The 144179-nt window shown below is 29.6% G+C and overlaps 3 protein-coding genes across 7 annotated transcripts; 1 reads left to right on the forward strand and 2 right to left on the reverse strand.

Moving 5' to 3' along the window:
• Positions 1-4973: 4973 nt before the first annotated feature.
• Positions 4974-73984, reverse strand: LOC143237339 (protein TEX261-like). 2 transcript variants are annotated; one of them, XM_076476480.1, is made up of 6 exons: positions 73765-73984; positions 69779-69858; positions 61004-61157; positions 60461-60528; positions 57779-57893; positions 4974-8491 (listed from the first exon to the last, which is right to left on the reverse strand). In XM_076476480.1, exons 1-6 carry the CDS (start codon positions 73832-73834, stop codon positions 8373-8375), a joined length of 606 nt encoding a protein of 201 aa, XP_076332595.1. In that variant the 5' UTR covers positions 73835-73984; the 3' UTR covers positions 4974-8372. The 2 variants fall into 2 exon arrangements, with proteins under 2 accessions (XP_076332595.1, XP_076332596.1); XM_076476481.1 differs by having other exon boundaries at positions 73412-73915.
• A 17053-nt stretch (positions 73985-91037) lies between these two features.
• Positions 91038-96567, forward strand: LOC143238295 (adenosine receptor A2b-like). Of its 2 annotated transcripts, none has more exons than XM_076478386.1 (3): positions 91038-91134; positions 94122-94254; positions 94781-96567. In XM_076478386.1, exon 3 carries the CDS (start codon positions 95038-95040, stop codon positions 96067-96069), a length of 1032 nt encoding a protein of 343 aa, XP_076334501.1. In that variant the 5' UTR covers positions 91038-91134; positions 94122-94254; positions 94781-95037; the 3' UTR covers positions 96070-96567. The 2 variants fall into 2 exon arrangements, with proteins under 2 accessions (XP_076334501.1, XP_076334502.1); XM_076478387.1 differs by lacking the exon at positions 91038-91134 and adding an exon at positions 92790-92898.
• A 7909-nt stretch (positions 96568-104476) lies between these two features.
• On the reverse strand, positions 104477-131467 carry LOC143238127 (leucine-rich repeat and fibronectin type III domain-containing protein 1-like protein). 3 transcript variants are annotated; one of them, XM_076478085.1, is made up of 8 exons: positions 131355-131467; positions 112760-112907; positions 111311-111344; positions 110781-110938; positions 109320-109552; positions 108662-108822; positions 107330-107452; positions 104477-104941 (listed from the first exon to the last, which is right to left on the reverse strand). In XM_076478085.1, exons 2-5 carry the CDS (start codon positions 112856-112858, stop codon positions 109376-109378), a joined length of 468 nt encoding a protein of 155 aa, XP_076334200.1. In that variant the 5' UTR covers positions 112859-112907; positions 131355-131467; the 3' UTR covers positions 104477-104941; positions 107330-107452; positions 108662-108822; positions 109320-109375. The 3 variants fall into 3 exon arrangements, with proteins under 3 accessions (XP_076334200.1, XP_076334202.1, XP_076334201.1); XM_076478087.1 differs by having other exon boundaries at positions 110781-110935; positions 131355-131466; XM_076478086.1 differs by lacking the exon at positions 131355-131467 and adding an exon at positions 115270-115405.
• Between the last annotated feature and the right edge of the window lie 12712 nt (positions 131468-144179).

The raw sequence follows: 144179 nt of genomic DNA on the forward strand, positions 1-144179 counted from the left end.
ACCTCAATCAATTTCTTCGAAATCATCTTTTCTAAAAATAAAACAATTTTAAATATCTTAATCTACCACCATAAAAAAACCCTTCCATCCTATGCATCATTGTAGTAGCTCTCTTCTGAACCCTTTCCAATAATTCAATGTCCTTAGATAAGGAGCCCAAGACTAAATAAAATACTTCAACTGTGACCAAACGAATGATCTATGCAATAAAATTATAACCTGTATAGACTTGTATTCAATTTCTGTAGATAAAACTTAATAAGGAATATTTGTTTGTTTTTGAATTTCCCACAAAGGGCTATCTGTGCTAGCCGTCCATAATTTAGTAGTGTAAGACTAGAGGGAAGGCAGCTAGTCACACCACCCACCACCAACTCTTGGACTACTCTTTTATCAACGAATAGTGGGATTAACCATAACTTATAACGTCCCCACGGCTGAAAGGGCGAGCATGTTTGGCGCGACGGGGATGCGAACCCGCGACCCTCAGATTACGAGTCGCACGCCTTAACATGCTTGGCCATGCCGGGCCCTTAATAAGAAAATAGAAAAAACTAATATATTTTTTAATTTTTGTACATTATTTAAAAAATTTCCTTCCGTTAAATTAATTTCGCTAAATGATTTTCCTTTGATATATAGTTAATACGAGCTGTTGGTTAAGGCGTTCGACTCGGAATCTGAGGGTCGCGGGTTCAAATCCCCGTCGCACCAAACATGCTCGCCCTTTCAGCCGTGGGGACGTTATAAGTTATGGTTAATCCCACTATTCGTTGATAAAAGAGTAGCCAAAGAGTTGGTGGTGGGTGATGTGACTAGCTGCCTTCTTTATAGTCTTACACTGCAAAATTATGGACGGATAGCGCAGATAGCCCTCGTGTAACTTTGCGCGAAATTCAAAAAAGTTTTATTATTTTCTGTTCTTTACCGCTTATTAGTTACCTAGACGCAATTACAGTGTTTTTGGAAGACGTGCACAACACAACCCTCGGCAAAATTTCAGTTCACCATGCAATATATTTCGAGAATGGATGCAAAGTATGATGTGTATGAAAAACAAAAGGTTTAAACATTTTAATTATGTATTTTAAAATATCACTAACACATAATTAACCAAAATATAATGATAAAATCTAAATAAAATTTAAACTGTATTTCTAACTATATTTAGGTAAGAAACAGCTAAGTTTCAAATTATTTAGATTTAAATAAACGTTCTTTTTACTGTCAAAAGTGATTTACATATAACAAGTAAGGAAGTTTAATAAAGTATAGAACTAATGAATTAGTGTTTTATATCGACTGTATTAAACTCAGCAATTGATTACATGTTCAGACACGTTGATCCATTTTGTGGATGTTATTGTCTCTCACGTCACGTCCATTGCGGCCCTCTGGTTTCATTTTGTAGAACTATGACATAACTATCTCTGTTGACATCTTTATCTCTAATCCGTAATGACGAGAAAACCCACTTGTAGAGATAAGGTTTCTTTGTGAACCTGGCGATGACCGAAGAAGGTCGAAACATTGTTTGCTCCTCTACGTAGTGCTTTCTCTGTTCATACCAGCCGTTTTTACATATATATTCCTTATCTCTGCCCCTTTCCCCTACATATTGCTTTGCGACTCCCTATTGAGGCGGTGTCCTTTCGACACAGAGGTGGCCCGATAACTAACTAATGGCAACACGGTATAGAAAATTTGCTAGTCTTAACTAATTAATTGACTAGTCTTGAACTTACAAAGTTGAAAAAATAATAGCTTATCGTTTTGGAATGTATAAGTAAAACAAAAATCTGTTGGAAACTACGTTGTTTTTTTGCATTCCGCCACACCAAAAATTATGTCATAAAAAATCACAAAAAATGCCAGCCTTTCACTCTCATGTTTACAGGTATTAAATGCTATGTTATTATATAGATTAATTTTAAAATGCCCGTTGTTTATCAAATATTTAGCATTAGATAGAGGTATTTTGCCTCAAATATTTGACACAATTGTGAGAAAATTGACAAAAAACTCAACTCAAATCAACATTTGATAAAACACATAAACGAAATGTTGTTTTTACCTTATTTCCCAGGTTTTTCGTGCCAAATGTTTCGTAAATTTAAAAAAATAAAACAAAAATCTCATTCCCATGTATGGAACATTAAATAAAAATAGACAAATTCTAAACAAAACTAAATATAAAGTCAATCTAATGGAGAAAACGAGTTTTTACATATTTGAATGCGAATATGGTTGTGTTTATACTGTTCAAACTAGAAGACATTTAAAACTTGGAGTAAATGAAAATAGAAATGTTAAAAACAAAAGTGAAACCTACACTAACTGAACATGCAAATTATACTGATCATATTATTCAGTGTGGGGGAGGGACTGTTATTTTGGGTGAACTGAATAAATAATTTCATTTAAATAAAGATGATGGATTAGAAATTCAGCTAGCAAGTAGATGGCATTATCCTTTTTTTAAATATGTAAACTAATAATCATATGGCCATGTTTTTGTAATTATAATACACAACATTTGTTTTTCACACGTCAGAGGAGACGACGTCGAAACGTATAGAGTGAATCTTTTTCTTTTATGACCGTTTCTAAAGTTAAATTTTAGTTGTATATTATACAACATTGATCGTTGCAGATTTTAATACATCGAGTCTCTTATCTGGAAAACAATATAGGTTTCGTAAATGACAGATGAATTGATATTATATACAAAATATCTTGTCTGAGAAAAAAGTACATTCTTGATCCCAAAGGTAGTACAGTTGAACTATAAAACTTATTAAAATCTCCAATGCTTTTAAGGAAATAAGCGTCAAGTGTACTTTCACGTGTGTTTTTTTTTCAGAGTATTCATTGCCAACGACCTACAGTTTAACTATTTCATTTGAAAAAAAAACATACAAAATCAGAAATTAGCATTCTAAAACCAGAAGATAAACGTGACAAGTCGATAATTCGGAGTACTAGAGCGGAGATAATTTTGACTGAATCACTTCAATTGAAGACAGTCGAATAAAAATAAGCTCCGAAACAAAACCCTATAAAATATATACGTTATTTAACTGTATTTCAGTTTTGTCAGAAATAGAAAAGGTTTTTGTTATTCCGACAAGTTAAATGCAAAAGGCAGAATGATACGTCATATGACGTAACTCTGTGTATGCATATAATGAAACCTCGATGGTGAATAGAAATTCAATATAGTTAATGGGCAGGTGCTCATTAGGTCTGAGTAGTCGCAGAGAGAGAGAACAACCTTTTTCATTGCACATCTAAGAATGAATATAATTTTGAATAACAGAAAGGTTCAATTTTCCCATTTGGGGAAGTGGAGTATGGAGATTAGCAATGGTTATTTGATAAGGCTTGAAGACCCGATCGATAAAATTCAAGTTGATAATGTTTTTGTAAAAACTGTACAAGATAAATGTCATAAAAACGTCAATGTGAAGATTCAAACGTTCTTATTTACGATCAAAAGGAGGTTCATTTTCTACAAGTAAAATCCTTAATGCATTTTACAGCACATAGATAAACTTACAGTCTGGAATATCGAAGGATCTCATTATAGTGTAAAAGAGAAGATAAAATTGTTCCATAATCCAGTTTACAAAGAACGTAGTACAGATATAGAATTGCGGCTCAAAATATCCTCAACACCAAAATAAACTCGAAATCTCAAGTAAACATCTTAGTCACTGACAATAACAAGAATAGTTGTAAAAATTGTGAAATGCTTGCTTTACCAATACACCTAAAACTGAACTCTTGCTTAATCATGAATAAGGTTAATAAGTTTTATTTTTATTATACATTGTCAACGTTACTGTAAGGCATTTGTTCAGTCACGTTAAAAATATTTGAAGTACCACATTTTTGCTACTCCTTGTACAGGAAGAACCTTTACAGATTTTAAATAAAATAGAAGATAATCCAAAGAAAAAGATGAGTATGTGAAAAATGGAGCCATTTGTTTGAAATAACAACAAATGGACTTGGACAGAAGAAATAACACTACATTTTAAATGCCCCATCTAGAAAGGCTACCACCACTGATTCCAGGATGGAAGAAGCTAGAAAAACGAAAAAGACTCCAACAGTTGCATGGGAAGGAAGGTCAACATTTAAATTCTTTCAAGCTTATTTAACAACAGTCTATAGATTATTTACCACACTCCAGACGAATCTTCGTTTCAGTTGAACTGGCTCAATAAATTGAGTATTGCCTTTCTATGACCAGAGACAGGGTGAAAAGGGGAAGTAAGCGCACTTAAGCCAACTGTGCATATTTGTGAAAATCACATTTTCTAAAATGTAAAAAATTATAATGGGAATTTTTATGTTACATTCTCTCTTAGTAGAGTAATACGAAGGTAATTTTAACAGAGCAATACTAGTTTCAAAAATATGCAACTCTTGAAAGTAACTGACCAAAGACTTTTAGTACCATTAAATTCAAAACCTGTGTTTATCTAAGAAATGTAAAAAACACTGTTTAATTAACTAGGAGCAGGTATTTTGAGATGTTAATATCATAATGTAAAATTATATTAAACGATCGTTTTTTTCTTATAAAATTTAGTTTAAGAAGACAAAACAACTTATGCCACTCCAATCATTTACCTAATACCACTATAATACTAAATTTAAAATATAACAATTAATTGCACAAGGTATTTTCCTTCTTCAATTATTGATATCAGTACAGTTAACCTTAGTCATTGCTATATCTTAGAACACATTAAAAATTGTTAGATTTCCTTTGTTACATCAATGATCTTGTAATTACTCTTGTGAATCAGAAAAGGTTAAAAATCAGTAATTATCAGTTTTTTCTAATGTTGCAAACACTTCTTTAGATGTATGGTATTTTGGTCATGTTTATTTGAATTTTTAATTGGTAATTTCAGATATTTAACACTTTCCTAGTCAAAACAATAACAAAAAATAACAAATATGCAATGCAATAATTCATGATTTTATTACAATTTTGCCCATATTGTATGACTGAAAGCTGCACAATATATTAATAAATATATACACTGTAGTTGCTGAGTGTGAAATAATTGCAGAAATTGCAGGCATAAACAAAAAAGTATAATAAAACGGGGAAATGTTTATTCTAATCTACTTTAGTGCCACCTCAACTTACATATGTATAACCAGGATGACAAATCCTCCTGTATTATGACCACATAAACATAGAATAATCCAGGAAAAACATTCAATTTACTGTATACTACCCAAAACCTACACTAGATTTAGAGCTTTTAAACTGGTTAATGGTTCATCCAGTGGTAAAAGAAATTCTTTTAAAGGGTGCACGAATCTTAGGGGAGAACAATAGGTAAATGAAATAAGGGAGAACACCTTAAACTAGAATAAAATATTTATATTTGTGCTTGGTGTGTATGGGTTGTAAATAACTGTTTTAGTAGATTAAGATTAAATATTATGTTGTTTTCAGAAAATTAAAAATAACTGTTGCCCTTAAAAATTTTGCTTTAATACTCCTATCATTTTTGTTTATTATATTTTAGTAAATTAATATTACAATTTTACTTTTCATAAAATTTGCATCAAAGCCAAATATTAGTATATAGAATTATAGATATCATACAATGCGGTTAAACATAACACTTTTATATTCTCTTTATCTGTGGTAACTTAGAAGTTTGGTATGTTTATTTGTGTTTTTTCTCTCTCTCTGTTTTTTCATATTTGAAATTAACGAGTCCACAATTATATAATTTACTGTAATTTAGATTTTAAGATTTTAAGAATCTAAATTAACCTTTAAACCTAAATTTTAGATTTATAGGTTAATTAAATTCTTTTTAACCATGGTAGTAAGTAAGTAGTAAATACTAGTCTATTGTTGTAACTAAAGGCTAAGGTAACACACTGAGCCTAGTGTGCAGATTAAAGGTAAGTCTTCATTGAATTATTTCAGGAATTCCTTTGGAGACTTGGATGATGCTCAAGAAGAATTTTATTCAGAAAGAGATAAGTCACTTGTGGAGGAAAACGAAAAAGCTGAGGACACAGAGCTTGAAGCTGAAGCTGGGAATGATACCACTGGAGACTCAGATGATGATTCTGGCAAGGAAAAGCCTGCTTGGAAGATAAAAATGAAAGATTGAAGTAGCCTCTCCTTGAAACCCAAGTAAAGAAAATGGAATGAAGAGTATGTCAAGTATAGCTTCTTTGTTGCTAAAGACGAGCTGATGAAACCTGCTGCTTCACCACAGTGCATGTCTTGCTGCATCAAATATAGCAACTAGTGCCTTGTCCCTTCAAAATTAGAGATTATTTAAAAACAAAGCATTGTATTTATCTAAACAAGTCTATAAAGTTCCTCAAAAGCACACACAAGCACTTATGGAAGCAACAAAATCCCTTCAAATCGATGGTAAGGGAAGACCACTGGAAAACAACTTCTTCTACCATCTCTATAAATATCTGATGTCCTCATGAAAACAAAGAAAACCTCACATCGATGCTTAAAATGTGATGAAGTCATATTTGAAGACTGTCTCTCTACTCAAATTCCTCTCTCTCTCTCCAGCAACACAATGAAAAACCAATCTATTATGATCACCAGTGATCAGCAGCCAATAAAAAAACTGTTGGAAGCACCACTTTTCACTCTACAATTTGAGAAATCAATGGATGTAAAGAACAATGTACATCTCATTGCATACTGACATTTCCCAGACCAAAATCTGAAATAAGTTGTAAAGTATCAGAGTTGAAGCAACTGGTGAAGCCATTTTCTCTAAGCTATATTAATACATAAGAGGTGCAAATATACCTTGGAACAACTGTGCCACAATTGAAAGTAAAATAGGAATCACCACTCACATCAAGAAACCTCTCTGGCAAAAAAGAAGCTGAACACTTGTCACAATAATCAGAAAAATTGTTGCAAGAGGTGGGGTGGAAAAAGATGTCAAAGGTATTTGTATACATGCAAAACAATGTTAACTGTTCTCAATTATGTGCAAGAATATGTCTGCTAAACTATAAAATACTCCTTCCAAATTATGAGGTATGATGGCTCTCCCATGGAAGTCCTTGAAAGAGTCTGGGAAACAAGCTGTGTTTATTCTTTATTTAAGAAACTTATGTCAAAACAATGCATTTCAATGACAATTTTTAGCTAGCCAAACTGTCATAAGTGGCCATTATTTTCAACCATTTGAATCAGGTCAACTTGTCACTTCAGGAGAAAAGTGGTGATGTTTTTTACATTTGTGGGAAAAACAGAAGCCATGAAAACGAAAATTTTCCTGTGGCATGCTAATGTCCAGAAACGCTGTTTTTCCCATTGGAAAAGCTTCCTTAAAGGTAGTGGATGGCAATAAAAACAACCTGATGTGGAGGAATCACTGAAGAGCATCATTTCAACCATCTGCAGTTGTGTTTTGCTCAATTTTGAGGAATATTTTCCTTGGAAGGATGCTGCTCAGGCCATAGATAATCAGATGTAGATAGTTGATCCTTTCACCACCAACAACATTTAAGTGAGCAGCTGTCGAGGAGATCATAGAGTTGTTGATGGAACTTCATAATGAGTTCATCAAAAAAACGTCTTCTGAAATTTACTCCTACTATGGAGATTATTGGGTTTGATTACTTGAATTTCCTGAGTGCAAATCAATTGTCATGAAGGCCCTTGAAGTAATAATGATAGTGTTAACTACTTACTTGTCTGAAAAAGGACTTTTGACCTTGGTAGAATTGAAAACCAAGAAATGAAATTCTCATCTAAATGTTCATTCAATAATACCGAGTGTTCTAGAGAAGGAAATTGATTCTCAATTTCAGAAGCTTGTGTCAGGAAATACACGAACATCCCAATCATTGGTGTTACAAACCTGTTTTAAATGTGTGACACTTGTCAGTAATTACTTTGCAATGTGGTATATGATGATAGCCATTCTTTTGTTCTCTTATACCATAAGCAATTACTTTACTAACCTGTGTATGTTAATAGTCATTAATGCTTTTCTTTTGTTTACATAAAATTTGTAAATATAAAAAAAAAAAAAAACTTGAAGAATTTACTTCATTAATAAGGAAGCTAGTCACTCATTGTTTTTTTCAATTTTGTCAAGATGGTAAAATCAAAAATTGCTAAAAAAATTAGCTCATTATGCCTTTTCCAATTTCAATTTCAAAAGCCAAATTAGGAAATTTGATGAGAGGGGACAGGATAACACTTAATCATTATGCGTATGGATGGAGAAACAGAAATAGAAAGAAACAAACCATAAAGAAGTCAGGTGAATGAAATTTTGTGGTAATGACTCAAGTGTGAATGGCACTGAAAAAAGTTAAAGAGCACTGCACTAAAATGTCTTCTTCACCCGCTGAGGCAGAATACTTTCTTTGGCATAGTTAAAGATGGAAAGAAGTCCATAACGCTTGCTACGATGTGAAAAATAGTTGGTGACTACATCACTGTCATCTGAAAATATAAAACAAAGTAAATCATGCTGATATAGAAAAAAACTATGACAGTATCATAAACATGTACATATTTATATTAATGCAACAAAAAAATTTCAGTAGGAGATGGATGGAAAGTTCCTACCTTTTATATTTACTAAAATTATGGTCCCTCGTTTTAAATACAAACAGGGATCATTGGGAAAAAAAAGGTTGTTTCTTATAGACTATGTATTTTAACATGACACCCATGCATTAAAATAATAAATAACCAGTTTGCTTTTTTATCATTTTACTTTACTTTTCATTTTCTGATCAAACTGCTAACATTTTCTATCACATAATACTTTTCAAGTCTCTCTTCAATTTTTAAATGGTGTAACTTCCATTAAATTAAACAGCAAGATATGTCATTTATTTACTTATTTTGCTATTAGTGTCAAATATTTGCTATGTGGTTCCTTTTAACATCAGCAAAATGTAAACTTCATTATTAATATGTGGTAATTATCATTTTCAACAATAATTAAAAAAACAATTTGCAAAAATTAAGTATGATGTGGGGATGGTGACACCAAAAAGTACATAAAAAAGTAGAGATAAATATAAAAAAAATAAGAAAGCCACTATATAAGTAGTCAAATCTTTCCAAGATAAATATAAAAAACATAAGAAAGCCACTATATAAGTAGTCAAATCTTTCCAAGATAAATATAAAAAACATAAGAAAGCCACTATATAAGTAGTCAAATCTTTCCAAGATAAATATAAAAAACATAAGAAAGCCACTATATAAGTAGTCAAATCTTTCCAAGATAAATATAAAAACATAAGAAAATCACTATACAAGTAGTCAAATCTTTCCAAGATAAATATAAAAAACATAAGAAAGCCACTATATAAGTAGTCAAATCTTTCCAAGATAAATATAAAAAACATAAGAAAGCCACTATATAAGTAGTCAAATCTTTCCAAGATAAATATAAAAAACATAAGAAAATCACTATACAAGTAGTCAAATCTTTCCAAGATAAATATAAAAAACATAAGAAAATCACTATATAAGTAGTCAAATCTTTCCAAGATAAATATAAAAAAACATAAGAAAGCCACTATATAAGTAGTCAAATCTTTCCAAGATAAATATAAAAAACATAAGAAAGCCACTATATAAGTAGTCAAATCTTTCCAAGATAAATATAAAAAACATAAGAAAATCACTATATAAGTAGTCAAATCTTTCCAAGATAAATATAAAAAACATAAGAAAGCCACTATATAAGTAGTCAAATCTTTCCAAGATAAATATAAAAAACATAAGAAAGCCACTATATAAGTAGTCAAATCTTTCCAAGATAAATATAAAAAACATAAGAAAATCACTATACAAGTAGTCAAATCTTTCCAAGATAAATATAAAAAACATAAGAAAGCCACTATACAAGTAGTCAAATCTTTCCAAGATAAATATAAAAAACATAAGAAAGCCACTATATAAGTAGTCAAATCTTTCCAAGATAAATATAAAAAACATAAGAAAATCACTATATAAGTAGTCAAATCTTTCCAAGATAAATATAAAAAACATAAGAAAATCACTATATAAGTAGTCAAATCTTTCCAAGATAAATATAAAAAACATAAGAAAGCCACTATATAAGTAGTCAAATCTTTCCAAGATAAATATAAAAAACATAAGAAAGCCACTATATAAGTAGTCAAATCTTTCCAAGATAAATATAAAAAACATAAGAAAGAAAGTAGTCAAATCTTTCCACTATATAAGTAGTCAAATCTTTCCAAGATAAATATAAAAAACATAAGAAAATCACTATATAAGTAGTCAAATCTTTCCAAGATAAATATAAAAAACATAAGAAAGCCACTATATAAGTAGTCAAATCTTTCCAAGATAAATATAAAAACATAAGAAAGCCACTATATAAGTAGTCAAATCTTTCCAAGATAAATATAAAAAACATAAGAAAATCACTATATAAGTAGTCAAATCTTTCCAAGATAAATATAAAAAACATAAGAAAGCCACTATATAAGTAGTCAAATCTTTCCAAGATAAATATAAAAAACATAAGAAAGCCACTATATAAGTAGTCAAATCTTTCCAAGATAAATATAAAAAACATAAGAAAGCCACTATATAAGTAGTCAAATCTTTCCAAGATAAATATAAAAAACATAAGAAAGCCACTATATAAGTAGTCAAATCTTTCCAAGATAAATATAAAAAAAACATAAGAAAGCCACTATATAAGTAGTCAAATCTTTCCAAGATAAATATAAAAAACATAAGAAAGCCACTATATAAGTAGTCAAATCTTTCCAAGATAAATATAAAAAACATAAGAAAGCCACTATATAAGTAGTCAAATCTTTCCAAGATAAATATAAAAAACATAAGAAAGCCACTATATAAGTAGTCAAATCTTTCCAAGATAAATATAAAAAACATAAGAAAGCCACTCCAAGATAAATATAAAAAACATAAGAAAGCCACTATATAAGTAGTCAAATCTTTCCAAGATAAATATAAAAAACATAAGAAAGCCACTATATAAGTAGTCAAATCTTTCCAAGATAAATATAAAAAACATAAGAAAGCCACTATATAAGTAGTCAAATCTTTCCAAGATAAATATAAAAAACATAAGAAAGCCACTATATAAGTAGTCAAATCTTTCCAAGATAAATATAAAAAACATAAGAAAGCCACTATATAAGTAGTCAAATCTTTCCAAGATAAATATAAAAAACATAAGAAAGCCACTATATAAGTAGTCAAATCTTTCCAAGATAAATATAAAAAACATAAGAAAGCCACTATATAAGTAGTCAAATCTTTCCAAGATAAATATAAAAAACATAAGAAAGCCACTATATAAGTAGTCAAATCTTTCCAAGATAAATATAAAAACAAAAGAAAGCCACTATACAAGTAGTCAAATCTTTCCAAGATAAATATAAAAAAAACATAAGAAAGCCACTATATAAGTAGTCAAATCTTTCCAAGATAAATATAAAAAACATAAGAAAGCCACTATATAAGTAGTCAAATCTTTCCAAGATAAATATAAAAAACATAAGAAAGCCACTATATAAGTAGTCAAATCTTTCCAAGATAAATATAAAAAACATAAGAAAGCCACTATATAAGTAGTCAAATCTTTCCAAGATAAATATAAAAAATAAGAAAGCCATAAGAAAATCCACTATATAAGTAGTCAAATCTTTCCAAGATAAATATAAAAAACATAAGAAAGCCACTATATAAGTAGTCAAATCTTTCCAAGATAAATATAAAAAACATAAGAAAGCCACTATATAAGTAGTCAAATCTTTCCAAGATAAATATAAAAAACATAAGAAAATCACTATATAAGTAGTCAAATCTTTCCAAGATAAATATAAAAAACATAAGAAAGCCACTATATAAGTAGTCAAATATTTCCAAGATAAATATAAAAAAACATAAGAAAGCCACTATATAAGTAGTCAAATCTTTCCAAGATAAATATAAAAAACATAAGAAAGCCACTATATAAGTAGTCAAATCTTTCCAAGATAAATATAAAAAACATAAGAAAGCCACTATATAAGTAGTCAAATCTTTCCAAGATAAATATAAAAAACATAAGAAAGCCACTATATAAGTAGTCAAATCTTTCCAAGATAAATATAAAAAACATAAGAAAGCCACTATATAAGTAGTCAAATCTTTCCAAGATAAATATAAAAAATAAGAAAGCCACTATATAAGTAGTCATAAGAAAGCCACTATATAAGTAGTCAAATCTTTCCAAGATAAATATAAAAAACATAAGAAAGCCACTATATAAGTAGTCAAATCTTTCCAAGATAAATATAAAAAACATAAGAAAGCCACTATACAAGTAGTCAAATCTTTCCAAGATAAATATAAAAACATAAGAAAGCCACTATATAAGTAGTCAAATCTTTCCAAGATAAATATAAAAAACATAAGAAAGCCACTATATAAGTAGTCAAATCTTTCCAAGATAAATATAAAAAACATAAGAAAGCCACTATATAAGTAGTCAAATCTTTCCAAGATAAATATAAAAAACATAAGAAAGCCACTATATAAGTAGTCAAATCTTTCCAAGATAAATATAAAAAACATAAGAAAGCCACTATATAAGTAGTCAAATCTTTCCAAGATAAATATAAAAATCTTTCCAAGATAAATAAAAAAAAAACATAAAGAAAGCCACTATATAAGTAGTCAAATCTTTCCAAGATAAATATAAAAAACATAAAGTAGTCAAATCTTTCCAAGATAAATATAAAAAACATAAGCCACTATATAAGTAGTCAAATCTTTCCAAGATAAATATAAAAAACATAAGAAAGCCACTATATAAGTAGTCAAATCTTTCCAAGATAAATATAAAAAACATAAGAAAGCCACTATATAAGTAGTCAAATCTTTCCAAGATAAATATAAAAACATAAGAAAGCCACTATATAAGTAGTCAAATCTTTCCAAGATAAATATAAAAAACATAAGAAAGCCACTATATAAGTAGTCAAATCTTTCCAAGATAAATATAAAAAACATAAGAAAGCCACTATATAAGTAGTCAAATCTTTCCAAGATAAATATAAAAAACATAAGAAAGCCACTATATAAGTAGTCAAATCTTTCCAAGATAAATATAAAAAACATAAGAAAGCCACTATATAAGTAGTCAAATCTTTCCAAGATAAATATAAAAAACATAAGAAAGCCACTATATAAGTAGTCAAATCTTTAAAAAACATAAGAAAGCAAGATAAATATAAAAAACATAAGAAAGCCACTATATAAGTAGTCAAATCTTTCCAAGATAAATATAAAAAACATAAGAAAGCCACTATATAAGTAGTCAAATCTTTCCAAGATAAATATAAAAAACATAAGAAAGCCACTATATAAGTAGTCAAATCTTTCCAAGATAAATATAAAAAACATAAGAAAGCCACTATATAAGTAGTCAAATCTTTCCAAGATAAATATAAAAAACATAAGAAAGCCACTATATAAGTAGTCAAATCTTTCCAAGATAAATATAAAAAACATAAGAAAGCCACTATATAAGTAGTCAAATCTTTCCAAGATAAATATAAAAAACATAAGAAAGCCACTATATAAGTAGTCAAATCTTTCCAAGATAAATATAAAAAACATAAGAAAGCCACTATATAAGTAGTCAAATCTTTCCAAGATAAATATAAAAAACATAAGAAAGCCACTATATAAGTAGTCAAATCTTTCCAAGATAAATATAAAAAACATAAGAAAAATCCACTATATAAGTAGTCAAATCTTTCCAAGATAAATATAAAAAACATAAGAAAGCCACTATATAAGTAGTCAAATCTTTCCAAGATAAATATAAAAAACATAAGAAAGCCACTATATAAGTAGTCAAATCTTTCCAAGATAAATATAAAAAACATAAGAAAGCCACTATATAAGTAGTCAAATCTTTCCAAGATAAATATAAAAAACATAAGAAAGCCACTATATAAGTAGTCAAATCTTTCCAAGATAAATATAAAAAACATAAGAAAGCCACTATATAAGTAGTCAAATCTTTCCAAGATAAATATAAAAAACATAAGAAAGCCACTATATAAGTAGTCAAATCTTTCCAAGATAAATATAAAAAAACATAAGAAAGCCACTATATAAGTAGTCAAATCTTTCCAAGATAAATATAAAAAACATAAGAAAGCCACTATATAAGTAGTCAAATCTTTCCAAGATAAATATAAAAAACATAAGAAAGCCACTATATAAGTAGTCAAATCTTTCCAAGATAAATATAAAAAACATAAGAAAGCCACTATATAAGTAGTCAAATCTTTCCAAGATAAATATAAAAAACATAAGAAAGCCACTATATAAGTAGTCAAATCTTTCCAAGATAAATATAAAAAACATAAGAAAGCCACTATATAAGTAGTCAAATCTTTCCAAGATAAATATAAAAAACATAAGAAAGCCACTATATAAGTAGTCAAATCTTTCCAAGATAAATATAAAAAACATAAGAAAGCCACTATATAAGTAGTCAAATCTTTCCAAGATAAATATAAAAAACATAAGAAAGCATAAGAAAATCTTTCCAAGCCACTATATAAGTAGTCAAATCTTTCCAAGATAAATATAAAAAACATAAGAAAGCCACTATATAAGTAGTCAAATCTTTCCAAGATAAATATAAAAAAACATAAGAAAGCCACTATATAAGTAGTCAAATCTTTCCAAGATAAATATAAAAAACATAAGAAAGCCACTATATAAGTAGTCAAATCTTTCCAAGATAAATATAAAAAACATAAGAAAGCCACTATATAAGTAGTCAAATCTTTCCAAGATAAATATAAAAAACATAAGAAAGCCACTATATAAGTAGTCAAATCTTTCCAAGATAAATATAAAAAACATAAGAAAGCCACTATATAAGTAGTCAAATCTTTCCAAGATAAATATAAAAAACATAAGAAAGCCACTATATAAGTAGTCAAATCTTTCCAAGATAAATATAAAAAACATAAGAAAGCCACTATATAAGTAGTCAAATCTTTCCAAGATAAATATAAAAAACATAAGAAAGCCACTATATAAGTAGTCAAATCTTTCCAAGATAAATATAAAAAACATAAGAAAGCCACTATATAAGTAGTCAAATCTTTCCAAGATAAATATAAAAACATAAGATAAATATAAAAAACATAAGAAAGCCACTATATAAGTAGTCAAATCTTTCCAAGATAAATATAAAAAACATAAGAAAGCCACTATATAAGTAGTCAAATCTTTCCAAGATAAATATAAAAAACATAAGAAAGCCACTATATAAGTAGTCAAATCTTTCCAAGATAAATATAAAAAACATAAGAAAGCCACTATATAAGTAGTCAAATCTTTCCAAGATAAATATAAAAAACATAAGAAAGCCACTATATAAGTAGTCAAATCTTTCCAAGATAAATATAAAAAACATAAGAAAGATAAATATAAAAAACCACTATATAAGTAGTCAAATCTTTCCAAGATAAATATAAAAAACATAAGAAAGCCACTATATAAGTAGTCAAATCTTTCCAAGATAAATATAAAAAACATAAGAAAGCCACTATATAAGTAGTCAAATCTTTCCAAGATAAATATAAAAAACATAAGAAAGCCACTATATAAGTAGTCAAATCTTTCCAAGATAAATATAAAAAACATAAGAAAGCCACTATATAAGTAGTCAAATCTTTCCAAGATAAATATAAAAAACATAAGAAAGCCACTATATAAGTAGTCAAATCTTTCCAAGATAAATATAAAAAACATAAGAAAGCCACTATATAAGTAGTCAAATCTTTCCAAGATAAATATAAAAAACATAAGAAAGCCACTATATAAGTAGTCAAATCTTTCCAAGATAAATATAAAAAACATAAGAAAGCCACTATATAAGTAGTCAAATCTTTCCAAGATAAATATAAAAAACATAAGAAAGCCACTATATAAGTAGTCAAATCTTTCCAAGATAAATATAAAAAACATAAGAAAGCCACTATATAAGTAGTCAAATCTTTCCAAGATAAATATAAAAAACATAAGAAAGCCACTATATAAGTAGTCAAATCTTTCCAAGATAAATATAAAAAACATAAGAAAGCCACTATATAAGTAGTCAAATCTTTCCAAGATAAATATAAAAAACATAAGAAAGCCACTATATAAGTAGTCAAATCTTTCCAAGATAAATATAAAAAACATAAGAAAGCCACTATATAAGTAGTCAAATCTTTCCAAGATAAATATAAAAAACATAAGAAAAGCCACTATATAAGTAGTCAAATCTTTCCAAGATAAATATAAAAAACATAAGAAAGCCACTATATAAGTAGTCAAATCTTTCCAAGATAAATATAAAAACATAAGAAAAGCCACTATATAAGTAGTCAAATCTTTCCAAGATAAATATAAAAAACATATATAAGTAGTCAAATCACTATATAAAAAACATAAGTATATAAGTCAAATCTTTCCAAGATAAATATAAAAAACATAAGAAAGCCACTATATAAGTAGTCAAATCTTTCCAAGATAAATATAAAAAACATAAGAAAGCCACTATATAAGTAGTCAAATCTTTCCAAGATAAATATAAAAAATAAGAAAGCATAATAAGTAGTCAAATCTTTCCAAGAAAAGCCACTATATAAGTAGTCAAATCTTTCCAAGATAAATATAAAAAACATAAGAAAATCCACTATATAAGTAGTCAAATCTTTCCAAGATAAATATAAAAAACATAAGAAAGCCACTATATAAGTAGTCAAATCTTTCCAAGATAAATATAAAAAACATAAGAAAGCCACTATATAAGTAGTCAAATCTTTCCAAGATAAATATAAAAAACATAAGAAAGCCACTATATAAGTAGTCAAATTTTTCCAAGATAAATATAAAAACATAAGAAAGCCACTATACAAGTAGTCAAATCTTTCCAAGATAAATATAAAAAACATAAGAAAGCCACTATATAAGTAGTCAAATCTTTCCAAGATAAATATAAAAAACATAAAAAACCACTATATAAGTAGTCAAATCTTTCCAAGATAAATATAAAAAACATAAGAAAGCCACTATATAAGTAGTCAAATCTTTCCAAGATAAATATAAAAAACATAAGAAAGCCACTATATAAGTAGTCAAATCTTTCCAAGATAAATATAAAAACACTATATAAGTAGTCAAATCTTTCCAAGATAAATATAAAAAACATAAGAAAGCCACTATATAAGTAGTCAAATCTTTCCAAGATAAATATAAAAAACATAAGAAAGCCACTATATAAGTAGTCAAATCTTTCCAAGATAAATATAAAAAACATAAGAAAGCCACTATATAAGTAGTCAAATCTTTCCAAGATAAATATAAAAAACATAAGAAAGCCACTATATAAGTAGTCAAATCTTTCCAAGATAAATATAAAAAACATAAGAAAGCCACTATATAAGTAGTCAAATCTTTCCAAGATAAATATAAAAAACATAAGAAAGCCACTATATAAGTAGTCAAATCTTTCCAAGATAAATATAAAAAACATAAGAAAGCCACTATATAAGTAGTCAAATCTTTCCAAGATAAATATAAAAAACATAAGAAAGCCACTATATAAGTAGTCAAATCTTTCCAAGATAAATATAAAAAACATAAGAAAGCATAATAAGAAAATCTTTCCAAGATAAATATAAAAAACATAAGAAAGCACTATATAAGTAGTCAAATCTTTCCAAGATAAATATAAAAAACATAAGAAAGCCACTATATAAGTAGTCAAATCTTTCCAAGATAAATATAAAAAACATAAGAAAGCCACTATATAAGTAGTCAAATCTTTCCAAGATAAATATAAAAAACATAAGAAAGCCACTATATAAGTAGTCAAATCTTTCCAAGATAAATATAAAAAACATAAGAAAGCCACTATATAAGTAGTCAAATCTTTCCAAGATAAATATAAAAAATAAGAAAGCCACTATATAAGTAGTCAAATCTTTCCAAGATAAATATAAAAAACATAAGAAAGCCACTATATAAGTAGTCAAATCTTTCCAAGATAAATATAAAAAACATAAGAAAGCCACTATATAAGTAGTCAAATCTTTCCAAGATAAATATAAAAAACATAAGAAAGCCACTATATAAGTAGTCAAATCTTTCCAAGATAAATATAAAAAACATAAGAAAGCCACTATATAAGTAGTCAAATCTTTCCAAGATAAATATAAAAAACATAAGAAAATCACTATATAAGTAGTCAAATCTTTCCAAGATAAATATAAAAAACATAAGAAAGCCACTATATAAGTAGTCAAATCTTTCCAAGATAAATATAAAAAACATAAGAAAGCCACTATATAAGTAGTCAAATCTTTCCAAGATAAATATAAAAAACATAAGAAAGCCACTATATAAGTAGTCAAATCTTTCCAAGATAAATATAAAAAACATAAGAAAGCCACTATATAAGTAGTCAAATCTTTCCAAGATAAATATAAAAAACATAAGAAAGCCACTATATAAGTAGTCAAATCTTTCCAAGATAAATATAAAAAACATAAGAAAGCCACTATATAAGTAGTCAAATCTTTCCAAGATAAATATAAAAAACATAAGAAAGCCACTATATAAGTAGTCAAATCTTTCCAAGATAAATATAAAAAACATAAGAAAGCCACTATATAAGTAGTCAAATCTTTCCAAGATAAATATAAAAAGATAAATATAAAAAACATAAGAAAGCCACTATATAAGTAGTCAAATCTTTCCAAGATAAATATAAAAAACATAAGAAAGCCACTATATAAGTAGTCAAATCTTTCCAAGATAAATATAAAAAACATAAGAAAGCCACTATATAAGTAGTCAAATCTTTCCAAGATAAATATAAAAAACATAAGAAAGCCACTATATAAGTAGTCAAATCTTTCCAAGATAAATATAAAAAACATAAGAAAGCCACTATATAAGTAGTCAAATCTTTCCAAGATAAATAAGATAAAAAAAAATAAAGAAAGCCACTATATAAGTAGTCAAATCTTTCCAAGATAAATATAAAAAACATAAGAAAGCCACTATATAAGTAGTCAAATCTTTCCAAGATAAATATAAAAAACATAAGAAAGCCACTATATAAGTAGTCAAATCTTTCCAAGATAAATATAAAAAACATAAGAAAGCCACTATATAAGTAGTCAAATCTTTCCAAGATAAATATAAAAAACATAAGAAAGCCACTATATAAGTAGTCAAATCTTTCCAAGATAAATATAAAAAACATAAGAAAGCCACTAATAAGAAAATCTTTCCAAGATAAATATAAAAAACATAAGAAAGCCACTATATAAGTAGTCAAATCTTTCCAAGATAAATATAAAAAACATAAGAAAGCCACTATATAAGTAGTCAAATCTTTCCAAGATAAATATAAAAAACATAAGAAAGCCACTATATAAGTAGTCAAATCTTTCCAAGATAAATATAAAAAACATAAGAAAGCCACTATATAAGTAGTCAAATCTTTCCAAGATAAATATAAAAAACATAAGAAAGCCATATAGAAAGTCAAATCTTTCCAAGATAAATATAAAAAACTATATAAGTAGTCAAATCTTTCCAAGATAAATATAAAAAACATAAGAAAGCCACTATATAAGTAGTCAAATCTTTCCAAGATAAATATAAAAAACATAAGAAATCACTATATAAGTAGTCAAATCTTTCCAAGATAAATATAAAAAACATAAGAAAGCCACTATATAAGTAGTCAAATCTTTCCAAGATAAATATAAAAAACATAAGAAAGCCACTATATAAGTAGTCAAATCTTTCCAAGATAAATATAAAAAACATAAGAAAGCCACTATATAAGTAGTCAAATCTTTCCAAGATAAATATAAAAAACATAAGAAAGCCACTATATAAGTAGTCAAATCTTTCCAAGATAAATATAAAAAACATAAGAAAGCCACTATATAAGTAGTCAAATCTTTCCAAGATAAATATAAAAAACATAAGAAAGCCACTATATAAGTAGTCAAATCTTTCCAAGATAAATATAAAAAACATAAGAAAGCCACTATATAAGTAGTCAAATCTTTCCAAGATAAATATAAAAAACATAAGAAAGCCACTATATAAGTAGTCAAATCTTTCCAAGATAAATATAAAAAACATAAGAAAGCCACTATATAAGTAGTCAAATCTTTCCAAGATAAATATAAAAAATATAAGAAAGCCACTATATAAGTAGTCAAATCTTTCCAAGATAAATATAAAAAACATAAGAAAGCCACTATATAAGTAGTCAAATCTTTCCAAGATAAATATAAAAAACATAAGAAAGCCACTATATAAGTAGTCAAATCTTTCCAAGATAAATATAAAAAACATAAGAAAGCCACTATATAAGTAGTCAAATCTTTCCAAGATAAATATAAAAAACATAAGAAAGCCACTATATAAGTAGTCAAATCTTTCCAAGATAAATATAAAAAACATAAGAAAGCCACTATATAAGTAGTCAAATCTTTCCAAGATAAATATAAAAAACATAAGAAAGCCACTATATAAGTAGTCAAATCTTTCCAAGATAAATATAAAAAACATAAGAAAGCCACTATATAAGTAGTCAAATCTTTCCAAGATAAATATAAAAAACATAAGAAAGCCACTATATAAGTAGTCAAATCTTTCCAAGATAAATATAAAAAATAAGAAAGCATAAGAAAATCCACTATATAAGTAGTCAAATCTTTCCAAGATAAATATAAAAAACATAAGAAAGCCACTATATAAGTAGTCAAATCTTTCCAAGATAAATATAAAAAACATAAGAAAGCCACTATATAAGTAGTCAAATCTTTCCAAGATAAATATAAAAAACATAAGAAAGCCACTATATAAGTAGTCAAATCTTTCCAAGATAAATATAAAAAACATAAGAAAGCCACTATATAAGTAGTCAAATCTTTCCAAGATAAATATAAAAAACATAAGAAAGCCATAAGAAAGCATAAGAAAGCACTATATAAGTAGTCAAATCTTTCCAAGATAAATATAAAAAACATAAGAAAGCCACTATATAAGTAGTCAAATCTTTCCAAGATAAATATAAAAAACATAAGAAAGCCACTATATAAGTAGTCAAATCTTTCCAAGATAAATATAAAAAACATAAGAAAGCCACTATATAAGTAGTCAAATCTTTCCAAGATAAATATAAAAAACATAAGAAAGCCACTATATAAGTAGTCAAATCTTTCCAAGATAAATATAAAAAACATAAGAAAGCCACTATATAAGTAGTCAAATCTTTCCAAGATAAATATAAAAAACATAAGAAAATCATAATAAGTAAAATCCAAGATATATAAAAAACATAGTCAAATCTTTCCAAGATAAATATAAAAAACATAAGAAAGCCACTATATAAGTAGTCAAATCTTTCCAAGATAAATATAAAAAACATAAGAAAGCCACTATATAAGTAGTCAAATCTTTCCAAGATAAATATAAAAAACATAAGAAAGCCACTATATAAGTAGTCAAATCTTTCCAAGATAAATATAAAAAACATAAGAAAGCCACTATATAAGTAGTCAAATCTTTCCAAGATAAATATAAAAAACATAAGAAAGCCACTATATAAGTAGTCAAATCTTTCCAAGATAAATATAAAAAACATAAGAAAGCCACTATATAAGTAGTCAAATCTTTCCAAGATAAATATAAAAAACATAAGAAAGCCACTATATAAGTAGTCAAATCTTTCCAAGATAAATATAAAAAACATAAGAAAGCCACTATATAAGTAGTCAAATCTTTCCAAGATAAATATAAAAAACATAAGAAAGCCACTATATAAGTAGTCAAATCTTTCCAAGATAAATATAAAAAACATAAGAAAGCCACTATATAAGTAGTCAAATCTTTCCAAGATAAATATAAAAAACATAAGAAAGCCACTATATAAGTAGTCAAATCTTTCCAAGATAAATATAAAAAACATAAGAAAGCCACTATATAAGTAGTCAAATCTTTCCAAGATAAATATAAAAAACATAAGAGTCAAATCTTTCCACTATATAAGTAGTCAAATCTTTCCAAGATAAATATAAAAACATAAGAAAGCCACTATATAAGTAGTCAAATCTTTCCAAGATAAATATCCAAGATAAATATATAAAGTAGTCAAATCTAAGATAAATATAAAAAACTATATAAGTAGTCAAATCTTTCCAAGATAAATATAAAAAACATAAGAAAGCCACTATATAAGTAGTCAAATCTTTCCAAGATAAATATAAAAAACATAAGAAAGCCACTATATAAGTAGTCAAATCTTTCCAAGATAAATATAAAAAAAGAAAGCCATAAGATAAGTAGTCAAATCTTTCCAAGATAAATATAGAAAGCCACTATATAAGTAGTCAAATCTTTCCAAGATAAATATAAAAAACATAAGAAAGCCACTATATAAGTAGTCAAATCTTTCCAAGATAAATATAAAAAACATAAGAAAGCCACTATATAAGTAGTCAAATCTTTCCAAGATAAATATAAAAAACATAAGAAAGCCACTATATAAGTAGTCAAATCTTTCCAAGATAAATATAAAAAACATAAGAAAATCACTATATAAGTAGTCAAATCTTTCCAAGATAAATATAAAAAACATAAGAAAGCCACTATATAAGTAGTCAAATCTTTCCAAGATAAATATAAAAAACATAAGAAAGCCACTATATAAGTAGTCAAATCTTTCCAAGATAAATATAAAAAACATAAGAAAGCCACTATATAAGTAGTCAAATCTTTCCAAGATAAATATACTAAATAAGTAAGTCACTAATAAGTAGTCCAAAGATAAATATAAAAAACATAAGAAAGCCACTATATAAGTAGTCAAATCTTTCCAAGATAAATATAAAAAACATAAGAAAGCCACTATATAAGTAGTCAAATCTTTCCAAGATAAATATAAAAAACATAAGAAAGCCACTATATAAGTAGTCAAATCTTTCCAAGATAAATATAAAAAACATAAGAAAGCCACTATATAAGTAGTCAAATCTTTCCAAGATAAATATAAAAAACATAAGAAAGCCACTATATAAGTAGTCAAATCTTTCCAAGATAAATATAAAAAACATAAGAAAGCCACTATATAAGTAGTCAAATCTTTCCAAGATAAATATAAAAAACATAAGAAAAAGTAGTCCACTATATAAGTAGTCAAATCTTTCCAAGATAAATATAAAAAACATAAGAAAGCCACTATATAAGTAGTCAAATCTTTCCAAGATAAATATAAAAAACATAAGAAAGCCACTATATAAGTAGTCAAATCTTTCCAAGATAAATATAAAAAACATAAGAAAGCCACTATATAAGTAGTCAAATCTTTCCAAGATAAATATAAAAAACATAAGAAAGCCACTATATAAGTAGTCAAATCTTTCCAAGATAAATATAAAAAACATAAGAAAGCCACTATATAAGTAGTCAAATCTTTCCAAGATAAATATAAAAAACATAAGAAAGCCACTATATAAGTAGTCAAATCTTTCCAAGATAAATATAAAAAACATAAGAAAGCCACTATATAAGTAGTCAAATCTTTCCAAGATAAATATAAAAAACATAAGAAAGCCACTATATAAGTAGTCAAATCTTTCCAAGATAAATATAAAAAACATAAGAAAGCCACTATATAAGTAGTCAAATCTTTCCAAGATAAATATAAAAACAAGATAAGAAAGATAAATATAAAAAACATAAGAAAGCCACTATATAAGTAGTCAAATCTTTCCAAGATAAATATAAAAAACATAAGAAAGCCACTATATAAGTAGTCAAATCTTTCCAAGATAAATATAAAAAACATAAGAAAGCCACTATATAAGTAGTCAAATCTTTCCAAGATAAATATAAAAAACATAAGAAAGCCACTATATAAGTAGTCAAATCTTTCCAAGATAAATATAAAAAACATAAGAAAGCCACTATATAAGTAGTCAAATCTTTCCAAGATAAATATAAAAAACATAAGAAAGCCACTATATAAGTAGTCAAATCTTTCCAAGATAAATATAAAAAACATAAGAAAGCCACTATATAAGTAGTCAAATCTTTCCAAGATAAATATAAAAAACATAAGAAAGCCACTATATAAGTAGTCAAATCTTTCCAAGATAAATATAAAAAAAACATAAGAAAGCCACTATATAAGTAGTCAAATCTTTCCAAGATAAATATAAAAAACATAAGAAAGCCACTATATAAGTAGTCAAATCTTTCCAAGATAAATATAAAAAACATAAGAAAGCCACTATATAAGTAGTCAAATCTTTCCAAGATAAATATAAAAAACATAAGAAAGCCACTATATAAGTAGTCAAATCTTTCCAAGATAAATATAAAAAACATAAGAAAGCCACTATATAAGTAGTCAAATCTTTCCAAGATAAATATAAAAAACATAAGAAAGCCACTATATAAGTAGTCAAATCTTTCCAAGATAAATATAAAAACATAAGAAAAATCTTTCCACTATATAAGTAGTCAAATCTTTCCAAGATAAATATAAAAAACACAAGAAAGCCACTATACAAGTAGTCAAATTTTTCCAAGATAAATATAAAAACATAAGAAAGCCACTATACAAGTAGTCAAATCTTTCCAAGATAAATATAAAAAACATAAGAAAGCCACTATATAAGTAGTCAAATCTTTCCAAGATAAATATAAAAAACATAAGAAAGCCACTATATAAGTAGTCAAATCTTTCCAAGATAAATATAAAAAAAACATAAGAAAGCCACTATATAAGTAGTCAAATCTTTCCAAGATAAATATAAAAAACATAAGAAAGCCACTATATAAGTAGTCAAATCTTTCCAAGATAAATATAAAAAACATAAGAAAGCCACTATATAAGTAGTCAAATCTTTCCAAGATAAATATAAAAAACATAAGAAAGCCACTATATAAGTAGTCAAATCTTTCCAAGATAAATATAAAAAACATAAGAAAGCCACTATATAAGTAGTCAAATCTTTCCAAGATAAATATAAAAAACATAAGAAAGCCACTATATAAGTAGTCAAATCTTTCCAAGATAAATATAAAAAACATAAGAAAGCCACTATATAAGTAGTCAAATCTTTCCAAGATAAATATAAAAAACATAAGAAAGCCACTATATAAGTAGTCAAATCTTTCCAAGATAAATATAAAAAACATAAGAAAGCCACTATATAAGTAGTCAAATCTTTCCAAGATAAATATAAAAAACATAAGAAAGCCACTATATAAGTAGTCAAATCTTTCCAAGATAAATATAAAAAAAAAACATAAGAAAGCCACTATATAAGTAGTCAAATCTTTCCAAGATAAATATAAAAAACATAAGAAAGCCACTATATAAGTAGTCAAATCTTTCCAAGATAAATATAAAAAAAAACATAAGAAAGCCACTATATAAGTAGTCAAATCTTTCCAAGATAAATATAAAAAACATAAGAAAGCCACTATATAAGTAGTCAAATCTTTCCAAGATAAATATAAAAAACATAAGAAAGCCACTATATAAGTAGTCAAATCTTTCCAAGATAAATATAAAAAACATAAGAAAGCCACTATATAAGTAGTCAAATCTTTCCAAGATAAATATAAAAAACATAAGAAAGCCACTATATAAGTAGTCAAATCTTTCCAAGATCAAATAAGATAAATATAAAAAACATAAGAAAGCCACTATATAAGTAGTCAAATCTTTCCAAGATAAATATAAAAAACATAAGAAAGCCACTATATAAGTAGTCAAATCTTTCCAAGATAAATATAAAAAACATAAGAAAGCCACTATATAAGTAGTCAAATCTTTCCAAGATAAATATAAAAAACATAAGAAAGCCACTATATAAGTAGTCAAATCTTTCCAAGATAAATATAAAAAACATAAGAAAGCCACTATATAAGTAGTCAAATCTTTCCAAGATAAATATAAAAAACATAAGAAAGCCACTATATAAGTAGTCAAATCTTTCCAAGATAAATATAAAAAACATAAGAAAGCCACTATATAAGTAGTCAAATCTTTCCAAGATAAATATAAAAAACATAAGAAAGCCACTATATAAGTAGTCAAATCTTTCCAAGATAAATATAAAAAACATAAGAAAGCCACTATATAAGTAGTCAAATCTTTCCAAGATAAATATAAAAAACATAAGAAAGCCACTATATAAGTAGTCAAATCTTTCCAAGATAAATATAAAAAACATAAGAAAGCCACTATATAAGTAGTCAAATCTTTCCAAGATAAATATAAAAAACATAAGAAAGCCACTATATAAGTAGTCAAATCTTTCCAAGATAAATATAAAAAACATAAGAAAGCCACTATATAAGTAGTCAAATCTTTCCAAGATAAATATAAAAAACATAAGAAAGCCACTATATAAGTAGTCAAATCTTTCCAAGATAAATATAAAAAACATAAGAAAGCCACTATATAAGTAGTCAAATCTTTCCAAGATAAATATAAAAAACATAAGAAAGCCACTATATAAGTAGTCAAATCTTTCCAAGATAAATATAAAAAACATAAGAAAGCCACTATATAAGTAGTCAAATCTTTCCAAGATAAATATAAAAAACATAAGAAAGCCACTATATAAGTAGTCAAATCTTTCCAAGATAAATATAAAAAACATAAGAAAGCCACTATATAAGTAGTCAAATCTTTCCAAGATAAATATAAAAAACATAAGAAAGCCACTATATAAGTAGTCAAATTTCCAAGATTATAAAAAACCAAGATAAATAAATAAAAAAACATAAGAAAGCCACTATATAAGTAGTCAAATCTTTCCAAGATAAATATAAAAAACATAAGAAAGCCACTATATAAGTAGTCAAAAGATAAATATAAAAAACATAAGAAAGCCACTATATAAGTAGTCAAATCTTTCCAAGATAAATATAAAAAACATAAGAAAGCCACTATATAAGTAGTCAAATCTTTCCAAGATAAATATAAAAAACATAAGAAAGCCACTATATAAGTAGTCAAATCTTTCCAAGATAAATATAAAAAACATAAGAAAGCCACTATATAAGTAGTCAAATCTTTCCAAGATAAATATAAAAAACATAAGAAAGCCACTATATAAGTAGTCAAATCTTTCCAAGATAAATATAAAAAACATAAGAAAGCCACTATATAAGTAGTCAAATCTTTCCAAGATAAATATAAAAAACATAAGAAAGCCACTATATAAGTAGTCAAATCTTTCCAAGATAAATATAAAAAACATAAGAAAGCCACTATATAAGTAGTCAAATCTTTCCAAGATAAATATAAAAAACATAAGAAAGCCACTATATAAGTAGTCAAATCTTTCCAAGATAAATATAAAAAACATAAGAAAGCCACTATATAAGTAGTCAAATCTTTCCAAGATAAATATAAAAAACATAAGAAAGCCACTATATAAGTAGTCAAATCTTTCCAAGATAAATATAAAAAACATAAGAAAGCCACTATATAAGTAGTCAAATCTTTCCAAGATAAATATAAAAAACATAAGAAAGGCAATATAAGTAGTCAAATCTTTCCAAGATAAATATAAAAAACATAAGAAAGCCACTATATAAGTAGTCAAATCTTTCCAAGATAAATATAAAAAACATAAGAAAGCCACTATATAAGTAGTCAAATCTTTCCAAGATAAATATAAAAAACATAAGAAAGCCACTATATAAGTAGTCAAATCTTTCCAAGATAAATATAAAAAAAAAACATAAGAAAGCCACTATATAAGTAGTCAAATCTTTCCAAGATAAATATAAAAAACATAAGAAAGCCACTATATAAGTAGTCAAATCTTTCCAAGATAAATATAAAAAACATAAGAAAGCCACTATATAAGTAGTCAAATCTTTCCAAGATAAATATAAAAAACATAAGAAAGCACTAAGAAAGATAAATATAAAAAACCACTATATAAGTAGTCAAATCTTTCCAAGATAAATATAAAAAACATAAGAAAGCCACTATATAAGTAGTCAAATCTTTCCAAGATAAATATAAAAAACATAAGAAAGCCACTATATAAGTAGTCAAATCTTTCCAAGATAAATATAAAAAACATAAAAAGCCACTATATAAGTAGTCAAATCTTTCCAAGATAAATATAAAAAATAAGCCACTATATAAGTAGTCAAATCTTTCCAAGATAAATATAAAAAACATAAGAAAGCCACTATATAAGTAGTCAAATCTTTCCAAGATAAATATAAAAAACATAAGAAAGCCACTATATAAGTAGTCAAATCTTTCCAAGATAAATATAAAAAACATAAGAAAGCCACTATATAAGTAGTCAAATCTTTCCAAGATAAATATAAAAAACATAAGAAAGCCACTATATAAGTAGTCAAATCTTTCCAAGATAAATATAAAAAACATAAGAAAGCCACTATATAAGTAGTCAAATCTTTCCAAGATAAATATAAAAAACATAAGAAAGCCACTATATAAATCTTTCCAAGTAGTAGTCAAATCATTATATAAGTAGTCCAAGATAAATATAAAAAACATAAGAAAGCCACTATATAAGTAGTCAAATCTTTCCAAGATAAATATAAAAAACATAAGAAAGCCACTATATAAGTAGTCAAATCTTTCCAAGATAAATATAAAAAAATCTTTCCAAGATAAATATAAAAAAAAAACATAAGAAAGCCACTATATAAGTAGTCAAATCTTTCCAAGATAAATATAAAAAACATAAGAAAGCCACTATATAAGTAGTCAAATCTTTCCAAGATAAATATAAAAAACATAAGAAAGCCACTATATAAGTAGTCAAATCTTTCCAAGATAAATATAAAAAACATAAGAAAGCCACTATATAAGTAGTCAAATCTTTCCAAGATAAATATAAAAAACATAAGAAAGCCACTATATAAGTAGTCAAATCTTTCCAAGATAAATATAAAAAAAAAACATAAGAAAGCCACTATATAAGTAGTCAAATCTTTCCAAGATAAATATAAAAAACATAAGAAAGCCACTATATAAGTAGTCAAATCTTTCCAAGATAAATATAAAAAACATAAGAAAGCCACTATATAAGTAGTCAAATCTTTCCAAGATAAATATAAAAAACATAAGAAAGCCACTATATAAGTAGTCAAATCTTTCCAAGATAAATATAAAAAACATAAGAAAGCCACTATATAAGTAGTCAAATCTTTCCAAGATAAATATAAAAAACATAAGAAAGCCACTATATAAGTAGTCAAATCTTTCCAAGATAAATATAAAAAACATAAGAAAGCCACTATATAAGTAGTCAAATCTTTCCAAGATAAATATAAAAACATAAGAAAGCCACTATATAAGTAGTCAAATCTTTCCAAGATAAATATAAAAAATATAAGAAAGCCACTATATAAGTAGTCAAATCTTTCCAAGATAAATATAAAAAACATAAGAAAGCCACTATATAAGTAGTCAAATCTTTCCAAGATAAATATAAAAAATAAGAAAGCCACTATATAAGTAGTCAAATCTTTCCAAGATAAATATAAAAAACATAAGAAAGCCACTATATAAGTAGTCAAATCTTTCCAAGATAAATATAAAAAACATAAGAAAGCCACTATATAAGTAGTCAAATCTTTCCAAGATAAATATAAAAAACATAAGAAAGCCACTATATAAGTAGTCAAATCTTTCCAAGATAAATATAAAAAACATAAGAAAGCCACTATATAAGTAGTCAAATCTTTCCAAGATAAATATAAAAAACATAAGAAAGCCACTATATAAGTAGTCAAATCTTTCCAAGATAAATATAAAAAACATAAGAAAGCCACTATATAAGTAGTCAAATCTTTCCAAGATAAATATAAAAAACATAAGAAAGCCACTATATAAGTAGTCAAATCTTTCCAAGATAAATATAAAAAACATAAGAAAGCCACTATATAAGTAGTCAAATTTTTCCAAGATAAATATAAAAACATAAGAAAGCCACTATATAAGTAGTCAAATCTTTCCAAGATAAATATAAAAAACATAAGAAAGCCACTATATAAGTAGTCAAATCTTTCCAAGATAAATATAAAAAACATAAGAAAGCCACTATATAAGTAGTCAAATCTTTCCAAGATAAATATAAAAAACATAAGAAAGCCACTATATAAGTAGTCAAATCTTTCCAAGATAAATATAAAAAACATAAGAAAGCCACTATATAAGTAGTCAAATCTTTCCAAGATAAATATAAAAAACATAAGAAAGCCACTATATAAGTAGTCAAATCTTTCCAAGATAAATATAAAAAACATAAGAAAGCCACTATATAAGTAGTCAAATCTTTCCAAGATAAATATAAAAAACATAAGAAAGCCACTATATAAGTAGTCAAATCTTTCCAAGATAAATATAAAAAACATAAGAAAGCCACTATATAAGTAGTCAAATCTTTCCAAGATAAATATAAAAAACATAAGAAAGCCACTATATAAGTAGTCAAATCTTTCCAAGATAAATATAAAAAACATAAGAAAGCCACTATATAAGTAGTCAAATCTTTCCAAGATAAATATAAAAAACATAAGAAAGCCACTATATAAGTAGTCAAATCTTTCCAAGATAAATATAAAAAACATAAGAAAGCCACTATATAAGTAGTCAAATCTTTCCAAGATAAATATAAAAAACATAAGAAAGCCACTATATAAGTAGTCAAATCTTTCCAAGATAAATATAAAAAACATAAGAAAGCCACTATATAAGTAGTCAAATCTTTCCAAGATAAATATAAAAAACATAAGAAAGCCACTATATAAGTAGTCAAATCTTTCCAAGATAAATATAAAAAACATAAGAAAGCCACTATATAAGTAGTCAAATCTTTCCAAGATAAATATAAAAAACATAAGAAAGCCACTATATAAGTAGTCAAATCTTTCCAAGATAAATATAAAAAACATAAGAAAGCCACTATATAAGTAGTCAAATCTTTCCAAGATAAATATAAAAAACATAAGAAAGCCACTATATAAGTAGTCAAATCTTTCCAAGATAAATATAAAAACCACTATATAAGTAGTCAAATCTTTCCAAGATAAATATAAAAAACATAAGAAAGCCACTATATAAGTAGTCAAATCTTTCCAAGATAAATATAAAAAACATAAGAAAGCCACTATATAAGTAGTCAAATCTTTCCAAGATAAATATAAAAAACATAAGAAAGCCACTATATAAGTAGTCAAATCTTTCCAAGATAAATATAAAAAACATAAGAAAGCCACTATATAAGTAGTCAAATCTTTCCAAGATAAATATAAAAAACATAAGAAAGCCACTATATAAGTAGTCAAATCTTTCCAAGATAAATATAAAAAACATAAGAAAGCCACTATATAAGTAGTCAAATCTTTCCAAGATAAATATAAAAAACATAAGAAAGCCACTATATAAGTAGTCAAATCTTTCCAAGATAAATATAAAAAACATAAGAAAGCCACTATATAAGTAGTCAAATCTTTCCAAGATAAATATAAAAAACATAAGAAAGCCACTATATAAGTAGTCAAATCTTTCCAAGATAAATATAAAAAACATAAGAAAGCCACTATATAAGTAGTCAAATCTTTCCAAGATAAATATAAAAAACATAAGAAATATAAGCCACTATATAAGTAGTCAAATCTTTCCAAGATAAATATAAAAAACATAAGAAAGCCACTATATAAGTAGTCAAATCTTTCCAAGATAAATATAAAAAACATAAGAAAGCCACTATATAAGTAGTCAAATCTTTCCAAGATAAATATAAAAAACATATAAGAAAGTCCACTATATAAGTAGTCAAATCTTTCCAAGATAAATATAAAAAACATAAGAAAGCCACTATATAAGTAGTCAAATCTTTCCAAGATAAATATAAAAAACATAAGAAAGCCACTATATAAGTAGTCAAATCTTTCCAAGATAAATATAAAAAACATAAGAAAGCCACTATATAAGTAGTCAAATCTTTCCAAGATAAATATAAAAAACATAAGAAAGCCACTATATAAGTAGTCAAATCTTTCCAAGATAAATATAAAAAACATAAGAAAGCCACTATATAAGTAGTCAAATCTTTCCAAGATAAATATAAAAAACATAAGAAAGCCACTATATAAGTAGTCAAATCTTTCCAAGATAAATATAAAAAACATAAGAAAGCCACTATATAAGTAGTCAAATCTTTCCAAGATAAATATAAAAAATAAGAAAGCCATAAGAAAGCCACTATATAAGTAGTCAAATCTTTCCAAGATAAATATAAAAACATAAGAAAGCCACTATATAAGTAGTCAAATCTTTCCAAGATAAATATAAAAATAAATATAAAAACATAAGAAAGCCACTATATAAGTAGTCAAATCTTTCCAAGATAAATATAAAAACATAAGAAAGCCACTATATAAGTAGTCAAATCTTTCCAAGATAAATATAAAAATAAGAAAGCACTATATAAGTAGTCAAATCTTTCCAAGATAACTATATAAGTAGTCAAATCTTTCCAAGATAAATATAAAAACATAAGAAAGCCACTATATAAGTAGTCAAATCTTTCCAAGATAAATATAAAAAACATAAGAAAGCCACTATATAAGTAGTCAAATCTTTCCAAGATAAATATAAAAAACATAAGAAAGCCACTATATAAGTAGTCAAATCTTTCCAAGATAAATATAAAAAACATAAGAAAGCCACTATATAAGTAGTCAAATCTTTCCAAGATAAATATAAAAAACATAAGAAAGCCACTATATAAGTAGTCAAATCTTTCCAAGATAAATATAAAAAACATAAGAAAGCCACTATATAAGTAGTCAAATCTTTCCAAGATAAATATAAAAAACATAAGAAAGCCACTATATAAGTAGTCAAATCTTTCCAAGATAAATATAAAAAACATAAGAAAGCCACTATATAAGTAGTCAAATCTTTCCAAGATAAATATAAAAAACATAAGAAAGCCACTATATAAGTAGTCAAATCTTTCCAAGATAAATATAAAAAACATAAGAAAGCCACTATATAAGTAGTCAAATCTTTCCAAGATAAATATAAAAAATAAGAAAGCATAAGAAAGCCACTATATAAGTAGTCAAATCTTTCCAAGATAAATATAAATAAAAACATAAGAAAGCCACTATATAAGTAGTCAAATCTTTCCAAGATAAATATAAAAAACATAAGAAAGCCACTATATAAGTAGTCAAATCTTTCCAAGATAAATATAAAAAACATAAGAAAGCCACTATATAAGTAGTCAAATCTTTCCAAGATAAATATAAAAAACATAAGAAAGCCACTATATAAGTAGTCAAATCTTTCCAAGATAAATATAAAAAACATAAGAAAGCCACTATATAAGTAGTCAAATCTTTCCAAGATAAATATAAAAAACATAAGAAAGCCACTATATAAGTAGTCAAATCTTTCCAAGATAAATATAAAAAACATAAGAAAGCCACTATATAAGTAGTCAAATCTTTCCAAGATAAATATAAAAAACATAAGAAAGCCACTATATAAGTAGTCAAATCTTTCCAAGATAAATATAAAAAACATAAGAAAGCCACTATATAAGTAGTCAAATCTTTCCAAGATAAATATAAAAAACATAAGAAAGCCACTATATAAGTAGTCAAATCTTTCCAAGATAAATATAAAAAACATAAGAAAGCCACTATATAAGTAGTCAAATCTTTCCAAGATAAATATAAAAAACATAAGAAAGCCACTATATAAGTAGTCAAATCTTTCCAAGATAAATATAAAAAACATAAGAAAGCCACTATATAAGTAGTCAAATCTTTCCAAGATAAATATAAAAAACATAAGAAAGCCACTATATAAGTAGTCAAATCTTTCCAAGATAAATATAAAAAACATAAGAAAGCCACTATATAAGTAGTCAAATCTTTCCAAGATAAATATAAAAAACATAAGAAAGCCACTATATAAGTAGTCAAATCTTTCCAAGATAAATATAAAAAACATAAGAAAGCCACTATATAAGTAGTCAAATCTTTCCAAGATAAATATAAAAAACATAAGAAAGCCACTATATAAGTAGTCAAATCTTTCCAAGATAAATATAAAAAACATAAAAAAAATCACTATATAAGTAGTCAAATCTTTCCAAGATAAATATAAAAAACATAAGAAAGCCACTATATAAGTAGTCAAATCTTTCCAAGATAAATATAAAAAACATAAGAAAGCCACTATATAAGTAGTCAAATCTTTCCAAGATAAATATAAAAAACATAAGAAAGCCACTATATAAGTAGTCAAATCTTTCCAAGATAAATATAAAAAACATAAGAAAGCCACTATATAAGTAGTCAAATCTTTCCAAGATAAATATAAAAAACATAAGAAAGCCACTATATAAGTAGTCAAATCTTTCCAAGATAAATATAAAAAACATAAGAAAGCCACTATATAAGTAGTCAAATCTTTCCAAGATAAATATAAAAAACATAAGAAAGCCACTATATAAGTAGTCAAATCTTTCCAAGATAAATATAAAAAACATAAGAAAGCCACTATATAAGTAGTCAAATCTTTCCAAGATAAATATAAAAAACATAAGAAAGCCACTATATATAAAATAGTCAAAAAAACATAAGAAAGCCAATATAAGTAGTCAAATCTTTCCAAGATAAATATAAAAACATAAGAAAGCCACTATATAAGTAGTCAAATCTTTCCAAGATAAATATAAAAAACATAAGAAAGCCACTATATAAAGTAGTCAAATCTTTCCAAGATAAATATAAAAAACATAAGAAAGCCACTATATAAGTAGTCAAATCTTTCCAAGATAAATATAAAAATAAGAAAGCATAATAAGAAAGCCACTATATAAGTAGTCAAATCTTTCCAAGATAAATATAAAAAACATAAGAAAGCCACTATATAAGTAGTCAAATCTTTCCAAGATAAATATAAAAAACATAAGAAAGCCACTATATAAGTAGTCAAATCTTTCCAAGATAAATATAAAAAACATAAGAAAGCCACTATATAAGTAGTCAAATCTTTCCAAGATAAATATAAAAAACATAAGAAAGCCACTATATAAGTAGTCAAATCTTTCCAAGATAAATATAAAAAGCCACATAAAGTAAAATCTTTCCACTATATATAGTAGTCAAATCTTTCCAAGATAAATATAAAAAACATAAGAAAGCCACTATATAAGTAGTCAAATCTTTCCAAGATAAATATAAAAAACATAAGAAAGCCACTATATAAGTAGTCAAATCTTTCCAAGATAAATATAAAAAACATAAGAAAGCCACTATATAAGTAGTCAAATCTTTCCAAGATAAATATAAAAAACATAAGAAAGCCACTATATAAGTAGTCAAATCTTTCCAAGATAAATATAAAAAACATAAGAAAGCATAAGAAAGTCACTATATAAGTAGTCAAATCTTTCCAAGATAAATATAAAAAACATAAGAAAGCCACTATATAAGTAGTCAAATCTTTCCAAGATAAATATAAAAAACATAAGAAAGCCACTATATAAGTAGTCAAATCTTTCCAAGATAAATATAAAAAAGATAAATATAAAAAACATAAGAAAGCCACTATATAAGTAGTCAAATCTTTCCAAGATAAATATAAAAAACATAAAAAAAATCACTATATAAGTAGTCAAATCTTTCCAAGATAAATATAAAAAACATAAGAAAGCCACTATATAAGTAGTCAAATCTTTCCAAGATAAATATAAAAAACATAAGAAAGCCACTATATAAGTAGTCAAATCTTTCCAAGATAAATATAAAAAACATAAGAAAGCCACTATATAAGTAGTCAAATCTTTCCAAGATAAATATAAAAAACATAAGAAAGCCACTATATAAGTAGTCAAATCTTTCCAAGATAAATATAAAAAACATAAGAAAGCCACTATATAAGTAGTCAAATCTTTCCAAGATAAATATAAAAAACATAAGAAAGCCACTATATAAGTAGTCAAATCTTTCCAAGATAAATATAAAAAACATAAGAAAGCCACTATATAAGTAGTCAAATCTTTCCAAGATAAATATAAAAAACATAAGAAAGCCACTATATAAGTAGTCAAATCTTTCCAAGATAAATATAAAAAACATAAGAAAGCCACTATATAAGTAGTCAAATCTTTCCAAGATAAATATAAAAAACATAAGAAAGCCACTATATAAGTAGTCAAATTTTTCCAAGATAAATATAAAAACATAAGAAAGCCACTATACAAGTAGTCAAATTTTTCCAAGATAAATATAAAAAACATAAGAAAGCCACTATATAAGTAGTCAAATCTTTCCAAGATAAATATAAAAAACATAAGAAAATCTTTCACTATATAAGTAGTCAAATCTTTCCAAGATAAATATAAAAAACATAAGAAAGCCACTATATAAGTAGTCAAATCTTTCCAAGATAAATATAAAAAACATAAGAAAGCCACTATATAAGTAGTCAAATCTTTCCAAGATAAATATAAAAAACATAAGAAAGCCACTATATAAGTAGTCAAATCTTTCCAAGATAAATATAAAAAACATAAGAAAGCCACTATATAAGTAGTCAAATCTTTCCAAGATAAATATAAAAAACATAAGAAAGCATAATAAGAAAATCTTTCCAAGATAAATATAAAAAACATAAGAAAGCCACTATATAAGTAGTCAAATCTTTCCAAGATAAATATAAAAAACATAAGAAAGCCACTATATAAGTAGTCAAATCTTTCCAAGATAAATATAAAAAACATAAGAAAGCCACTATATAAGTAGTCAAATCTTTCCAAGATAAATATAAAAAACATAAGAAAGCCACTATATAAGTAGTCAAATCTTTCCAAGATAAATATAAAAAACATAAGAAAGCCACTATATAAGTAGTCAAATCTTTCCAAGATAAATATAAAAAACATAAGAAAGCCACTATATAAGTAGTCAAATCTTTCCAAGATAAATATAAAAAACATAAGAAAGCCACTATATAAGTAGTCAAATCTTTCCAAGATAAATATAAAAAACATAAGAAAGCCACTATATAAGTAGTCAAATCTTTCCAAGATAAATATAAAAAACATAAGAAAGCCACTATATAAGTAGTCAAATCTTTCCAAGATAAATATAAAAAACATAAGAAAGCCACTATATAAGTAGTCAAATCTTTCCAAGATAAATATAAAAAACATAAGAAAGCCACTATATAAGTAGTCAAATCTTTCCAAGATAAATATAAAAAAAGATAAGAAAGCCACTATATAAGTAGTCAAATCTTTCCAAGATAAATATAAAAAACATAAGAAAGCCACTATATAAGTAGTCAAATCTTTCCAAGATAAATATAAAAAACATAAGAAAGCCACTATATAAGTAGTCAAATCTTTCCAAGATAAATATAAAAAACATAAGAAAGCCACTATATAAGTAGTCAAATCTTTCCAAGATAAATATAAAAAACATAAGAAAGCCACTATATAAGTAGTCAAATCTTTCCAAGATAAATATAAAAAACATAAGAAAGCCACTATATAAGTAGTCAAATCTTTCCAAGATAAATATAAAAAACATAAGAAAGCCACTATATAAGTAGTCAAATCTTTCCAAGATAAATATAAAAAACATAAGAAAGCCACTATATAAGTAGTCAAATCTTTCCAAGATAAATATAAAAATAAGAAAGCCACTATATAAGTAGTCATAAGAAAGCCACTATATAAGTAGTCAAATCTTTCCAAGATAAATATAAAAAACATAAGAAAGCCACTATATAAGTAGTCAAATCTTTCCAAGATAAATATAAAAAACATAAGAAAGCCACTATATAAGTAGTCAAATCTTTCCAAGATAAATATAAAAAACATAAGAAAGCCACTATATAAGTAGTCAAATCTTTCCAAGATAAATATAAAAAACATAAGAAAGCCACTATATAAGTAGTCAAATCTTTCCAAGATAAATATAAAAAACATAAGAAAGCCACTATATAAGTAGTCAAATTTTTCCAAGATAAATATAAAAACATAAGAAAGCCACTATATAAGTAGTCAAATCTTTCCAAGATAAATATAAAAAACATAAGAAAGCCACTATATAAGTAGTCAAATCTTTCCAAGATAAATATAAAAAACATAAGAAAGCCACTATATAAGTAGTCAAATCTTTCCAAGATAAATATAAAAAACATAAGAAAGCCACTATATAAGTAGTCAAATCTTTCCAAGATAAATATAAAAAACATAAGAAAGCCACTATATAAGTAGTCAAATCTTTCCAAGATAAATATAAAAAACATAAGAAAGCCACTATATAAGTAGTCAAATCTTTCCAAGATAAATATAAAAAACATAAGAAAGCCACTATATAAGTAGTCAAATCTTTCCAAGATAAATATAAAAAACATAAGAAAGCCACTATATAAGTAGTCAAATCTTTCCAAGATAAATATAAAAAAAAAACATAAGAAAGCCACTATATAAGTAGTCAAATCTTTCCAAGATAAATATAAAAAACATAAGAAAGCCACTATATAAGTAGTCAAATCTTTCCAAGATAAATATAAAAAACATAAGAAAGCCACTATATAAGTAGTCAAATCTTTCCAAGATAAATATAAAAAACATAAGAAAGCCACTATATAAGTAGTCAAATCTTTCCAAGATAAATATAAAAAACATAAGAAAGCCACTATATAAGTAGTCAAATCTTTCCAAGATAAATATAAAAAACATAAGAAAGCCACTATATAAGTAGTCAAATCTTTCCAAGATAAATATAAAAAACATAAGAAAGCCACTATATAAGTAGTCAAATCTTTCCAAGATAAATATAAAAAACATAAGAAAGCCACTATATAAGTAGTCAAATCTTTCCAAGATAAATATAAAAAACATAAGAAAGCCACTATATAAGTAGTCAAATCTTTCCAAGATAAATATAAAAAACATAAGAAAGCCACTATATAAGTAGTCAAATCTTTCCAAGATAAATATAAAAAACATAAGAAAGCCACTATATAAGTAGTCAAATCTTTCCAAGATAAATATAAAAAACATAAGAAAGCCACTATATAAGTAGTCAAATCTTTCCAAGATAAATATAAAAAACATAAGAAAGCCACTATATAAGTAGTCAAATCTTTCCAAGATAAATATAAAAAATAATAAGAAAGCCACTATATAAGTAGTCAAATCTTTCCAAGATAAATATAAAAAACATAAGAAAGCCACTATATAAGTAGTCAAATCTTTCCAAGATAAATATAAAAAACATAAGAAAGCCACTATATAAGTAGTCAAATCTTTCCAAGATAAATATAAAAAACATAAGAAAGCCACTATATAAGTAGTCAAATCTTTCCAAGATAAATATAAAAAACATAAGAAAGCCACTATATAAGTAGTCAAATCTTTCCAAGATAAATATAAAAAACATAAGAAAGCCACTATATAAGTAGTCAAATCTTTCCAAGATAAATATAAAAAACATAAGAAAGCCACTATATAAGTAGTCAAATCTTTCCAAGATAAATATAAAAAACATAAGAAAGCCACTATATAAGTAGTCAAATCTTTCCAAGATAAATATAAAAAACATAAGAAAATCCACTATATAAGTAGTCAAATCCACTATATAAGTAGTCAAATCTTTCCAAGATAAATATAAAAAACATAAGAAAGCCACTATATAAGTAGTCAAATCTTTCCAAGATAAATATAAAAAACATAAGAAAGCCACTATATAAGTAGTCAAATCTTTCCAAGATAAATATAAAAAACATAAGAAAGCTTTCCAAGATAAATATAAAAAACATATATATAAGTAGTCAAATCTTTCCAAGATAAATATAAAAAACATAAGAAAGCCACTATATAAGTAGTCAAATCTTTCCAAGATAAATATAAAAAACATAAGAAAGCCACTATATAAGTAGTCAAATCTTTCCAAGATAAATATAAAAAACATAAGAAAGCCACTATATAAGTAGTCAAATCTTTCCAAGATAAATATAAAAAACATAAGAAAGCCACTATATAAGTAGTCAAATCTTTCCAAGATAAATATAAAAAACATAAGAAAGCCACTATATAAGTAGTCAAATCTTTCCAAGATAAATATAAAAAACATAAGAAAGCCACTATATAAGTAGTCAAATCTTTCCAAGATAAATATAAAAAACATAAGAAAGCCACTATATAAGTAGTCAAATCTTTCCAAGATAAATATAAAAAACATAAGAAAGCCACTATATAAGTAGTCAAATCTTTCCAAGATAAATATAAAAAACATAAGAAAGCCACTATATAAGTAGTCAAATCTTTCCAAGATAAATATAAAAAACATAAGAAAGCCACTATATAAGTAGTCAAATCTTTCCAAGATAAATATAAAAAACATAAGAAAGCCACTATATAAGTAGTCAAATCTTTCCAAGATAAATATAAAAAACATAAGAAAGCCACTATATAAGTAGTCAAATCTTTCCAAGATAAATATAAAAAACATAAGAAATCACTATATAAGTAGTCAAATCTTTCCAAGATAAATATAAAAAACATAAGAAAGCCACTATATAAGTAGTCAAATCTTTCCAAGATAAATATAAAAAACATAAGAAAGCCACTATATAAGTAGTCAAATCTTTCCAAGATAAATATAAAAAACATAAGAAAGCCACTATATAAGTAGTCAAATCTTTCCAAGATAAATATAAAAAACATAAGAAAGCCACTATATAAGTAGTCAAATCTTTCCAAGATAAATATAAAAAACATAAGAAAGCCACTATATAAGTAGTCAAATCTTTCCAAGATAAATATAAAAAACATAAGAAAGCCACTATATAAGTAGTCAAATCTTTCCAAGATAAATATAAAAAACATAAGAAAGCCACTATATAAGTAGTCAAATCTTTCCAAGATAAATATAAAAAACATAAGAAAGCATAATAAGTAGTCAAATCACTATATAAGTAGTCAAATCTTTCCAAGATAAATATAAAAAACATAAGAAAGCCACTATATAAGTAGTCAAATCTTTCCAAGATAAATATAAAAAACATAAGAAAGCCACTATATAAGTAGTCAAATCTTTCCAAGATAAATATAAAAAACATAAGAAAGCCACTATATAAGTAGTCAAATCTTTCCAAGATAAATATAAAAAACATAAGAAAGCCACTATATAAGTAGTCAAATCTTTCCAAGATAAATATAAAAAACATAAGAAAGCCACTATATAAGTAGTCAAATCTTTCCAAGATAAATATAAAAAACATAAGAAAGCCACTATATAAGTAGTCAAATCTTTCCAAGATAAATATAAAAAACATAAGAAAGCCACTATATAAGTAGTCAAATCTTTCCAAGATAAATATAAAAAAAAAACATAAGAAAGCCACTATATAAGTAGTCAAATCTTTCCAAGATAAATATAAAAAACATAAGAAAGCCACTATATAAGTAGTAAAAAAATTTCCAAGATAAATATAAAAAACATAAGAAAGCCACTATATAAGTAGTCAAATCTTTCCAAGATAAATATAAAAACATAAGAAAGCCACTATATAAGTAGTCAAATCTTTCCAAGATAAATATAAAAAACATAAGAAAGCCACTATATAAGTAGTCAAATCTTTCCAAGATAAATATAAAAAACATAAGAAAGCCACTATATAAGTAGTCAAATCTTTCCAAGATAAATATAAAAAACATAAGAAAGCCACTATATAAGTAGTCAAATCTTTCCAAGATAAATATAAAAAACATAAGAAAGCCACATAAGTAAAATCTTTCCAAGATAAATATAAAAAACCACTATATAAGTAGTCAAATCTTTCCAAGATAAATATAAAAAACATAAGAAAGCCACTATATAAGTAGTCAAATCTTTCCAAGATAAATATAAAAAACATAAGAAAGCCACTATATAAGTAGTCAAATCTTTCCAAGATAAATATAAAAAACATAAGAAAGATAAATATAAAAAACCACTATATAAGTAGTCAAATCTTTCCAAGATAAATATAAAAAACATAAGAAAGCCACTATATAAGTAGTCAAATCTTTCCAAGATAAATATAAAAAACATAAGAAAGCCACTATATAAGTAGTCAAATGTTCCCAAGATAAATATAAAAAACACAAGAAAGCCACTATATAAGTAGTCAAATGTTTCCAAGATAAATATAAAAACACAAGAAAGCCACTATACAAGTAGTCAAATTTTTCCAAGATAAATATAAAAACATAAGAAAGCCACTATACAAGTAGTCAAATTTTTCCAAGATAAATATAAAAAACATAAGAAAGCCACTATATAAGTAGTCAAATCTTTCCAAGATAAATATAAAAAACATAAGAAAGCCACTATATAAGTAGTCAAATCTTTCCAAGATAAATATAAAAAACATAAGAAAGCCACTATATAAGTAGTCAAATCTTTCCAAGATAAATATAAAAAACATAAGAAAGCCACTATATAAGTAGTCAAATCTTTCCAAGATAAATATAAAAAACATAAGAAAGCCACTATATAAGTAGTCAAATCTTTCCAAGATAAATATAAAAAACATAAGAAAGCCACTATATAAGTAGTCAAATCTTTCCAAGATAAATATAAAAAACATAAGAAAGCCACTATATAAGTAGTCAAATCTTTCCAAGATAAATATAAAAAACATAAGAAAGCCACTATATAAGTAGTCAAATCTTTCCAAGATAAATATAAAAAACATAAGAAAGCCACTATATAAGTAGTCAAATCTTTCCAAGATAAATATAAAAACATAAGAAAGCCACTATACAAGTAGTCAAATTTTTCCAAGATAAATATAAAAAACATAAGAAAGCCACTATATAAGTAAATCTTTCCAAGATAAATATAAAAAACATAAGAAAGCCACTATATAAGAGTAAATCTTTCCAAGATAAATAAAAACACAAGAAAGCCACTATATAAGTAGTCAAATCTTTCCAAGATAAATATAAAAAACATAAGAAAGCCACTATATAAGTAGTCAAATCTTTCCAAGATAAATATAAAAAACATAAGAAAGCCACTATATAAGTAGTCAAATCTTTCCAAGATAAATATAAAAAACATAAGAAAGCCACTATATAAGTAGTCAAATCTTTCCAAGATAAATATAAAAAACATAAGAAAGCCACTATATAAGTAGTCAAATTTTTCCAAGATAAATATAAAAACATAAGAAAGCCACTATATAAGTAGTCAAATCTTTCCAAGATAAATATAAAAAACATAAGAAAGCCACTATATAAGTAGTCAAATCTTTCCAAGATAAATATAAAAAACATAAGAAAGCCACTATATAAGTAGTCAAATCTTTCCAAGATAAATATAAAAAACATAAGAAAGCCACTATATAAGTAGTCAAATCTTTCCAAGATAAATATAAAAAACATAAGAAAGCCACTATATAAGTAGTCAAATCTTTCCAAGATAAATATAAAAAACATAAGAAAGCCACTATATAAGTAGTCAAATCTTTCCAAGATAAATATAAAAAACATAAGAAAGCCACTATATAAGTAGTCAAATCTTTCCAAGATAAATATAAAAAACATAAGAAAGCCACTATATAAGTAGTCAAATCTTTCCAAGATAAATATAAAAACATAAAATCTTTCCAAGATAAGAAAGCCACTATATAAGTAGTCAAATCTTTCCAAGATAAATATAAAAAACATAAGAAAGCCACTATATAAGTAGTCAAATCTTTCCAAGATAAATATAAAAAATAAGAAAGCCATAAGAAAATCTTTCCAAGATAAATATAAAAAACCACTATATAAGTAGTCAAATCTTTCCAAGATAAATATAAAAAACATAAGAAAGCCACTATATAAGTAGTCAAATCTTTCCAAGATAAATATAAAAAACATAAGAAAGCCACTATATAAGTAGTCAAATCTTTCCAAGATAAATATAAAAAACATAAGAAAGCCACTATATAAGTAGTCAAATCTTTCTATATATATAAGTAGTCAAATCTTTCCAAGATAAATATAAAAAACATAAGAAAGCCACTATATAAGTAGTCAAATCTTTCCAAGATAAATATAAAAAACATAAGAAAGCCACTATATAAGTAGTCAAATCTTTCCAAGATAAATATAAAAAACATAAGAAAGCCACTATATAAGTAGTCAAATCTTTCCAAGATAAATATAAAAAACATAAGAAAGCCACTATATAAGTAGTCAAATCTTTCCAAGATAAATATAAAAAACATAAGAAAGCCACTATATAAGTAGTCAAATCTTTCCAAGATAAATATAAAAAACATAAGAAAGCCACTATATAAGTAGTCAAATCTTTCCAAGATAAATATAAAAAACATAAGAAAGCCACTATATAAGTAGTCAAATCTTTCCAAGATAAATATAAAAAACATAAGAAAGCCACTATATAAGTAGTCAAATCTTTCCAAGATAAATATAAAAAACATAAGAAAGCCACTATATAAGTAGTCAAATCTTTCCAAGATAAATATAAAAAACATAAGAAAGCCACTATATAAGTAGTCAAATCTTTCCAAGATAAATATAAAAAACATAAGAAAGCCACTATATAAGTAGTCAAATCTTTCCAAGATAAATATAAAAAACATAAGAAAGCCACTATATAAGTAGTCAAATCTTTCCAAGATAAATATAAAAAACATAAGAAAGCCACTATATAAGTAGTCAAATCTTTCCAAGATAAATATAAAAAACATAAGAAAGCCACTATATAAGTAGTCAAATCTTTCCAAGATAAATATAAAAAACATAAGAAAGCCACTATATAAGTAGTCAAATCTTTCCAAGATAAATATAAAAACATAAGAAAATCACTATATAAGTAGTCAAATCTTTCCAAGATAAATATAAAAAACATAAGAAAGCCACTATATAAGTAGTCAAATCTTTCCAAGATAAATATAAAAAACATAAGAAAGCCACTATATAAGTAGTCAAATCTTTCCAAGATAAATATAAAAAACATAAGAAAGCCACTATATAAGTAGTCAAATCTTTCCAAGATAAATATAAAAAACATAAGAAAGCCACTATATAAGTAGTCAAATCTTTCCAAGATAAATATAAAAAACATAAGAAAGCCACTATATAAGTAGTCAAATCTTTCCAAGATAAATATAAAAAATAAGAAAGCATAAGAAAGCCACTATATAAGTAGTCAAATCTTTCCAAGATAAATATAAAAAACATAAGAAAGCCACTATATAAGTAGTCAAATCTTTCCAAGATAAATATAAAAAATAAGAAAGCCATAAGAAAGCCACTATATAAGTAGTCAAATCTTTCCAAGATAAATATAAAAAACATAAGAAAGCCACTATATAAGTAGTCAAATCTTTCCAAGATAAATATAAAAAACATAAGAAAGCCACTATATAAGTAGTCAAATCTTTCCAAGATAAATATAAAAAACATAAGAAAGCCACTATATAAGTAGTCAAATCTTTCCAAGATAAATATAAAAAACATAAGAAAGCCACTATATAAGTAGTCAAATCTTTCCAAGATAAATATAAAAAACATAAGAAAGCCACTATATAAGTAGTCAAATCTTTCCAAGATAAATATAAAAAACATAAGAAAGCCACTATATAAGTAGTCAAATCTTTCCAAGATAAATATAAAAAACATAAGAAAGCCACTATATAAGTAGTCAAATCTTTCCAAGATAAATATAAAAAACATAAGAAAGCCACTATATAAGTAGTCAAATCTTTCCAAGATAAATATAAAAAACATAAGAAAGCCACTATATAAGTAGTCAAATCTTTCCAAGATAAATATAAAAAACATAAGAAAGCCACTATATAAGTAGTCAAATCTTTCCAAGATAAATATAAAAAACATAAGAAAGCCACTATATAAGTAGTCAAATCTTTCCAAGATAAATATAAAAAACATAAGAAAGCCACTATATAAGTAGTCAAATCTTTCCAAGATAAATATAAAAAACATAAGAAAGCCACTATATAAGTAGTCAAATCTTTCCAAGATAAATATAAAAAACATAAGAAAGCCACTATATAAGTAGTCAAATCTTTCCAAGATAAATATAAAAAACATAAGAAAGCCACTATATAAGTAGTCAAATCTTTCCAAGATAAATATAAAAAACATAAGAAAGCCACTATATAAGTAGTCAAATCTTTCCAAGATAAATATAAAAAACATAAGAAAGCCACTATATAAGTAGTCAAATCTTTCCAAGATAAATATAAAAAACATAAGAAAGCCACTATATAAGTAGTCAAATCTTTCCAAGATAAATATAAAAAACATAAGAAAGCCACTATATAAGTAGTCAAATCTTTCCAAGATAAATATAAAAAACATAAGAAAGCCACTATATAAGTAGTCAAATCTTTCCAAGATAAATATAAAAAACATAAGAAAGCCACTATATAAGTAGTCAAATCTTTCCAAGATAAATATAAAAAACATAAGAAAGCCACTATATAAGTAGTCAAATCTTTCCAAGATAAATATAAAAAACATAAGAAAGCCACTATATAAGTAGTCAAATCTTTCCAAGATAAATATAAAAAACATAAGAAAGCCACTATATAAGTAGTCAAATCTTTCCAAGATAAATATAAAAAACATAAGAAAGCCACTATATAAGTAGTCAAATCTTTCCAAGATAAATATAAAAAACATAAGAAAGCCACTATATAAGTAGTCAAATCTTTCCAAGATAAATATAAAAAACATAAGAAAGCCACTATATAAGTAGTCAAATCTTTCCAAGATAAATATAAAAAACATAAGAAAGCCACTATATAAGTAGTCAAATCTTTCCAAGATAAATATAAAAAACATAAGAAAGCCACTATATAAGTAGTCAAATCTTTCCAAGATAAATATAAAAAACATAAGAAAGCCACTATATAAGTAGTCAAATCTTTCCAAGATAAATATAAAAAACATAAGAAAGCCACTATATAAGTAGTCAAATCTTTCCAAGATAAATATAAAAAACATAAGAAAGCCACTATATAAGTAGTCAAATCTTTCCAAGATAAATATAAAAAACATAAGAAAGCCACTATATAAGTAGTCAAATCTTTCCAAGATAAATATAAAAAACATAAGAAAGCCACTATATAAGTAGTCAAATCTTTCCAAGATAAATATAAAAAACATAAGAAAGCCACTATATAAGTAGTCAAATCTTTCCAAGATAAATATAAAAAACATAAGAAAGCCACTATATAAGTAGTCAAATCTTTCCAAGATAAATATAAAAAACATAAGAAAGCCACTATATAAGTAGTCAAATCTTTCCAAGATAAATATAAAAAATAATAAGAAAGCCACTATATAAGTAGTCAAATCTTTCCAAGATAAATATAAAAAACATAAGAAAGCCACTATATAAGTAGTCAAATCTTTCCAAGATAAATATAAAAAACATAAGAAAGCCACTATATAAGTAGTCAAATCTTTCCAAGATAAATATAAAAAACATAAGAAAGCCACTATATAAGTAGTCAAATCTTTCCAAGATAAATATAAAAAACATAAGAAAGCCACTATATAAGTAGTCAAATCTTTCAAGATAAATATAAAAAAAAAGATAAGCCACTATATAAGTAGTCAAATCTTTCCAAGATAAATATAAAAAACATAAGAAAGCCACTATATAAGTAGTCAAATCTTTCCAAGATAAATATAAAAAACATAAGAAAGCCACTATATAAGTAGTCAAATCTTTCCAAGATAAATATAAAAAACATAAGAAAGCCACTATATAAGTAGTCAAATCTTTCCAAGATAAATATAAAAAACATAAGAAAGCCACTATATAAGTAGTCAAATCTTTCCAAGATAAATATAAAAAACATAAGAAAGCCACTATATAAGTAGTCAAATCTTTCCAAGATAAATATAAAAAACATAAGAAAGCCACTATATAAGTAGTCAAATCTTTCCAAGATAAATATAAAAAACATAAGAAAGCCACTATATAAGTAGTCAAATCTTTCCAAGATAAATATAAAAAACATAAGAAAGCCACTATATAAGTAGTCAAATCTTTCCAAGATAAATATAAAAAACATAAGAAAGCCACTATATAAGTAGTCAAATCTTTCCAAGATAAATATAAAAAACATAAGAAAGCCACTATATAAGTAGTCAAATCTTTCCAAGATAAATATAAAAAACATAAGAAAGCCACTATATAAGTAGTCAAATCTTTCCAAGATAAATATAAAAAACATAAGAAAGCCACTATATAAGTAGTCAAATCTTTCCAAGATAAATATAAAAAACATAAGAAAATCACTATACAAGTAGTCAAATCTTTCTAAGAATAACTATTGTCTAAAACTAAATGTTGAATTCCTGTCAGATGCATGAATTCAGGTTTGAATAAAAATGTTTAAACTGAATACTGCTATGAAGTTTTACAGTGGCTACTAACCATAAGCTTGTGAGATAGATACAGTATTTATTGACTATTTTTTAAACACAATTTCATTGAAGTAGATCAATAAGTGAACATTTTTAAAATTTTTATAATTCAATGGTATACACATACATATGTTGTTAGTATTGTATCAGTTTTGTCAGTTTCTCTAATTTTGGATTACTTTAATGGCTAGTGAAGTTGAAATGCTTCCTCCAGTATGGTATAAATACCTCAGAGTGGTGGACCAGTGTTGAGGGGTACTTACAGGATCCATACATTCCATCTTCCCCACAAACTTACTGCAAGTGCATACAATTGCCTGAGATCATAATAAAGATTGTGAGATGTTACAAACTGAGTAGCATGTTTTAAATTCAGTGACCTTAACACTACTTCCAAGTGGATTTCTCTACTGTGCAAGTGGTTTTGTTGTGAAGTGGTTCATTTAGGTGCTTGTGTAGATTTGTGTTCCATACACCAGCTATACTCTTGGTTATGTACAGTATAATTACACTATGTTATACAAATTTTGTCCCTGGATAGTATGTGCTATTTCTTAACTGCTTATATCGTAAAACAACAGAAAATGATCATTATTCCCTTCAAACTTTGCTTTTGTGACCTGAATAATAAAATTTAGAAATTGATCTATTTTTTATCTAAAAATGGACAAATTTGTACATTTGTCCATTTACACAAGGTCTGAACAAAACAACATATGAATCAAGATTTACATGTATTTACACTAAAGTTATACAAAAATATTTAGAAGTGAATAGTTTTTCAAGATTTGCCACTGTAATGTAAATCACTTTCATGTATTAGCCTCCAAATATAGTCTCTCATCATGTTTTCGTTATATGCTTCCAGGTCACAAAAGCAAACTTTGAAGAGAAAAATAGGTCTTTTATATGTACTTTAGACATAAACAATTGGGAAATAACACTTTCTGCTCAGGAGCAAAAAAAAGTAGAAATTTTGTTATATAGTGTTATTATGATCATGTTCTGTTGCTTTCAGCTAAGCAAGTGATGAGAGTACAGAAACCAACTTATCAATCAAGAATTTTTTCATAAACCTTTATCAAAATTTCAAGAAGATCTGTAAAGTATTGATAAAGGCTGCCTGTGTGGTCATTATGCAAAGCTGCATGAGATGAATGACAATATAATGGATACAGAACTTGCAAGTATTGGCCATCCATTTTCTTGTACTGCTGAAATATGTCATAGAAAACTTAGAATGATTAACCTTTTTGCAATGTATTATGAGTCAAAGGCCATGTCATCACATTTGTTGACTTGCATTCAACATTTTATTCAACTACTATTTTATGAATTTATGTTAATAAGTTTGGTTGGTTGGCATGGTCGTTTACCTATGGTGTTTTTCACTATTTTATTTTGATTTTTATTTCGGGGATCCATAATGAAAAAAGAATATTTTGGTGCCCACTGACCCCACCCACCATGTAGTCTTAGGAGACAATGCACTACAATGACAAACAAAGACACTGCAACAACACTAGACTTTTGTGAGTACTATACTCAAACATTAGCATTAGATATAATGTCCACAATGCCCGTTGAGAATGTTCAACACTAGTACTCAGTTGGCCCTAGCTCAAGTGGACCAGGTGACTCCTCCCCTTCACAGGTCACCACACACAGCAAACACGTGGGTGGATGTTTAGATCCCAGAGGAGGTAAACTGAAAGAGCAGAACCTTCTCACCATGTACAGGAATCCACACGGAGGGGTACAAGACTGGAAAACAAAACTATTGCTAGAATATTTGGTTGTATGATTTCAGTAAATATTCAGAAAGACATTGTAGTCTATGATGAAATGACCATCAATTAGTGCCAAAAGAATGACTCACAGTTTGCTGAGATCTCAGATAAAGTTAATCATGATTGTTCTCTTGATGAAAGTCTGTAATGTCTTTAGGAAAGAGTAATCACAAAGACTATCAGTGAAAACTTTATAGAGTTGTCTGGATCAGACAATATACCTGTTTCTCTATTTCCAATTTGTGGGCTTCTGGCCAACACAATCAAGAAAAGCTAAACAAAGTAAATGCTAAAATTCAATGAATGTCTTGTATTAAAGGAACTGATGAAACAGTGGGTGTTTGTAAGTGGAGCAAAAATCTCTTGAATAGCTCCAGAAGTTAAACACAGATTGTAACCTAACCATTGGCCTACAAGCAGAACTTTTGATTGCTATTGGAACACATGTACCTCTCAGATGGCACATAGATACCAAGTAAGGTTTGGTTAATGGTGCAATTGGAACAATAGTTGCTTTCTCTTTTCAGCATATAACAGAAAAGTTTGATTACATTCATAAATGTTGCCCAGTTGAATTGATGAGAAGTAAATTTATTTTGATGAAGAGTTTCCATGTTTACTGAAACCAATATTTCCTTTGATTCTTGCCTATGTTGTAACTATTCACAGGTGACAAGGACTTTCCCTGGACTGCACAGTAACAGTCTAACAAAATATTCTGTTCTGGAATGGCATATATGCCCTATTAAGGGTTAGCTCTTTGGAAGGCTTGAATTTCATAAACTTTGATCCTGCATTAATTATTGTGTAAAACACTTGTCTAGAAGAGATGAACAGATTAGGTTGCTTGCACAGAAAAGCCATTTCCTATCCCTGTCATGAAATTCCTGAAAAAAAACAAACTAAAATTGCTGTTAAACTAAAGTTTCATTACACACTAGATGGACTTCAGGAAGAGTTTTCATCTAAAACAGCCTACATTGCAGCTAGATTCTATTAAACACAGTGTCATCAGCCAGCAAAAATAATAAAATGTTAAAAAAGGTTTTACATTACTGTGTTATCACAAGAACTGATGGAGGAGATATAACTGGGTACACTAATATCCAATACTATCTAGTTGATGACAGTTGGTAGATTGTTAGTGTAAACAAAAATTTAGATGTCAGCAGGAAAGCTCAGATACCATTCTTACATATCCTTATCTGCAGACTTTAAGGTACAATGTAGGTAATGGGAATAGCATTTTTAGATAATTTTCATTTATAATTACTGAATCTGAGGAGCAACACTTTAATGCCTACAGTGTATTTAGTTGTGTGTTATTTATGTTCAATTTACTTACTGGACATGGACCAGACTGCACAAGAAATTATGGTAATAAGCTAGACCATTTTACCATTGAAGAGTAGAGAGAAAAAAAAGTCACAGATTGTGATGGAACATGGAGGAGTGCTATTGAAATAGTTGCCTTCTCCCATCTGTTAAATGTACCTGGGTATATCTGTGATGTGTCTTATGAAATTTCTAAATAGATACCATATATTTCAAGTGCAACAGATAAAACCTTGGACAGAAATGTACACTGTATGTCACTGTATATAGATTTTTCAGGTAATAACTTTAATGTGATCAATTTTGAGAGGAGTCACTAAATTTTAAACTTTATTGCTGTATTTAGCTTACATAATTGTTGAGTAAATAATGCTTACCAGAAGGTAATACTGAGTATAAATTTACTGAAATGAGTTGTTACACGTAACTTTACTTTGAGTGCCTATTTGCTAGTTTGAAGGTAACAGAAGAACATGATTACAAACCTCGAAAATAGTTCACAATAGGGATTGCACAAAACACTAACAGAACGTTCAGACAAAAAGAAACGTTGAATAGTAATGACAGCCTTAGCTTTCATTATATTAAAATGTCCATAAAAAAATGCATGTTACAATTACAATGATAGAAAATCTGTACCAAATGGCCAGTATAATTCTTCTTTCCATTTTTATTCCCTTACGAGCCTACAACAAAATTGGTTTGGTATGTTGCACCTTAACCTTTCATACAAACAACAAAATTGGTTTGGTATGTTGCACCTTAACCTTTCATACAATACTAAATAAGGTACTGTGAAGGTCATACAGGAATTAAAAAGTAATTTTCTTAATTCTGTATTTTACATAACCTAAAATTTAACACAATTCTAGTATAAACAATATTATCATTACATCCTGAAGTTAGCATTTATACAAACATTTTGCATTCCCTTAAAAAGCTTAAGTACAGGGTGAAAGAAGAATTAACAGCCAATAATAGATGAACATTATATGAACAAAGCATGTACATAATCAACGTTTTGTACACTATACAATCACTGTCTTTAGGATGCCAATCCCTATATCACATATGAAGCGAGGAAAGTAAACACAAATATAATATTCAATTTTATTACAGAGATTTGTACCATAATTACTTTAAAAGGCATGAACATTTATTTAAAGCAAAGTTTTAGACATATATGTTTTATTTCAAAAGGCTGCTTTTACAATGGCAAAATTTTATACATCCTTAGTGGTGGTTGTATCTTAGTCTAGATGCATATTTCCTCACACTATGCATTACATATAAAGACTTCAGTTGCACAGAAAATATAAATATTTACTATACTCTCAACTAAATCTCCATGACGATCTCTAGCTGCAGCTTAACATTCTACACCTAATGCGATCAAATAGTCAGTAGCTACAACAAATAATTATAAACTGTAATAGACAGCTACCATATCAAGTAACACTCTACCCATTCTTCTTCTTCTTCATGTGTCAAATCTGCGGCAGACATCGACGACCATGGCATGCCAGATTTCTCTGTTGTCAATCCTCCTTATCAACTCCATGTTGCTCATCGAGTTCTTGGTGACATAGTTATTGAGGCTGTCGATATATTTAGTTCTTTGACACTGTCTGCTTTTCCTCCCTTCTATTTTTCCACATAGCATCTGTTTCTCTATCCCATTCTTCCTACAGATGTGTCCTAGAAATTCCATTTGTCTCTTTCTTATAGTTTTCATGAGGGACCTTTTATATCCTGCCAGTTCCATGCTTTCCACATTTGTTTTTCTTTCAGTCCATATTTTTAGCATCCTTCTAAGGAACCACATTTCAGCAGCTTCTAATCTCTTCTCTGTATCTTTGTTCAGTGTCCAGCTCTCACAGCCATATAAGAGAACAGACCATACATATGATTTCAAGGTGTTAATTTTAGTGACATTTGTTATGTTCCTGTTTGTGAATATGGACTTCATTTTATTGAAAGTATTTTTGGACATTGCAATTCTTTTCTGTATTTCTGTGTCACTCTTTGCATTTGATGTTATAGTATATCCAAGATATTTGAAGCTTTCGACTTGTTTTATTCTCACGTCCTTGCCGGTTATGCTGCATGTGGGTGTAATTGATTGTTTTGAGATAACCATGCACTCTGTTTTCTTTGCATTTAACTGCAAGCCTTTTTCTTCACTCTCATCTACTGTTGTTGTGAGGAGAGCCTGTAAATTTCGTTCGGAGTCTGCAATGAGGACTGTGTCATCAGCGTAGCGCAAGTTGTTGATATTGCATCCGCCTACTTTGACTCCCTGATGTTCATTGATGTTTCGTAGGATTATTTCGCTGTATAAGTTAAAAAGATCTGGTGAAAATACACATCCCTACCTCACCCCTCTTTCAATTGGTCTATATTCACTCAATTCATTTTCAATTTTGATAGCTGCCATTTGCTGCCAGTAAAGGTTTCTAAGGATTCTTAGATCTTTAGTATCGATGTTCAGGTCTGACAACATGTCGAATAGGTCACCATGTCTCACTTTGTCAAAGGCTTTAGAATATTCGATAAAACATAGATATAAATCCTTTTGTACTTCCAGTGATCTATCCATGAGCATGTTTAGAGCAAAAATTGCATTTCTAGTGCCTTTATCGGCTATAAATCCAAACTGAGTATCAGAAATCTCTGGTCTTATCTTACTCTACCCATAGAAGAGCATAAAGAAAGTCAGCAAACAAAATAAACAAAATCAAGCAAACTAGGAATTTAAAAACTTGTATATAGGGATCATAAAATAAGTACACAAACATGTTTGAAGCTATTTCAGACACTACTTACTCACATTACAAATCTATATTTTGATTCCATGCTTTTACCTAGAATTACATTTGGTGAAGTCAAAACAGGGATTTGTAGTTTCAGTAAATAATGTCTGCAGTATCATCAGTCTTGTGTCCTTAGTTTTTTTTTAATGTCCCTATTTCCAGGTTTTTAACTTCTTAATTTGTGTTAATAAACTGAACTCACGACAATGTAGTAGTTTTCTTTTTCATTATTTGGCCACAAAAATATGTGTGGTAGAAGAAGAGAATAACATTACTCTTATACAAGCTGTGAATCACTTGATAATGGTAATTAGGTGCTCAAATAAGGTTATAACTCAGAATGCAGGACCATTATTTTCTTGACCCATTTCTACATATTAAGCACTACTATACTTGTTGATGCATGGAATAAATATATTTTACCAAATTCATAACAGAGCTCAAGTTTGAGATACAACTGTCTAAGCTAGAGTGTGACAATTTATGGCTTTAATTAATCTTACCTCAGATTCTTCTCAGTGTTATGTAATATTAATAAAGGTTACATATTACTTGAAGAGTTCTTCATTATTATATACCATACATGAAGATTTCTCATAAAACATCTTTAGACGTCTGTGTCACAATTTAAATAACTAACAAACATTACAATAGGAGACCAAGTTAACAAACTATATCAGAGAATAAAAAACACACCATATGATCAGTAAGCAAATACAATATATCAACTCAATTTTTTGGCTTACATTTAACTCAAGATATATCTTGTATATCCACAAGCTCTCCAGCATAGAGCATTTCTTTGTTGGCTTCACCTCCAGATACACTGAACTTTTTGGATGTAATACTAATGTGACAATCTTGCAAACAATAATGAAAAATAATAAACTGATTTACCACATTATTTTACAAATTCTTTTTGATTCTTGAGCTCAAACAACAAACTGTACAGCCCACACAGGCAAGGCTACACCTTGGACATGTAAATTTGTAGATGACATAAAATGATGCATTTTAGGGATCCTATCTTTCAATTTGAAAACAACTTTAAATATAACTTATGAATAAAGTATTTTATTCAAAATTAGTTTAAGCTTTTTTATAAATTCTATTATGTGTTTGACAGTAAAAGGTATGACAAATTACTACTTTAGGTTCAAAATTTTAATGATTTTAGAAATCTAACAAGACTTAAATAACTCTTAGTAAACAATCAATTAACTATGCAGGAATTTTGTTTGTGTAAAAAACATTTGTATTTTGTACTTCTTCATGGAATCCAGAAAAGGAACTAAATTGTAGGCCTGTTAAATTGTATTCTTCTTAAATTCAAAAGATAAAAAAAATCTCAAAATCAAAATACTGCCCAGTAAACATTGGTTCATGATAACACTCAGTCTCAAAACTTCTACCAAAGTTAACTATCTTGGTATAAATATTGACACTTTGTTATTCTATTGTAAATTTAATATTGCTGTGTTGATTATTCAAATAATTTTAGAATTCCTGAATATCAAATTTATTTTTAGAAAGTACAAAAGTATCATCAACTTTTATTTTGTAGTATAAAGGTTTAAACTATTTGGAACAATTTTCTAATCATCATGAAAAAAGTGGATAACAAATTGTCTCGATTAGTTACATGGTCTCTACAATTCATTATTTTAGCTCAAGAATCAAAGATGATAAGCAAATTACAGTATATAATGTCAGCCATTCTTCATCATTGATTGCATGACTGTGATATTAATATTAGCTCCAATGAGGGAATGTGCAGCCAAGAATGAAATGCTTCATATTAAAGAGAGCCTGTGGATACACAAGATGCAACCTGAGTTAATTCTTTCAATACAGGCTTGGTCAATTTGACCACACATGTGACTTCTTTGTACTCATTCAAAGTCTTTATAGATTTGATACTATTAATTTTTAATATGGTGTGTATGCTTTCACAAAATTTGTCAGTTTTTCAGTAAACACTATAAATCTCTCACATACAAAAAAATCATACTGTTGACAACACTTAACCCTATTGTTTTTATACTGATAATAGTAATGCACAAAATCACATTTATTTCATCAAATAATACAAAAAATAACATATTATAATAGCCATAAAAAGCAGGCAATTTCCTCTAACTATCACAGTTTTCCTGGCTTTCTAACTATGTAACAGGAGCATTTACAAAAATCATTTGAGCTAGTCCCTATCTTTCCTGTGGAAATGAAACTTGTACTGAAAGGGGAATTGACAATCCCATTCACAACACAACCATAATATAATACATCATTTGATAAATAAAAACTTTGGCTTTCTATTGGTTATAGATAATATAGAATAACATGTAAAAGAGAACTGTTAACAAATCTCAGAGAGAGAATGTGATAGTTAGGTGTGGCAAGAGGAGTCTGATTTTCTGTTTGATAGCTCTGTAACTAAACAAAATTGAAGACTATAAAAATTGTGGTTTTTCTGGGTAAAGACAATTTTATAGAGAGTAATGTAATAAGTTTCATAGTTGTTGGGGGGGGGTTAGTGAAATACAGATAATGAGATGCCTACAAAATATTTATAATTTTTTCCACATGAGGGAAAAATTCAGGATTTGTTAAAATACTAAAATAGTAAAATTCTTATGAAATAAAGAACTTAAATTTTATATTTTATTAAAATATGGATTAGGGTAGAGAAAATAACAGATAAAGTTTTAGTGAAGACAAACATATGAACTGTATTTAGGAGGTTCTAGAGAATAAACAAATCTAATATTTTTGAGATGAATTAAAGTATTTTTAATTTTAACATTAAAATCACAAATACTCAATATATTCACAGAAAAATTTTCAGTAAAAACACTTCACTAAAGAAAAAAACTGATTTTTTGCACATAAAATATTTGTAATGTGTACTTAAAAGTCTATCAAATTTTGTGAAGGCACACACAATGAATTAAACTTTAGAGTATTAAAAGTATATACAAGTAAAAAATGGTCTTGTGATCAATCCCTTGGACTAACCCTGTATTGAGAAATTTAAGGTAACATTAGTAAAAACAATGTTTGGAAATTTAAAAATTTATGTCTGAAATGCTGTTTAGTGTCACCTTTTGATGAGTCTATCCAAAACTCTTTGATAAAAATGTTTTATTAGTTTTTATCATACACTATTAATTCACATTGAAAAAACACATTTATTCACCATACCTGACAACAGAGGTTTAGATTCTGAAACTGTTGGTAAGATGTTTTCATTGGCAGAAAGTGATATAAAAAAGGCAAATGGTACAATCCACAAACAAAGTGTGAAATATGCCAAAACCTAATAAGGAGAAATTTATGAAAAAAAATACTATCTTAAAACAATAAAGTTTCATGTATACAAAAATTTATCCAAAAAATATTTTTCCTAAATTTATAAAACATTTAATAATAAATGTACCTTAATTTTTTAAAATGCTTAACTACAATACATCTCATTTATCACAGATCTTAAGTGCTAGGATTTTTTTAAGATAAAAAATAACCTTCTCAGACCAGACATAAATATGTTTTTCTTTGCAGTAACCTGACCAATCATCTGAAATTGGAGCTGACAGAGATTTTTTTAACATTATGGTCTGACAACTGATATACTGACCTATCTCATAAAATTTTCAAATTTGAAATACTTATCACCATATTATGACTATATTTTTTCCTTAGGAATTAATATAGTCCATGAGGTCCAGGGAAAGCATCACCTGATTACTATTTGACAGTTCAGTGCTAATTGGCCAATATATTGAGGTGTGAAAATATAGCTTATCTTGTCCCCAGGACCCTTCACACTATATTAGTGAATACATGACATAACAGGAATGCAGAGGAGAATTTACTGTTGATGAGTGTAAATCAACAACATGGTGAACACAAGTCTGTTCAGTGGATTAATCTCTGAAAAATGTTCTTGCTGACTGAGGATTATGATCAAAACCAAATTAATTCTTAAACTTATCCTTGTGGAGGGATGTATTAATAGATGTAACTGGTGAACAAGATGAAATGGAATAAGAAGTCATAAAATTTGCAAGAAGAGTCAATTGAACTTTATTGATCAAGTTCGATATCAACCAGCCCGTGTTGAAAAAGAATGACATTTCTGTAATTCTATTCACAGAATAATTACTTAAAGTAATTGAATTCATGGTTTAAAATATTATGTTGTAAGTGATCATGGAACTAGTGGTATTTCCAAAATTTCTTTGTTAAGCTGTTTCAAAAAAGAAATTACCTACCTACACACACCCATATTGGAAAATAGTTTAGGGTTACATCAAACAATATATTATTAAGCCTGGCATTCACAATAGTTCTGAATTCATACATTTTTTTTAGCTTTGTAAATAACATAATTAACAGAAAGTTAATTCTATAAAAAGATATTAAATCTATGAATACAAAACAACTGATTTTCTCAGGATAAATCACTACCAAGTAATCAAATTATACTTGCTTAATCGTGCATGATTTAAATGCTCTAGTATATATTCTTATGTAACTATTTAAATATAGTTTACATTTGTTATTATAATATTGCAATTTTAGAAGAAATAGCTTAATCACCTCCTCCTTCAATGTCGTGCAAGTATTCACAACTTCATTCTTAAGATTATTCCTACACAGGTTACTGCAAGTCATTAAAACTACAAGAACATTTGACTACATTTAGTTGACACATGCCTAATAAAAGAACATATTTGTGGGAAACTTAGTTGGTTTCTTAGGGATATACTGATTAATCATTTGATAACTGGTTTATCAGCTATAAAAACCAATTAATTTAACTTGGCTGACTGTGTGTTTTATCTTATGTTGTTTAATCACACAATTGCACAACAGGAATCAAATGTGTAATTCACCTACAAGGACTCTGCTCAACCACTAATAGCCTCATAATTAAAAACAAAATAAGCAGAAATCAGCCAATATTATTATCAAGACGTTAATAACTGATCAATGATAGCACCAGCTAACTAATTTGGTTAAACCTTTTCTTTTTACACAAAAAATTGCTACTGGACTAGGAAATGAAGTACCTAAGAGCTGTCAAAGCCTTATGAAAAGAAAAACGAAAGCAGAATGTTGTTAACTTGGATTCCAACTCAGACATTACATGAATATGCAAAATTAGTAACAGGCTATTTCCCTTTCAAATTGGGTTTCTTAGCCACAAGAACTCTCATCAGGCATGTGACAACAACTCTTATGCATACACTGTTATCATAAGTAATGCTGGTTGCCAATATTTCTGCTAGCTCATTTAAATAACTTATTCCTCTTTCAGCATATGCCTATGCAAATTTACATCAGAATTAAATGTTAGGCACAAGTCAGTTGCACAGTCTCCCAAACACCTGAAACTTAACAATATTTATGTATCAACATGTAGCAATCTATGTGCTTATTTATTAAGCTTTTGGTATCAACAAATAACATCTTCAAAGAACACAAATTATTTATTAATATGCTTAAACATACTATCTACAAAAAACAATAAAAATTACATTGATTTCTTGATCTATATACAATAATATGTTAATGTATTATATGTCAAACAACTGTATCACTAAAGAAGAGCATTCATAAAAGAAAACTGAAGAAACAATATTAAAGAATCACTTCTTTGTCTATTTGTATATATCCCAAAGTGCTTCACCAAACATATAGTTCTCTACAAGAATTTTAGTACCTATAGCAATTTGATCTACTGAAATGTGTACAAGTTATCAGGAAATCATATCAAAATTAAAACACTGACTTATACTGTGCATAAACACATCAAATTTAACATTATTTTTGTCATAGTAAACAATCTTAAGAGACAAGAATCATTAAAATCAAACTAACCTCTGAAAAGTGATAATACACACTTCCAAAGTAGTTGAAGGCAAGGTAATGATTGATGACTAAAAGAGCTGGAAATAAAAGCAATGTTAAATTTTGATCAGAATATTTACTTATAGAATAATTTATACAGTAAAATATTCAGTCATGAGAAAAAAGAAAAAGCAATACAATTATAACTGGAATAAAAGGCAGTATTTCATCTGGTGCCAAATGTCTGGAAAGGTTTTACGTAATACTCCTAAGTTGATTTTATATGAACATAAATTGTAATTACAAACTATAGAACGTTTCATGCTCTTATATATTTCTTTCTTCTGAATCAAGGTGGTTGAATCAATTTTCAACACTTTAACTGTTTCAACATTATACAAGAAACTTCTAAATTTGAATCATCACAACAGAATGAACTCAGCAATTAAGTTGATGTATATTATAGAGAAGCTATGGATGTACAAAACAAATCATTGTTTGAGTTATATGTATCTAATGCCAAGATCATTTGCTTGTCAATTATCAATATCAGTAAAGATAAAAGATACTCACCAATTGTTGCAATGAATGGTGCTGATGTGAGAATAACAAATGGGAAGGTTTGCAGTATAAAAAGATGTCCAATTTGATTTGCTGCTCCACATAGAATTAAAGAAAGTGGAAGATCCTCAAAGAGGAACAGGCATACATAAATACACAATGTCACCTGAAACCAGAATAATAAGTGTGTAAATGAATTATTAACTCTATTTATTCCACTACAACACTATCAAAGACAATAAAGAATTCCAGCATAATTGGCCTATGCAAGCCAGTTATTTTAATATTTACAGAAACTGTTTGTAAAACAACATTTTTATTGTATTGCATTCTCTTACAAACAACTTACTTATTGAATGTATACTGTTGAATATTTTCATCTATATGCAATATTAAAATCATTACCTTTGCAACTAATTAGTTGCATTTACCTATTTCTTGTATTTGTTTTCCAATGCCTATTTAGAAGACAGTTAAATGTTTCTTTTCTTGAAAATGTATTTCATATAAATACTTACCTACTTGTACCACTAAGAGCTATTATCTCATGTACAACTGCCAAGGAATTTCCTGTGCATGTCACAATCCTTGAACAAACTCCCATCCTAATACATGTCTATGTACATTTGATACAGCCTGTGACATAATCATCACAATGCTAATAGGGGCTGGCATAACCTTCATGTGCAGTAATCCCTGTAAGCACTAATACATAAACTCACTATTGATGAGGCAAGCAAAATTCACTGAAAGTGAAGAGGAAGAATGGAGGGTGGCACAAAGATGTAAAAAAAAATCTATATGTAATCAACAAACAAAACTATCACACTGGAGCCTTCATGAAAATTATACATTAGTGACTGGATGGAGGGAAAAATCTGAGGCATATATGGAACTTCCCAGTAATATAACTAATGAAATTAATGTTTTAGGTCTCAAATACCATACTGCAAGATCTCCAGTAAAAGTTATAATCAAAAGGAGGCTATGATACAGCTAATCTGATGGAAGCTGATATTAAAAAGCAGTCAATCAGGCTTATTGAAGAAGAAACATGCTAATAGATAAGCTAATAAAGCCAACCTTGGTATGGTAGTGTCCACATAATGGAGTAGTCCAAATTGGATAGCAACAGAACAGCCTTAACTAAACATAAAAAATTACCAGGAAGAGAACAATCTCATAATGAGAAGAAAAAATGGAGAGGGAAAGAGGGAGAGAAAATAACTGATTACCTTCCTGGGCAGTCCAAATCACTGGAAGAAAGTAGTGGTTATGGAATAAATGAACAGGTCCTTTTAAATTAGAGAATGGGAGGATGCAAACTATGAATATCCAAATGAAAATTATCCCAAGCATGCAGGAGGAAAACTGTTGAAAGAAATGGAAGTCCCAGGCCATAGAGAAAGCTGTGGATAACACTGCTTGATAACAGGCAATCATTGAAACAAATGAGGTTAGATAAAAAAAAAAAAAAGGTAGAGCAGAAGTCCTAAAAGTAGGTGCCTCTTTGGTGGATGATTTAGGAAGCAGCTATAAAAATGTTAAAATGGGTCATCATAAGACCCCCAATTTATCTATGATGACTTGACAACTGCAACTAAAGATTTTTGCAAACCTGATAAGTTATAGATATTTCAAAAAGGTTAATAATCAGAGATTGCTCCAGTGGAGAAAATACCTTTGAGAAAGTGGGTATCACAAATTGCAACCACGTGGGAAAGAAAGCATTGGTAAAGATGCAAAGATCAAGTCAAAAAGATTGAGCCCCCACACAAGAGCAGAAATGGGATTGCCTTGCAATCCAAAACTCATTGAAGGTGACCCCAAAAAGCAAGATAACTTCACACATAGGAAGAGAAGGAGAGTAAAGGGCCTACAATACCACAATCCCCATAGTGTGAAGATCCAAAGGAGATTGTTGAGCCCACTCCATATCAAGAGCAAGAAAACTTCCAGGAAGGAGTTAAAGATTCAGAGGAAAGAGAAGAGATAACAGGAGGAGGAAAAACAGGAGGTGGATTACAAAATGCAGGGGCAGAATTAAGAAAGAATTTTAACAATTCAGAGGTCACCCATGAATGAAGGCTATAGATGCAAAAAGGTGAGCATCATAAGCTACAGAATGAAGAACTATCTCAAAGAAAAGGTTTGTTTGTTTGTTTTGGGGAATTTTACAACAAAGCTACATGGGGGATTTCTGTGTTAGCCATATCTAATTTAGTAGTATAAGACTAGAGGTAAGGCAGTTAGTCATCACCACCCACCACTAACTCTTTGCTATTCTTTTACCAAATGGGACTGATCATCACATTATAACACCCCCATGGATGAAAAGGTGAGCATATTTGGTGTGATGGGGATTCAAGCCTGTGACCCTCAAATTCCAAGGAAAGGTTAATAACACGTCTCAAACGTCTGCCCATTGTGAGGGTGAAAGGCAAGTAGACATTATAAGACAAGAAATAGAAGACTGACTGAACTGCTGTACACCTAAAGTAGGGTTGCTAAAAGATGGATGTATCCATGGTCTTGCAAGTCAGTGAATTGAAAGAAAATTGTTGATAAATGACAAGTATCCCAGCTCAAGGAATCATGAACATTCCAAAGACTGAGGCAATGCAAAAAAGGGCAAGATTAAGAAGACAACCAAAAGGAAAACATCCATATTGAGAATATCCAAAAAAACAGAGAGACCAATACAAAATAGACACAGTAATGGAAGAAGCAGAAACCAAAAGCACAAATAGAGAATAACAGATTATCTCATTTATTTTATCCAATTATTTTATTGGAGGTCACAATAAAAAACCACAGTGAGAATGTGAAAAATGGATATATAGAAAATGAACAAAGACAAAGAAAATGAACACCCCAAGTGGATATCAGGAACACAAGATGGGGTGCAAAAAAAAAGAGAATGGTCATGATCTTAGACCATAGCAAAGGAATCACAAGGGCAAGGAAGACTGTAACTAATGTGGAGGTGGGAAAGAAGACCCAGAAAGTAAAGCAACATAATATTTATCATAATATACATGCAAAAAAATAAAAAGTTATATACCCAAGTTATGAAAAGAAAAAACAGGAACAAAGTACCTGTTCCTTATGAGATAGATGAGCTAGAAGCAAAGGCTTGAGGTGGATGAGTCGTCCAAAGTTATACACAGGTGAGGCAGGCTCCATAGAAGATAATGAAACAGAATGACAAGAGAATGAACTGTAGAAAAATTAGACTGAAGAAACATTCTGATGGAAAATAGTGGTAACACTATGTTTGAAAAACATTAGCAGTGAATATGATCTGATACAATGATTCACCACAGCCATATAAGATCATGGTAATTTAATATGCCCTCTGTAATCATAATACTTTGCTAAGGATTAAATCCCATTAAACACAAGATAGTTGATCTACTAAGTGAGTTAAATGGATAAGCTCCATGTTATGGCATGAAAAAGTACCTGTGTGAGAATGCCTCTGCCTTGAGCCTTTCTTTAACAACCATTTTCTAAAGCAGAAATGTGATGACTAGTTTCAATTAAATGGATGTATGGAATGCAAGTGCAATTTAAAAAGGCAGAGATAAATGTGACTAGCAACTCAGAAATTTCACACACGTTTGAACATTTTTCTTTATTTGTTTTGAATTATGCACAAAACTATGTGAGGGCTTCTGTGCTAACCATCCCTAGTTTGTAAATGAGAGATTAGACAAAAGGTAGCTAGTAGAGTTCACCCACCTCCAACTCTTGGGCTACTCTTTTTATTGACAAATATTAGGATTGATTATCATGTTATAATGCTCCCATAACTGAAAAAGCAAGCATGTTCAGCAGTGGGGAATTTAACCCACAATCTACTGATGGAGTGCTATAACATCATGATGGTTACATCATAGATTAGCACATTATACAGAAACACATGTTGGGGTAGGAGTATGTTCAAGATTTGTACAGGAAATTTCATGGCAATTGCATGAGATAAGTTTGTAGTGGTGCAGAAAGATAAGTGCTATTTCTGAAGTTACATAAACAACATCAACACTTATCATGAAAGCTTGTGAGAGGACATCCATTTCAGATTGACAGAGCAATCCACCTGAAACTGAGAAATGAGAAGAAAACAGTTTAAAGATGATAGAACTATAAGTTGACAATCACCCATCTTTTTTGAGAATGATATAAAAACTTGAGTAAAGCTTCAAAGTAGGATTGATAGCCTGATCCATAGAAGTCATAAACAGATGAGGAGATACAAGTTTCTCCAAGTATCAGAAATGCAAGAAATCTTAACAGGGTTGAAAGTGTACATCGAGTGTAGAAAGACAAGGAAAGCCTGTGAGAAAGCAACTGTGTAAGCCATAGATCTCATATAAAGTGGAAGAAATAATAATCAGTGATGTCGAGAAAACCCACTTGTAGGGAAAAATATATAGGTAAAAACGGCTCGTTTGTGTTGAGAAAATATTTTATGTAGAGGAGCGAACAATGTTTTGACCTTCTTTGGTCATCGTCAGGTTCACAAAATATTTTCTCAACCCAAACCAGCCTTTTTTACCTATATATAAAGTGGAAGAGTTGAGCTCATACCAAACTGTATACAAGAAGTGGCTCCAGAAGCAAGTCATCTCACAATCCATAACAGTCAAATGTCTGAGAGAAAGGCACCATAAAAAATAGAAAGAGGATGAGAAACACAATAAGGGATAGCTCTATGAAGTCTCCAAGTGTGCAAAACCAGTTGGGATCTCATAATTGAGAAAAGTATGAAACCAAGAGGAGGAGAGCTCTGACGATGAGAACTAAAAGCAAAGGGGAAGAGAAAAGTATTCTGAGATGCAACATAAAATAAATGGAGAAAAAGAAAATATGTCACATACCTATGGTAACAATTCATCAAAGGACAAAAAATTGCTGGTTAAGAAGGGAAGAACCAAGCCAAAAGTTTGTGGTGAGAAGAGCAACTAAATAAGGAGGTCAAGAATTCTGGATCTCAAAGTAGAATGGCACAAGCCACCCAATAAAACAGTAAAAACAATTCTTGCTAAGTATTGTTAGCCAATACACAAAATTCTTTACTTTTTATTTATTTATTTTTGATAGAGTAGGTTTGACACATCTGTGGTACATTGGTCTTGGTTATTAAGATAATCTTAAAAATTTCAAGTGATTTGTGTTAAAGAAACCATATCCCAAACTCTAAAATATGTCAATAATTTCAAAAGTTCTAAGTGAAATGTTTAAAAGGTTTGTATCTTCCTTTACAGAAATAAAGAAAATAAATGGGAGAAAGACTATTATCTGAAATAACTAAAAATTCAAAATACCAAATCTAAAATTCTTGTAATTAGTAATGAAAAAGAAATGTCTGAAGCCAAAGATAGAATGCCAAGGTGATACACAATATCCTCAAGTGGACAACTGAGCATATAGGGTATAATGCCCTCACATTAGTGGAGAGCTACAGACTAATGCTGACTGCATGACAGACTTGCACACTGCAGATCATTAATTATATGTGTGGTAGTTCTAGTCAAAATTTGACACATATGCTCTCAGATCTGTGTAAAAGCAAGTAGCATACATGAAATCCTCTATCTAAAATAATTTGCTTTATTCTAACAAACTATCCCAGACTAAGTACCATTCATTAGGTGCCAACCATATTAATGGTAATGGTGTTGAATACTCTACATTTAAAAAAGTAGTAACTCTTTATGTAAACTGCAAAACTAGCTTAAGGTTTTCCTTCAAAGCTAACTATTAATTATTCATACTAACAGATGGAAACAATGCATGAATATATTATGTTATCCACTTTGTAGGCAAAGCCTGTGTAGAATACTCTCCATTTTACATTCATAAGCTCTCATGTGATATACATGTAATCTATGTTTCCAATTAGAATTCCAATATTCTGAATTTCTCTCAGCAATTAGTCAAGCTAATATTTAGGAGTATATACAAAGCAATCATAGCATCTATAGTAAAACAGAGCTAGTAACAGTAAAAATTGGTCAAGCTAATATTTAGGAGTATACACAAAGCAATCATAGCATCTATAGTAAAACAGAGCTAGTAACAGTAAAAATTGATTCACAGATAATACACCTTCCAGACACATTGGTTACTGTTCCTAAATATTAGAGATCTCTAGGGAATTATTCATTAATGTGATCTGTATTACCCGAAATATAATTCCAAGTAATGTGAACTTACACAAGTTTGGGTTGTTGCTGTTTTACACATTTCTGTTTGTTCTTTGTATTCTTTTTCATAAATATACCTTACATGCAAATCACATTTTGTAAAGTTAAATTTATGGTGTCATAACTGAATCCTGATTCTAAATGTTGGCAACTGAATATACTAAAAATAAATGAAAATGAAGGTGGAATAAAGACTCAAATTATTTTCTGATGTTTAAATTCAGCAACATGTGAAAAACCTAAACAATTTCACAAGTACAGAAAATACTATTCAGATACACTGTTATGAATATATTAATCTAGTATTTCAAGACCAACACTCATTATAATACATATTAAAAATACTTCAAGTAAAGAAAATTAATGTAAAATACATTGTGTATGAAAGGTATTGCCTGGTTATGCAACACAATTTTTACTATATGTTATGACCAACAACATGATGAATAATTCATTAGTTACCAAAAAATTTATAGAAACATGGTATAAAAGCTGATCCTTTCTATATTCCACTGCTTATTTTGCTATATATGTTCTAAGAGGGATCACCTGGTCCTTTAAGGTAAAAAGTAAATATTTAAATCAATTCTTTATTTTTCATAGATTTGTTAGAACTCCTTTTACACACTTGTAAAAAACTAACAAAGAAGTCAATCACCCTGTTAGAAACATAAAATTGCCTTAACTTGGAAAAAACTGTTAATCATTGAAAATAAACAACAACAGATGAAAATCATTGTAAATTTATTTTGAAATTATAACATTTTGGGTCAAGATCTTTCACCATACAGTACCTAAAAGTGTTATAAAATCTAAAAAAGAAACAGATACAAATGACAACAACAAAATGAGGTAAAGGAACATATACAAAGCATTGCATGTACATTAATTATTGAAAAAATATTTTGTGCAGGTAAAACAAACAGTAGAGTAAAACACAGATAAATGATATACAAGACGTTAAGAAATTTAAACAAATATGAATGAATGAAAAGTATAACAAGATAATTCCATATATGGAAAAAACATACAGTGAAACTCACTTTTATATGTACTAAATTACTTCAATATTTAATTTCAATGTTTTGTTGGGATTTTATTTTTTTGAAATTCCTTCATTTCAAATATTTTTTTCTTGTAACAAATCAAACCTAATCTTTTTTTAATGTGCTTCTTTATACCTTATTATCATATTAATAAAACCAATATTTTACTGTTTATATAGCTACAAAAATTAATTACTATATATTTAGTTAGGAGTTTATAATTTCTGAAAGAAAGGAAACAGTTTCAGTTGGTATTATAACACTCAGAACAATCCTTTACACTCATTTAGACCCCTCTCAAACATTTTGAATTATAGAACTTAATGGTACTCAATATTGTAAATGCACATAAGCTGCACCTAAAAGAAGCTTATAACAATTTACTAAAGATGACAATGTAAGATTTAATCCTCATGATAAGAAAATGATAAAAACTCTAAAATGGAAGTTTTTCTGTATTATTTTTAATTAACAATTGAAATCCTGTCAAATACAGATGTACATTAACATTTCTATATGTGCATTACATATAAAAAGATAGTTAAGACTTTTATTCTAGGTAAAATTTTTTACTCATAATTAATCAAAATTATTTATACTCAGTTCAGCACAAAACCTATCACAGAACTATTACTTGAATATGAAACAAATACACCTAAAGTACAATAAATTGTTAAAATACAAGACAATGAAACTGTCAACATTTTGGTTGAATAAAATTCATCAGGACCTGGGTAATACGATGAAAATATTTTAATCATTTATCTGTATTTTGTAAAATATTAAACTGTACAATGTGTCTACAATATTTTCATTAAACAAAAAAAGTACAAATAATCAAGAAAATAAATTGTTGTAATAACAGTTCCATAACAATATTACACATTTTTTGAATATCACAATGCTTTTGGATTATTCAGTATTATGACTATTTGTTTCAGACTATAATAATATTATAAATTTTCACCTGACTAATTAGTGATAACAAAACTGATACTTTCTATTATTTAGAAAACAACCTGTCAATAAACAACCTAACAAAATTACTGAGTCACTATGAAGTATTTACTGGAACTTTTCACATTAAATATTTTTACAGAAAAAAGAGTACTAGTATAAACTTGGGGTTTGATTAACCATTATCAGTCTGATTAAATATTTCAGAAAAACCTACTAGAAATAAAAAATGGTTAGTTTTGGTATAGTAGTTGAAATTATATTAATCATTCCTTAAACATGTTTAAAAAAGAGTAGACTTTCATTTAGGATTAATTACTGAGATGAGCAAGTGTAGCATTGTATAAGCTGACAATGGCCACATTTTTTGCACATGCTGTTATTTTTCATAGCTCCAGTTCATATGTAAATGTAGTCAAATACTAATTTTGTAAACATAGGCATGAAATGTAGAGAAGATGTAATAAAGACAAAATTATCAACAATGCTATAAAAGACAGGAAAGTATTTGTTATGTGTTAGCATAATTATCTGAAACTTAAATATCAAAAGCTAATGAAAAAATATCTCACCAAAATCAAAAATCTAATTACTTTCCCAGTCATAACAGTATATTCTTCAACAATATCTGCTAAATAGTAAAGTCCAGCAGCTATATACAGAGAAACAAAATATATTAAAAGTCCATAAGAATTATTATAATAGAAGGAAAAAATAACACATTCAATAAACAATTACAGTTAATAGATATTTATAAACATAAAAATAAAGACAATAAATTATCATTCAGTCCATCAGGACTGTACTTGAAGACACAGCCTTAAACAAACAAAAAGTAAAAGTAGAAATTTTAAATACACCCTTTGTTTTGAGAGTAATTTAAGTCCCCTCTTAAACTTCCAGAGAGAGCCAGCCTTCATTACTATCAATAGCAACTCATTCCATAGACTTTTCAATCTGTTAAAAAATAAAACTGTTAATTAGAACCAAGCCAGTCTATTCCAGATTGTTTTATCCTTTTGCCCTGTTGTCTTGAGGATACAGAAAAAAAAAAAAGGGGGGACCTTTGTCATATTAATCTTGTAAATAATCTTGCATACTTCAATAAGGTCATCTCTTAATTTATTTTTCTCAAGACAAAATCTTCTTGATCATAGTCTACAGAATGATCTTACTAACCCTCCTCTGAGCCTTTTACAATAATTCAGTATGTCTTTTTATATAAGGTAATCACAATGGCACAACATTCAAATTAAGGGCCAGTTAATGATTTCTAGGAAGGTAATTATATCTTTCAGTTTGTAATCAATATGTCTATCTCTTACATACACTATCATGATACATAAAATTCTATTGACTATTATATCACAACTGAGCACTACCACAATGGCTTTTATGACATATCCACCATGACGCTAATACCTATTTCTCTATGCAGTCATACTGTTAACTGTGTTCTCATTTATATTAAATGTGTCAGTAACATTATAATAATCCAACTGCATGACATTACTTATTGTGACAAAGGTTTAACTGTTAAGTATTTATACAACATATTAATTGATTCAAGTCATTGTAAAATTATCAATAAATCTCTATAATTTGCTGATAATATTAAGGTTTTGGTTGTTGTTGGATGTGAGAAGTATGCTGATACTTCATATTTAGATTATTTGCAAGTTTGTCAAATAAACAGTATATGAACACTAATAATAAATTATAAATGCAAATTAATGTGCAGTTACTTTAAACTACACAATATACTTTTGTGAGAATAACTGTAATAGTGCTATAGAACAAAAGGAATTGGTGTTTTAACTGGTCAGTCTCTTAACCATACAACAGTGCACTGATGCTAGTGGTACAGCAAAAATAATTTTCGGTTGTTTTTACAAGAATAATGAATATAAATCAAGAAGTTATTATTTCATTGGATCTGTCAATGGTTAGGTCTCATTTTAACTTGTGTGTGAAATGTTTTTGGCTCTTAACATAAAAATGACACAGAATTATTAGAAAGAATTCAGAGGAAGACTACTGATATTTTACATGGGATAGAAAAACAGTAATATGAGGGCAGATTGAGATCTCTGAAATTGTTTCTAGAATATACAAGTTTAAGATTGTTAACAAAAATGATATTGTTAATGCATCATCTTTCTTTTCTACTTAAATGTTGAGAACAACAGTACAAGTAGTCATAAGTATAAGTTTTAGCAGATAAGTGCCATCTTCAGCTAAAACAGCTTTATTTTTCAAACAAGATGGTTGGCCTTTGGAATGGATTGTTTTGAAATATGGTAGATGCAACAAATTTAAGAAAAAGCTAAATAAATATCTGAATAAGGACTAGCTCTGAGGTGTTTTTTTTTTTTGTGTGTGTGTGTGTTAATAGTTTAGTAGCTGGGATAGCTTCAATAAACCAACCTGACCTGTTTAAATAGAAAGGTTTATCAAACATTATACAGATTCTTTTAAAAATAATTCAACAAACACATAACATAGAATTGACAAATGTAGTTGATACATTGTAAAACATATGACAGATAATCACCAAAAAGACCATTCCAGTGTTTTGACATATCAACTTTATCAAAGGATAACAGTTGTATGCTGATACATTATGCTAGGTCAAAAATAAGAAAATATAGTCATACAGCATTTTTCTCTCTATGTTCAATGTTTAAATACATCTATTTAAAGTTTTACATTTGTTACATTAAGAACAAACAAGAATGGATACTTAGAAGGCAAAATCATTTTCAGAGTTTACAAGTGGTGCACTATGAAAATAGTTATTTCAGTCACTCAGTAGTATTGTGACAAAAATATAGGAATTAGTGGGAAGCATTTCAAATTAGAAATTAATTTCAAATTAATTTCTGTGAAAATTAAATAAAACTGTGGAAGCCCTGTATGCAAAAAAGTATCAATGTTCCTTTCTAAATACTGCTCATTTCTATATAAATAATGTATAAAATTTTAGATTTCACTACTGGAAATTTAAACATACTTCACCCTGAATAAATAGTGATTAAATATAAATTTGACTGATGAAAGAGATGTTTATATGAATTTTGAGCTTGTTAACAAAAAGAGTTGGAAATTTTAAACAATTACAAGACTCCTGGATAAGATATATCTCCCCAATGGTTCTAAAAAAGTTTACGATTTCCATATATTAGTCATTACTAAAATTTGAAAGTCCTTGAACAGTGGATAGATACCCCAAGACTGAAAGTTGGTTAATGTTACTCTTCTTTATAAGGAAGGAGATAAAAACTGTCCAGGTAATAATAAACCCATTAGCCTTATATGTATTGTGGGAAAGGTTTTATGAAAGTCTGACAAAAGATCCTTTGCAAAATAATGTAAAAAAGTTTCAATTTTTTTATTTTTGTTTTATGGAACCAACATGATTTCACTAGGAGGAAATTTTACCTTACTAAATTTTCTCATTATTTAGAGAAATCACTGCTTATTTTGAAGAAAGTAGCAATTTGCATTTGATATATTTTAATTTTTAGAATGGATTTGACAATGTGCCTCATAAAAAGTACCTGAAAAAATTGGTTCTCTCTAAATAATGAGAAAATTTGGTAAGGCAAGATTTTCCCTAGTCAAACCACATTGGCTAGATCCCAAAGAAAATTGAAACTGTTATATTATATTGCAAAGCATCTCTTATCAGACTTTCAAAAAATGCCTAAAAAGAAGAAAGTAGAGAGTTGTATTAATGCCACAAGTGAAATGCCTCATGGTTAAGTTTTTAGAACTTCTGCTCTTTTTGATTTACATCAGTGACATAGATAAATGCCCAGTCAATAAACTGTTTAAATTTGATGATATTAAGGTCTTAGGAATTACAAGCAGTGGAGTAGATACTGCTGTTTTATAAAAATACTAAAATGATTTGGATAGTTTGGTGAATAACTGGCAGATATCTTCAAATTATAACAAATGTGAAGTAATGGATACGGGTTATTAAAATTCTAATTACTGCACAAGTATAACTTTAAAAAGTATATTTTATAAAATAAATTTAAAATAAAACTTATGTGATAATAGCAATATATTGAATCAATAATAAAATGTCTATTTTACAAACATACATATAAAAAAGAACCTTTTGGTTCTCATTCTTGCCAAACCATCTTTGTGACACAGCATAAATTCAAAACTTTATTTTTCACGAAATCACTGACCCCTAATTTAAACTCTTGTAATTTGTAAATGCTTCCCTTCAATGGCATTTACAATTCATTTCAGAAGTCAAGCCTCCAGCATGCACAGATCTTAATAATCAAGTCAACAGTAATGTTATTTCCAAATTACTATAGTTGAGTAACATTAACAGCACACTGCCAATATCTGGAATTGCCTTTTAAGTTGTTGTTGTTTGTTTGTTCATTTTTGTAAACAAACTTTTAAACTAAAATGTAGTTGAAACTATAAGTTACAAGTGCAAATCATATTTATACTGCCGAATTGGATTTGAACACTACTGTAAGTTGTGAGACCTTGGAAATTGCTGTTCTGTGGTCATTCTAAAACTCACCTACTGCTAAAACTATGAAACATAACTGTACAACAGTAGCAACCCAACTTAAAAAGTACAAAAACCACATTGTAGAACAAGACTCTCAGTAAATTTACAACAGGTTACCACTGAACCCTGTCATAAGCATCCACAGTCGCGCTACCTGTAAATTTGTTCAAATTATTTTATGAAATTACCAGAGGCTACAGCCTAACGTGTGAAACTATTTTGTATGAGTATCTTAAATAATAATTTAAACACCAATGTGTGAAATATAACATTACTAATATTATGTTGTTGTTTTTTGCTTTTGAATTTCTCGCAGAGCTACATGAGGGTTATCTGCGCTTGCCGTTCCTAATTTTGCAGTGTAAGACTAGAGGGAAGGCAAGTAGTCATCAACCCTTGGGATATTCATTTACCAACGAATAGTGTGATTGATCATCACATTATAATGCCCTCACGGGTGAAAGGGTGAGTATGTTTGGTACGACGGGGATTCGATCCCGCGACCCTCTGATTATGAGTCCAGTGCCTTAACCCACCTGACCATGCCGCGCCTACACAAATATAATGACGGAAGAGTTAGTACCACTCAACTCCATAATTTATATTAATCTTAAATTTAACAGTCCAGTAAAATAAATAAATTACGCGATTTCAAGCTTGACCAACAAGAAGGTAGAAAAATGCAGTAAAAGCAATCAAACCTCGGTAAATGCATTTGTGAGCCAATCAAAACTGAAATGATTCACCAAAAGAGTTCGTGGCGTATTCATAGAAAATAATTCTGTTAAAATTAGTTAGATTAATGACTGCTAATATACAGAAAATCCAGTGCGTCTTCATTACACTGCGTTCCAATAACATATTTTAAGTAATTTTGCTTAACAACAAAAGTATAGACTATATCTCAGGGTGGCTGATATGGGTATTAATAATTTTACTAATAAAGCAGAAAACAGCGTTTCGACCTTCTTAGGTCACATTTTGTTAACCTTAAGATTAACCTTAAGATTTTGTTAACCTTTAGCAATTATAAAGCTTCCAGTGTATTTACTTAACCAACTACATTGATAGCTTACACAGTGACAGGATAGCAAATAATAGTAAGACATCCCATCTGTATATCGTAACATTTGAAAATAAACCCACCAAAAGGATTTGGTGAATTTACAATTTGATACACTGTTTTATTTATGTATTAGAATTGTTCAAGGGATTCCATAATCCAAAAAGATGAGCAGTGTTGTAAGACATTTTGATAATTTAACTTACATGTTTATTTGCTAGAGAGCTCGTAACATCTAGAAATTTGTGTAGTAAGTAAAAAACAAAAACAATATAAATACTAGAATATGTGAAGCAGTGAGTTAGAGACCGAATTAGTTCAGTGCTACTTACACAATGACACTTATTTCCATGAATTTACTTAAAGTTATAGATTTAAGGTTGGTGTGTCTCTGATTGAAATTCTGCAAGTCACTTTATGTTGAATTTCGGAAGATTTGTAAAACATTTTTGAACTGTTCTGTTTGAAGTTAGGCCTACAATTAATCATTTATTTATTTGAAATAAATCAATTTCTTGTTGTTACCTTCATATTATTTAGGTATTTCTCTTCCATCCACGAAGTTCTCGTATTTTATTTTCAATACTTTTGAACAAAAACATCTTCAAGGAGTAAAATTCAAAATTTTCTCTTTGCATAATAAATTTTGAGGTAAATTACAATTATTTGGAAATTTGTAAAATCTCTTTAAACTAACCATAATTATTCACGTAAACGTAAAAAAAAAAGCATTAAGACCTTGTGAACTATGCTTTTAAAATTGCATCTTGTCACAGATATAATGGAAAGAGTTTCAAAATATATCTTTACTTACATCATATTTATGTGGCTAATTTTAATAAAACTATCATAAGAAAAACAGACCTTCCACACAAAACTCTAATGTGTCTTGTTACATAAGATTTATTTCATTAACAGTAATACATTTTTATTCATGGCTGGTTTGATTATATTGCTGCTGATAAAGTTATTAAACAAGATATTTTTTCTTATTTTTTAATAAGTTCAACAATGCCTAAGATATTTTTTATGTTTTAATAAGTTCAACAACGGCTAAGATATTTTTCTTATGTTTAAATAAGTTCAACAACGTCTAAGATATTTTAAAGATATTTATTACATAATAGCAGAAAAATTCTAAATTATTGATTTCGTACAAATAAAATATAGAAACTGAATAGTGTATAATGTACAACTGAACGTTTGTTATTACATTAGACTTATAAACATAAACACGGAATGTTTTCTTGCTCTTATAAACACAGTGTACTTGATCAAGTAATTTATTTTTAAAATGATTAGGTCAAAGTGATTTAAGTAAGGTTTCCTGTAACATTAGATTTGCCCTGATCGACTAGCACTAAGAAAAGTATAGAAGACATAACCTTGAGATTCTACCTAAACTACCATTATAGAACACTTCTGTATAAATTCTTGCAAAATGTACAGCATTATAGCCATACCTCATCCTGAAAACAGGTTTTGATCTCGATAGAACGACACGTAGTCAGAAGGGAATCAATTTAATGAATTTATTGACTACCTGTTACACACAAGGGAGAGAATTGCACAATACTAAAATAAGAAAGAAGCAGCGGACTGTTTGTTTATAAACCATATAAATAATTTTGCATTTGCCTAAAGGAAACAAAATTATTTAATAACTTTAGCTTTTGTGATGTTAAAAGAAAAAATAGGTTCAAGTAGTCTTGATAGAAATGAATAAAATCCTATAACCCAAACAGTAGGAAAGGTGTATCTTTCTCCTTCAGAACCTTCGATTTTGATTGTCCTTTGTTATAGATGTTAATCGTAATAGCATTGTAAACATTGTTAGTTCCAATTCCTTGAACTTCTGCTTTTCATTTTAATTTTGTCTAATTCTATCGCTACCAGAACAAATAGTTTGACCTATATATATATATATACTTGAAAGAGACTCGTTGTTACCTAATAAAAGTTTCAATTATCAATTAATGATTTTCAACATACGACAGGAATGAACATCTGATACCTTCATGTTGACAGATAAAACATAGACATTTCCATTTTCAATTGTAATTTTCCATATAAATTGGTGTTTTGTACATCAAACCACAGTATATAAATGTATAAGTAGTTACATTTAAATTAAGCCGACATAGATTTCCAACATGTGTGTGTCCAAATGTTGTTTTTACTGTCCAGAAAGTTTTTTAAGAATGAATGAATTACAATTTGTTTAAGAAATCATAAAATGTTATTTTTTAAATAATGAAATATCATACTTATAACATGAAACATTTTAAAAGATATCCATACAAAAACAGAAGAGAAAAATATAACCTAATTTAACTATCGGGTCAATATAGTTAGTTGTGTTTTTGTTTGTTTACTTTGTTTTCACACCTAAAATTCGTAACACATTCCCCGCTGGGATGGCGGTGAATCTACGGATTTGCAACGCTAAAATCAGGGGTTCGATTCCTCTCGGTGGACACAGAAGATAACCCAATATGGCTTTGCTATAAGAAAGCACACACACACAGATACCAAGAATATAACTAATAACTTCGTATTGAGTTTATTTATTGATTAAGTATTATTTTATTACAAGTCAGCTTATACAGCACAAAATATTATTTTTAGAGTAGGTACGACGTTTCGATCAGTAATGCGATCATTCTTAAGTACATGGATATTTAAACCAATAGAAGTAACGATACATTAAAGACGACTTATGACAGTACTGTCATAAATTTCTCTGATAGTGTTCATAAATGTCATTAGTAGAAAACAGTTTTGATTCTCGTACATTTTTCAACTTTACGCATATGTTTCATTCGTTAAGAAGTGCATTAGCATCAACCGCTTAGATCAGTTGATCGAACACCTAATTAGTATGGTGGAAGTATCATTTTCAAATCCAAGCTAAAGGAAAACAACTTAGATTACTACAGTACTAGTAGTGATAGCAAAATTTGGAAATAAAACATAATAGTTACATTTTTCACATTTACTGTGTCCTCTGGTTCTTCCAATTTAGAGAGGGCTCACAGGATCCCTTATGACAGTCTTCTCATATCTCAATTCTAAGTTTTTTTTACCATTTTCTCTGCATTTTATAAAATCCAGCACAAGACTTTTGGTTCAGTTCACCCTCTTTTTTTTTTTTTTTTTTTTTGGTAAGGTCTGATAGAGTAAACACATTCCATTCTTATCAGCTGCTATTTCCTTCAGAGATTTGGCTTTATTTAACACTTTCTATTTCTAGGCCTTGGTAACATATTTCACTTTTAATGTACGTTTTATAGTTTTAGATTCCCTGATACATTGAGCATACTCAGTTGTTGCATCATGCACACCTGAGACATTATGCAGTATGTGTTTAGAAACTTCAGCTACATTTGAACAACCAGTAATTCATTACACATCTGAGTCAGCCTGGAAGCTTAAAAAAACTCATCGTTTACTGTACTAAGAGAATTGTTAACATTGATATTTTGACTTGTTGCATCTGTCACAGAACGATTAGACTTGAAGTAACAAACGTTTCTTATAGAAATGTCAGTTTTTTATTTCTTTTTTTGCCAGATCTAAGTTTCTGTGAAACGGGACTTTACTTTGTAGATTTCGTCTACTTTATTGGAAAATCATCCACTTTACTAGTCATTTGATCAAACTGATCCATCATAGGTTTACCGTTTCATGCAATGCAGAACCAGTGGGTTTACTTACCATCGGGATTAGTCAGAGAATCATATACAAGTTTTGAGACACTTTCACACTCAATGTGGAACCAATGAAGAACATTTAAAATGAAATCACATGATAGCGCCACAATCAATTCATTCATACGGCGAATTTATAGGTGTATATCTGCATAGATAATACTAGTTATTAGCAAAAATATGTCAAAATATAATATTTATTATTAGTAGAGTTTTGAAATTTATATAGTCATAATATCGTGAATTTAGTGGGAAAAATTGGAGTTGGCCAAAAGGCAAAAAACGTTGCACACGGTCAAGCAAAGGAACTCAGTTAATTTAGCTAGGCCTAGGTGCTAATCCAAAATGCACTTGCTGTAAATGTTAGTGTAGGAGCAATAAGTTACTTCATTTAATAATTAATTATATTAAAATGAATAAAATACTAATAAAAACTGGTATCTACCTTAAAAAAGGTGAAGCTCATAATTAGGTTCGGGTAAAATTTTCAAAGATATGAATCTCGTTCCATATATTAATGTATTTACTTCTGTCGAGCCACAAATAAACTGTATTAAATATCACTGTTAATTTTATTTATAGTATTTATTCATCTTTAAGTAGTTATCTTTGTCAAAATGTGTATAACACACCATGGTGTACTGGTTAGGTTTCCACTTGTAATGTCTAACACCAATGATCCATAGACGGATCATATGGGGATTCGACAGTGAAAATGCATGACCCTCATGATTACTGCACTCAGGAACATAATACTGATTTGCCGATCCTGTAACTAAACATAAAAGCACAAATTTTAACAAGCAGTTCTTCCTTCTCCAGCATATGACAGCAAAACATAGGCTTTCCTCATATCAGCTCAAAATACTTCAAATTATTGTGGTATTATCAGGTTCTCTGATTACACTTTAAAAGTAATCAAATAGGAGTTACAAATAAATAAGTGATTTTGACGGAAAATGTATTACAGAACGAAAATTTATATAATTCAAACCTTTACTGATTTGGAAAAAAAGAAGACTATGCATATACTAAACAGAATCTGTATTTCTAATAATCAAAAATTAAAGTTTCAAAACAAATATATTTTGTGAGTACTTTTACTTGGGTAAAAGTGTATCATAAATTTATCTGTAAATCTTATACGAATATTAATTCATATTCCAGCTTGAAAAAACATAGCATTATATGTGAAGATACGACGATGCCATTGTCCTCAGGACACAGCTGTCATTTCTTGGCAAACAGTCACTCTCAATACAAATTAAGGGAAGTTGCATACTTAAGGTATCATTCGACTTGCCAGCAGAAAATGGCCTAATGCCGTTTTTGCATATAAATTTCTCAACAAGTGAGTGCGTAAGATACTTATCTTGCAATCTTCAAGTTGCAAGTTTGAATCCTATCACTTAAACACTTGCCTTTTCATTAGGGATTGACTATAATGTTATGATTAATCTCACTTTTCTTTGATAAATAGTACGAAGTGAATTGGTGGTGGGCAATATTGATTAGCTGCATTCACTCTTGTCTATCTCCATAAAATTAAAGACGACTAGCACTGATAACCTTCGAGTAGCTTTGAGAGAAATTCAATAAACACATCCAATATAAATTATTACTACCTATTCTTATACCATTTGACACTGTAGTTGAATGACGCGAGGTGAACATCCTTTAAAAATGACTACAAAAATTTCAAAGTGACAAAAAAACTCTTATAGAGTAACTTTTATCAGAAAAGTCGCTACAAATTTCCAACAAAAAGTGCAATTAATAATAATTAGTCTTAATTATAAGTAACAGGCAAACCACAGATAGCTTTTATGGCCACTCTACATTAGATTACAAGATAAGTATCCTCACTGATCGTGATGTTTTTTGGTCCTTATTCCAAGAACACCTGTAAAGATTAGGTCTACTTAGAAAATTATTGAGAACAAAGCAGAATTGTTAAATGTAAAGTTTCACAAGAATAATCCCTTCAACAAAATTAAACAAGGAAATAACCTTATCAAAATATTATCAGCTACGTAGTACATGAAAATGGCCCCTTGATAATTATACAAAATAATCAAATCCTAAATCAATTACGTTTTTAAGTTGCACAATTAAAATGTAACAAAAAAGTTTTTTTTACATAGATCAGTTACAGTATATTACTTTATTAAAGAAAGTCAGTAAACTGAGCATACGTGCATACAATAAGTGAGTGATATATGAAAAAAACATGATTAAAACACGTCAAATCACGTTACTTTTATATAGGTACTAGCAAGATAATGTTAATAAATCCTTAAGATCATAGCTAATATCAAATTAAAGTGACTATTTACAGTACTGGGTTTAAGACAAATCATAGAAATGCAAACGCCTTTTGATCCCCCCTCACATTCTGGATTTTGCCACAAATAAAATATATGTGGTCTCATTAACTCTGATTAGTTCACTTAGAAGCGTAGGTTTGAATGTTGCCAGCAGAGTAGGGTACCCACAGTGTACTGTATCCAGAATCCTGAGATATCACTTGTACTATACAAAATGTTATTCCAGGAATGTCTACTGGTAGACGCCGAAAAACTACTGCCTGAGAGAAATATATATGTAAAACGGCTTGTTTGGGTTGAGAAAATTTTTTACGTAGAGGAGCGAACAACGTTTTGACCTTTAGGCAACTTTTTATCATGGTTAAAAAACTGCTTATCATATCCTTCAGGGAAATGCCATTGGCATCACCTACAAGCATCATATGGAAAAGAAAGATATTTTTGCCATATGCAAGGGCAGGGTTTGGCATTCATCTTATGTTTCGGAATGCCAATGCTATTGTTCACAGTATATGTATTGTACAGAATCACCTCGACCAGGAGAACGGTACAAGATTGTTATGGCCAGCAAAATCTCCATATTGTAATCCTATTGAGAACTGTTAAGCAGAAATGAGATAAAAAAAATTGCTAACCATGATCACAAAATAGTGTCTGTAACGTTATATCAGTTCCTACTAAGCATTCAGCATTTAGTTGGTCTTTCTTGTGGTCTAATAACCTTCACACCATGACATGAAATTCTATTGGTGAGGTTTTTGATGTAATCCACAATGATTTCATCCCAACTTTTCACTAGAAGATACTGAACCTCAGTTACAGTAGTGCAATGAGGGAAATGTGTTCCATCTCAGCACAATAAGGAGTTACATATACTTCAAGTGTACTGGAGTCAAGCCTAAGAACATTATATGTGGCCTACCTTGCAAACCTTCTGTTACTAGTCGGTCTGTTAGAGATGGTAAGTAATTTAATAATTAAGAATAATGTAAGATACATTGCTTCCAAAAGTCACTCAATAGTTCAAAAAGGAAGAGCTGCAATTCCCTATCAACTGAGTTTTTGAATTACCAATGATCATTCTCAGCTATATAAGTTAATAATATGCTTCGTAATCTATCTAATAACACAAGTTTCTTATAATACACAAATTCACAGAACAGTTATGTTTTGTAAGATTCAAATAGAGTTTATATTTTTTATGTTTAAAATAAACACTGTATATATAAAAACAGATATTGAATTTATTACAAGCTAGTAACATTACAATAAATTTCAATAAATCATATCACAATATAAACTAATGAATGAAGGTTTCATACTTGCAACATATGAATTTTCGTAACATTAAAACATAGTTATTTAGTTAAAGTAATATAAGTCCGTATTAGATAATTGTTTATGCTGTCTTTTAAAAGTAGACTTTAGGTTAAACTTGACAAAAGATTTCAGTTATTTACAGACACAAATGGGATACGCGTTTTGGTAAAATGACTTCGCTACTATTTAGTCCTGTACCATTTACTAAAGCTGTAAATATTTACAAAAAACTACCATTCTCTTTTATTACAAGTATGCTACTTCTTTCCTTGTTAGTTCAGTCTTGCACAATTCTATTACATGAAAAAAGAACAATTAAACAACCTGAACTATATATGATGATTTTTTGTTCACTTATGAATTCATATTCATTTTCTATCTTTTTACATATTATAATAAAGATTTTTTTTATAATCATTATTATCTTGATGAATAATGTTTCCATTGTATATTTTTGTTTACTTTCACTCAAAAGACAATACATATTTCTGGCAATTAGGAAATGGATAAAAAGAGCAAAATCAGTAGTCAAGCTGAATCAATAAAGCAAAAAGAAAAACAGCCAAGTTCATCAGCTATTACACGACATGTAAAGCATCTCATCCACCTCGCGCCTATTCTGTTGGAAATTACAGTTATTTCACTCTATCAAGTTACGAAAATGAACCTAATATTCATAATTACTAGTTCAAGAAATTGAAAAAAGGAAAGCTATACCCAACCAAGAAAAGCATCTTTTTTTGAAACTGAATGAGAGGAATTTAAAAAGGGGATTTTAAAAGTTATTTTCATTATAATCCTCTGGCACATTCCTACTACTCAAGAATGTACAAAAAACAGAAACAAGTGACTAACATATCCAATTCTTAACCTTCTTCAAAATCACTGGGGAAGTATAATTTGGCTCAGAAGCTTTATCGGCCTTTAAACTACCCATTTTATTTCTTAAAAAGTTCAGAATTAACGCAATCATTTTGTTTCATTATTTTCCATCTATCAAGTGTTCAATAAGAGAAATACTACCTAAAGTTTTACAAGTAAAAACTGAAGGACAAGCAGGAGTTAATACCGCAACTATGTTATAATCATAAGATACAAGCCTTCATTCATCATCCCTCAAGGGTCCTACCCCCATATTAACTTACTCTTAACGTTTCCAAGTAAATCCTTACTGTTAATTTTAACATTTTAAGCCAACCTTCTTTATACTACCTCTTTGATGTCTTAATTTCTTGTTTGCCTAATTTCATGATATTCTATATTCTTATAAATCTTCCGTCATGCCAGCTAATTTAAATTTTTGATGCTTTTCTTTAATTATTTTTATACCTTTTGTCTTTTACTTGCAGTTACATTTTTCTTTCTAGAACGAATATATTTATCTTGAATATTTAAACATGTTTCTTTAAAAGTTTCCCGAATTTGTTCAGTGTCTCCAAATAATCCAGCTACTCAACGCACAACATATAATTCTTATCCCATTGCTTCAAAATTTGTTGTTTTTTAAATTTGTAACAAACTTATCACTATTCCTAATCTCCGTTTGCAGCAATCCATTGAACCTGATAGAATAATGACAACTTGAACCCAGATGTTTCCCAGTTTACTCCATATCAACTATTTCTATATTAGAAGTCAGCAATAAACCTAAAATAGCATTATTGTTTCTTATAAGTTCTAACAATTTTTCATGGTGTGTTTGTTTGTTTTCGGAATTTCGCACAAAGCTACTCGAGGGCTATCTGTGCTAGCCGTCCCAATATAGCAGTGTAAGACTAGAGAGAAGGCAGCTAGTCATCACCACCCACCGCCAACTCTTGGGCTACTCTTTTACCAACGAATAGTGGTATTGACCGTCACATTATAACGCCCCCACGGCTGGGAGGGCGAGCATGTTTGTAGCGACGCGAGCACGAACCCGCGACCCTCGGATTACGAGACGCACGCCTTACGCGCTTGGCCATGCCAGGCCCGTCATGGTGTGAATCCTTTCATAAACTGGCAAAGAATTATTATAATTAATTATACTTGTTTTGAGACATTAGTGTTAAGCCTAACATTTTTTATCTTGTTCTCTAGAGACTTTAAAAAATCAGAAAAATGTATAATAATAACACTACATACACTATCCTCGTTATAGCTGACTATAGGTTTTGCTTAATGCATTGCTTAGAGATCGAACTGAACAGAACATATACAAAAGAGGTAAAAAATATTTTGTATTAGCCATTTCTTATAATAACAATAGTTATGGGGTGAATTTCTTTTTCAAGTAAGCAAATCATGATTATAATACACTATGTAACACAAATTTTGTTCCTGGATAGTATGTGTTATTTCATAATTGCTTATGTTGTAAAAGTACAAAGAATGACCATCATTCTCTTCAAACTTTGCTTTTATGACGTGTAAAATAAAATTTAAAAATTAACCTATTTTCTATGTAAAAACGGGCAAATCTGCACATTTTCATTTACATAAGGTCTGAATGAAACAACACATAAATCACGATTTACATGTATTTATACTAAAGTTATACAAAAATGTTTAGAGGTGAGTAGTTTTTCTAGATTTGCGACTGTAATGTAAATCACATTCACGTATCAGCCTCGAGATATTGTCTTCTATTATGTTTTCGTTATACGCTCTTTGGTAGTGGCGTTCAAACTCCAGTACATCTTGGTGGAAGCGCTCGTCTTGCTCCTCTGAATATGCTCCCATGTTCTCCTTGCATTTTTCAAGATGATCGTCAAGAATATGGACTTTCAGGGACATCCTGCAGCTCTTTTTGCCGTAGTTCTTCACCACAGTCTCAACCAGTTTCACGTAATTTTCGGTCTTGTGATTGCACAAGAAACCCCGAATCACTACGACAAAGTTGCCCGAAGCTTTTTTTCCTTCCTACTGAGCTTCTTGGGGAATTGTGTGCACTCCAGGATCTTCTTTATTTGTGGTCCAACGAAGACACCAGCTTTAACCTTTGCCTCAGACAGTTTAGGGAAGAAGTCTCGAAGAGATTTGAAGGCTGTAAACTCCTTATCAAGAGCTGTGACAAGTTGTTTCATAAGACCCAATTTTACGTGCAATGGTGGGAACAACACCTTCTGGAGGTCCACTAGTGGCTCACATTTAACATTGTGCCTCCTCACAGAGAACTCGGTCGGTAGTGATAAATTGACCACATACACAGCAGAATGCGTCTGGAGAATGCTTGCGGCTTTTTTTTGCCATCTCTGATAAAATCAGATAAGTCCATGTGTTCACTTAGGCAGCTAGAACTAAACTGAAGTGGTGAGCGGTGAGCCCCTGTATATATATTACTATGGAAAGTTCCATAAATTACTAAAAGTTTCTTGAAAATTCTCGTAAGTTCTACATCATTCTAGAAAATTCTTGTAAGTTCGATAAAATTCTCTATCAGCTACTCAGCACTGAATCTTCCTGGAATGTTCTGGAAAATGGGTAAATTTGAAAATTTCATTATTCAGGTCACAAAAGCAAAGTACAAAGAGAAAAATAGGTCTTTCATTTACTTTAGGCATAAGCAATTTAGAAATAACACTTTCTGCCCAGGAACAAGAAAAAGTAAAAATTTTGTTACATAGTGTTATACTTTTAGGCCTATTAAATATATCAGAGCTATATTCTTTATCTAGTCTATTAAGAATTTTCCAAAATTGGAAGAGTGTATAATAACTGTATTCCAACAAAAGTATATATCACATTAATTGCTATGTATCAATCCGAAGCTTATCACGTCAGCCGGGACACAACAAACATTCGTGGTCGAAACACCTTTTACATGCGCCATTTGATGATACAATAACAGTTGTTACGGTGTGAATGTATTTTACAAGCGGTGAAAATACCATTATGATTTAACTTACATATTATAATACCTTTGTATTAGACATATTTTATTTTTCACATTGAATTCTTTATCTTAGGAATTTACAATAATTCAAAGTAAACTGGCCCGGCATGGCTAAGTGGGTTAAGGCGTTCGACTCGTAATCTGAGGATCGCGGGTTTGAATCCTAGTCCCACCGAATGTGCTTTATGGTTGACTATATATATATATTATATAATCCGCTAGGCATTAAATTGTTATTAAAAATATTCTTGAATTGAAATTATAGGTTATGCCGTTCTTATTTTTTAGAATAATTCTTCAATAAAAGTCAGTACTGCAATATAATTAGTTGTTTGTGGAACTTCTAGTAGTCTTTGTTAATAAAATAAGACTAGCTGGGATACAAGTGTCCTGAATGAAAGTCATGTATCCACGATTAATAAAAGGTTATGTTAGAGCATGAAAATTTGATTCTCTTACATACAATTTTTAAAAAATGTCAATAAGAATAGCAATACACAAAATGTAAAGCCATAGATTTGCAAGTAGATCCTCATGCACCCAACAAACCTTCATGCCAAATCTGATGAAGACACATCAGCAGTGGTGAAGTAGTGGTAAACAAAAACCGCAAAATCACTCATGAAATGCGCGAAGTCCAAAACTGAAAATTTGTGTGTATTTCTCTATGGACCTAATAAACCTTCATACCAATTTTGGTAAAGCTCCATCCATATCGTGGGAATTATTTACATGAGCATATAACAGACAGTACTATTATGTTTATATAGATGGTGCTAGAGCATTAAATCTGTGCGTCATGTATTCACGACTTCGTATCTGTACTTTGAGAATGGAAAAAATAAAGTTCTCTGTGACTGGAAACGGAGGCAAAAATATAAACACGGGAAAGTCGTAACTCCTATTGCAAATATACATACGCATAGGTGAAAAATTTCGCGAAATTGGGGATTGCACATCGCGTAATAAAAGTTTTTTTCCAGTTTCGTATACGCAAGACTTCCATTATAATATGATGTCACTGTTATAGACAACACAGCTTATAAACCCCAAACTTAGAGTTGAGAAATCTAACTGATTTTATTGTTAATGTGATTAAACATATAAGAAAGCATTCATTCAACACAACTTACACTAAAAACAGTGCTATTTTGGCAAGTTCTCCCAATTCAGAGAAGGGTAACAGCCGTTTTACAAGTTTATCGTTAAAAAGTTAGAAAAATTAATTTACACGTCACAGTACAAACCGTTCTTTGATTAAATTATAGAATATTTGAATAATATAGCATTGAACTATATCAAAATTTGGAGGTGAAAATTTCAATTAAAACAGGCGTTAAGCCATTTAAGAATATGAATGGGATTAAAATTACGTAGACAATCCTTAGTTGAGAAAAAACACAGTAGGTTCGGTCTTTTGATTTCCATATGCAAAACTTTGCACAGAATATATATATTGAAATCCTCCTTATTTAGAATTAACTAGCAACGTAAAATATATTCATTTCAAATAACCTCAAAAATTCAAAAGCTGGAAATACTGACAAATATAATTCCAGAAAGGTAGCATAGCAATATGAAATGAAAACAGTTATGCAAAGATACAAATAAATCTAGATTGTTTCATCTTCCAAATATGGTTTGGCTGACAGTATTTGTATTCTTAAAACATATTAAGTTGATTAAATTAATCACATTTTAATTTTAAATCTAAAACAAATTGCTATTAGGTAAAACCTACCAAACCTACATGTTATGTTTAGAACTAGTTTCTAAATTTCATAGTTTAAGTTTCTTAACATATTAACCGCAATGTTCATAATTTTTAACGTGCAAAAGTAGCACTGCTGTCTACCAGCTATAATTTTTTTTACTAACGTTACCTAACGAGATATAGGGTTAAATCTGTTATATTAAAAACGGTTTTGGTCAAGTAAATCAACAAGTTACCTGCCAACCAATACCAAAATAAACCGGCGTTTTTTGGCGTTTTTTACATTGTGTAATGCCACGCTACGCTAAACGTTTGGAGGGAATGATATATAACAGTTCGTTCTGATACAAATCATTCTTACATTTAGATCATAAAGATGTTTGTATATCAGCGGTTTAAAATTTCTAAGACAGATATATATATATTTAATGGCATTTAAATACAAAAGAATATGGATCAACCTGGAGCGCCAGGACCATCTAGAGAAATACTACAATCAATCGCACTCCAGCCATGTTAAGCGTAGTGTCTTGTAACAGGTCAGAATCCACAAACTTAAAGCTCAGTACATAATAAACAAACGAGGCCAATACGATATAGGATCACCAAAATAAGACTTATAATCTTATCTCCTGCTCAACTATCGTATACCTTAAGCAACTGTTTATATTTACTATTCCTTATAAAGACATTCTGGTGAAGTTGCCAGAAAAAAAAAAAGACTCAATTTTTGTGTTGAAACATGTGCTGAGAAAGCGTTGTTCTTGAACAGCAAATGGATTATAAGGAAAGTGGCGGTGTTCTTTGATTATGACAAGTCTTAAGAAGTATCGTTTAACCGTAGAAACTATGTTGCAGTGCCATTATCAAAAGGCATGGTCGTCAGACAGAGTAAGAACAAACGTTGTAATATGTACTGCAACGACGAGGTGATGTTCTATAACTGTTTCAAATACAACGTTTTCAATCCACGGTGTAGCTTTTTTTCCAATTCCTAGAGCTTCTAGGTTTTAATAACCTTGTTGAGCAAAGGATCAAATATAGAAAAGTTTCAGGTTATCAGGAAATAATAGTATAATGCTTCTAGTACTTTATTATTATTCAATAATTGCACATTTACAAGCAGAAGCTGAATAATACTGACTGCACAATTCTTCTAAACGAAATGCGTGTCATGTTTTGAACATTATCAATTATAACGAGTGACAGCTTGCATTATCTGAATTTTTAATTGAAATATATTGCATTTTGTGCTGAGTTACAAAGTAAGCTACAATTCCGTAACCTTTGGTTTTAAGCTTTTAATGAAATGTTTAAGAATCAAGAGGGCAGCGTGGCTGAGTGGTTTATCATTCTCGTCCTTACACCACTTGAAACCGAAGTTCTAGAAAACAGGCCCTGTGTGCTTTGTAAAGATACGACAAGGATTTAGCTACATTAAAATCAAAGCTATTAAAAACCACTTAGCTTAAAATCAAAATAATAATAAAAAATGCTCATTACTAATTTATCTAAGGAAAAGAAACTAACACTGGCTTAAGTTTCATGCACATAGTAGTTATAGCTCGTATGCCTGCTGATGCTATCCATTTTAAATTAGAACATGATTATTACCTACGATATGTAAACTCCAAGTAAACATCTTTGCAAGTTGACACTCCGTGATGCCTAAAAAGACATATAAAGTGTGCGTCTTTCTTTATATTTCACTTTTGTATTTTTTACTTACAATTTTCATTGAATGACATTAAACTAAGAAAAAATGACGTTCAATACGACTGTAAGTTTTGAAGCATTAATTAGAACATACAATATTTCTTATTGGACAGAGACTGACTCCATGGCTAGTGTGCTGGACTACGGGTCGAACATTTGCATCCCGTTATCACTTAAAATTCATTTTGCAAGTATGAACATGCCTTAAGGATGAAGATCAAACTGTTCGTTTATACAAGAGTGACCCAGGGGTGATGATGGATGTTGTTAATTCCCTGTAGTCTATCAGCTCCAAATTATGGCAAACAGTCCAGTAGCTGTGCACGAATATCCGAAAAACAAAGAGAATTTTGATGGAACTTTGTAGAATGGACGGCAAATGCCTGTTGTGAAGACACAAGTGTAGAGAACGACGTTTCGAAAGCCTTTCGCCTTTCGTCCTCAGGTCGAAGGTGGAAGACTTTCGAAACGTGGTCCTCTACACTTGTGTTTCCACATCAGGCATTTGCCGTCCATTCTACAAAGCTTCATCATGAACACTCTGTCTAAACAATCTATAAAAGAAGGAATATCTTGTATTACTGTGGAAAAACAATTGATCTCAGGATTGTGAAAACTGAAACTTTGCTGTAAGTAACCGTTAATAATTACAAACAGTTAAACAGTTGTAAGAAAACACAAACCATCAACAATAGTTGTCTTTTATATTGTGTGATAACAGTGAAAGAAAATAAATTTAACTTAGAAATGAAGAAACATTAGACTTTTGAACCCAGGATTTATATTTTCAGTTGATATAGTTTAGCTAAATGTTGCTGGAAGTTCCGCGTGACTCGTTAAAGCAGATATTACTTTTCTTAATGTGAAATATAATGAAGTATGAATTTACCATCCACTTAAACCTGAAGTTTCGAGTTTGTTAATATCCTACGATGTTTGTATTATTTAATGGGCTTCTATGATAAGAACTTATTAGTGGTTAAACATTTGAGACCCCTTGGACGAGGTCCACTGAACACGAACTTTAACATTATTTTGTCATCATGCTATTTTAAAAAAATTGGTTCCTGTTTGCTATATACCAGGGAAAGCAATGATATCAGTGTTGAATAAGTAAAACATACCCCAGCACCTGAAAGTAGCTTTCTGCCCTCTGAAACAGATGTTTGGTTCTCACAGCGATAAACAACAAGGTAATATAACATTGATGACTCAGCAATATTTATCCAATGACGTAATGAGGCCTATATTTGTGGATAAACTGAAACCTTTAGAGATATTTTATTTTAAAAAGCCTCCAGTTGAAGGAACATGACACAAGAGAATGAGTTCCTTGTTCTTAACAGGAGACTGTTTAACATTCACGTACTTGTGTGACTCGGCATATTATCGACTGGTTGTTCCTTGGGTTTAGTGTTTAGTGAAATTAAAACCAGCATCGGTAAATGCTTACTCTTATTAGTCAAATTCTCCAAATAGAATTCTACTTTATACTCACATTGTTTTTATTAGTGAATTTTAGGGCAACAAGTGTTCTTAAAACCAAATGCAAATAAAACAATATCATCAACATTGGCTAAACTGATAATGCTTAATTGACTAGCATTCTCTGCATAGTATGTATGAGGTGGATCTGATTGATACCAGTGTTCAAGGTGAGTTAGTGCTTAAAGTTATTACATAAATAATATCTCTAGTAGTCTGTTATTCAACTTTTATTCTACTCTTTGGTAAACACTATTGTTTTCTTTAAAGTGTCGTGAAGGTATGGGCAAGGTAACATTAGTTGAAGTTCAGAGTATGAAGGAAAGCGGCCAACTTTTTGCCAGTCTCCATAGAATTAGGGGATTACAGTCCTCTAAGTCATTAGAAAATGATTGAAGTGAGAATATATAATGGCTTTCTTTCTAAGTTTAGTCGTTATAGAGACCACAAAAACCCTATGGTTATGAAACATCATAATACGATTTATGGGAAACATGTTTCATTGTCGAAAAAAAAACAGGGTAAAAGTAGGTATAGATAGATTCGAGAAAGGAACTTAAAAGAAAGGGATATATCGAAAAACATCAGAAACTAATAAATAGATAAAGTAAAAGGGTAATATTCTGTCTGTAAGGAAAATCAAAACAGTATGTAAATATTGATTACTAGTAACAAATAACAATTTCTTATGTTTACATTGGAGTGAGTCAATTCCTTATAGGAATAAGAACTACCTAAATAAAGTTAAGAGGTATAAATAGGAAAAGCAAGATACAAGTATAACACGATAATAACACTTCCTAACAAAATGATAAATACAACATAAACATAACAAATTGCTATTTGCTACTGTTAATCATCAACATATAGATGTATAAATAGGTTCTTACTGACAGATTGTTACTATCTTTCTTTACCCTACTCTCGGTTTATTCCTTTTTCCCATCTTCTCTCATCTCTTTTGCCTTTTATTGTTGAAATTTATCTTTTACATTCATATTGTAAACCTGTTCAAACTGGTTTCTTTCTGTCTCATATTCCACCGGTTTCTAGTATATTTGGATTATAACATTTCAGGACCGTAGAAAGCCATATAATCTCCATACGAGGTGAACCTAGGAAGGTAGTCACAGTACCCGCTCACTCAATCATTTTGTAATAACTTAGAGTAATATAATCTTCTAATATTTAGAGACTGTCTATAGACTGGCCGCTTTTTCACATTCTAAGCTTCAACTAATGTTACCTTACACCTAACTTCATAACACGACGTAACATTAAAATTGTATAGTGTACATTTGCAGTGATTCTATTCTAATGACTTTATCTGATTAAAATTGTTCAAGTAAAAACAGCCAAGATAGAATAAAAAATTAGCAATGTAAAAATGTGACATTTGCAGAAACAAAACCAAGTTACATAAAATGTAGTCTGTAAAAATAAAGTAATACTACATTCGGAATAATAGTGTTTAGAACTGTTCAAAAAACTAAGAACAATGACGATACTGTATTTTGAAGAGCTGTGACAATGCCTCATAAATAGGCTAAAATTCGATCCTGTTTATATAATTATGGTAGTAAGTTTTATTTAACTTGGCTGGAATCACTGCTGTGACCGTAGATTTCTCAAATTAAACACAGTGTTAAATTTAATGATTTTCAAGTTTCCGAAAATAAGACATTTGCTTTCTTGATACTCGATTCTTTACTTGAAGAAGCTGTATAACAATAATTAAAAGATAATTATCAGAATTTTATGCGAAAGTAAAGAAGAATATAATAATATGTCAACCGTACCATATCTTCTATATCTGGGGCCGATGAGGCATTTTGTCCAATATCAGGGGTAATCAGGCCAGTTAGGAAGTAAGGGAGGTAATAGTGGCCTGAACAACATTTAGGTCATCAATTACTTCAACAAGACTTTTCGAAGTAAGTTTGACTGTATTTTAAAAGTTTATTTTTGCGTATTCATTTTAAATCTAATTTATACTTAAGGGTTAACACTAGATTTGTGGACTTACAACGCTAAAATATGGGGTTCAATTCCATGTGGTGGATGGAGCACATGTGTCCAATTGTGTAGCTTAACATTAATACAAATAATCATTTTTAATTTTTCATTATTATACAACAAATGATCTGAATCCTGCGTTAACTTTGTTGCTGAATTTATCCACATGCTATAGTTGTTAAGCATATATAAGTAATATGGGGAAGGTAAATCAAAAATGAGAGCATCTACTAGTTTAAACAAGTGAGTTTACTTCATATAAATAGACAAACTTGCACATTGTACTTACAAATGACTTGCAGTGTTCTTCCTGATTGTCTAGATTGTTCATTTATGGCATTTAGTCATTTACATGATGCATCTACTTAGAACATTTCAGCTTTTAAGCGGAATTAAAAGTATTTAAAATATGTATGACATTAAAGGCTTACGGAGCAAAAGGATTTATAACCAAAGCCAGGATGCTAAAGGTTGGAGGTTTTATCAAACTTAAACACACTTGCTAAAGTTTAGAGCAATCATTTAAGCTAGAATGTTAAAGGCTAAAGTAATTGTTCAAGTCAACTAAGCACAAGAAAAGTGAACGTTTTCACATGTAAAGATGAAAGAAAAACAATCCAAACTGTAAACGTAAACCGGTAACAAATCTTATCTGGTTAGAAGGTTCAATTTCTTCCTCCTCTTATTTAACAAACAGAAACTGTAGAGACAGCTTGAGAAAGTGCTCCTACCAAATATTTCATTCCTACTGTAAGGGTTGGAATTCGATTTAATAATCCTGTGAGCAATATTTTACTTATATGAAATTAATCATAAGTTAGGAGCAAATAACAGTTATTCACTACAGAAACGTTTAAAGAACTCAGATTTATCTTGTAGTGCAGAACATTTATTGTGATAGTGATGGTACTTTTCAAGATGGAAATGTATCTATCGGCAAAACAAAATTTATTATAAACATGATTTTTTTTAAAACATTTTTCAATTCATCAAAGTTTGTTGCATGTAAAGCAGATACTAGTATCGTTAAACCAATGCGGAATATTATTGATGGTAGACGTTTCTAATGCTTTCATAAAACAAAAATTTGAGATAATTCTTAATGAAAATTAATCCAATATACTTTTTTTTAAATTTGCAGCTTTATTGCCAAACCAAATTAGCGATGTTGTGACAGCTTATTATGATCCAGTGCAGTATTAAACCTTACTAAGTAGATGTTGTACATTTTATACCTATCTCTTGTACAGAAGGAAACAACAACTCATTACTCAGTAAGTGTAATTTAATTAACAAAACTAATGATATCACTACTTAAGATGATATTGCCTCGTGCTTTGTATTTGCCTTCTTAACTCTTAAGCATACTGAACTAATATGTATGTTTGTGATAAGTTGTGAAGGTGAAAGTACAAAAAAGACTAAAATATTTAAGTTTTAAATGTAGAAAGTAAATCATATTTAACTAACATATTACACTAACCGTTAAAACATTTGATGAAATTAAAACTAAGTCAATATAAAGTATAAGTATCCCTCGGTTTATGTACGAAGCTCAAAATAAAAGTATTCAAGTTTATATGTTAAGCGAGTCTATTTTTTCTTAGAGCAAAGCCATATCTACCTATCTGTTATGTCTACTGAGGAGAATCGGACTATATATTAAGTGTTTCTAAATAATTTATTTTAGATGTCTAACTGTTCATACTGCCTACTTTTTATATCTTAAAACTTTGTGGCTACCTTGTTGCATTTTATTTTCTTTAGAAGAAAAATACATTTGATTCTCAATCTTTACAGAAATACAAATGAAGAAAGAAATGCACACCTCGTCCATCGACATAATTGTGCTCAGAAGTTCATAGGAACTCTAAATTAATGGAAAAGTATTGTTTGGTTACGACGGAACAAAACAACAATTTCTATTTGACAAACATATCAAGTTTAACTCAGTACTACTATCATAATCATTATTGAAATAAAATATAGCTTCTTATAGCTGTATTTCATCTTTACAAAAAATTTGTAAAATAAAGAAAACGTTTGTTATTTCAATTATGTTTCCGTTACCTTTGAACGTCAAATTAAACGCTACAGTTCCTGATAACAGCTCCACTTTTGTATCACTCTACTCTTCTTTTTTAACTGACTACTTTATTGTAACCGCTACCATTGAGACATTACTTATGGTAGCCATCCTTGCAGAGAACTTCTTAGTGGCAGTCGTGGTCCTCCGGTCACCCCACCTCCGGACTTACACTAATATGTTCTTGCTGAGCTTGAGTGCTTCGGATGCATTAGCTGGAGTCTCCATTTTCGTGATTGTACTGACAATCCTGAAACCCATAGTGACAGAGTATATTCCATCCTGTAAACTGAGGTATGCTATGTTGATGACTTATTGGATGGCATCAATTCACAGTCTTTTAGCCATTACTTTTGATCGTTTAGTGGCCATAGTTTATCCTCTGTATTACCGAATTTTTATGACCAAGTTACGAGTAATCATTGTTTTGGGCATAATTTGGTCATACAGCATTGCCGTGGGCTCTACCATATTTGTATTAAATGAGCCACCAGTCATAAAGAAACATGTCTGTGATTTGCTGATTAACACGTCTCGTGATTATTTGTTTTATTGCGCATGCAATTTCGTGTTAGTAGTAATGTTAATATTTTTATGTTACTGGCGCATATTTCTGGTGGCTCGTGATCAGGCCCGAAGATATCCTCCTGGATTTCAATCACCATACCTACACAACTCTCAAAAAAGCCGGCCCATGATGAAAGACAAGAAATATGTCCAAACGTTAGCCATGGTAATTGGAGTACTTGTAGCTTGTTGGGTGCCTCTAGTGGTCATCCTTCTTTTTGAGCTGATACATGGAATCACATATGGCATGCAAACCGCTCGAATCATCGCCAGCTTTTTCTCTCAGTTTAGTTCATTCATTAATCCTGTTGTTTACACGTGGCGAAACAATGAATTCAGCAGTGCCCTGACAAAGATATGTAGTAGGAATAAAATTAAGCCCTCTCAGATGCTCTTCGTCTCTACTGTCCGCACTACAAGCTTTACTACTCCTTGAAAATACGCGATACTCATCCATCTCCTTTCTTGGCACACTTTTCTGTTTCCTTAAAAATGCTAAACTACTATCCAAATACATCGAAATGTTTCCTGACGAGCCTATTGTTTACAAATATTAATAGTTAATTTTTTGCCTATAATTTTCACACCAATATGTCTTGTTTTGCTTATAAAAAGAAACTACAACTTGTCACAGTTTTTCCCGCCCACCACCTTTCTACGTCTGTTTTGTTTGTTTTTGGAATTTCGCACAAAGCTACTCGAGGGCTATCTGTGCTAGCCGTCCCTAATTTAGCAGTGTAAGACTAGAGGGAAGGCAGCTAGTCATCACCACCCACCGCCAACTCTTTGGCTACTCTTTTACCAACGAATAGTGGGATTGACCGTCACATTATAACGCCCCACGGCTGGGAGGGCGAGCATGTTTGGCGCGACTCGGGCGCGAACCCGCGACCCTCAGATTACGAAGCGCACGCCTTAACGCGCTAGGCCATGCCGGGCCCAACCTTTCTACGTCTCGAAATATTCAGAACTTACACAATAAAATCTTTTGCTTCTGCATTTTCTTTGGCAAAAGCAAAACACTGCTTCTACTGTTTCGAAAAGCGTGTTTTCCTCTTATATAAATGGTTATCCACCGTAGTACATGAAATTTTATTGCTTAAAACAACCAGAAAAGATTAGCTGATATTTTAAGACCATAAGATTTTAAACTATTTGTAAGTGAATTTATAATATTGTATTGAATATATGTTGTGTAACGTTTTTGTATCTTTTGTTCCATTGTTCAATAAATTAAAAATACGACTTCGTCAGTGTTATTTTATTGTTTGTAAATAAGTACATAACATTTATATTAATTCACATTTCTTTCTGTCAGACTAAAGTATTATAAGTGCAGTATTTCTTAACAGTTCAGTCTTTGAATATAGAAGAACTTCAGAAATTATACAGATACTTACGTATTTATTTAATTAGTACTATTACTTAGAGTTAGGATAAATATTTATTTACTTAGTACTGTTACACACATTTAGAATGAATATTACGTTTGATCTGTTATCATATTTTAGATAACTTGCATGTGTCTTGTTTGTTTTGAATTTCGCGCAAAACTAATTTAGCAGTGCAAAGCTAGACTGAAAGCAGCTGGTCATCATCACCAACAGCCAACTTTTTACCAATTAATAGTGGTATTACCGTCACATTATGATGACCTCACGGCTGAAAGGGAGATCATGTTCGGTGGGACTGAAATTCGAACTTGCGACCCTCAGATTGCGAGTCGAACGCCTTAACCACCTGGCCATGCCAGGCCTATTGTGTGTTAAACAACATCAAGGCAACAATAATCAATTTAGATATAATCTTCTCTTCAGTCTTTAGATTATACTAGTATAAAAGAAAGAGTCTAATGCTCAGCATTATATTTGTTTTATGAATCAAAGTCAAGAACAATTTATTTGGAATTGATGCAAAAGATCCAAAATCAACAAGAAAAAGAAAACTTGATGAATTCATTCCAAAGTCCAAAATAACTTAAACTTTAATTTAAATATCTATGTTAAGCACAATACAATCATAACTCCTTGTATGTAAAAATTGGTTTTAACTTTAAACATTACCAACATTCAGTTACCTCATATGTTCATCTGAAATGTTGCCTAGAAAATCAGTCTTGTTCCATCGAAAGGAGCACCACTTGCAGATTGTACAGAATTATGTAGCTAATAGCCTGACAGAGATTTTGTTAAATGTTCTCCTCAAAATATCGTGCACGTTTTTTTGTCACGGCTCATCCAAAGTTCTTCAACTCTTGACTAATCTTGTCACAAATCCTCTAAGGATTATTTTTATTATAATTTCTAAACATATTCGCTTAACCTGAGCACAAGATGGATTAAAATAGTTCAAACACATCAGAGAAATTATTCAACTGATAAATAAAAGTATAACACCATTTATACTTGAATGTTTAGGAGAAAAATGCTGAAAAAAGCCAAAAAGCAGTTACTTTAATCATTTTTATAAATGCATTACACTTGTTTGTAGGGTCTAAAGCTATTTAATTTGATATTTTTAATTACACTACACTTGTTTATAGAGTCCAGAATTCTTTATTATCTAGTATATATTATACAATAAAATTATGTTTATTGACTATATAAATAGATAATGTGCAATATCCAAAAATATTGCTATTTTAATAAAATTTAGAGGGTTAAATATTACAGTATTTGTCGACCTAGTTTATCAGCCATCGGCAATACTTACTCTTCATTATTACAACTAATTATTCTTGTTTTAACTATTAAATGTAGTTGAAAATATTTTAAATGCATAAGCTTTCAAATACATGACATCTTCAAGTAACGTTTTCAAAAATATTTGTAGCATTTATATTATACCAGTGGAAACACTATCTGCAGCTATCCATCTATGGAGGCCCGGCATGGCCAAGAGTGTTAAGGCGTGCGACTCGTAATCTGAGGGTCGCGGGTTCGCATCCCCGTCGCGCCAAACATGCTCGCCCTTTCAGCCGTGGGGGCGTTATAATGTGACGGTCAATCCCACTATTCGTTGGTAAAAGAGTAGCCCAAGAGTTGGCGGTGGGTGGTGATGACTAGCTGCCTTCCCTCTAGTCTTACACTGCTAAATTAGGAACGGCTAGCACAGATAGCTCTCGAGTAGCTTGGTGCGAAATTTAAAAAACAACAACAAACAAACAAACATCTACGGTTTCCTATGTAGCCTGTTTGATCCTTCTGACTTTTAAGATCCACAGTAGTACTCCTACCTCTCTCCTTGTATATGGTACAGATGACAGGAATGACAGATCCAGATATACTGATAGTGAAACTATATGCTAATCTAAATTATTTCGTAAAATTAAGTAGAGGCGTGAAACTTCTGCTAAAAGTGCAAGCTGTATATTAACTTATCTGTTTTAAATTATTAACTACTGAACATGGTGTTTTCTTTAACTTTTTCTTTATAAAACGCTTATAACGTGTTGGGCGAAACCCTATATAATTCATATTGTGAAATGACTTAGTATCGTACTATTAGAACTGTTTAAGTGCCAATACGATTCAGTACAGTCCCGATATTATTCAGTCTAGCAGATGTCAAGGTTTGAATGTTCTCCTTCTCGATTGAGTCTAAATACATATGACAATACAAATTAGTTCTACAAATGGATTCCTTAGGGAACTTAACTTTTTAACATGACCTTTCTTGGTCATAATCACCATTCTTCATAGGAACATAGCAGTTGTTGGCATGCCAACTTAAAGTGTTTTTAGCTTTATTACTCTCTCCTTTTCATGTACTACATATTATTTACTCAGTATCAGTTAACACTCCTACGAAAAGTGGGGCCTAATAGGCCCCAGAGCAACTGAAAGGTTATTAATATTAGGCTAATAATTTTGTATTAAAATGAAATTGCCATTTAAATCAATTAATGAATGGATTAACGAGATTCCCACTGTCCCTATCTACTATCTAGCGAAACCACAGCCAGGGGAACGAGCTTGGAGAAATCAGGACTAGAAACGTCTTTTCGTAGGAGTGTTAACTTGCTGATTCATTAGAAGTTAAAACATAAAAATGAAAAAGGATTAGTAAACAATTCTAATCACAAAAAAGTTAGTCTTTCAGAGACCTAAATAACTTCACTTAACGAAAATACGCATAGTTGACTATACGATTGCTGTGTTTGAAATGCCCCATCAATATGAAGTTTTATTGATAGGAAGATGTTATCCTTACCAGGGACAAGTTTCACTCCATGACCAGTTTGAAAAGAAAACCTGAACTCACTTAGTCTGATTTATTATTTTATGTGCTATATTGTTTTATTTGAAGCACCCTTATCTTACAACTTATTTTTAATAGATTTTATAAGTTGTATGTTTTATACTGTGCTTTTTGTTCACGTTATTCATTTCAAACAGAGTGTTTGTGGCATTAAGAGACATGAATGTTCTTTGATTACATCAACAATATGCGACAACGTTCAAGGCTGAGAAGACCGTTGTGAGATTATTTTGTTTCCCCTGCCAAGCTGATGGTTAAGCCCTTGATTAGAAACGTTTACCAGGTGAAATATTTCCATTTACTAAAGGGTGGAAACGACGGATTCTTTCATACTAACAGTAAGTAGTTAAAAACGACAACAACACGATTGCGGCAAATAAGAAAATCTCAAAGTATTGGCATAAGGGGAGTGTATGGTACTACGAAAAAAACATTTTTATTGTATTCCTACCATTTATTTGTTTCGCCATCAAACCTTCTATATTAAATAAGTTGTGTAAAAAATTGTATTATTTTGCTTTGCAGAGTTTCTACTGAGGAAAATATTAAACCTGCTACGAAATATAAGCTGATAAAAATATTTATAAAAATGTCTTGAATTTGTTATTTTATGTCCTTAGAAAGATTTCCAAGTACATTTCATGCAGTTAAAAAGAAAAGTGAGATCATTTCTATAATAAACAATACTAAAGATTATTGATAAATTGTAAATATTTACCATAATAGAGTTATGGCTATATATCGCACATTACCTGTCATAGCCACTGAAAATAATTCTGATATAGAGTACAAGCAAAAATTATAGTATTTAGAAATAATCATATTTGTAATGCAAAATTTAAATCAAATGGTTTTGGATATTTATCACAACATATTTTCTCCTAACTATCACGAAAACATGTTGTCATGTTTTGATTGATAATTTCAACAGTTTTTCTGATATATCTCTATTATGTTTTGCTATCTTGTACCTAGATACTAGACCACTACTGTCGACGATATAACCAAAAAAACATTTAGCGAGTAGGGGACAAAATTAGTCAGTCCTTGGATGTGCTGTGACAAAAAACTGTTTTGCAAAGAACTGTTAACAAGTTCTATAAGGGTATTTGCTACATAAACCTCCACAAAACAAGGAGTACCACTTTTGTTCGAACAAAATAATGGGTCTCACAATACGATCTATTTCGTGAACCGAAAGCTTTATTCTAATTTTAGCACTTAGTACTTTCAGTATTTAGATTCCCTAGGATACAATGAGAAATAATAATTATCGATTAATTATTATTTTAAAATGCTATTTTATTTATGAGCTACTGAAAGCTGTCTTAATCTATACCACCTCTTAATATTCACAAAATCAAACACACTATAGAGAACCACAGTATAGGTAGAATAGCTTCATTAGAAACAGTTTTAAAATAAGTCAAATCACCAGTGATCAGTATGTGTTTCTTCAACTTGTTAAACAATATGAAAATATGAAATCTTAATTTTCTTCAAAAGAATTACAATAAAATGAATTCAATTCCCTATAAATATAACAAAACTCATAAATAATGTTTAAACAAGACATTTGTCTATTGTTCTTTATTGTTAAGCACAAAGCTTCACATAGTGCTATTTGTTTTGAGCACACTTCAAGTATCAGGAACCAAGATGTAGCATTATAAAACTTTAAACCTGTCTGTGAGCCACCAAAAGTATCTTGCTTTTTATAAATATACTTTAGCATTTTGTTCAAACGTTTTATGATTGGAACACAGTAATTACAAAGAACAAACTTATAAAATTAACTGAAGTCTATTAGTCACCTGAGTTAATGCTCACATTTACACTCTTTTAAACCCTACTTCCCACCCCAGAAGAAACAACTGAACATTTCTGTCACTCCGTGCACCTGACTACCCAGGTCACACATATCTAGTTCTGGAGTTTAACACCGTGTTTCAATATGACAAATGAAACTCTGTAGTTAAATGTATAATGTGTTACTGTAATATATTTGTTGTTTCTACACTCTTCTATAATCGTATAATACTCTAAATTAAACTTCTATTCAACCGGTACGGCCATCAACAACATATTATAGAAATTCTAAGAGACACCCGACCAACTTGATTGTAACTAACTTTATTTGTTCAAATAAACCATAAGATAAGTGTAAAGTACATAATGTAAAGTCTTCTGGTTTATTGTTATTTTATTCAATTAGCCAATCAGAATCAAAGTTCTGGGATTTATCAGTGAAAGTATTTTTATCATCATGTAGTTGCTTTTTAATATAGTTAGCATGTTTCATGACTCAATATTAATCTGACAAGTTAAAAAAAGTTTATTTCAGAGAGGTTATGCTGTTTTTGCAAGAACAAGCTGAATTAAATGTAATTGTAATACGTTACAGTAATGTCGGAAAGTTAGCCTGCTGAATCCTGTTTGGAAAAATCTGTCACAATATATATATTTAATGTCAGATACCATGAGCAGCAGAGAGTCATTCATATCAAGCCTCAGGCCCAATAACTTCTGTAAACATAACGATAGACGTAACGCTATTTCTAAATAATGCGTTGCTCAAATACCTAACTGGAATTTTAAATTACAACAATCAGTAACATGACACAATTACAAGAAAAACCAATACAGTATAATGAAACTAAAATAAAATATTACATTAAAACAAGGAGAATAACTTTACTCATTTGCATTTGATTTGTCCTTTCTCTTATTCTCTGGATTATAACAGTTTAATTCTAGTATATTTCAAAACTGGCTGTTACAGAAATATAATAATTTTTAATGTCTCATTATTAAAATCTAAGATGTTGTTTCCTCTAATATACTTTATTTTAGCAATTAAAATGATTTCTGTTTTTTTTGTTATTTGTTTTCTTCACTTTTTTTATTATTATTATTTTATGTAATACGGGTGCACAAGACAAAAGTTCATTGGAACTCGAGCCTTTCCTTTAATTTTTCGTCTTTTTTACTTAACTGCCACCTAGTTTCCCAAATCCAGACTATGTTACGACTTTTGAGATATTTTTCCACTTTTACTTCAAACGAATCAATATAGTGTTTGTATTGAGAATAATAAGATGATTTTTGGAATATTTGATGGCGGATTTAAAAAAGAAACTCAGTTCAAATATTAACAAAGAAGAAAACGAGATTCTGAATTCAAACTACTGTTACCATAAGCTTAAAATCAAATTTAAAATCTTATTATTTTTATTTAATTCCACAATTGTGATTTGTTCTACTTTAACACCAATACTATTAACATGAGAAATATCTTTATCTCACCTTGGCACTAGTGCTTTTCTACCTTCGGGTGACTGGTTGAGAGAAAAAAACAACTAGAAATACTTAACATGCAAAAGATGTCATACAATGTCCACATTTACCAAGATTCTACCCTTTCTAATAATTCCATGAAAAGGCCATTGAAAAATTTTTGTACAGGACAACCACCACGTTTATTTTTAAAATAGAAACACTGAAATATGAAATCAGATACTTGAGTCATTTTGCATTGTTCCAACAGTGCAAGTTACTAAAAGTAATGTCGTGGCGAGAAGAATATATCTTGTGATAGAGGTTATGAATTCTGATTATCAAAGAAAATATCATTATTACAGTGATAGGTAATCAAGTTTTATATTAGTTGGGTTCCTACTAAAAAATTAAATTTGTGTAAATAGTTCAGTAGCTGATTCAATGTAATCACTAAATACATTTGTCGTTCGGAAACACTCATTTGTGCAAGACGTTCCCATGACGTAAACCAAAGTGTTTTCTTTTGCATCACAAACTTATGGTATATAATGTTAATTTAGAACAGAGTTACAACTGTGTACAATATGTGATATGATCTATTCGTTCATGTATTCCTTTTCTTATGCTGAAAACTTACAGTGGTACCTACGTAAGTGTGATTATATTCTGTAAGCTCGAGTGTTTTTGTTAATGTCTCGTATTTACTTTTTATTGTTGGATGACGTTTTAGGCTCTACGCTACACCCTTCTTTAGTACTTGAAACGTAAGAAAAAGGAAAGAAAGAAGCAGAAGTGTGAACAGATAATTAATTGTAGTTTATATTTCTAATTAATGTGAAGTAATATACCCAAAATGCCAAGATTTTTATATTGTATATTACAGCCTTCTTTCCTACAAAGAAGTTCTACTATTTACATCTGTAAACTAAACGTTAAACATTTAGAATAATGTTCCACGTATCCCTGGCTAAACTTTATATTTACGGCATTTTCTAATACTCTTAGTTTGTTTCTATTCTCTTACTTTCTACTACTTTTTTTCATTTCAGCGTAATAAAAAATTAAAATTGTAATAAAGACTTACATATTAATATTATAAATGTTCGAAAATCAAAACGAGAATGAAAAGTGCCGGAGTGAAAAAGAGATAGAAAAAAAAAAACAGGAGAAGATGTGACGGAAAATAAAAAATATATATATATACATTTAATATTTAAATACAACAAACTGTAGTGATTTATTTTGTGACAAAAATATTTGAGAAAAAAATTGTTTTAGAAAAAGACAGAAGCAATTATACTCAGTAACAGAATAATACCGATTTATTGTATGGTCTTTGTTATGACGTCAACGTCACGCAGCTACAGTGCTTTAAATAAAATTTGATTCATAATTCTTTAGCAATAATGTGTGAAATAAATAAGTTAATAACTACACAAAAAAGGCCCGTGTCCAAAATTAAAGTTACATTAACATAACGATGATAATAAAATAAATATGACACAAATATACAATTGTGAACAACCCTTTATAGTTTCGAAGCTGTAAAAAATATAAAAAGCAACAGGTCAGAAGACAATAAACGGCAAAAAATTTAAAGAGATATTTCAATATTAATCCTAAGTCAGTTTCTAAAACTTTTTAAGTATTCTTTCCCCATTTGTGGAACTTATTTTCAAAAAATTCGAAAGGCGTTGCTGTCGATCTACGAAAATTGGGCGTTTCTTCTGTGGAATTTTCTTTACCAGGATAACTTACTTCTCTTCAGGCTGTAAGAAAGTAAAACGGTGGAAAACTTGAACAAAACTTAAATATGATATTTTTATAATTGTTTAAAATACTGTATACGATATTACTAAGACAACAGAGAAAACCATGAGATAAGTTATTCTCAAGAATGGAACCTGAGTTTCAACTGCCATGGTTTTAATTTAAAATAATAATACAAATGGAACTTTAATGTGTAAAATACTTATAAACTTTTATAAATACTGTTGTAATGTTAGTTATTCAATCGTACAGGTAGCGTACTTAAAAACAACGAAACTGATTTATTTCGAAGCAAACTTAACTCCTCACCCACTTTTTTCTTGTCTGTGGAAAAGTTTTAATAGCCGTAATTTTTCAGCATCTCATGAGCACATTTATAACTTACGCTTTGTTTAAAGGAGTGAGGCTTGAGTCCAAAATGTCTTAAATGAACGATATGTTTGAAGTACCGTTGCTAAATGTGAATTTTTCAACGGGGATTCAGTTATGACATGGAAGATATTAGTAAAATCACGCACATACAGATCTTATTGTTGCTCTGAGGGGAATATTTACTGCTAACGTGGAACCTTTCCCAAAGTGCAGTCTGACTAGTCTTGGGCCTCATACCAAATAATAGCTTGTATCATAATGTCGGATTGAGAAATACAACTTTCAAATTTCAAAAAGAAATAGTAGAGTTTATGAACTGTACAGCAAGAAGTTTTAATTTAAGTCTCGTTTAATTCATCTAACGCTTCCTCGGACTTTGTGTATCTCAGCGTCTTTACCTCCTCACGAATAAGAAATCATAACATTGCACTGATTGAGGAATGGAACATAATCTACTACAAGTGCACCTGCCCACAGATTTAAAAACTCTATCAGTACCAAGGGGTTCATACTCATTATACAAAATAATTTTTTGTCAAATATAATTAGGTTCATTCAATCAAAAACTAGAAAGCTTTCAAATGTATATTCCATGGATCATAGTTATCGATATATTATCGATAAAGTTTGTGGTTAAATTTGCAAAATTTTATAGAGTCTATGTTTGAAGCATAATTTTATAAATAATGCGTTTATAAAGATGCGCGTGTAATAACTGAAATAGTTATAAATTTCACCATTCCTTAACTAGTTTAAAGCATGTTTCTACTCATACCTATTCAAATAAATGTTTCTCAGTTTTTCTGCAGGTATTATGCATGTAGTATAAAATTACTGCTTAATGAATTTCTAAAGTTTCCATACATGAACTAATACTTTTCATACCAACAGCTAGAAACTCATATCACTTTGATCCACTTTTTTCTGAACTGCCACAATTGGGAAGGGGCAACCCCATCACGGTAAGGCAGATTTTTGTAAAAAGTGACATGAGTTGGGGCTTTCTCCCCTTTAAATTTTGTTTGAAAGAATTGGATTCTGGTACAACACAAATTTCACATTTTGTCTGAATTTGAGCAGTATTTGTATTTCCTTTGCTTATATATTCGACTTGTTCTCTGCGTAACATTTTCGGAATCTGCGCTTTTAGAAAACTTTTAAACTTACCTGCCGGATGTTAGTGTGCCTGAATACCACATGTATTTTTAACCCTTCGTTTGCGGCTTATGTAAAATTGCCTACCATCCCATGCGCAAAACTTCGCGAATTATTTTCGGTGAGCAATTCAAAATGTTAAGCCCATTTATAAATAAATGACTTATTTTAAAATATATTATATTTTGCAACATAATATAATCGTATATTATCAACTTCAGTTTAAAGGTTAAAGAGTGGCTATTGTTTGTTTGTTTTCGAATGCTTTCCCAATAATATTGAAGGTTTATTTGTTATACTTGTTTCTAAATTTGAACTGAAAGCATAGTTCACATATGCTGTTAAAAAACTGAATAGGTGATACCTTTGTATGTATTGTCTGTAACAGGATGCGAAGGATGAATCCACAGATCCTTAAACAAAAACGCCAACCACTTGGACCCGTTCGTCCAACTGGTTGATGATTTGTTTTGTTTGTTTGTTTTTGCATTTCTCGCGAAGCTACATGGGCTATCTGTGCTAGCCGTCCCTAATTTACCAATGTAAGACTAGGGGGAAGGCAACTAGTCATCACCACCCACCGCCAACTCTTGATCTAGTCTTTTACCAACGAATAGTGAGATTGACCGTCACATTATAACTCTCCCATGGCTGAAATTGCGAGCATGTTTGGTGTGACGATGATTCGAACCCGCGACCCACAGATTACGAGTTGAGCGCCTTAACCACCTGTCCGTGCCGGGGCCAGGGTGATGAAGACAGTTATGAAATATAATTGCATGTTTCAAACATAAGATACAAATAATTTAATAAGAAAAAAAATGTTAAATATTTCACATGATAATGCACTCTCTACTTACCATGGCTGGATAGACGAAGGTGAAAGTTTTGGCTGCTCCGTTGACATTTTTGGCCACACATGTGTAACCACCGAGATCTCCCCAAGAGAGATTTCGAATTACCAAATCGCCATTTTCTAAAATCTAAAACCAAGAGTTAAAATTAAACTTGTACTTTTGCAACTCTTTTTCACTAAGATATGCTCTTACATTTCGCTAAGTTGAACAAAATTTTAATGATGTTTTTTAGCAGATACTTTGAATCATAGAAGATAATTACTTGTCTCGAATATCATATTTATTTCTTTAACAACAACAAGCTATATTTGATGTATTTTCGTGTTGACAGAATCTACTTCATGTATACTTTAAACTGGAACTGAGAGACTGTTGCGAAGTTATTGTACAGTTATTCAATTCAATAACAGCATAATCAATTTCTTGAGTCTTTTCTTCGAAAGAATTAATCATTATTGCTAATACTAAATTACATTTTACATTAATTACACTAAGTCACAAGTGATCTGTACAGAAGATGTAAAGTTTTCTAGTAAACAAAAGTCCAGAATAAGTAGCTGTACACAAGGTTTCTATCTCTGTGAACTGAATTTTGATTTCTTTGCCAACTACTTTAGCTTACTTCCTAATCGATATTTTAAGTACACGATTTTAACATTTCCAGTTTTGTTAAATATTGTTGAAGGTATAATTTTTATACAGCAAATTAAAACTAGTACAGTCATTTTCTAAAACAGTCTTCAAACAGAATGAAATAAATTATAAATTGCTTCAGGAAAAAATCAACAAAGGTTTATATATAGATATATATACGTATCTAATTTTACATTGTCTTTTCTATTTTTCTAATTTGAAAAAATCTTGTCAAATTTACTGAGCTTATAAACAAATAATTTCATTTTCATTTTTCTATGATTTTAAAAGTGTTGCATTCAGAACTCAGAAATAGTAAACAGATAAGCGATTAAAGGAAATAATGAAATGTATAAGTTCAGGAATTTCGTTTATGAGACTACCAACTACAGAAATACACTTTTCTGCTTTTAAAATAGCCGTTCTGTTACACGAGTCTCTTTAATTTAAAACTGAAACAATATTTTAAAGAATTTAAAGCCGTAGCTTCTCTATTCACTAAATCCAGACTAATCTTGAACTGCGTGAAGCTTACAAAGTAATATATATTTTACGTCCAGAACAAGAGTTGTTAAAAACACGCTTAGATTGTTTGAACGTGTCACATAATAATATTGTATCCCTCCACCTAAAAAAGTAATTTGACATGAAATATCACAGTTACTCTAAATCTAAACATATTAAACTTTTTAGTTGTTTTACTTTGTATTTTTCGCTGTTTTTGATTATCTTGTTCTCATCGTCTCCCCGTATCCAGTTGATTTTGGGTTGAGGGTTTCCTGAGGCGCGGCAAAACAACTGGATGTCATTACCCTGGGTTTCAATTCTTGTCCGAGTCCACATGTGTATTCTCGCCGGAGTACCTAATATAAAACAATATTTTTATAATTTTAATTTTCAGATATCCCCATTCCCGTATTGAATGTGTTTATTTAAGAAAGACGCATACTAATACAGATTATATAGAAACCCCTTATTTGTCTTACGAAGTAAAAAGTGTGGACATGATATTACAGTTATACAGTATAACAAAACCTTTTTAATATTTTAATACTATATACATTTGTTTCTTACCAATAAACAGCCAATTACAGAAATTTCCCAAGAGGAGTACTATAAAATGAAATAAATTAGAACATTGGACAAAATTCATGAGGTCTAAGAACGCATTACATTATGAAACAAGTTAAAACCCAACTATTTTACCCGCTTAGTTAATTTTTAAGAAAACATGTATAAAAGGTTAATGACCTTTGAACATCTGATTAAATTTTATCTTATATAAATGTTGTTGGCTTTGTTGTATGTCAACACGAAGCAAGAAAGAAACTGCCTGTATTTTTACATAAGAAGAACTTACCAAATGATTTTTTGCTACACAGATGGCGTTCCGAGTTTCTCTTTCTTCTGAAAGCTTCAGATTAGTTTTCCACTGACCCGTTGATACGGATTCTCCGCAATGCACGAGAAAATCCCTTCGTCTTTAGCAGATACACAGTCAAGGTAAAGTCGCGAGCGTGTTCGACTGACGCCTCTCGTTACCATCTCATTTATGTTGATCTCCTGGCTCAATCCCGACTCTTCCCATGTTCCCTAGAAAAGGAAAAAACATTCTGTATGGATCACACACACTTTAACCCTTACCAGTTATATAAATAACAACATATACACCGGGTTAACACGCAGCTTCTAATCATGACCCTGAGAAATCATGTTTAAACAAACAGCAAATGTATGTAATAACAACTTACTTCTACTATATCTATCATATTTAATACCAATAATGCCTTTCACGCACCCGCCAGGGATTAACAGACTGGTTGTACTACGCGTAAAATACTGGGCTAAACAATATGTATATCACCAACTTTTGAGAACAGCAGCTGTAATGGTGTAAACTAGATTACGGAAATAAACTGTAATCATTTACAGTTTTACTTGTATAAACTACAAATCAAAATTAGGGTTAGGAATAAAACACATTGTTTTTTATCAATTTATTTTTAACGCCGGTTATTTATTACCATTATTTTTGATATTACCTTACTTATTTCAGGATATCGTACTATATATAAGTTGTTAGATAAAAAAACAATAGAGCTGAAACGGTTTAATATCAAGAGTACCACTGTCAAACTTTAGTTCAGTAGTTCTTCAGTCATGATATCATAATCAGCTAGTTCTACTACTTCAGATTGATTATATTGTTATCGAAATTAGAACGTAAAGGAAAATGTCTTCAGATCACCTCTTTATAACATTCTGCCTATGTCCTCCATTACAATAACACGTACAAGTTTTACAACATTTCGAGCTATCGTAATAAATTATTTTTCCATATTGATCTGTCCAAACCATGAGGTCTTGTTAACAGTATGACTAAGGAAGGAGACGATGAGCAACAGTTAAGAATTTTATGGATCTTAAGAGTGTTTCCTTAAAGTCAATTATAAACTAGCATAGTACTAACTGTTAACCTCTCAATCTGCAATTTATTGTCCTTATATTAATAGATGCATGTTTTACTTAAATTATATTATTGTTATGTTCTTTTCAAATAAATTATAATTTTGTCGGGGTCTTCTATGGGAAAGTGGGTTATTGAGATCTGAAACTGTTTGACCAGGTTCAAATGGTATCTCAAAACTGTTCAATAAGTGCATTTCAAATATTTTTCAGTTTCTGTATAGACGTTACTCACGCACAGAAAAACTGCATCTACATGATACTGCATCAAAGATATTTGTATCACATTTAAATTACACTTAGTCCTTCTTCGAACCAATATATAAGCATGTGCCACTTCAACACAAAATCCTACCTGGTGAATTCGGCGCCCATTTTTAAGCCAATAAATTGTTGGTGATGGATTTCCCTCTGCTTCACATTCTAAAGTTACACTATCAAAAGGAACTACTGATAGAAAACTTGCTGGGGTTTTCTGTAACCTCACACCTAGCTTTGGAACATAATGCCCTACTGAGAAAAAAAAGAACAGCAAATAAAACGGATTATTACATTATAGTTTTAAAAGGTAACGTTTTATCAGAGTTCTTTTTCTACATAAAGAAATCCCATAAACCTCTGAAAGAGGACATGAATTTGTCAGAAAATCGATCTTGCTTTACTTTATGAGTGTACCATTGTTACATTTAACCTCAGTTTCTTTATGAGTGTACCATTGTTACATTTAACCTCAGTTTCTTCTATAATAATTCTTTTATATTTCGATCACTTAATGTAAAATATAGGATTTTTTTACATGACAAAAACAGAATAGATCTTATCTTATTAAGCTTACTGTATGGAATTTAAAGTGGTTTTATTATAGATTTTTACTTTTCTTCTTACCTTCTTTGGAATTCGATCTCTCTTTCGCAGTGAACTGAAAAAAGTAAAAACGAGATATAAAACAAATCAAAGGTAAATGATAAAAAACAAACGATAGTAGTATATTAACATAAGGAGAGTATAATATCTTTAATATATTACATTAAAATCATAATGCAACCAAAACTTCAAACAATTCCCAACAACGATCAATTTATGTAAAATAGTTTTACCAACAAACACTGACCAGTTTCATGCTTAGTTACTGAAACTTTAACTAAATATTGATTTATAATTTTAATAGGGAGATTAGATAAGAATTACAATTATTTTCTTATCTTAGACTTTTCGAAACAAGCTATTGCATTTGTTAGTTTGATCTACCAATGTTATTTCTAAATGTACTAAAGTTTTATTTTATGGGTGTTTTCAGTTTACATATATTTAACACAAGATAGGGTGAACAACAATGAAAGAACACAAATAATTATCATTTAGGCAGAGTGGTCGTAGAAGCTTCTAGAAGTTTGCCTGTTGCTCGTGATTAAGACTATTTATTATTAACTGTAATTTATATTTTAAATTTTTAATAGCTCTCCTCGTAGAAGTTATTACATAAACTAGCCATTCTCTAATGTCTGCGTAACTAATTATAAATATGCATAATTGAACACGTATAAAAATGATTATTTATCCCGTAAAGAAAAAAAAAACGTTTCAAAAACTCCACAGATTGACAACTTCCTTCGTTTTTAGGTTAGTTCGATGAAGTTAACCGAGTGAGTATACTGAATTCCGTTACTCACCACTAGTGAGTGTTAGACCATCTGTAATTTAATACAGTGTGTCGATTTTCTTGAAAGGTTAAACTAACCTCATTTGTAGTGGTTTTTTTTCGTCAGTGTGTTACATTAGTAAGTCAAGACTAGAAAGATATTATCGATTTTCAATTACTTACAAATTTTCATCAAAATAAGCTACCAATAAAATGTTTATTTTTTATTCATTTAAATATTGGGGAAACGTCTTCATAGAACGATATATATATATATATACTATAATTTCAGCCGTGATGTTATATGTAAGGTATTCTGATTTCTTCCTTATTTTCACACACAATACCGGAAACATTTATTATATAATGTGCTAGATATGTATGTATATCTATAGCTGTATAAATACAGATAACCAATGTATTGTATTTGCATCAAAAGTATATGGGCAAATATTCAGCATCATATGGCCAAAATAACTAAGATAAGCGAATATAAAAAGTGAAAACCAGATGAAAAAATTATTGAATCAACAGCATAAAAAACACTAAAAATTATTCTATTTGTCAAGAAAGTACTAAAGTTATAATTTTGAAAAGAATGTATTTCATTAGTTTATAAAATAAGAAAATTTAATTGAAGATGGTGTTCAGTAAATATATCTAAAAAGAAAAATAAATTGATGACTGTTACTTACACCTGGGTCGCTTTCCGCTTTCTTAAACTCCACTTGTCTGCTCAGAGCAAAATGTACAACGAACAACATAACTATAATCTGGGTGGTTATGGGATACATGCTTGCCAGTCTGTTCTCGTGCACAGGAGAGCAGAGATAATTTGTTCACCTAGTGGTGAATAGTATAACTAACTACAAAGTGACGGTGTGCAACAATAAAATTTAACCATGATATTTATCTTTCAAGTGTTTGATGTTAGTTTAGATAAAATTTGCAAGATACATGAATTGCTATAAAAATACGTCAATAAATCACTAGAATTATCAATACATACGACAAATATTTCATGTAATAGTACATCAAATTAGTTAAGTGCTAAGTGGAGCACAACGAGCATCTGATCGAGTAAAATAAGTTTAACAATCCATAAATACTTATAACCTATAAATGCATCATTTGTCACCATTCTTAGAAATTTTGTTTTAATATATCAATTTAACGTTGCTTTCAACAAATCCAGTGATCTCACATAAAAGTCCCTATCGACAAAAAAAAAAAAACAAATAAATTTTGCTGTAGGTGTTGAAGTAGCTTAGGTATATTTGACTTAAGTAAGCACCCAGTGGCACAGCGGCATGTCTGTGGACTCACATCACTAAACACCGTGTTTCGATACCCGTGATGGACGGAGCACAGATAGCTCATTATGCAGCTTTGTGCTTAATTCTAAACAAATAAACAAAACTTACGTAAACTTTAATGTATAATGCTAATGGCATTTTAATTACAGAAAGTGCAGAACATTCAGTTTATTTGTGAGAACGTTTTATTTAACTGGGTAAGTGGTTATTTTTCTGTGAATGGCTACAATAACGTTTCCCAATATAATACATTATGTCAAGTACTGAAAAAATAGTGTGTGTGTTTTCTTGCACCAAAGCCCTTGATTTAAGCGTTGTAAATTCGAAGACTTACCGCTGTCCAACTGGGTGGGGAAGACTGAAAAACAGCTGGTGTTAGTCTTGATACATAATTCTAAATAAGCACGTTAAAAATGTTGAATTCAGTTAGAACCTTACATTTGTTATATAAACATTTTTCGAACGTACTTTCAAGAAGAAACTTAAACTCTTTTGTTTTATGATGTATTAGTTGCTGCATAATTAAGAGTTAAATTCTCGCTGTCCGTGGTATTCTTATTTATTGTCCAAGTTTAGCTAACTTACAGGCCACTTCATCAAATATCTATTACATGAAAGTATGTTATTCACCCTTACAGAAAAAAAACTCTTAGAGACTAAACTTTCACCCGCCAGCTTAACATATAGGTTGCAAGCTATGCGCCTGGTAACAGATATTTTAAGTTCCTTATTTCTTGTGATTAGAATGTTACCTATAAAGGTATTAATTCTTTAACTCATTACCAGCGTTCCCAGTGCTTAAAGTTTCTTCTTCGTTTTTTTATCGATACTAAAACACAGGTTGACTAAATTAGTAACCAAGTACTCTAATTCCAGTTAGCTGTTGTAACAAAAAAAATCTAGTTCAAAACGAAGAGCACTATAGTAAGTTTTAACCTCATTTTCACTAGAAACTCTAGCAACTTGCAACTAGGAAATAAACCTTTAAGATTATATAAATAATCATTTCTGGAATTTTTAATAGTTTATATTTTTTAATACCTTACTTAAGATCAAATTTGATACATATTAATATGAACGGAATGAAAATTACACATTAAAACTAATGCTTTCAAACGTAACAAATCAGTTTATCTACAGTAAAGTTTTTCTAAAATACGATTAAGAAACCCTTTTGCTTATTTTTCGGTTTTTTAACAACATAATTTCAGATTGGAAAAACAAAACAAAACATTGTAGATAAGTTGCTATAATATTTACTTAAAATATTTTATAGCCAACAACATAATTTTTTTAAAAAATATAAATTTATAACAACTTTAATGTACAGTATTGCCCGTGAAAATACATCCAGTATTCCCTCATTTATGTAACGAACTATAACTTCGCCAGCAATAACATAATATGTATTATGTACTGTTAATATACAACGGTCTTAATTTATGAATTTCAGCTACTTAACAGTGTATAAATATTCTAATATAAATTTGTTTTGTTACATTGTACAGAAATATAAAATTTAAATTTTGAGTTTAGGAATACACGACTCAACCCGATCTACATTCTAAAAATAGACAACACTTTCTCTTGAAGCTAGTTTTACACTAGCTCTACTCTAAACTGATGGGGATAATCAGAAAAAAAGACTTTCTATAAAGTTGCCTTAATTACTAATTCTTAGTTTATTAAATTAATATTTATTAGATAAAAATCTGAATTCTGATTTAACTTTTAAATGAATAAAAAAAGATTCACTCACACAAGTAGTTCAGTAAATAAAATACACGAAAGACTTTCCAGTTTGTGGAATTATATTGTATAGGATTCTGAAATACTATTTTTGTTTTAAATAAATGAACTCACGTTACGAGCCAGAAGAAAGAACTTACTTGGTACTAGATTTCCACGGTTAATGATCCGCGTGCATGTATGAGTCTACTTTTATAAAGTGGCATTCACATGATACTGTTTCATTTAGTAGAGACGAATTTAATGCATACATTAACATAAACTTTTGTTTATAATGACTGAAACACGTTACACCTCCTCATCTAATCCGCAAACCCTCTTCATCCTCGCCGGTGACTCCAGCAGGAAAATTTTTCTTTATTATTACATCATACAGAGTTGGAATTTCAACGTAAGAAAGGGGAGGGAATAATAAATGTACTGGCCAATCGGCTGCTTGAAGGTCGTATTCCATTCATTACATATTTTTTTTAATCGTGAAATAATAATTGCATCGTTCTATAGCAAACTAGGGCCTCGGATTCATAAGAAGGTTTTCTGTGATCATTCCAAAACGCCGCATCATATTCCTTTCAGAGAAGTACATGCTCTGAGCGTTCACTTTTAAATAAGACTGCTAAGCTTCTGGGAAGTCTAATTAAAAGTTCGATCATTTGAACTGAATAATGAATTCAGTGCAACCAAGGATTATACCATGTGATAAGCACGTGCTTCGACAGATATCCAAATAAAGCCCTAATGTAATCTCACGAACATTTTACGAACACAATTTTAAATCTAATAAAATAAAAACCTTGACTATATTGCGTGCACATGTTAGGCATTGCTGTGTATGAATGAATGAGACTTCTTGTTTTCTATCAGTTTTAATGATGACTGACAGATAAATGACATGGAAGGCTAAACTATATTTTTTATACTCCTATTTAAATCAATATTCACACGAAGTACTGATTTATCAATAGAGTCAAATTTAATGTATATATGTTATCATAATCTTTTTTAATGGTTAAAACCATTGAGACCTTTCATCTTTTCATCTTCGCCAGTAAACTCAATGAGACTGGATACTTTTAAAAATACATGAAGCGAATATACGTTTTTTCTCCAAAATAATGACTTTAAGAAGGACTTTATACTTACTGGAGACTTAAATAATTACTGATACAAGATGCTACTCTTCCTCTGTTCAACATATAGATGGATATATATAAATAGATGTGATGACACATGTCACAATTTAAATAACTAAAGTATTTTTTCTGGACATAATTAATGACATTCCTATCAATCGGATTTCGAAAGGTCGTGAAAATGTATTCATTTATTTGTTTAGGTCTAGGTTATATTTGACAGTAGATATCTCAAGGAAATTCGTGTCAGCTTTATATTGTAACTGTTTCCACTTCCTGGAGAGAGACAAACTTTTCTCGAGATGTAACACGAATACTATAAGTTGATATGAGTTGAAAGTTCTTAACCTTGTGTATCTTATTTGAAATAGCCGTTGACGCTGGTAATCTAGGAATTTTTTGTCTGAATTGAGAGTGTAACATTTCATTGATCTTTCTGTCAGTGTCCTTTGTAAAGATACCTGGAAATCTCTCCTGCTACACGAACTTTTGAGAAGTATTAGAGAAAGTAAAGTCATTCAATTTTGAGTCAAGCATTCCATTATTATGAATAAAGACTTGTCTTATTTGTTTGCTTGCATTTGTCTGTTTTCCCTTTCAAATATTCCGTGCGTAACGTATCATCAATCCATATTTTTGCAAAATCTTGTAGTTGTGGGTTGGATATCGATGTACTTGAATACAGCACATGAGTTTGCAACCACAATCAGTGGTACCAACTGAGAGTACTGGGAGACAAACCTTATTTTTTATTTTGTTTTGTTTTTATAAATGCAAAACGTCTGGTTAGTGGCGTATGTTTATCGGAAATACCAAATGTATACAGAGCCGAAATTTTAATATTTTTGTTGTTGTTGGTACTCCTCATAACACTTTGGCTCTTACGTAGTTATTATAGTGCTACGTCATTAACATGTATATGTATTCTGTGGACATTAGTGTTCAACTTTGCCACGCTCCCCAAGATTTTGCTGCAATGGCGCCAATAACTAGAATCCTGCCATACCAGCTTATATAAAAATGCATTTCATTCTTCAATGGTAATGACATTTTGTAACTCAAAGCTCATTTTAATACTTGAAGAGCACTTACCCCTTTCAGAATAGGATTAAGCTAGAGAACTTTTGGTATAGTAAGTGCGAACATACAAATGAAAATATGGTCAGGTAGACAAACCATTTGATAATGGTTTAAAAAACTATTAATGTAAACTTTATATTTAGTGATTCTAAAACTATTCAGCTACCATTGTATGAAATTGTTTTATTTAAATCCACACAAAACAAATAAGGTGTGGGAAACTATGTAACAACTGTCTTAGAATTTAAACCATAGTATCGTTATGCACTTCCATACTGAGGACTTGTTCATATATGGCGGAAAGTTAAGTGTAAGAACTCAGAAATGTCACGAAGGTCAAAATCGTTCAAGCAGTTGGTGTCTATAAATAACGTTACTCTATTTATTTCACTACCAAAACCTTTTGAAAAACAAATGAAATGTTAACATGAATAAATCACATTTTACTCATATAACTTATACACATGATTAAAGGAACTATGTATACAATAAAACTTGTTCACGTATAGAATCAGTCGTATTACAGATATGCAGGCTTTCCGCGTCTCCTTCTATGTGTACTTGTGTTGAAACGGAAATCCGCTAATTCGTTTTGACAGTTCAGTGATTAATAGCTAAACACTTCCTATATAGCTGGAAACGTTGGGTATGTGGGTGAACCCTGCTCATCACTTCCATCTTTCGGAGCAGTCCACCTAATTATGTCGGTAGCTTTGATGAATTTAACGAAAAAGTCAGATATATCTGAGATTTTAATTTCAAATCAATAAGTAGAATTTCCTACCACTACTTTCGTTTTACAAGTTTCATTTAATAATCAACGACAAAATTAATTTCATTTGTAGACACAATTCATAAGGAAGCTTTTATCGTCAACTAAAACTTCAGTAGCACTCGAACAAAGTGTTGTATGTCTGTGACATTTGACCTCAGTAGGTACACACATTGAAATTATAAAGAAATGTCTTCACCTAATGCACATACTGCATAGTTAGTTATCTTTACATAACAGAAGCATACTTTAAAACATATGAAACTCTCTATAAGCTAATTCAAATTATAGAAACTTATTTAGCCTTTTAAAGCTGGTATAATTTCAGTTCGATATAGAAGAAAACCCAGGTTTAATCAAATTCATATCTATTCATGTAACATCAGCATCAGAAAACTTCACATAAATAGACAGCACTGGACGTGTAGTCCACGTGTTAGATACAGTTTGCCTTTTACATTGAAATTAAACTACGAGCTAACTACTGTCTAACAAGTGATTCAAATATTCTGATATACATCCGCACTGTCTTTTAAATATTATCTTGTAACAGGTAGTGCTAAATAATAACAATAATTTTAACATATAAATTATTTCAGTCACTTCTTGTATATAAAGAGTTTTAAAACTTGTTAACCATTCTTGAAGAACAAGTTCTAAATGAACCTTCTGAACGGAACAATAATTGGATGTTTTAGAAAACGTGTGTCTTTGTCTTAATTAAACATTTGTTGTTCACCAATTAAAATTATAGTAAAAACTAAAGCAAAGAAATATCACAAAGCATTATTATATCAATAGTACTACGCTAGAGTTTTTACCATATTAGTAGAACTACATGAAGTATTTATTACATTAATAGTATTGCATGGAGTATTTATTACATTAGTAGTACTGCATGGAGTATTTATTATATTAGGAGTACTGCATTGAGTATTTATTACATTAGTAGTACTGCATGAAGTATTTATTACATTAGTAGTACTGCATGAAGTATTTATTATATTAGTAGTACTGCAAGGAGTATTTATTATATTAAAAGAACTACATGAAGTATTTATTACATTAGTAGTACTGCATGAAGTATTTATTATATTAGTATAACTGCACTAGAGCATTTATTATATTAGTAGTACTGCATGAAGTATTTATTACATTAGTAGTACTGCATGAAGTATTTATTATATTAGTAGTACTGCATGGAGTATTTATTATATTAGTAGTACTGCATGGAGTATTTATTATATTAGTAGTACTGCATGGAGTATTTATTACATTAGTAGTACTGCATGAAGTATTTGTTACATTAGTAGTACTGCATGGAGTATTTATTACATTAGTAGTACTGCATGAAGTATTTGTTACATTAGTAGTACTGCATGGAGTACTTATTATATTAGTAGTACTGCATGAAGTATTTGTTACATTAGTAGTACTGCATGGAGTATTTATTATATTAGTAGTACTGCATGAAGTATTTATTACATTAGTAGTACTGCATGGAGTATTTATTATATTAGTAGTACTGCATGGAGTATTTATTATATTAGTAGTACTGCATGAAGTATTTATTATATTAGTAGTACTGCATGGAGTATTTATTATATTAGTATTACTGCATGAAGTATTTATTATATTAGTAGTACTGCATGGAGTATTTATTATATTAGTAGTACTGCATGGAGTATTTATTATATTAGTATAACTGCACTAGAGCATTTATTCTATTAGTAGTACTGCATGAAGTATTTATTACATTAGTAGTACTGCATGGAGTATTTATTATATTAGTAGTACTGCATGGAGTATTTATTACATTAGTAGTACTGCATGAAGTATTTGTTACATTAGTAGTACTGCATGGAGTATTTATTATATTAGTAGTACTGCATGAAGTATTTGTTACATTAGTAGTACTGCATGGAGTATTTATTATATTAGTAGTACTGCATGAAGTATTTATTACATTAGTAGTACTGCATGGAGTATTTATTATATTAGTAGTACTGCATGGAGTATTTATTACATTAGTAGTACTGCATGAAGTATTTGTTACATTAGTAGTACTGCATGAAGTATTTATTATATTAGTAGTACTGCATGAAGTATTTATTACATTAGTAGTACTGCATGAAGTATTTATTACATTAGTAGTACTGCATGAATTATTTATTATATTAGTAGTACTGCATGGAGTATTTATTACATTAGTAGTACTGCATGAAGTATTTATTATATTAGTAGTACTGCATGAAGTATTTATTGTATTAGTAGTACTGCATGGAGTATTTATTACATTAGTAGTACTGCATGAAGTATTTATTATATTAGTAGTACTGCATGGAGTATTTATTATATTAGTAGTACTGCATGGAGCATTTATTATATTAGTAGTGCTGCACTGGAGTATTTATTATATTAGTAGTACTGCATGAAGTATTTATTATATTAGTAGTACTGCATGGAGTATTTATTATATTAGTATAACTGCATTAGAGTATTTATTATATTAGTGGTACTACATTGGAGTTTTTATTATATTGGTAGTACTGCACTAGAGTTTTTATTATATCAGTGGTACTACACTAGAGTTTTTATTACATCAGTGGTGCTACACTAGTTTTTATTACATCAGTGGTGCTACACTAGAGTTTTTATTATATCAGTGGTACTACACTAGAGTTTTTATTACATCAGTGGTACTACACTAGAGTTTTTATTATATCAGTGGTACTACACTAGAGTTTTTTTATTATATCAATAGAATTGTAGTGGAGGTTTTATTGTATCAGTATCATTGCCTTGGAGTTTTTTTACTAAATATCAGTATTGGAAACGACATAAATGAGACAAAATAAGCTCAGATGGATAGGAATCTTTTCTGAACAATTATTTCTTAATCTGGAAAACATTTTTATGTTAAGTTAATGTTTTAACAAGTTTGTGTGTTCTAAAAAAATATTGTATGACTCAACATATGAGTTATTTTTCTTTTTACAAGGATCCGCATTAACAAGAGTAAAACAAAGAACTCGGGTGGTGGTATTAGTTGTTATTCACGTTCTTCGTATTTATGCTAAACGGAACATGAGAATTACCACTTATTCGTTTCGCGGAATCACAGCTTTCGCTGAAAGACATATGTCCAGACCACACAACTCCAGAGTACTGAGCTAGGCCGACTCCGTTACTGTCACTTGTTTCTGACCGCGTCTAGACCAACTAAAACTGAAACGTATCCTCAAGGTTTTTACGTGTCTAAATAGTACGTGCGCTGTTTTATAGACCAGTGGGCGTCATAGCCACACCTCATAACCCTTAAACCCCATATTACGAATAATCATGCATTCCATCTCTTTGAGCATGAATTGGTTCCGCTTTCTTCTTTCTCTCTCGCGTAGTAATTATTCATATGCTTGGAACTGAGGAGTTATTATTATATGCTAACTATACGCATATATATAAATATATATATTTTGATAATTATCATATTGATAAACTTTAATGTTTCTATTATTCTGTTATTTTTCATAACGAACAATAGTTCAAATTTTGGAAATTATGGATCTTATGATAAATTTATTTCACACGTTAGGCTTACGAATGTAGGTTGAACCTTTGGTCCTCAATACTCTTTCAATCTGTCAAGATATTTTCAAAAGTTCATGTCCTAGATATTAGTTTCAACTTTCCTGTTCTGTAGGTGACATTTTTGTTTTGAATATGTATATATATATTATGCAATACTGCATAAATCTGCGTTACGTCCACGGCAGGAACCGTATTCTGAATATTAACATTACAAGTCCTTTCCACGAGAAGAATGAAGTTACAGAGGAACTCAACATAAAGTTTGTGTGCAGATGTTCACGATTCCACAACTAAAACTCGCTGACATTTTACTTCACGATGAAGTCGTATTCGTCATATAAAAGTAAGCTTTGTTGCTGCAACCAAACTGCGCATGTGTAGTGTTATCTCAAACTCGGCAGCAGGACATCAAAAGCGCTGGAACGAAGAAAACATTCCTGAAAATGTTACTTTTTATTAGGTAGAGGCACATTTCAAGCATATTATGAATTAGATCATTAAAGTGATTAAGATGAATTACAAATAAAATGTGAATTCTAGAAAAGTGATTCCGGGACAGTCGAAACAGGAAGAAAATGATGGATCGTAAGAGCAAACAGAAATGTACTGAAATTTTATGTAGTTTTAAAACAACAAGAATATTCTTATATAAAACGACATAAGGTATGGATAGTTAAAGTTAGTGAGTACTATAACTTACAACTCTTGCGAAGACGAACTATTTAGACGACGGAAAAATTTGTTTATTAATAAATATCTTACTATTCAAATAATACCAACAAGGTATAATTATTGATAGAAAATGAGCCTGAAAAAAATTTCTTTGGAGAAATATCGCTGTATCTGTGTAGGCTCAGGATACAAGTTGCGTTTGAACATTTTTATCGTTTATCGGTTTTTAAGCTATTTTCGCTGCTACAACTACTTTATTATATAAAGATAAATAAGAAATATAAATAATTAATAAAAATAAAACAAATTAGGCCTAACTGGATGTGTAAAATGGAACTTTGTAATTAATAACATTTTTTTAAAAATCCTGTTTTTCTTATTTTCCAATAGGACTAGTAACTATTCATCCAGCTAAGTGGTCAAATAACCATGACCAATTTTATTGTTTTCGTGAGCGAGAATTGATGACTAGTAAACCAGATGGATGTATATATGTCTTTCTGCTTCTCTGTAGATAGAGACATACAGCGGGTTAATTTAATTAATGTGAGTAGTGTGCTTGTTTGTTTTTGAATTTTGCGCAAAGCTACTCGAGAGCCATATGCGCTAGCCGTGTCTAATTTTGCAGTGTAAGACCGCCAACTCTTGAGCTACTCTTTTACCGACGAATAGTGGGATTGACTTTAACATTGTAACGCCCCCACGGCTGAAAGGGCGAGCATGTTTGGCGCGATGGGGATGCGAACCCGCGACCCTTAGATTACGAGTCGCACGCCTTAACACGCTTGGCCATGCCGGGCCGGGTGGCCAGAGTAGTATGCAATTAAAAAACAGTGCAGCCTTTTATTTGGCAGAAAATTAACAAAACCATTAAAGGAAGAAATAATAGAATTTATCTAAATTAAGCCTTAGGAGCTGAAATTATTTTCGATATTATTATTATATTATATAATTATCAGGGTTCAAATTTAGAATTTAGAAAGTGAAATATCCAAACGATTTTGAGATGGGAATAGCCTCTCTCTGAGAAGTTGAAGAATTTTTGAAATTTGAAAGTTTAGTTCAATTTATTGATACTCTCAACTGATTTTTAACTGGTTACTTCTATTCAAGTTAGCTATAAAATCAGAATGACCAACACTTTCTGTTATCTATGCGAACATTTTTTCCTAACCGATCGTTAGAATCAGTATATTGAAGTTATCCATGGAATAAGGTTATATAAAGTTTATTGTGAAGCTAGAAAGTGTAATGTAATGTTTGATGGTTGTACCGATAAAAAGAGCTCTTTCTGTAATGGGTTTTACATCGATCATAATATTTTGGAAGAGAGGATATTTTACGTCTGTCTTCAACATTTAACACGTTATAGATGGCCCAGATCTCTTTGAATACAGTATTACGAACATACGTATCCCATTAAACAGTTAAATATTTTCATTACTTAGATCTTTAGTTTTTATTTTAATGTTTTACTGTTTCATTCAAATTTGTTTTTGTATTAGAAAGGAGGGGATCTGGAACCCTTGGATTCTTCTGCTGGATTCACTACTGGTTATTATACATATCATGAAATTAAATTAAATCAACAAAAATGTCTCTTGGCCGGAAGTAAATTAATCTATAAAATCTGTGCGCTAAGGTCTGAACCTTCCATTTTCACTTTTGTCTAAGAACTTTAGAACCATAATTTGTTCTAGTTTTACTAAAGCCTAGTCTCTCCCTGGTATAGCAGTAAGTCTACTGATTTACAGCGTTAAAATCAGGAGTTCGATTGCCCTCGGTGGACTCAGCAGATGGCCTGATGTTGCTTTGCTATAAGAAAACAAACACACTAAAGCCTAAGACATAGGAACTATCATCTGATTAGTTCAGTTAGAGAATACAATGAACGAAAATACCATCTATCTTAGTCCTAGTTTGCGCCTACAATAGCAAGGACTTAAATCGTTCTAGTTTCAACTAAAGCCTATGGTATAGAATGTGTAATCTGTCCTAGTTCAGATAGATACTACAGACTAAATCAAAGCACAATCTTTGCTAATTCCTGTTTAAACCTAGAACAAAAGGAATTACAATATGCACTAGTTCAGAATAGACCTTACAGCAACAAGAAGTGTGTTCCTTACTAGTTCAAAATAGAGACTACAACAACAGGAAGTGTGATCTGATCTAGATGTGTAAGTGGCCTACTGGTTAGTATGCCGAACAGTGGAACTGAGGGAACATGGTTCACGTTCTTCTGCCGTGAAATTACATTTCCCACTTTGTGTCAATAGGTGCGTTGTAAGAGTACGGGTTGTACGAGTATTATTCGATAACTGTTAAACAGTTAAAATGAATTAGCTTACTTCAAGATAATATGGAAAACAAACTGAGCTATTCATGTTTTTCTTGTATTCTGATATAATACGAGATAAACACACAGAACTGGTATTTACTGGATTATTAAAACAAAATATAAAGTGAAATTATTTATTTTGTAACATATGGCACTGTTTATAATGACATTGTTTATAGTTTGTAAGATAAGATTAAGTTGAATAACTTGACATGTAATTGTTTACAGTTTGTAAGGTAAAGTTATTCAACTTAACTTTACCTATCATTGTTTACAGTTTGTAAGATAAGGTTAGGTCGAATAACATGAATTATTATTGTTTACAGTTTGTAAGATAAGGTTAGGTCGAATAACATGAATTATTATTGTTTACAGTTTGTAAGATAAAGTTCAGTTGAATAACTTAAACTATCATCGACACATATTCCTGGTTAAAGAAGTATAAATCCGACATATTATTTTGCATAAACGGAATCAAACTCTGGACATCAGTAACCCTAATAGTGAATTCTTATATATAAGCTAAATTTCCTAAATGGACTATTTTATATGACCTGTCAAAATACATATAATGAAAACATATGTTTATCTGTTGATAAGTTATAAAGGAATGTAAAATGCAACAAAATGTCTTAATATTGTGGCGATGCTTTGTAATTTAAAGAATTAAGAACTTAGCAAAAAGGTGTGTGGTGTGGATTTTCAGATTGAGTTGCATTTATATAGAAACATAAAATAATATAAAATAAAAAAATGTTTGGATCAAAAATTCGAAGGTAGACTAGATACTGAGAATGACTTAATAATGGTAAACCTAGATAATTATTCTATTAAGAACCACAACCAAACTTAGATAAAATTAGGATATCAATTCTAGAACTATGTGAGCTTAGCATCAAACGTTTGAGCCCAGCATGGCCAGGTGGATTAAGGTCTTCGACTCGTAATCTAAGGATCGTGGGCTGGAATCCCCGTCGCACCAAACATTTTCGCCCTTTCAGCCGTGGGGCTTTAAATGTGTCGGTTAATCCCAGTATTCGTTGGTAAAAGAGTAGCCCAAGAATTGGCAAAGAGTGGTGATGACTAGCTGCCTTTTCTCTAGTCTTACACTGCTAAATTAGGGACGGCTAGCACACATAGCCCTCGTGTAGCTTTGCATGAAATTAAAAAACAAAACATCTAAAGTTTGTAAACTGCTTCAAAATTGTAACCACTTAATGTAACAATCTGTGGGAGATCTGTATCACCCACACACATATTTAATTTTTTAATAACTCTCTTACTTTTATCTAACTTGACTTTTATCTTGTGATAATCACTCATCTCTTCGAACTAGAACTGAGTTTTGTATCTTTGTTAATATCACTCATTCTTTACGAAGTATAATATAAATGAGTAATTATATTTTCTTTACAACTTATCTTAAACAATAGAAGCGAATAGTTAGTTATTGTCTCCCAGTTTTGAACTTTTTAAAAAAAAATTAGTATTAACTGTTTGTCATCTTGATTGACTTGACAGGTGATTTGTAATATAAATTCGAGACCCAATTTTGTATATGTCATCATAAGGTAGAAAAGTATTATAATTCATGAAAAAAGAAACTTTATCATGCACAAATCTCTTTGAAGTCCCTTCAGATACGTGAGACAGATCTTATTTCGTAAATTTATTGTGCTGGAAGATAAAGAGTTAAGTAAGTTCTCGGGGCGCCAACGAGAAAATGATATTTAAAATACTAAATTTCAAGGTAGCTCTTTTTTTTAACTCTTGATCAACCTAGAAAGAGCATCCAGTGGCATAGCGGTATGTCTGCGGACTCACACTGCTAAAAACCAAGATTCGATACCCTTTTTTGGTAGTATACAGGTAGTTAATTGTGTAGCTTTGTGCTTAATTCCAGTCAAACAAAACAAACCACTTAGAAAAATCAATAAACTAAACTTTTAAAATACAAAAAGTTCCCAGTAATGATGTGATTCAAATTTAAAACTTTGTTGATCACGTAATGTTGTCAATTAGCCTATATCTTTGGCCAATGCATCCTTATTAAAAACATATATAAATCACAATTTACAGATATTAAATAGTATGTAACAATGAATCATATTTTGAGTTGATATGTTATGTACGAAATATCAACAACATCTGAATAAATAGTTTCTCATGTAGTTTATCCATAAAATGGCGTAACATATTTGTCTGGCAAAAGATTTTGTTTTTTGAATTTCAGCCAAAGCTCCACGAGGGCTATCTGCGCTAGCCGTCCCTAATTTTGTAGTGTAAGACTAGAGGGAAGGCAGCTAGTCATTACTACCCACCGCCAACTCTTGGGCTACTCTTTACCAACGAATAGGCCGAAAGGGCGAGCATGTTTGGTGTGACGGGGATTGGAACCCGTGACACTCATATTATGAGTCGAATGCCTTAACCCACTTAGCCATGCCAGGCCGTCTGGCAGAAACTTTAGTTTTTATACTAATTCAAATAAATATTTTAATTACTTCCCAAATTGATACAACCAGATATTAATTTTAAAGAACTTTATTGTTTTATTTATTTAATATTAGTTAATTATGCTATTGTTGCATTTACAGTCCATTTTTCTCCCTAATGTTTGAATGAAATTATGACAATAAATAATTTGTTTTCTTCTGTTTACCCTTTAATTACTAATTATAATTAAAGTAGATTACAGATTCCATCAAACTTTTCCTTAGCAGTTGAAATATGTTAGTATGCTGCTATTTAATTGCTTACATCCTTAGTATTATACTAACTCCATATGAACTTTGTCCTTACATTTAAGAACAATTATGCTGAAACAACTTGCTAGTCGCATTCAGATCTTTTTAATAACTATACTCTTCCACGCACTGGCTTTGGAAGAACGAGTTTGTTACTACATAGTTAAATATGTCACCACTGAAACAAAAAGTAATGTAATCTTAGCAGGTACCTTCAGTGTATTGAAAGAATAAATACAGTACTCGTTAAGTATTGTAGAGATTTAATAACAATTTTCTGTTAAGGAACTCTGACTCCTAGATTTAGAAACAAAAGTGTATAACTTGTTTACTATCATATAAAGCACGATGTCTGAACTTTTCAAATTGTTTCTTGAATTTGAAATCCACCTAACTTATTAGATTTAAATAAATATTATAATAAGAAAGATATTATTAAACTATTTTCCAGATTGTTAGATGTCTGGCTTACATGATAATATTACAGGCATCCCTTAACCAGCTTTAACCGGTTAGATGTCTGGTTTTCATGATCATGTTACGGGCATCCCTTAACCAGCTTTAACTGATTAGGTGTTTGGTTTTCATGATCATATTACAAGCATTCCTTAACCAGTTTTAACTGATTAGATGTTTGGTTTTCATGATCATATTACAAGCATTCCTTAACCAGTTTTAACTGATATTTAAGTTCACCCCACTTTTTATCTGAATTGTTTCCTATTTCTACCTATTGAATAAAGCCAAACACATTTACTCCACTTTTTGTTTTCATGTGACAATTAATAAATACGCACTAAAATTTCATCCTTGAGTTGTTAAACTTAAATACCTAATTTCACAGTGTTATTTCATTTTGTGTATGTGTGTGTGTGTTTTTGTCTTATAGAAAAGCCACAGCGGGCTATCTGCTGGACCACTAATGGGAATCGAAACCCTGATTTTACCGTTGTAAATCTATAGACTTACCGCTGTACTAGCGTAGGGCATATTTCATTGTTTTTGGACAAAATATATATGCATTACTAAACTGAGTTTTGAATCACCATTTGTTAAAGCCGATATGTTAGTGTTTTATATAACAGCATAAATACAAACTTGATTTTCAACTGATGCCTTCTTTAAAATCTGACATTATGAGCAACTTTTAAGTGACTCACAAATGCTGTTCACGAATCTTGTGCATCACCCATGAGTTAACTCTTGAGCATTTACTGTGAGTTACTCAATCGCGTGAAATGCTTCAGTCAAAAAATCAACTGTAGAACTTGAAGGCAGCGATTTGTAAAATAAAAAACAAAGATAACAAAATCAATCTTACATAAAAACACAAAAGAGGAGCCTGGCATAGCCAGGTGGTCAAGGCGCTCGACTTACACCTGATTCTCGCGGGTTCGAATCTCCGTCACACCAAACATGCTCGCCCTTTCAGCCGTGCCGGCGTTATAACGTTACAGTCAATCACAAGATTTGTTGCTAAAAAAATAGCTCAAGAGTTGGCGGTGGGTAGTGATGAATCAGCTGCCTTCCTTCTAGTTCTACACTGCTAAATTAGGGACAGATAGCACAGGTAGCTTTCGTGTAACTTTGCGTGAAATTCAAAAACAAACAAGCATACGACAAAAAAGCTGTAAAATAAAACAGAGTTCAGAGTAAACACGAACTAAAGTATTATTTAAAAATAGGTTGCGTTTCAAAAGGAAGAAAGTCCTATAAATGATGAACAAAAAGTAATAAAAAGTTAATAACACTTTTTCAACATACACACTACTATTAATTATTTATCGATTTCTGTTTGCAGACCTCAAAATAGTTTTGCTTTTATTTGATAATGATTTTGCGTTGTTTTTTGTAGATAAGTCCAAATCTATGCAATATACTATTTGTGCTGTGCTCATCAGGAATATCAGAATCTAGTTCTTTAGTCTTATTATAAATTCACAGACCTACAGCTATACCACTGGAGAGCACTAACAAATCTAACATTATCAACTATTATATACAGTAATGCTTAATAGTAGTGATCGTAATGAACCATAATAGTGTTCATAAAATTTGCTCATTTATAACCGCTTTTAATTAATATTTCTCAGTATTACCAAACAAAAGTAAAGTTATTGTACTTATAAAGCTGCCTAAATTGCTATATACGTGTTTGAGGAATGAATTAAATTTTCACCATTTCAACTAATTTTAATCTAAATAAGCAATAAGTGACTTTTCCAAACAAACATATAAAAAGAATGACGAGCCATATAACTAACTTTCACAGAACTCTTCGGTCTGGGGTTCCAATAAGTCCTTTCTTACACCAAGAAGAATACTAATATATATATATAAAACGAACGATATGTTACTCTGGACATGCCAATAGATTTGAGTTTAGCACAATTGTTTTACTTCAATTTTATTGTTCGTAACATTCGAAATTTATATAAATGCATTTCTACATACATTTAAAGTAGTGCTAAAAAGCACGTTCTACAGGGGATGTTAGGGTTTAACGTAAAACAACGAGCAAAATTTTTAGGTGTGTCCGTCTTTCTCTGTATTTTGTAGTTATTGAGCTGATTGTGGAATGAGCAGCTAACATCTATATACAGTTTTAAGATTCGACCTAAGGCTCTTACTTTCACCATGATCATTGACTTTCGCATAATAAGTAACATTCCGCTACCAAAAGAAGAACTAACTATGCTAGCCAGAAACTATTACCGTAAAGAAGAAAACAGAAATGAATTAACCTCTATCCTTCATAAAAACACTAGCGCACCTCACAAACTAATAACAGCTTAAAATCTGCAAATAAACGAAACCACAAAACACAGATAACTAAAATGAAATCATTAACAATAACAAATTTTAATGTTTTGCCTTACAGATGGGTACAAATCAAGCAGGTGTTTCAGCATTCGTCTCGTTAAAGTGAATTTCTCAAAGATACTCCGGTTTCTCCCGTAAGCAGTTCTGTTGTACATTGGATCCTTAAATATCAGCTCCCCTAAAAACGGTCGTATCTAACAATATATCCTATAATAAATCTGTAAGAATGGTTATTATTTACATTTTTAAATTTGATTTTTATTTATTTTTTCTTTGTTCATCTTCATCCTATTCCTTTATGACCCAAAGTCCAACTGTTTCTCACGTCCATAAGACTGTTTTCACGATAGCTCTTTAACTTCACAACTCTCCCTTCTCTTTTTTTATGCTCATATGGTAAATAGTCAAGAAAATAAAACCACGTGATTAACCAAAGGGCTCATGAGATGAAAACTCAGCCGACTAACAATATCATATGAAATAATCTTACACCCCAGTTGTGAAGAACTACCAGACTAACCTGAGTATTACAAGTTCTTCTTCAATAACTGAATACTTATCCTGGTAAAAATATAAAATAAACCTATTTCTATAAATGTTTCTCTAAGATGCAATAGTCATAGTCAACTTCATAGTCAACTCAATACAGGTACTTTGCCTAAACTATCTATAAGACATTGTTTGTTGTTGTTTTATAATGTTCGTGTAATTATTTTGTTGAGATCTGAAATGTGTGCGACTTCATTTGAAAAGTTTCTATTAAAATATCACGAGAATTTGTTTATACGTTGTTCTTAGAGGTAACACACAGTATTTTAACATTAAAATATCTTGTTTGGAATAAGAGAATTGAAGGTTTCTATCAGCCTATCAACAAAAACTCATTTTATAACAAAGCTGAACAACAGATATACAATGAAATCTCTTCTTCGTCTCTCTTTTATTTTTTATTAATGATTTTAAAGAAACTGTAACGTAAGAACTATTTAAGATGTTAGCTTTAAGCATTAGCAAAAGAAGGAAGTTGGGTTCGCTACCAACAATAGAAAACTTTCAAAGTCCTTACCAAAACGTGATGTTTTTGTGGAAAAGAACAGGCTCACTTGACAAACTCCTTTGTTATGGTAAGAAACTTGTGGAAAACAGTCGTCGGCTTGACCTTTGTGAATCTGGCCATTTGCTATTTAGTGTCATTCTTATAAGAATGTTTTACTGTCTACAGCGTCCCCTAGTGGTTAGGAAATTGATTTCTAAAGCAACCACCCACGCACAAAGTAGGCGTTATTTAAAAGGAAAATTGCAAGCATGATATATCAGACCTTCTACGGAAGGTAACGTTTCTCATGCAACATACTCCTTAATTACATTCAGAATAGTAAAACAGTATATAGAAGAAATATATCCTCTCCATTGCGGGAACAGACAAAATATTACAGGAAAAGCCAACCAAGCACAAATAAAATATCAAGGGTTTTATAATTTTTATTTACATTTGTTTAAACAAATGTGATATTTTAACCATATCTTTGTATGCAATTTTTAAAACATGATTTAATTTCTATATTCATTCTTTTTTGTCTACAGGTGAATTTCTTATGAAATAAAACACTTTGCTCTAGAATTTAATCAATGCTTTTAAATAAAATTATTTTTTATGAACGCTTAGCTTATTATAAGTTTAGGGACATTTTTTCTGAATGTACTGCATTTGTCAACACTTTTTTTTTTTCTTTAGTTAGGAGGGCCTTAGCTTATGCACTATCGCGAGTTCGCGCCCGAGTTTAGGGTACGTTATAATTTACGGTCAATCCCACTATTCGTTGGTAAAAGTAGCTTGGCGGTGGATGGTTGACTCAACACAAATTAGGACGGCTTTTTTTTCTTTAGTTAGGTATACAATGTGTTTTATCAGAAAGTTTTAATATATTTCATTCTAAAAGTTTTCACGATTATTTTCAGATCTTCTCGATAAGCAAAATAAAAAATTTGTAAAAGAATGAGAGACTGTATTTTTGTCGGATTTCTATCAAAATAGCCCAGGCGTAACAAAGTTTGTAGTGTGTTGTGCTCTGTCTCTAGTAGTAGTGCACAGTTCGCGTTCCGTTATAACAAATACAAAATTCGTTCTCTGCCTTTTGAAGTTGTGAATACGTTAAAAGAGTGACAGTGAAACCCCACTATTCGACTGAAGTAGTCCAAGATTTGGTGATGAGTGCTGTTGACTATCTTTTGCTTTAATTTATATGTTCAATATTATAAAGAGAGTTCGAAACAAATATAAAAACCTTAAATCTTAACTTAGAAATGTTGTAACTGATCCACAAGCTATTGAAAACATTGGACACTTTCTGTTTCTCTTCATCTTAAATAAAAACCGTTAAGTAGAAAAATGTATACTACCTCTAACGTGGAAAAATATTATAATGTACTTTTAAAGAAAAAAAACATTTATTAGAAAACTTGAGAAAAAGTAATTTCTTATGTTTATGTTCGCCTCAAAATGATCAAATTAGCATTTTATATTAGAAAGGAATTTTGATGTTTTGAAAATGTTTTCGCTAATATTCGAAACATTTAGTGGACCCCTTAATTAATTTTCTTATAACAAAATATGCATTTCAAACATGTATTTCTCGACAAAGAAAATGCAGGCTCGTAATTTTTTACGTATAACAATGGCGCTGTTTTTATTTAAACTTTATAGTATGTTTTACAACAGTAATTTTGACATAATTTCAGTCCAGGTTTTTAGCATTATATGTTATTATACCAAAGCACGTTGATTATCATATAATAACAGTTTCGTAAAGATAATAATGGGAAATTATATGGGATGTCATTTATATGCTGCGAAACAACCTTGAATATATTTCCGCAAAATAATGAATATCTTTACCCTATGCCTACACTCAACTGTATAGTTTTACTACCTAGTTTAACACACTGTTCTATAGCAGGATGTCATATTATATTAACATCTTTACTGGTTATTTCACATGATTATATCTCACGAGACTGATTAGCATGTTTCGTTTCCTATGTAGTGAAGCATCTGAAAAAGAGTAAAGTTATGTGATACAAGAAAGTTTGTCAGTGCATATTAAATGGCACAAAATGAGACACAGAGGGTTAAATATGGTTTTAGAACATCAAATAAACTGACTACCTTTAACAGCTACATACAACATTGGCTCGGCATGACCAAGCGTGTTAAGGCATGCGACTCGTTATCCGAGGGTCGCGGTTTTGCATCCCGGTCGCGCCAAACATGCTCGCCCTTTCAGTCGTGGGGGCGTTATAATGTAACGGTCAATCCCACTATTCGTTGGTAAAAGAGTAGCCCAAGAGTTGTCGGTGGGTGGTGATGACTAACTGCCTTCCCTCTAGTCTTACACTGCTAAATTAGGGACGTCTAGCACAGATAGCTTTGTGTGAAATTCGAAAACAAACAAACAAAACAAACATACAACATTAGGAGTGTTATACATGAATTTCAGATTATAGACATTTCATATAAAGAATTCTAAAAGTATGATTATGATATTATTGCGTAATATCAGAAGATATATTTTTACAAATAAATTTAGTTTACGATTGCCTGGTACAAGAACTTAAAGCTCAATCACCTTATAAATCAGAGTTACTGAGTTATTGAAAACTTGACAAATAATTAAGTTCCAGAGCAGGTTCTTGAACCTGGAGGAGCTGCTCAATAGCACAGTGATATGCCTGCGGACTGGCAACGCTATCAATAGGATTTCGATACCCGTGTTGAACAAAGCTCTGATATCCCTTTATGTAGCTTTGTGTTTAATTCAATCAAAACAAAGGAAAACTGAACCTGGAAAATATACATGTATTTATCCTGTAGAATATACGATACCAGTTACACGTTAAGCATAACATTAAAACCATAATGTGAGTCTGAAAAAGTGTGTGGATGTATATTAACTAAAAATATTGTGTGATTTCTGTAACAGTAGTAATACAAGTGAGTGATTATTATTTAATTTTTGCTTGTCCATAATTTCGGAAGTTAAAATTATTTTTATCCAAGTTTTATTAAAATGAATTACTTTAACAAAATTAATAATTACATATTTTTGCTGTACTTAAGCTTAAATAAAGTACAAATCATGTTAATACACAATTTACGTGTTGGAATCTATCGAATCAAATGACCTTAGATTCCTGAATATAAAGTATTCTTGTAAAAATAAGCAAATGACCAAAGTTTAATCTTGCTCAATTCTACTTTTCATGTGCCTGACGTCAGGTGCAAATTCTACAAGTAGTCAGCCTACCCGTTTCTACGAATCTTTGTCCTGAGTGTGACATATAATACTAATTAGATCTTGCAGTAATAAAGACATGAACTCTCCAAATGGAGAATCAAACCATAATAAAAGATTTTCTAAACATGGCATGTTCATAGTCGGTTACAGTCCAGAAGATAATGATAATCTATACACAATACCAACATCTTTATAAAGTACGAACAAGAAGGACTCTTAATAACTCGAACCCTGGTTATATAAGTGTTATGAAGTTTAATGAGAGGACATTTCCAAAAAATGGCGTAACATACCATAAAGCATTATTGGGTATAAAGTGAAAGTGGTATCGTTTACAGATAAACTCTCTGTATTATTACGTGAAAAAATGAAACTAGAAAAACTTATATATATACATATTTGAGTGTTTTGTTATAAAATACATTCTGAAATTACACATGTACTAAGTGTATTAAGAAATTAATATATTCGTAATCTTCTTTTTAATTTCTAAAACTGTGAAATAAAATAAAAACAACTTCTGTAAATATTTATAACATATATCTATATATATATATCTTAACAAGTACCCATTGAAACAGTTTAATGCTAATTTTCATAAAAGTAGTGACGAATAAATATGCATTGTACAGTCAACTCAATATGTCTCTCAGTATGGGTATTAACACTTTTATTGATAAGCAAGAACAACGTTTCGGCCTTTGTAGGTCATCTTCATGTTAACAAAGAGAGAGTTTGCAACTAAACCATAAAGCCTTAATGGCCAGTTTTGATATAATCTCACTCTTCACAGAAGTCCAAACAACTGAGGTCTGCACAAAGGCTATTTGTACTAGCCGTCCCTAATTTAGCAGTGTAAGACAAGAGGGAAGGCAGCTAGTCATCACCACCTACTGCTAACTCTTGTGCTAGTCTTTTACCAACGAATAGTGCGATTGATCGTCACATTATAACGCCCCCACGGCTGAATGGGCGAGATGGTTGGTGTGACGTTGATTTAAACCCGCAACCTTCGGATTGCGAGTTGATGCCTTAGCCATCTGGCCATGCCGAGTCCATAATTCAAGTAGAAATTATAAAACTTAAAAAGAACAAACAGTATTGATTTGACAAGTTTGATACCATTGCTACTTAGGCCTAGGAAAAGTGCTTTATTTTCAGCTACTTTATGAATTATACGTACAAATATCCGACCCTGAAGTTTTTAAGTACATCCTCTTTCAAGAAAAAAATAGTCTCCTAACCGACCCTAATGAAAAATGCCCTTCGATTATTTTTTATTTTTATTTTCATTAAATTATCTGCTGCCATATTGTGCAAGGTGACGGATACGAAATATTGCAGCTTTGATTCGTTAATTGGTGTAGGGTGTCAACATTCTCAGCCAATTATAGGTGAGCTTCTATTCAGGCAGTGTCAAACATTTCATCATGGTGAATAGAATATTCGCTCTTGTTGTTTTAAAATACCCACATGTTTTCCTAAAAAAAAGACAGTATCACAATTTACTAGAACAGTCAAAGGCGTATTAGAGTAATATTATACTAAACTAGATTCAAATGATTATGAGCAGAGATCAACACATGTTGACCTGTGCGAAGTTTCAGTGAACACTGGGATAGACGAATTAATAGATATCTTCGGTGTCAAATCATTTGAATTTCACTGAATACCTAAACCAAAATGCTGTGCAATACTAGAATGTACCAGTAGAGCAAAGGATATCGTGAGAAACTCCAATCAGTCTACCTATTTTCGAGGACTAAAAAAAATTCCTACCTAACTAATCTATTTTTCAGAATATAAAGAAAATATGTGTTTGTTTCGAACTCTCGCACAAAACTACACCAGCTAGCTGTCCCTAATTTAGCAGTGTAAGACTAGAGGCAAAGCAGCGACTTTCAGATTATGAGTCGAGCGCCCCAACCACCTGGCTATGCCATGTAATGAAGAACAAACCATTTTTTTTTCTAGGCCTAATAATGGCTTTTTCTGAAGAAGTTAGATCAACTTAGGAAAGTTCAATTAAGATCAAACAAGTATACTAAAATTATCAAGAATAGCCATCTTGAAAATATTTATAGGACACTTAGGATAAGTAAATCTAAAAACATTAAAAATTAACCTAAGAGTAGCAAAACAAAGCAAAGTTACTTTTACTGTCCATTAATTTAATAATAGAGAGCACATAAAACCTGAAAAATTTATTTTCCAATTATATCAAATCTGTTATTGCACCATTCAGCATAAAATAGAAGAATGGAATGTTTTCTTTATTTTGAAATAAAATTAAATATCTCTTTCTGTTTACGCGGTCACCTCAACGTACATTCCGTCTTATTTTGTCAACTCTAGCTGTGCTAATAAACACCACCAATTTAAAAAATTGAGATTAAAGGAGAAGTACAGCTTTTAGAACTTAATGTTAGTTGATACGTTTTATTACGTATTTACTCTAAACCCTATCGTAATTTAAACTATTAAAACAATAAAATAAAAAGACTCTTCAGTAAATAATTGTTCATGTGTAATAATTATTACTTTCAACTGGAAGAGTACGACAGTCTTGTGATCAATATGAAAATGTAATGTTTAAAGGTTAGAATTTTAATCCAGCATCCTTGCAATTCAGTGCAAATACTGGAAAGTGAATTTTACGAAAACCTAATTTATCATCAGAAATTTTTTTCTGATACTTTGCAAACTTAGGACTTGTGAAATAATATAGGATAGAAATTTCTTAGATTTTAAGTAAATGTTTCAATCTCTCCTTTTATTAGCAGTAAAGTTTTTCCACTCACGTTTTTCATATTTTCTAATGGCGATCTATGTATTAAAAATAAACAAAAGTTGTTTTCGAAATAGAATAATTAAGTATTAGCTTGTTCATATCAGAAAAAATCTCTCTAAAACGTTATTTAGAAAAATGAAAAGGACAACACAAACTGTTAAGTAATAAATAGCTGAAATTATACTTCTCTAGCTGAATTTTTTATATTAAGATGAAAGTCAGGAACGAAGTAAGAATATAAATATTTCTTCCTTACTTTAGGGACCCCGCATGGCCAGGTGGTTAAGGCACTCGACTTGTAATCCGAGGGTCATAGTTCGAATCCCCGTCGCACCAAACATGCTCGCTCTTTCAGCCGTGTGTACGTTATAATGTTACGGTTAATCCCACTATTAGTAGGTAAAAGAGTTGGCCGTGTATAGTGATGATTAGCTACACTACTAAATTAGAGACGGCTCGTGCAGCTAGCCCTCGTGTAGCTTTGCGCGAAATTCAAAACAAACCAAACCACTTCACTAGCTTGTGAAAACATACATTTGGTATAATGCAAGTTATCCCGATTGGTTAGTAAACACCAGAATTTGTCATTTTGTTTTAAGTGCCAAATTAAATATTAAACGTAAGGATAGTAACTAACCTATGGTGCTAAAAACGTTTCTAACGAGAATAAAACCCTTGAACTTTTATGGCAGACAAATGTTTCAGCGAATTACACTATATGACATAAATTTTGTTCCTGGATTGTATGTGTTATTCCTTAATTGCTTATGTTGTAAAAGTACAGAAAATGGCCATTATTCCCTTCAAACTTTGCTTCTGTGACCTGGATAATGAAATTTAGAAATTAACCTATTTTCTATGTAAAAACGGGCAAATTTGCATATTTTCATTTACATAAGGTCTGAATAAAACAACACATGAATCAAGATTTACATTTATATATATTAATATTATACAGAAATGTTTAGAAGTGGGTAGTTTTGCGAAATTTACAACTGTAATGCAAATCACTTTCACGTATCAGCCCCCAAATATAGTTTCCCATCACGTTTTCATTATACGCTCCTCGGTAGTGGCGTTCAAAGTCCGGTATATCTTGGTGGAAGCGCTCGTCTTGCTCCTCTGAGCATGCTTCCATGTTCTCCTTGAATGTATCAATATAAGCGTCAAGGATATGGACTTTCAGGGACATCCTGCAACCCATTTTGCCGTAGTTCTTCACCGCAACCTCAACCAGTTTCACGTAATTTTCGTTCTTGTGATTGCCCAAGAAGCCCCGAATCACTGCGACAAAGCTACACCAAGCATTTTTTCCTTCCTACTGAGCTTCTTGGGGAATTCTGTGCACTCCGGGTTCTTCTTTATTTGTGGACCAATGAAGACACTAGCTTTGACCTTTGCCTCAGGCAGCTTAAGGAAGAAGTCTCGAAGGTACTTGAAGGCTGCAGACTCTTTATCAAGAGCTGTGACAAATTGTTTCATAAGACCCAATTTTATGTGCAATAGTAAGAACAACACCTTCTGGAGGTTCACTAGTGGCTCACACTTGGCATTGTGCCTCCCCACAGAGAACTTCGTCTGTTGTGACCAGTGCTTCCTGTTGTAGTGCCCTGAGGTGTCCCTGCTCTCCCAAAGGCAAAGATAACAGGAAAACTTGGTAAAGCCTTCTTGGAGACCCTTCACGAATGCCACCATTTTGAAGTCTCCGATAACCTCCCAGCCATACTTATCATACTTCAAGGCTTTCAGCAGGGTCTTGACGCTGTTGTATTCCTCTTGATGTGCACCGAATGAGCCAGGGGAAGAGACGGATAGTTATTTCCGTTATGGAGCGGCACAGCTTTGAGGCTTCTACAACATTCTTTAAAGTTCTTGAAAATTCTTGTAACTTCGAGAAAATTCTCTATCAGCTACTCAGCACTTAAGCTACCTGGAATGTTCTGGAAGATGAGTAAATTTGAAAAGTTCATAACCCAGGTCACAAAAGCAAAGTTTGAAGAGAAAAATAAGCCTTTTCCATTTACTTTAGGCATAAGCAATTGGGAAATAACACTTTCTGCCTAGGAACAAGAAAAAGTAAAAGTTTTGTTACATAGTGTTCTCGCACCTTGAATATCTGTCTCTCAACTGTTTCACTTCGCTGATTTGTGAGAACGTCTTTCTACAGAATTGCAAAGGTATGCTAGGTGGCTTGTACATTTCTAGTTTGCTACTTTTTACTATTGTCCTCAATGGCTTAGTCTAAACTTAAGAACTTATAACATTAGAGAGTGTGTGGCCTATGCTTAAAAACTAAACAACTGTTGCAACTGGTTTGACAAACTAGTCACTTATGATAAGATTTATTATGAAAATATTTTGCTATGCTGTTTTGAAAAAGAAACAAGCAAACCGTAACTCACTCACGGCTGCTCCACAACATTTTTATAAACTGCTGATTCCACATGTTTAATAAAATCTAAATATTTTAAATGGTTTAGTGTTCAAAAAATCAGGAATGTCGATGCTATGCATTTGAGCAGAAATTTACCTTGGTGAATTCAGCTAAATGTTCACAAATATGAACGTGTATTTAAAAAAGCGCCACAATAGTACAGACTACTTTATAATGTTTATGAATTGTTTAACATACATTCACATTTTTATTATTACTTTTGATTATTCTCACTGTATGTGTTATTTCTGCATCTACTAAGTTATTAAATATCAGTTTGTGGTTTTCCTCTTCTCCAAAGATTGGGAAGATACACTAGTCGATAAATTATTTCTATATAAATTCAGTTTAACACACCAAAATAAAACAAGTTTCCATTACTTCAAAATTACCAAAATAAATCTGCAAAGATCATAAATTGTTATATTAAGCGGTTCAGGTGGTAAAGATAGTTAAAAAGAAAGCAAGTCATAGAAAATAAACATTTGTTTGAAGACATTTTAGCTCTTTAATAACGTTTTAGATAAGTATCTCTATGGTTGTATAACTACGTTGACCAGTTTCGTATTGGAACTTGTCACTGCAGTTCTGGCAGCCAAGTAAAGTTACTTACTAAACATTGTCCTATATTTCAAGTAATAGTGTTATCACTTGCTTTAGGAATATTACAGGATTCCACTACTACACACCAATCTTCCTAGGCAAAGAGTCATCGAAAAAATAATCAAAAATTATACTTTTTGTACATTTTTTTGTGAACGTAACAATTAATTTTCTATCAAAAATCATCTAAGAGATGATAATCGTATCAATGTCAGTATAACTTAAAGCAAATGTTTATGCCTTTGATAAAACAAACAAAAGTTACTTTGTAGTCGTTACTACAGGAGTTTAGCTTACTAATAGTTCTTCTCTATCATAAGAAAATATCTACGTCTACTTCGAATCAAACAATGTATATTTTTAATAAGGATCTACAAGAGTTCAACTGTTCAGTTGTTTTTGAAATTTTTCAAAATATATAGGGCTGTAATTTGTGTATTTTGTTGACCTTTAATAACTCTGAGGACATTATTGTTCATATAAAAATTTATGCTTATATTCTTCCATGTAATGGTTTCATTTGAGTACCTTTTGAAGATGGAAATTAAAGCAAAAATCCAAATGAAGTTAATTTTAATATTGTTTGACCAAATCACCCTCATTATGTACAAGTAAGTTAAAGTAAAAGTTAAAGGAATGTCGATAGTTAGGATATACGTTATTTTCATGTTCATGAGGTGATGGTGCAGATATTTAAGTACTACCTAGTGTTTGAATACTTCGACAGAGTTTGTATTTAGTTAAGCGATAATGTAGAACATACTGTATCCAGGCAAAGATATTAATTCAGATTTACAAAATAAATACAGTCCCATGCGAACATCAGGTTGATTAACAGAATTAAGCGAAACAAATAAAGATAAAAATTGTCAAAATTTAATAACGTTTAATAAAAATGGCACGTTTGAGTGTTTACATTTGCAATTGTTTTTTTTAAAGACCTAATCCACTTTTTAGCTATTTCAAGGAACCTCTTACTGACGGGAAGAAGAGGTTTTCACATTATCAAGTGAGTCTTGGTTTACCAAAATGAGTCTATGATTTTAAAATACGAAAATCTCATAATAAGAATGTTTAAATAATGTATCGTAGGCCTATATTTAACATTACAAGCTTCGCTAATGATAAACGTTCTAAAAACTTTGCATAATTGAATTTTTTTCTCAGAGTTGCTAGATAGTCCTAAGCAAATATACAATATCAAAACATGATGAGAAAAATTTGAAATGTAGAGGAAAGAAACAGCATAACACAACAAGAAGAATAAATATATACTGATACGAAACATAGAGACTTTTTGTACGAAATACAATGTTGCGTAATATATTATCTTTATTTTCTAACAAGAAATTTTAATCTATCCGTAGTGATACCTTAGACTTAGTTAGTTGCCAGAAGTATTAACAATTTTCTTGGAATACCCTGAACATACTTGTTGTAAGAAAGAAGCGATTAATCTTTCGTGCAGATACTGTTAGAATATTCACAAAATAATTTTTAGTTGGTACTTAGTTACAGTTAGATATTTTTTATTTAACACGTGTTTCAAAGTTCATAAAGGTGAATAATACAGATTATGAAATAACGTCACCCAAGTGTTCGAAGAAATCAAACAGTAAATCTTCCAAGAATCTGTTTTTTACTTCGCCACTCACACATACCCGTTGTGGTCTCACCTCTTACACCCTTCCTCTTTCCCACACTCTCATTATTGTGTTGTCAATGAATGAGGAAGATAAAACTAACACACTCTGCTGTTTTCACAGTTCCAGGAACTATGACAGTTACGATTAAATTTGAGTCATATTTCGAAAGCTCACACAACCTTTACATAAGCCTCTCTCTTATTAAAGTATATATAAATTCCGAGACGCTTAAAAAAACCGCTTTATTTTCGGTATGTTTTTTTTCTTGCAACACTTTATGCACTTCATCAAAGTGTCAACCATTATGACTGAAAGAGCAATGACCGAAATTAATCCAGCATTTAGAAGAGAGTATTTTCAAATTATAGGATCTTATAAGACTTTAGTGGGCTGATACTATCACTCGTATCACCGAATTCTTCATTTTCTTAAGAAATACACATTTCAGCAAAAAGAAGCTTCTGATCATTAAAACAGAGTTTTAGATTTTCCTAGAAAAACAAGTATATGATGAAAAACTATTTTGTTTTTATGTATATAACTGGGAAGAATAACTTATATCTAGAACGTGACAGAATTTAATCACTTAGCACTCCATTCCACTGCAAATGACGAAAGGCAGAATTTACAAATGAAACAAGACAAACATTGTCGTGCGTTTTTAATTATAGAGTATAATGATTTACAAACTACAATTGTTTCATAGTTTAGGCCATCTTCAAATAGAGTGGATGGAAGCTTTGCCGAAAGAACAAATAGGAGAGAGAGAATTATATGGTTATATAGACAAGACTAGGCTTGTTTTAACAGAGAGAGTTTGTTTAGAATTAAGCACAAAGCTATACGATGGGCTATTTGTGCTTTGCCCCACCACGAATATAGAAACCCGGTTTTTAGCAGTGCGAGTCCACAGACATACCACTGTGTCACTAGAGGCGAACAGAGAAAGAAAATATAATGAGGATCTTAGTTAAACGAGCAAGTAGAAGAAAAGAGGTCTGGTTTAATAGCAAATGGAATTGGATGTTAACTTGTTTGAATTGGAAAATATGACAATAGAAAGGTTGACTTTATAGGCAAAGAGAAAATTGAAAGAAGAGATTAAGACACACGTTAGTGTATCGAAACTACCTGCAGGACACACTGTATGTTATTAATAAGAGTGATACTTTAGAAATATTCCTCTTTCCGTAGCTCGGACTGTGGCAATCCAAAGTATCATATATTTTCAGTGGATGTGCGCTACTGGACCACTACTTCACATACCAGAAGTTTCAAGGTATTACTACGTTAACTGTTCTATAGTCCCCCGCTGGGCAGCGGTAAGTCTTCATATTTACAACGCTAAAATCAAGGGTTCAATTCCTCTCAGTGGACACAGCATATAGCGCCATGTGGCTTTGCTATAAGAAAAAAAACACGCAATGTTCTATAAATTTTTACTAGTATTATTTTGATCTGAAACCCTTAACATGCTCGCCCTTTAAGCCGTGGGGGCGTTGCAATGTTACGATCAATTACATTATTCGTTGGTAAAAGAGTAACCCAAGAGTTGGCGGTGGGTGGTGATGACTAGATGCCTTCCTTCCAGTCTTAAACTGCTAAATTAGGGACGGCTATCCTTGAGTAGCTTTGCGCAAAATTCAAAACAAACCAAACCAATCGTTATTTAAATTAAATGTGTATCATTCTTGGATTTGTTTTTTCGTGTTATAGTTCTTTATATTTTAAGATATTAACTATAATTCATGGGTTTTCTTTATATATACACGCGCAAATCTTTTAATAATAATTGGCTTTTGAGTTTGTTGTTTGTTTTTTGAATTATTTAATTTTATTTTTCAAAATAATATATTTTTTATATCTTCAGTATAAACAGTGTCAATAGGTAGTTTCTAAACATTATTAATTATCATAAGTTAATTTATTTTGACTTTCTGCAAGTGAATCTTGTAAATTATCATACTTTCGTAAGTTGTAAGGATATTTATCGTAAAATTTCAGTAAAGGTACTCCTTGTTCATTTTCATAGGCCGTATCTTGTCATATTGAGTCCATTAATTTGCATTTGTATAAAATGTACCTGTACGAAGTTTAAGTATATTAGCGGTATTATACGTAA

The sequence above is a fragment of the Tachypleus tridentatus genome, chromosome 13 (assembly GCF_004210375.1).
Source record: "Tachypleus tridentatus isolate NWPU-2018 chromosome 13, ASM421037v1, whole genome shotgun sequence".
Lineage (NCBI taxonomy): Eukaryota > Metazoa > Arthropoda > Merostomata > Xiphosura > Limulidae > Tachypleus > Tachypleus tridentatus.

Bases quoted from the DNA above. Each gene is read 5' to 3' on its own strand.
- LOC143237339 (XM_076476480.1), bottom strand. From the start codon at position 73,834: ATGTGGTTTTTGTACTTTTTAAGTTGGGTTGCTACTGTTGTACAGTTA. The intron at 57,894-60,460 runs GTTAGTTTGATT...TCTCCTTATTAG, and splicing joins TGTATTATCACTTTTCAGAG to GTTTTGGCATATTTCACACT. The intron at 8,492-57,778 runs GTATGGTGAATA...TTATATTTTCAG, and splicing joins ATCTAAACCTCTGTTGTCAG to ATGACAGTGATGTAGTCACC.
- LOC143238295 (XM_076478386.1), top strand. From the start codon at position 95,038: ATGTTTCCGTTACCTTTGAACGTCAAATTAAACGCTACAGTTCCTGAT.
- LOC143238127 (XM_076478085.1), bottom strand. From the start codon at position 112,858: ATGTATCCCATAACCACCCAGATTATAGTTATGTTGTTCGTTGTACAT. The intron at 110,939-111,310 runs GTAAGAAGAAAA...TTTTTTTCTCAG, and splicing joins GAGATCGAATTCCAAAGAAG to TAGGGCATTATGTTCCAAAG. The intron at 109,553-110,780 runs GTAGGATTTTGT...TTCCTTTTCTAG, and splicing joins ATGGGCGCCGAATTCACCAG to GGAACATGGGAAGAGTCGGG.